This window comes from Drosophila novamexicana, unplaced genomic scaffold, assembly GCF_003285875.2.
Source record: "Drosophila novamexicana strain 15010-1031.04,08,12 unplaced genomic scaffold, DnovRS2.1 tig00001444-arrow-arrow-pilon, whole genome shotgun sequence".
In the NCBI taxonomy this organism is placed as follows: Eukaryota; Metazoa; Arthropoda; class Insecta; order Diptera; family Drosophilidae; genus Drosophila; species Drosophila novamexicana.
The window spans coordinates 411,196-555,374 of NW_020824859.1; the positions used below are offsets into that span (position 1 = coordinate 411,196).

At 38.8% G+C, this 144,179-nt stretch overlaps 1 protein-coding gene across 4 annotated transcripts; it reads right to left on the reverse strand.

Moving 5' to 3' along the window:
- Positions 1–701: 701 nt before the first annotated feature.
- On the reverse strand, positions 702–121,047 carry LOC115767712 (fasciclin-3). Of its 4 annotated transcripts, XM_030712009.1 has the most exons (7): positions 120,020–121,047; positions 22,847–23,164; positions 22,423–22,767; positions 21,338–21,772; positions 7,569–7,599; positions 2,212–2,587; positions 702–998 (listed from the first exon to the last, which is right to left on the reverse strand). In XM_030712009.1, the coding sequence occupies exons 1-7, from the start codon at positions 120,060–120,062 to the stop codon at positions 786–788; spliced, it is 1,761 nt and encodes a 586-aa protein (XP_030567869.1). In that variant the 5' UTR covers positions 120,063–121,047; the 3' UTR covers positions 702–785. The 4 variants fall into 4 exon arrangements, with proteins under 4 accessions (XP_030567869.1, XP_030567871.1, XP_030567868.1 ...); XM_030712011.1 differs by lacking the exon at positions 2,212–2,587 and having other exon boundaries at positions 889–998; XM_030712008.1 differs by lacking the exons at positions 702–998; positions 2,212–2,587 and adding an exon at positions 4,363–5,593.
- Between the last annotated feature and the right edge of the window lie 23,132 nt (positions 121,048–144,179).

Here is a 144,179-nt window from a genome sequence, read left to right on the forward strand (position 1 = left end):
AAAAAAAATAAAATCGTTTGTATACAAAATCGTTTAGTAATAATTTAAGTTTCATTTTAAATAATATTTTTTTTGTGGGATTTTATTTTTTATTTTTGCATATTTTCTTGGCTTAAATTACATTTAGCTTAATTGCGAGACATTTATGTAAATAATTGAGATTTTTCAAATATTTTTTTAGGGTTTTCATTTTGTATTCTTTTTTGTTTTTTTCTTGTTTTTTGCCTATGTAAATTTAATTTATGTTTGCCTGTTAATTATTTATTTGATTTATTTTTGTTGTTGTCGTAAATTTTATTAAGGTGTGTGGGAGTGTGTGTGTGTGTAGATTTAGCTGTGCGTTTTTTGTTTTTTTTTATGAAATACTATATGTAGTTATATGTGGAAAAATGTTTTTTTTTGTTTATTTTTTTATAGATTTTCTTTTCATAACACATTCATTACGTTTTGTTTTTCTTGCTTTAGATTAATTTGCTTTTAGTTTGTTTTTTTCTGCTCTTTTTGTTTTTTGTTTATTTTTTTTAGTACACACATTCAATGGAGTTTTTGAAAAACCACACTTAAGATTTATATTTATATATTTGTTTATTTTTATTTTAATTATTTTTATGTTTTATGTTTATGCATTGGGCTTTTGTTTGTGTTGTTTTTTTTTTTTTGTAGCTCACAATATATTTATTTTGTTTTTTTTTTTTTTTTCTAAATGTTGCTGCTGTTCATCTTCTTCTTCCTCTTCTTCGTCTTGTTGTGTTGCGGCAGCCTCATTGGGCATTTTGTTGAGTATTTTATTTTTTGCCTTCGCCCTTTTGCACATAAACTATTTCGGCATATTCAGTTGCATTTTTGGCAGCTGCATCCACAGGTGTTGCACTTGTTGTTATTGTGTTTGCTGGTGTTGTTGCTGCTGCTGCAGTTGTTGCTGTTGTTGTTGTGGCAGCTGCTGTCTTCTCATGGGCGGGCTTCAGTACAAGTTCAGCATAGACGAGTTGTTTGTCTTGCTGTGGGCAATGTATAAAAGGAATTTTATTAGATTTCCTAATAAAATAAATTCCAAAATATGAAAACTAATATTTTATATGGTATTTTATTGTTATACCCTGAACCCATTGCAAATGCGATAAAGAGGGCATGATGTTTTTGGCCAAATGTGCGTTACACGCAAGAGAAAGCATTTCTGACCTTATATATATACATATTCCCAGCCATGCCCGCTCTCCAACTTAACTGTCTGTCTGAATGAGTAGATCTCGGAAACTACATACTCTAACGTCTTTAAATTTGAAATATATATTCTTCTATATCATACGTAGAAAGAGTTCAATGGTTTTTTTCGATAGCTCTAGGTATTTATGTTATATCGATATATATCGGTGCTAAGACGTGGGTTTTGAACTCAAAGATAATAAGAGATAGGCACGCCAAACTTGATATGTTGACTTTCGTTAAGTTTCATAGAATATTTCACATTCTAAATACCTCTTCCCATATGCCGCAAAAACGGAGATTTTGAAGCTAGAGCCTTGCACTTTGCACACACATTTGCATATACAGAGAGTCTGGCTGGAATAAGATGAAGCAGCAGCTGCGCAGGGTGTGAAGAAAGAAGAAGGAACGAATATTACGACAGTTCGATGCCAGGTTCAGGGTATCTACTAGTCGGTTACTACCGACTAGAGCGCTCTTATTTGTCCATATATATATGACAAATTTGGGGTGTTTATTGGGCAAATTGTGGTACCTTGTTTGTTTGCTTTTTGTTGCTGTATTTTGCTTTAATATATATGCATTTTATTTAAAAGTCCACACGGGTGAGGTGCTCTGCCAAACTATAGCCTTTATATATATATCGATAGATTGATAGATAGTCAAGTATTTACAAGTTACACAAATTTTTGCATGCGTTAAAGACACGACGAAATTACAAAAAAAAAAAACAAAATTTGTTTTAAATAAGCAAAAAGTTGCGAGAGATAAAAGAGAGAGAAAGAGAGAGAGCAGATGGCAAAAAATTTGTGATTATAGAAAAATTATAAATAGCTCGCCTACAAGTATGCTAAGCTAAATGGTGTAGAAAACATTGCGCCCACACACACACGCGCACATACATCCGTTCACACACTCGCACACACATAGGCAGGCACACAACAGGAGCATTAGATAGAGACAGCTAGAGTTTTGTGTGGGAAGGAGTTTGGTTCAGTTTTTGTATACCTTTGGTTCATTGTCATTGCCATCGATTGTTGTTGTTGTTGTTGTTGCCGTTGTTGTATTGTCCTGCGTCTGCTCATTTGCGCCCAGCTCCGCCTCCCCATTGTTGTCCTTCTTTCTGCCATCCTTCTCATTGAAACGCTTTAAAATGGCAACTGCAAAGGCTGGCAAACGCTTGGCCTTCTTGCCAGCCGGTGCTGCCTGCTCGCTGCCAACATCCTCGCCAGCTCCTGAGCCTGCTCCGGCGCCTGTGCCTTGTCCTGCTCCAGCGGCTGCACCAGCTCCTGCTACGTTGCCCGCCAGTGTGGTTGTTGCTGTTGTTGTTGCCGTTGCGGTTGAGGTGGAGGTGGCTTTAATGTCGGCGCTTTCGGTGTCGCTGCTGTTTTTGGTTTCAATTGTGGTTAAGGGCTTGGCGTTTTCTTTTTGTTCTTGTTATTGTTGTTATTCTTGTTGTTGTTGTTGTTGTTGTGTGAGCTTTTGGGGGCTACTTATTAAATGTGTCAAAATAATTGTTTGCCGTGCAGCCGGGACATTAGTTAGAGCAGACAGAGTTTAGTTAGGCCCCATAATAGCCATTAAAGCGGGACAGGGTTAGTCGGTGGTTAGATGAAAGGTGTGTCTCTGTGTCTGTGTGGGTGTCTGTGTGTTTGTATGTGCACGGGGATTAGAGAATGTATCTGGCTTTATCCATGGCATTACGCTCGGATCGTTGGTTGGGTTAGTGGCTTTCAACTTGTGCGGGTAATTGCGTAATTGTTATTTGCACCATAAAACCAAAGCTTCAACTACTCAAAATTGTCAGGTTTTGATTGCAATTGAACGAGGCATTTAGAAAACAAAAGGTTTGCTTTAATTGTATTTCTTTTAAAAGAATGTCCGTTCTCTGAAACAAGCTCTAGTTGGCAGCTGTTTATGCATTTCGTGGGTTAACTGAACTTTTTGGATCGGCGATTGGCGGGGAAAGTGTTTTATACTGCTCTCAAGTGTTTTCTTTCATTCTTAGTTAATGCTTTCAATCATTTGCGCAATGAGAAAGTCTTTGTCTATGAATCGTTTAATCATTAAGTCTCCTAATAGGTGGTACAAAAAGGCATCGAGTATATTAATGCTCTTCGAAAGCTCTTTGATAACTTGCAGGTCAATCAGCAGCATTTAAAAAGCTCTAGTTATGGAAAACACGTATAGTCTTATGCTTGGAGTTCAATGTTTAAGCAGTGTGAATAACTAACAGTTACGTAAAGAAACAAAACTTTGCTTTCTTTATAAAAGAGTTCAATGAAAGTGCATACAAAGTTCATGGCGAAGTCTGCTTAAAAATTGTGTAAGCTTCATAGAGTTTTTCCGCTATGGAACTTGAAAAGCCCAGCAGATTATTAAAGCTCTACAGACAAGCTCTAAAAGCTAAAAGCATGAGACGCTTTTGAGGCCAGGACAACATTTAAATATTAAAGCTTTGAAGAACAGTTTAAAAAGCTCGTATAGATTAAAATTGCATTAATTATTCAGGGTATTTGTGTACTGGAAATCTGAAGATATTCTTCCAAGAACCTCTATTCCTAAAATGTATTGAGAAGCTTCTGAGTTAATCTCAAGCGTGAGCATTGAACTCTGCTCAATTTTGTTGTTCAATTAACCTTCATTGTGAGTCCTGTTCAGATTTCATTTAGCTGATAGACGCTCGCATAATTTGTTTGCCATACAAACTTGCAACAGACGGCTGGCACTCGTATTTGGAGTATCTATATATATTCTATAAATATTTGTTGGCTCATTTAAATGTCTGGCAGCAGTCTGGCTGCGTGTTTGTTAAGTTATCTGCTATAATTTTGGGAGAGTGAACTATTGTTATGAACGTTTAACTCCGGCACGTGGTGTTTATCTGGCTATCAATATCGCAAAAGGCAAAGCACGCAGCTTGAATAAACTCTAATATGGTATAATGTGGGTTATGTGGTTAAATATTTGTTGTTGGGCAATCGGAAAATAATAAAGAACAAAAAGCAAGGAAAATAAATATATGAAAACCCGCAAACCCTTGAACACTCACACACACGCAGGCATTTATTCAGTTTTTAATTGTTGTTAATTTATTAAAAATATAAATATGTAAATATATATATAAAGTATAAAATAAAGAACAACCTTATCAAAATGTCGCACTAACTACAACTTAATGAATAAACGCGCTTCGTCTGCTCGAAATTAAATCCTAAATACTTGTTCAACTTTGCAACTTAAACTAAATTAATACAAACAAACTTGTAATACATTTGCAAGAAAAAAGGAAATTTCTTTGTCGCTTAAGGAAAAGAGAAAAGTACAGTGGGCACAGCGTAAGTTCAACACTCGTTGCGCATCTCTTTGACTTGGCTTCTACTAAAATACTTGAACATTTTCGTTTTGAGTAACATAACAATTAGCTTTCTGGCATGTAGCTCGTTTAGGGTTGCCATGCAAAACTATTAATAAGATATTCGAACAAAATTCTTAATTTCATGCCTAAATTTCATGCTGTTTGCTTTGCAAATTCTCAACTAGGTCAAGATTTTGCATTTCGTTTGGGTTCTGTGTGTGTATGTTTGTGTTTGTGTGTGTGTGTGGATGAAGCTGTCATGAGTTTCGCTTGTCTTTGAGTTACAATTGAGTTGCATAGCTCGCTGCTATGAAATTGCATGTTAAAGTCAATAAATTAGAAATTCTAAACCTCCATTTACAGGCATTTCCTGTACCTATGAAATACACATACACTTATACAAACATATATACACACACACACACACGCACATAGATTTAGATTTCCGTTTCCTGTGGCAGCTTTGGTGTTGTCTGTGTTGTTGTTGTTGTTGTTGCTGTTGTTATTTGTGGTTGATTTTTGTTGGGCTTTGGCGGCGCCGCTGGCGGTGTTGCCTTTGGCACAACTGTCTGATTGCGTCCGGATAGCAAATTGGCCTGTTTCTGGAGCAGCTCACGCTGATCCTTGGGCAGCCAGCGCGAGAAACGTGACTCGGGTATGCCCAGCTGATTGCCGCGCTCCAACAGATCCGTATCCTGCGTCTCTTGCGCCAGCGAGTCCCTCTCCGCCTCGTTGTTGTGCGTTGTCTGCGAATTGCGCCCGCCCGCCTGAGCCATTAGCACATTGCGCAGCGGCTTCGTTGTGGGATTATAGACGCTGCTTTCACGATCCGTGCCATACTCAAATGAATCATCCTCATCCTGGAGACGACGCTCCACCGAGAAGCGTTCGTGATTGTGGCCATGGCCATTGCCATTGGCATTTGCCTCGCGCATTTTGCTGGCGCCCAAAAGCGTGATGCCATTGGGCGTCTCCAGCAGCGCCACATTTTGGCCATGATGCGCTGCCTCCGCGGATTCCAGCTGCTTGTCGCTGCAAAGTGGGCGGCGGCATTGTCAGTGTGGGGTGGGAGGGGCAGAACAACAATTTTTGACAGTTTTGTATTTATTTTGACAGTTTTTTTATTTTGTTTTGTGGATGGTTTGTTGTCCATATGAAAGTACACAAAAGAAGTAGAGTGGAAATTTGTTGTTGGTGGTTTTTTTTTTTTTTTTGAGATGCATTTGCGAAATGGCCAACTTTTTTTGTGTGTGTGTTTTTCTTTTGGATATGGCTTGGACAGCGACTTGACGTTTTAGTAGATGCAGATTAAATTGTTGTTGTTTGCGGTACGGCACAGTGAACAGTGGTAGAAAGAGACAGAGACAGAGAGAGAGATGGAAAGACTGCGAGACAGAGTGGAAGATGGCACGACTGGGTAGTACGAGGTGGGACGAGGCGAGGCGGGCGAGGCGAGCGGACGAGCGAGCAGTGTGTGAGGATGTGTGGCTGTGTGGCTATGTAGGTGTGTGAGTGTGTGTGTGTTTGTGTGAGTGTGTCGCAGCGTGAAATTTGTTTTGCAAAGTGAATTTGATTTGATTTCAATTTTGAACGAGAGACAAGACAGCGAGCACTATACGTAAATGAGACGAGACACAAATTTTTGGCGACAAGTTTTTAGTTTTTGGTATTTTAATAGATTTTTTTCTAGCGTGAATTTCCACTGACAATGAAAATAATTGCATAACTGCACGTTTGGGAAATGAAAAAAGTTGCTCAATTTTTGGGCAACCAAAGCACATAATTGTCAATTGAAAAATGTTTTGGAATGTGCGAAAACTAGTTGCTTTTGGTTGCGAATAAAGTGAGGAGCGGTAAGTGCTAAGTGGAATTTCTGTAATTTCCTGGCTATTCTAAATCCATTTTTGTTGTTATCGGAATATTGTTAGGATATAAATATTTAGGTTGCAAGCTAATTTATATCTGGAAGGAAGGAGTTTCCAGCTTCAAAATTTGCCTAGAGAATCCTTTTCTTTTGATAAAGTCTCCTACTCTTATCACATTTGTCAACTTTGAGCTGAACTGGAAGTGCGATATCTCTTGCGATATTTCTTCTCATTTTCATAATATTAATATATATCGATTCTTAGACCTGATGATCTAAGCATAACCCGACGATTATAAGAGCCAAACACAGAGAACTTTTTTTTTACTGTAGATTAGGAATATTTCACTTTTCAGATACTTCTTCCCATTCCGCCAATTAGAAAAAAAAGAGTTTTCAAAGGCGGAGCTTTGCGCTTGGGAATACATTACAACATTTTCTCACTATTCTAGAATATTACAGCATTTCTTTAATTTACTTAGTATGTACTATAAAAACAAACTCGAATTGCTTAATTTTAAATTTGAAAACCAAACCAAGACCTGTAGAAATATAAGCCTGAAGTTTTTTCAGCTTCTTCTTGGGTCTTCCTTTGTTTTTTCATAAATTGCCAGTGGAAATGATATTTAAATGTGTGTGTGAGTTTTGAGATGTGTATGTGTATGTATGTACGTGCTTAAGTTAAACGCTTACTAAATGTAAATGACTATGACTAGCCTAGCAATGATATTATTTATAGCTAATGATAATGATGATGACTAACAACTATTTAGAGAGCTGCGTTTGATTCGAAACACTTGTTAATGAAAATAATAAATATGGAAAATAAATTAAAGTACAAAAATAAAAACAAAAACTCTTGAAGCATGCAACAAGCAAAACGCAACTACGCAATTTCAGTTTAAACAGAAATTCGGAAGTTTTTATGAACATATCAGTTAATACAACAGGATGCAAAGTACAGTTAGGCAGACAAATACCGTTTTTTATTTTTTATCTGGGGGTTAGTTGTATGGATGGTCCAGTTAAATGGAGATATATATATAGAGAGAGCATGACTTTTATATGGCCTGGCCCCGTTGCACTTTGAACTTATTTTGACATAAACGCGACATTATTTGATGGAACTTTCAAGGTACTTACGTTTCATTTGTGGGCGTCTTGATTGATTTACCTGTGGAAATAAATTACAAAATTATATTACTAGGCAGTTGAGTAGAAGGAAAGTTTATAGAATTATTTAAAAATGGTTTTATGCAGCGTGAAACGTTCGGCAAAACCCTGCGCAGCATCATCATGTGCCATTTAGCTAAACCCCAAGCTCTGAGTTGCATAATTTTCAAGCCAATTTGTTAATTATTTAAATAAAAACACAATTTATTTGTAACTTTAAAATATGTTTCGTTTCGTTTTCATTTGTTGAAACAAATTACTAAAACTTACAAAGAACTGAAAAATTAAGTGTGTGCGTTTTAAATTAATATTTTCTTTTTTAAGCCAATTTGTTTAAGTTTTAAAACTATTTAATTTATATAGATTTATATATATATATATAAATGTGTGTGTGGTATTTAGTTTTCTTATTATTCAAGCCAAGTTTTATTTATAGTATATATAATATATATATGCTTTGATTTATCAACTAATAAGTTGTTGAGCAAGACATAAAAAAAATTATATAAAAAACAATATTCGAAAAAATGCAAAAAACGCTGGCAGGTCGGAGCTTAAAATAAATTAATTGCTGGCATTATTTTAAGAAAATGTGAAAAATTATGTTACAAAATACAATTTGTGATATACAAGATGAAAGTATACAAAATATTCGTTCTGAGCGCGGACGGCGTGTGCTTCAATTGCGAGATTCCAGGAGATTCCGAGTTGTAAACTTTAACTTATGAGAAATAGACAGAGAGCTTATGCAAATACTTGGCCTACGTTAGGTTTTTTTTCTTTTCTCTTAGTTCTTTTTAATTTGTTTTGTTTTTCTTTCGTTTGCTTATATGTTTTGTGCGCCTTTGAGATATCTGAGCGGAATAGAGAGCGTTTATGATTTGCTTTTAAGGTTTAATTTGCTTATAGCAAGGCTTGCGCACAGCTAGCTTTTATAGGGTATTTACTGGGCACCCTCTAGACGGACGTATTTGGGGGCTTGGGTGCGTCGGCGGCGCCACTTTGTTGGCCATTTCCGGCCGCAATTACGGCTGCAGCTGTGGCAGCGGCACTTTTCTTAAGATCTGCCTTCTTTTGCGCCTCCAATTTATCTGTGACCGGGGGCGTGGCCTCTTCAGATTGTTGCGTCGTATCGATATGCTCATCGCCATTGTCTTGGCCATCGAGTTCATCGTCATGCTGATCGGGATGTATCTGTGCCTCGGAATCGGGACCGATGTCTGTATTGAGTGTGGCGCCTGCAAGAACAACAACAACAAGAACTAACATTTAGCGACGAGCGAGTTCTGGCTGAGGAAAACACAACCATTTCTGGGCCAACCATTTGATACCAATTTTTAGTTGGATTCGGTCAAAAGCTTAAAACGTGTGGTTAGTCCTTTTACCAAGTAAAGCAAAGTAAGAGTAGATAAAAATGAAGAAGTTAAAGACAAAAAAAAATAATAATAATTAGAAGATTTTTGCAAAGAAAACTAAATTTAAAGTGAAACATAGAAAAGCAAAAAGAACCCGAAGAATAGTTTTGAATTTTGATTCATACAAAATTTGAAACACATAAAATTTAAAATTAAGTATTGTATTTAACTGTAAAGCGTCTCTCATGTTAGCTCTTCTTGTTGTTGTCATTTGTAGACAGTTTTAAGGCAGAGTATTTGTGTAATTTTTTTTTGCTAAATTATCAATAGAAGTTTTTTACAATGGTTTTTGTGTTTGTTTTTTATATTCTAAATACATTTATTTTATTTGTATCTCTAATATTAAATTGGCAATCAAATTGTGTGCTTGATTTTATATATATGTTATTAACATGCAGTCTTTAAATATGTGTGGATGAAGTTTTATTTTTTTGTTTTCTTTTAAGCTGTGCATGGTTTTGGGGTTTCCAAAAAGGCACTTTGTGTGTCTTTGTGTCTTTTATTTGTAGAAAACAAAGATAAATTTAAGTTTAGTATATGCTGCTTGAAATACAATAGTCCTGTATTTTAATTTCCCACCCACTCAAATATCCTATATAGACATTGGTCAAAATCGGTCAATTCTCATCCGATTTTCGAAAGGTTTGGCTTTTTGTGCATGGTTTGGCCTCATTGTGAATTCTGCATCCAAATCTGGAAACATTATTTTTGGTCAAAATTCATGTCAAAATGGTACCCTCAAATATTCTATATAGACATAGGTCAAAACTTCCCACCCCCATAACTTGGTCAAATCTCATCCGATTTTCATAAGGTTTGACTTTTTGTTCATGGTTTGGCCTCATTATCAATTCTGCATCCAAATCTGGAAACATTATTTTTGGTCAAAATTCATGTCAAAATGGTACCCTCAAATATCTTATATAGACATAGTTCAAAACTTCCCACCCCCATAACTTGGTCAAATCTCATCCGATTTTCATAAGGTTTGGCTTTTTGTGCATGGTTTGGCCTCATTATGCATTCTGCATCCAAATCTGGAAACATTATTTTTGGTCAAAATTCATGTCAAAATGGTACCCTCAAATATCCTATATAGACATAGGTCAAAACTTCCCACCCCCATAACTTGGTCAAATCTCATCCGATTTTCGAAAGGTTTGGCTTTTTGTGCATGGTTTGGCCTCATTATGAATTCTGAATTCAAATCTGGAAACATTATTTTTGGTCAAAATTCATGTCAAAATGGTACTCTCAAATATCCTATACAGACATAGGTCAAAACTTCCCACCCCCATAACTTGGTCAAATCTCATCCGATTTTCATAAGGTTTGGCGTTTTGTGCATGGTTTGGCCTCATTATGCATTCTGCATCCAAATCTGGAAACATTAATTTTGGTCAAAATTCATGTCAAAATGGTACCCTCAAATATCCTATATAGACCTAGGTCAAAACTTCCCACCCCTATAACTTGGTCAAATCGCATCCGATTTTCGAAAGGTTTGGCTTTTTGAGCATGGTTTGGCCTTATTATGAATTCTGCATCCAAATCTGGAAACATTATTTTTGGTCAAAATTCATATCAAAATGGTACTCTCAAATATCCTATATAGACCTAGGTCAAAACTTCCCACCCCCATAACTTGGTCAAATCTCATCCGATTTTTGAAAGGTTTGGCTTTTTGTGCATGGTTTGGCCTCGTTATGAATTCTGCATCCAAATCTGGAAACATTATTTTTGGTCAAAAATCATGTCAAAATGGTACCCTCAAATATCCTATATAGACATAGGCCAAAACTTCCCACCCCCATAACTTGGTCAAATCTCATCCGATTTTCATAAGGTTTGGCTTTTTGTGCATGGTTTGGCCTCATTATGAATTCTGCATCCAAATCTGGAAACATTATTTTTGGTCAAAATTCATGTCAAAATGGTACCCTCAAATATCCCATATAGACATAGGTCAAAACTTCCCACCCCCATAACTTGGTCAAATCTCATCCGATTTTCATAAGGTTTGGCTTTTTGTTCATGGTTTGGCCTCATTATGAATTCTGCATCCAAATCTGGAAACATTATTTTTGGTCAAAATTCATGTCAAAATGGTACCCTCAAATATCCTATATAGACATAGGTCAAAACTTCCCACCCCCATAACTTGGTCAAATCTCATCCGATTTTCGAAAGGTTTGGCTTTTTCTGCATGGTTTGGCCTCATTATGAATTCTGCATCCAAATCTGGAAACATTATTGTTGGTCAAAATTCATGTCAAAATGGTACCCTCAAATATCCTATATAGACATAGGTCAAAACTTCCCACCCCCATAACTTGGTCAAATCTCATCCGATTTTCGAAAGGTTTGGCTTTTTGTGCATGGTTTGGCCTCATTATGAATTCTGCATCCAAATCTGGAAACATTATTTTTGGTCAAAATTCATGTCAAAATGGTACCCTCAAATATCCTATATAGACCTAGGTCAAAACTTCCCACCCCCATAACTTGGTCAAATCTCATCCGATTTTCGAAAGGTTTGGCTTTTTGTGCATGGTTTGGCCTCATTATGAATTCTGCATCCAAATCTGGAAACATTATTTTTGGTCAAAATTCATGTCAAAATGGTACCCTCAAATATCTTATATAGACATAGTTAAAACTTCCCACCCCCATAACTTGGTCAAATCTCATCCGATTTTCGAAAGGTTTGGCTTTTTGTTCATGGTTTGGCCTCATTATGAATTCTGCATCCAAATCTGGAAACATTATTGTTGGTCAAAATTCATGTCAAAATGGTACCCTCAAATATCCTATTTAGACCTAGGTCAAAACTTCCCACCCCCATAACTTGGTCAAATCTCATCCGATTTTCATAAGGCTTGGCTTTTTGTGCATGGTTTGGCCTCATTATGCATTCTGCATCCAAATCTGGAAACATTATTTTTGGTCAAAATTCATGTCAAAATGGTACCCTCAAATATCCTATATAGACATAGTTCAAAACTTCCCACCCCCATAACTTGGTCAAATCTCATCCGATTTTCATAAGGTTTGGCTTTTTGTGCATGGTTTGGCCTCATTATGAATTCTGCATCCAAATCTGGAAGCATTATTTTTGGTCAAAATTCATGTCAAAATGGTACCCTCAAATATCCTATATAGACATAGGTCAAAACTTCCCACCCCCATAACTTGGTCAAATCTCATCCGATTTTCATAAGGTTTGGCTTTTTGTTCATGGTTTGGCCTCATTATGAATTCTGCATCCAAATCTGGAAACATTATTTTTGGTCAAAATTTATGTCAAAATGGTACCCTCAAATATCCTATATAGACATAGGTCAAAACTTCCCACCCCCATAACTTGGTCAAATCTCATCCGATTTTCGAAAGGTTTGGCTTTTTGTGCATGGTTTGGCCTCATTATGAATTCTGCATCCAAATCTGGAAACATTATTTTTGGTCAAAATTCATGTCAAAATGGTACCCTCAAATATCCTATATAGACATACGTCAAAACTTCCCACCCCCATAACTTGGTCAAATCTCATCCGATTTTCGAAAGGTTTGGCTTTTTGTGCATGGTTTGGCCTCATTATGAATTCTGCATCCAAATCTGGAAACATTATTGTTGGTCAAAATTCATGTCAAAATGGTACCCTCAAATATCCTATATAGACATAGGTCAAAACTTCCCACCCCCATAACTTGGTCAAATCTCATCCGATTTTCATAAGGTTTGGCTTTTTGTTCATGGTTTGGCCTCATTATGAATTCTGCATCCAAATCTGGAAACATTATTGTTGGTCAAAATTCATGTCAAAATGGTACCCTCAAATATCCTATATAGACATAGGTCAAAACTTCCCACCCCCATAACTTGGTCAAATCTCATCCGATTTTCGAAAGGTTTGGCTTTTTGTGCATGGTTTGGCCTCATTATGAATTCTGCATCCAAATCTGGAAACATTATTGTTGGTCAAAATTCATGTCAAAATGGTACCCTCAAATATCCTATATAGACATAGGTCAAAACTTCCCACCCCCATAACTTGGTCAAATCTCATCCGATTTTCATAAGGTTTGGCTTTTTGTGCATGGTTTGGCCTCGTTATGAATTCTGCATCCAAATCTGGAAACATTATTGTTGGTCAAAATTCATGTCAAAATGGTACCCTCAAATATCCTATATAGACATAGGTCAGAACTTCCCACCCCCATAACTTGGTCAAATCTCATCCGATTTTCATAAGGTTTGGCTTTTTGTGCATGGTTTGGCCTCGTTATGAATTCTGCATCCAAATCTGGAAACATTATTTTTGGTCAAAATTCATGTCAAAATGGTACCCTCAAATATCCTATATAGACATAGGTCAAAACTTCCCACCCCCATAACTTGGTCAAATCTCATCCGATTTTCGAAAGGTTTGGCTTTTTGTGCATGGTTTGGCCTCATTATGAATTCTGCATCCAAATCTGGAAACATTATTGTTGGTCAAAATTCATGTCAAAATGGTACCCTCAAATATCCTATATAGACCTAGGTCAAAACTTACCACCCCCATAACTTGGTCAAATCTCATCCGATTTTCATAAGGTTTGGCTTTTTGTTCATGGTTTGGCCCCATTATGAATTCTGCATCCAAATCTGGAAACATTATTTTTGGTCAAAATTCATGTCAAAATGGTACCCTCAAATATCCTATATAGACATAGGTCAAAACTTCCCACCCCCATAACTTGGTCAAATCTCATCCGATTTTCGAAAGGTTTGGCTTTTTGTTCATGGTTTGGCCTCATTATGAATTCTGCATCCAAATCTGGAAACATTATTGTTGGTCAAAATTCATGTCAAAATGGTACCCTCAAATATCCTATTTAGACCTAGGTCAAAACTTCCCACCCCAATAACTTGGTCAATTCTCATCCGATTTTCATAAGGTTTGGCTTTTTGTTCATGGTTTGGCCTCATTATGAATTCTGCATCCAAATCTGGAAACATTATTTTTGGTCAAAATTCATGTCAAAATGGTACCCTCAAATATCCTATATAGACATAGGTCAAAACTTCCCACCCCCATAACTTGGTCAAATCTCATCCGATTTTCGAAAGGTTTGGCTTTTTGTGCATGGTTTGGCCTCATTATGAATTCTGCATTCAAATCTGGAAACATTATTTTTGGTCAAAATTCATGTCAAAATGGTACCCTCAAATATCCTATATAGACATAGGTCAAAACTTCCCACCCCCATAACTTGGTCAAATCTCATCCGATTTTCGAAAGGTTTGGCTTTTTGTGCATGGTTTGGCCTCATTATGAATTCTGCATCCAAATCTGGAAACATTATTGTTGGTCAAAATTCATGTCAAAATGGTACCCTCAAATATCCTATATAGACATAGGTCAAAACTTCCCACCCCCTTAACTTGGTCAAATCTCATCCGATTTTCATAAGGTTTGGCTTTTTGTGCATGGTTTGGCCTCATTATGAATTCTGCATCCAAATCTGGAAACATTATTTTTGGTCAAAATTCATGTCAAAATAGTGCCCTCAAATATCCTATATAGACATAGGCCAAAACTTCCCACCCCCATAACTTGGTCAAATCTCATCCGATTTTCGAAAGGTTTGGCTTTTTGTGCATGGTTTGGCCTCGTTATGAATTCTGCATCCAAATCTGGAAACATTATTTTTGGTCAAAATTCATGTCAAAATGGTACCCTCAAATATCCTATACAGACATAGGTCAAAACTTCCCACCCCCATAACTTGGTCAAATCTCATCCGATTTTCATAAGGTTTGGCGTTTTGTTCATGGTTTGGCCTCATTATCAATTCTGCATCCAAATCTGGAAACATTATTTTTGGTCAAAATTCATGTCAAAATGGTACCCTCAAATATCTTATATAGACATAGTTAAAAATTTCCCACCCCCATAACTTGGTCAAATCTTATCCGATTTTCGAAAGGTTTGGCTTTTTGTGCATGGTTTGGCCTCATTATGAATTCTGCATCCAAATCTGGAAACATTATTTTTGGTCAAAATTCATGTCAAAATGGTACCCTCAAATATCCTATATAGACCTAGGTCAAAACTTCCCACCCCCATAACTTGGTCAAATCTCATCCGATTTTCATAAGGTTTGGCTTTTTGTTCATGGTTTGGCCTCATTATGAATTCTGCATCCAAATCTGGAAACATTATTTTTGGTCAAAATTCATGTCAAAATGGTACCCTCAAATATCCTATATAGACATAGGTCAAAACTTCCCACCCCCATAACTTGGTCAAATCTCATCCGATTTTCGAAAGGTTTGGCTTTTTGTTCATGGTTTGGCCTCATTATGAATTCTGCATCCAAATCTGGAAACATTATTGTTGGTCAAAATTCATGTCAAAATGGTACCCTCAAATATCCTATTTAGACCTAGGTCAAAACTTCCCACCCCAATAACTTGGTCAATTCTCATCCGATTTTCATAAGGTTTGGCTTTTTGTTCATGGTTTGGCCTCATTATGAATTCTGCATCCAAATCTGGAAACATTATTTTTGGTCAAAATTCATGTCAAAATGGTACCCTCAAATATCCTATATAGACATAGGTCAAAACTTCCCACCCCCATAACTTGGTCAAATCTCATCCGATTTTCGAAAGGTTTGGCTTTTTGTGCATGGTTTGGCCTCATTATGAATTCTGCATTCAAATCTGGAAACATTATTTTTGGTCAAAATTCATGTCAAAATGGTACCCTCAAATATCCTATATAGACATAGGTCAAAACTTCCCACCCCAATAACTTGGTCAATTCTCATCCGATTTTCATAAGGTTTGGCTTTTTGTTCATGGTTTGGCCTCATTATGAATTCTGCATCCAAATCTGGAAACATTATTTTTGGTCAAAATTCATGTCAAAATGGTACCCTCAAATATCCTATATAGACATAGGTCAAAACTTCCCACCCCCATAACTTGGTCAAATCTCATCCGATTTTCGAAAGGTTTGGCTTTTTGTGCATGGTTTGGCCTCATTATGAATTCTGCATCCAAATCTGGAAACATTATTGTTGGTCAAAATTCATGTCAAAATGGTACCCTCAAATATCCTATATAGACCTAGGTCAAAACTTCCCATCCCCATAACTTGGTCAAATCTCATCCGATTTTCGAAAGGTTTGGCTTTTTGTGCATGGTTTGGCCTCATTATGAATTCTGCATTCAAATCTGGAAACATTATTTTTGGTCAAAATTCATGTCAATATGGTACCCTCAAATATCCTATATAGACATAGGTCAAAACTTCCCACCCCCATAACTTGGTCAAATCTCATCCGATTTTCATAAGGTTTGGCTTTTTGTGCATGGTTTGGCCTCATTATGAATTCTGCATCCAAATCTGGAAACATTATTTTTGGTCAAAATTCATGTCAAAATAGTGCCCTCAAATATCCTATATAGACATAGGCCAAAACTTCCCACCCCCATAACTTGGTCAAATCTCATCCGATTTTCGAAAGGTTTGGCTTTTTGTGCATGGTTTGGCCTCATTATCAATTCTGCATCCAAATCTGGAAACATTATTTTTGGTCAAAATTCATGTCAAAATGGTACCCTCAAATATCCTATATAGACCTAGGTCAAAACTTCCCACCCCCATAACTTGGTCAAATCTTATCCGATTTTCGAAAGGTTTGGCTTTTTGTGCATGGTTTGGCCTCATTATGAATTCTGCATCCAAATCTGGAAACATTATTTTTGGTCAAAATTCATGTCAAAATGGTACCCTCAAATATCCTATATAGACCTAGGTCAAAACTTCCCACCCCCATAACTTGGTCAAATCTCATCCGATTTTCATAAGGTTTGGCTTTTTGTTCATGGTTTGGCCTCATTATGAATTCTGCATCCAAATCTGGAAACATTATTTTTGGTCAAAATTCATGTCAAAATGGTACCCTCAAATATCCTATATAGACATAGGTCAAAACTTCCCACCCCCATAACTTGGTCAAATCTCATCCGATTTTCATAAGGTTTGGCTTTTTGTGCATGGTTTGGCCTCATTATGAATTCTGCATCCAAATCTGGAAACATTATTTTTGGTCAAAATTCATGTCAAAATAGTGCCCTCAAATATCCTATATAGACATAGGCCAAAACTTCCCACCCCCATAACTTGGTCAAATCTCATCCGATTTTCGAAAGGTTTGGCTTTTTGTGCATGGTTTGGCCTCATTATCAATTCTGCATCCAAATCTGGAAACATTATTTTTGGTCAAAATTCATGTCAAAATGGTACCCTCAAATATCCTATATAGACCTAGGTCAAAACTTCCCACCCCCATAACTTGGTCAAATCTTATCCGATTTTCGAAAGGTTTGGCTTTTTGTGCATGGTTTGGCCTCATTATGAATTCTGCATCCAAATCTGGAAACATTATTTTTGGTCAAAATTCATGTCAAAATGGTACCCTCAAATATCCTATATAGACCTAGGTCAAAACTTCCCACCCCCATAACTTGGTCAAATCTCATCCGATTTTCATAAGGTTTGGCTTTTTGTTCATGGTTTGGCCTCATTATGAATTCTGCATCCAAATCTGGAAACATTATTTTTGGTCAAAATTCATGTCAAAATGGTACCCTCAAATATCCTATATAGACATAGGTCAAAACTTCCCACCCCCATAACTTGGTCAAATCTCATCCGATTTTCGAAAGGTTTGGCTTTTTGTTCATGGTTTGGCCTCTTTATGAATTCTGCATCCAAATCTGGAAACATTATTGTTGGTCAAAATTCATGTCAAAATGGTACCCTCAAATATCCTATTTAGACCTAGGTCAAAACTTCCCACCCCAATAACTTGGTCAATTCTCATCCGATTTTCATAAGGTTTGGCTTTTTGTTCATGGTTTGGCCTCATTATGAATTCTGCATCCAAATCTGGAAACATTATTTTTGGTCAAAATTCATGTCAAAATGGTACCCTCAAATATCCTATATAGACATAGGTCAAAACTTCCCACCCCCATAACTTGGTCAAATCTCATCCGATTTTCGAAAGGTTTGGCTTTTTGTGCATGGTTTGGCCTCATTATGAATTCTGCATTCAAATCTGGAAACATTATTTTTGGTCAAAATTCATGTCAAAATGGTACCCTCAAATATCCTATATAGACATAGGTCAAAACTTCCCACCCCCATAACTTGGTCAAATCTCATCCGATTTTCATAAGGTTTGGCTTTTTGTGCATGGTTTGGCCTCATTATGAATTCTGCATCCAAATCTGGAAACATTATTTTTGGTCAAAATTCATGTCAAAATGGTACCCTCAAATATCCTATATAGACATAGGTCAAAACTTCCCACCCCCATAACTTGGTCAAATCTCATCCGATTTTCGAAAGGTTTGGCTTTTTGTGCATGGTTTGGCCTCATTATGAATTCTGCATCCAAATCTGGAAACATTATTGTTGGTCAAAATTCATGTCAAAATGGTACCCTCAAATATCCTATATAGACCTAGGTCAAAACTTCCCATCCCCATAACTTGGTCAAATCTCATCCGATTTTCGAAAGGTTTGGCTTTTTGTGCATGGTTTGGCCTCATTATGAATTCTGCATTCAAATCTGGAAACATTATTTTTGGTCAAAATTCATGTCAATATGGTACCCTCAAATATCCTATATAGACATAGGTCAAAACTTCCCACCCCCATAACTTGGTCAAATCTCATCCGATTTTCATAAGGTTTGGCTTTTTGTGCATGGTTTGGCCTCATTATGAATTCTGCATTCAAATCTGGAAACATTATTTTTGGTCAAAATTCATGTCAAAATGGTACCCTCATAGGTCAAAACTTCCCACCCCCATAACTTGGTCAAATCTCATCCGATTTTCATAAGGTTTGGCTTTTTGTGCATGGTTTGGCCTCATTATGAATTCTGCATCCAAATCTGGAAACATTATTTTTGGTCAAAATTCATGTCAAAATGGTACCCTCAAATATCCTATTTAGACCTAGGTCAAAACTTCCCACCCCCATAACTTGGTCAAATCTCATCCGATTTTCGAAAGGTTTGGCTTTTTGTGCATGGTTTGGCCTCATTATGAATTCTGCATCCAAATCTGGAAACATTATTGTTGGTCAAAATTCATGTCAAAATGGTACCCTCAAATATCCTATATAGACCTAGGTCAAAACTTCCCATCCCCATAACTTGGTCAATTCTCATCCGATTTTCATATGGTTTGGCTTTTTGTTCATGGTTTGGCCTCATTATGAATTCTGCATCCAAATCTGGAAACATTATTTTTTGTCAAAATTCATGTCAAAATGGTACCCCCAAATATCCTATATAGACATAGGTCAAAACTTCCCACCCCCATAACTTGGTCAAATCTCATCCGATTTTCGAAAGGTTTGGCTTTTTGTGCATGGTTTGGCCTCATTATGAATTCTGAATCCAAACCTGGAAACATTATTTTTGGTCAAAATTCATGTCAAAATGGTACCCTCAAATATCCTATATAGACATAGGTCAAAACTTCCCACCCCCATAACTTGGTCAAATCTCATCCGATTTTCATAAGGTTTGGCTTTTTATGCATGGTTTGGCCTCATTATGAATTCTGCATCCAAACCTGGAAACATTATTTTTGGTCAAAATTCATGTCAAAATGGTACCCTCAAATATCCTATATAGACCTAGGTCAAAACTTCCCATCCCCATAACTTGGTCAATTCTCATCCGATTTTCATATGGTTTGGCTTTTTGTTCATGGTTTGGCCTCATTATGAATTCTGCATCCAAATCTGGAAACATTATTTTTTGTCAAAATTCATGTCAAAATGGTACCCCCAAATATCCTATATAGACATAGGTCAAAACTTCCCACCCCCATAACTTGGTCAAATCTCATCCGATTTTCGAAAGGTTTGGCTTTTTGTGCATGGTTTGGCCTCATTATGAATTCTGAATCCAAACCTGGAAACATTATTTTTGGTCAAAATTCATGTCAAAATGGTACCCTCAAATATCCTATATAGACATAGGTCAAAACTTCCCACCCCCATAACTTGGTCAAATCTCATCCGATTTTCATAAGGTTTGGCTTTTTATGCATGGTTTGGCCTCATTATGAATTCTGCATCCAAACCTGGAAACATTATTTTTTGTCAAAATTCATGTCAAAATGGTACCCCCAAATATCCTATATAGACATAGGTCAAAACTTCCCACCCCCATAACTTGGTCAAATCTCATCCGATTTTCGAAAGGTTTGGCTTTTTGTGCATGGTTTGGCCTCATTATGAATTCTGAATCCAAACCTGGAAACATTATTTTTGGTCAAAATTCATGTCAAAATGGTACCCTCAAATATCCTATATAGACATAGGTCAAAACTTCCCACCCCCATAACTTGGTCAAATCTCATCCGATTTTCATAAGGTTTGGCTTTTTATGCATGGTTTGGCCTCATTATGAATTCTGCATCCAAATCTGGAAACATTATTTTTGGTCGAAATTCATGTAAAAATTGCCCTCAAATATCCTATATATAAAAATATATATATATATATATATATATATATATATATATATATAATATCATTAATATTTTAGCCCCAGAATTTATATATTTCGAAACTTTTTTAATAACCTCCCATATCGTCTACAAAATGGTGATCTTGGCATTAATGAAATTTGTAAAAATTATTTTGTGCAAATTGGCGCGACCGCAAGCTGAAAGTCAGCAACATACACATAAAATATCCTCTTGTCCCACCTAGGCTACCCTTGCACCCCGATGCCACACAAGCAGACAAAGAAAAGAGAAAAAGACCCCCAAAAGTCAAGTGAAATAACACCAAAAAAAAAAAAATAAATAAAAGAAAAGAAGTTTAATTAGATGAGTTTTTAAGGCTGCACGAGTTGCTGCCACTGCCAGCTTGCAACTTGGCGCTAATTAAAATTTAAAAGCCGCACAATGAGTTAAAAGTTAGCAACTGGCTGTGGCTATGGCTGCCACGCCCACACACATACATCCATATAGCTAGTGTGGAATGGGCAGCACATGAGATGAGCTCGCTGATGATGGGCGATGGCTAATGGCTGGGGTTTTTTGGGCCAGAAATTATTGTTAGCATAGCTGATGATGATGGCACATGATGACTACAATGATGATGCGAGTACATGATGATGACATTATAATGTGGAGGGGGGCGGGCACCCGAAGCGAACGTAAATAATGTGATGTGAAGCTCCAAGTAAGGAAAAAAAAAACAAAAAAAAATCAACGCTCTGGTTACTTACCGCCAAAGCACCATCTGCCGGTGGCGCGCGCAAACACGAGAAGCAGCACAATCAGCACCAGAACAGCGACAGCCACAACGATGCCCACAATGGCAGCCACATCCAAGCTGGTGCTGGGCGGCTTGCTCGACGAACTGATGCGCACTTGATAGTTGGTGGTGCCCAGCTCGTTGCTGGCGTCCAGATAGTACGTTTTGGTCGTATCCTCCAAAGTGAGGCCCGCAATCGCCAAAGTCACATTGTACTCATCGTTGCCCACATATTGTGGCTCATAGGCCGAATAGCGTCCCTCGCTGCGTCCCTGCGAGACAATGGCGCCATCGATGGTCCATTTAATGGTTGGCGGCGGGCTGGCACGAATCGTAATATTCACAATGGCCGTATGCTCCAAATAGAGACCATAGACAGAAGCCTCCGGCTGGCGGACAGGCGCATCTGGGCGTGGAAAAAACATGCATTTTAATCAATCGATATGGCTAAAAAAATTTATTTTTAAAGTTTGTTTCTTATAACCTTGAAGTGGATATCAGAATTATGGAAATTTGTCTCTTTGTGCTAAGAATACAACGAATGTCTTTTAGGGCTAGTTTTGTTCATCTTTCGACTCGATTTTTTTTTTTGAAAAATGGGTTTAGCTTAAGGAAAGATCGGTTGAAAATTGAGATTTCGCATGAAAATCTTGATTGTTTCTTAAGATTTCCTACCAAGGCAAGGCACATTTTGTGCCTACATAGTATATGCACAAAATCGATAGAGATCTAAGACTTGAAGAAATTCTCCGGCATTGCTCGTGTATAATAGAGCTCTCTTAGAAGAAATCGGTCTCTAATAACATTTTGGAGTAAACTAACTTTTCATTTAAAATATATCTTTAACAAAACTCAGTATGAGCTAGCTTCAAAATAACTCCTTGGCACATGCCCATTAAGAACAGACTAATATATCATATACTTTGTATACTATAGTTAGTTTAGATAAGGACAGGATGGTTTTATGCAAATTTATGTAATCTTTGCATTTCCAAAGCGAAGTGCTTTCTTCTATTGAATTTATCTATGTGATCAAGCTCTATCCTGAATACTCACAGCGCACATTGATGATGTAGGCAGCTTCCTGGGGCGGAACGCTCTCGCGATCGGTTTGATGATGCGAACGGCAGACGAGTTTACGATTGCTGTCCTCTGGTCCCAAATGCCATTGGATCTCCTGCACGGACGTGGACAATTCGACGTTGTCGTTGGTGGGCGTGGCCAGTATCTGTAGTGGATTGGTGCGCTTATTGGCGGGCATGTTGTCAAGGTACCAGGTAATGTTGGCTGGCGGGCGGCCATCGCGCACAATGCAACGGGCATGGAATTCGGTGTCCTCGTTGAAGAAACCATCACGATTGGCCTTCGAGATGAGCTCAATAATGGGCTGCTGCGGGCGCACTAGAATAAAGCAACAAGGCGGTTGTAGAGTTAAATGTTAAGTTGAGGAAAAAGTCTAAAGTGCAGTTTATGTACTTACATGCCACAACCAGATCTATGGTGCCGGAGAGCTCCTCGCCCTCGACGCCCAGACTGCACTTGACCTGGCCATTGTTGCTGGCCTTGACGCGTTCAATGCTGACGCCGCACTGGCCGGCATTTAGGCCGGCGCCATAATAGGTAAATCCAGGCGTCTTGCTCCAGACGGGCGACAGATTGAGCACCTTCTGCTCGCCGGGTATCTCGATGCGGCAATAGTTGATGGCACGTCCATAGCGGCAGAGCAGCTCGGTGCGATCGCCCTCGTTGAGTAGCGCTGTGTTCGGCTCCACATTTACCTGGCCAAAGCTGAGCGCATCTGTAAAAGATAAAACAAGTTAAATTAATGCCCATTGTTTAGCAGTGTAGTTCTTGTGCAATGCACAAAGTATCTTGTATCTGTTTAACTGGCAAAAGAAAAGTATCTTATATCTAGCGCTTACCTAATGCCTTTGGCAAATGACTGTCATATCTTTACGCCAAGACCCTTGCACGTTTGCGCAACTTGCAGATACGCATCTGCCTTTCGAGTTCTTCAGTTACAGTCGCAACGACGACTAACACCCCATAAATTCGCGTGACTTTGCCAGCAACTCGCCTGGCCTCAAATATGCATGTGGCTGCTGTGGTTGCTGTCTTTTCTCATTAAGTTTCAATTACGCCATGTTTTTTTCTTTTTCCTCTTCTTTTTTCCCCATATTTTTCTTAGCAAACAATTTTGAAATTTTTCTCTCTGTTTCTCCCGCTGGAGAACTCAACTGCAGTGGCATTTTGCAAAGTTCTCGTTTTTTACTTCTGCCAATTAAGATGCTCAAGCGATTTGCTAACTCAGAAATTAAATGATTTAGCAACATGGAAAGTTTGCGTTTAGCTGCTCCTGAAACCATTTTCTGCCCAATTACGCTGCTAATAAATTAAGCGTGAGGTAGCTCTGAGTTTAAAGTTTGGTTCCGGATGACTTCAGCTGTGCATTTACACATATTAGGCTTCAACATTAATCACACTTTCTACAGATATAGATTTTAGATAAATATTTGAATTATTATTGAAAATTCATTTAACATATTCGCACATAAATTTATGTATTTGCTTCTCAATTTCTTTTACTCTTTTAGCAGCCTGTCAACATCGTTTAACTTTCTATCAATTTTTTTTCTGGCCTTTCATTCCTATGGAAAACTTTTATACAACTGTTGCCATTAAATTTGGCTGGAGTTTCATTTATTTTTCTGGTTTTAGCCCTCACTTTTAACCACAACAAATTTTGTGTTGATCGATTGATTTGTTGTTGTTTTTTTTTCGCTTTTCCGCATAGGCTTCATTTTTCACAGCCTGCAAAACACTTTGGCAATTGGCTGCTCCCAAATTGTGCACCCGAACCGCGTTCGACACCTCTACCCCCGCGTCCCACTCTCCTCAACGAACCCCCCTGCCCCAGCTGCACAATCGCAATCTAACTAATTTTGTAAATGAAAGCGGCAAAATTGCAAAATGTGCCATAAACATGAGACGGCTGCTGTTGCAGCTGTTTGAGATTGTAAGAGGAGTGTGAAAGGGGCTGTGGTATGGCGAAGGGAGGGGGGGGGGGGGGGATCGGTGCACTTTTCAAAATGTTGGGGTAGGGGTGAAGCAGGCCAGCCAAGTGCAGCTGGGGCCATGCATTGATTTCAATTTCGTTTCGCTTTTTGGCTTTTTGACTGACTCGGACTGGCTGACGTGCAGGCCAGTCAAGACTTTTGTTTGGCCAGCCGCACACACATGCACACACACGCATACACAGGCAGGAAACAGCAACAACAACAACAACAATAGTTGTTTTTCATACCAATTCATTGGCTCGTCTTTGATATTTGCATTTGTTTGGCTTTAAAGCGGGTCAACCAGTTGGCCAGCTGGTCGGCCAGCTCGTCGTGTTGGCAATTTAAAACCCAGTTGCCACCAACCCTCTCCAACCCAACTGCCAGGCAAACTGTTAACAATTGAGTTGTGAGTGATTTTCGTTCATTCTCTCAATAATTCTCTATATATTTTTTATTTCACACTAGAGCTTGTGGCGCAATGAGACCACTTAGAGCTCTGCACATAAACCAAATCGCTGAATTTATATTCTTTTTTAAGCCAGAATTTTAAGCGTCAGCACTTGTCCCAAACACCCACACACACACACACAGAGAGAGAGAGTGCTACACTCTGCTACACAACTGTGGAATGTCACAGTCACAGCTATGAAAACAAAGATGATGACGAGCACAACGACAATCGCAACGAATGCCGAATGGATTGGCTGCGTAGTGGGGGGCGTAAATCCAACGTATGCTTCACACACCCACACACCCGCCTCCCCTTACTCCTATCCTCAACAGACGACTCAGTGAATCGGTTTTTTAAACACCCTTCTAGAGGGTATTAGAACTTTATCTTGCTATGTGTAACGCGAAGAGGAAAACAACTTCAGGCAATATGGAGTGTATGTATTATTGATGATATAGTCGAGTCCTTGAGGCCATGCCCGTCTGTCTAAATAGTCTTTCAGATTATAAGCTATCGTCATCAAGCTATGAAGAATAGATTCACATTTCTGTTACAGGCAGCATATATGTCCGAACTGGCCGGATCAGAGCCTTATATCATAAAGTTATAGAAATGAAAGATCGAAAATACGAATATCTTCTTGATTATTGTCTTATATATGATTATATCATGATATGAGTCTCATATACTTGGCATATACGAGTTCTAGCATGCTGCTGACATATAAGAATAATCTTATCAACATCAAAAAACTATTTCATATTGCTCTATAGGAAGATTTTATAGTAAACAAATTGTTGGCATGGAAAACCTTTCCATATAACTTAGCCAAACTCAGCAATTTGAAGCTACACAATTCTGCTCACTTATCAGAAAACCATCTAGAAGGGTATTTAAGCTTCGGCTTGTCGCGCATAGATGTTCTTCCTTTTCTTTATTTTGTTGCTGTCTGCCCGTACAACCTATATATACCCTGTAACGTATTGCACCGCATCGTGATATTTATTTATTTAGTTTAGTTTTTTTTTTATTTTGTATTTTTTTTTCTTGTTCGCAAGCGGAATTTTCAGTGGAACGTCGTCGCCTGTCGACGCTGGGTTCTGTGTGTGTTTTATTTGATGCCAAGTCTGCAGTTTTCAACCTCAGCTAGATGCCTTGGTGCGGCCAGACCCGGAGGCAGCTGCTGCGGAAGCCGGACGGACATTGTCCAGTTCAGTGGTCGTGCCTCAGTTGCTGCCATGTGCAAAAGTTGCTTTCGGTTACTTTTTGTGTTTGTCTCATACGTGCTCTGTTGTGTGTGTGTCTGTGTGTGTTTGTGTGTGTGTGTCTACAAAATCATTTCACTTCACTTTCCTTCTATATAAATTGTACAATATATTTAATTTAAAGCGCAATAAAATCAACTTGCCGACCATTGCCGGGCAATCGTCGGCCAAGTGGCACGCCTCGCGGCACGCCCCTCACGGCTATTGTTTCCATTTGACTTTGGCCACGTTAGCGTCTTTTATGTGAAACGTGATTTTTCCTTAAATATTACGTTCAAGTATTTGATTTTCCGCCCCGCGGGTAGTCGCATCAACAATTTTTCGGACCGACTTATATTGCACAGTGGCACCATATTGATGGAAATTTTGTGAAAAATAATAAATTCTTAGGCATATGTTTCAGTTCACATGTTGCATTAACAAATGATGTAGATTTGTATTTCTAAGTGGAATTTGACAAGTTCTAAAACATTTCATATTATACAATTTATATGTATATATTTATTTTTTTTTTATCTCTTATGAATGTTTGTTTTTTATGGATTTTATTTATTTTTATATTTTCTTTCAGGTGCAGTGCTTCCTATAATGTACAGAATGAAAACCTAACTGTACATACGTACTTAAGAGTAAAAGGAAAGTTTTTATAAAATATGGTAAGTCGATAATCATATTATATATTGATATATATCTTATCTATGTGTGCTTATATATTTTAACTTGTTTTTTTTTTTATATTTTATTTTAAACAACATTTATAAATCCATAATCAATCCTGGCTCAACTTTTAGCAAATTGGTATTTTTGTGTTATTTTTCTTAATTCCACAAATGGTCACACTTTTTTTTTACTGTTTTTTAGTATTTCAACTAAACTCTAATTCCTTTAAACTGGGCTGTGGTTTCAGGGTGAATATTTTCTTAATATAAACTATAAAAGCCTAAGATTAAGTTTAGTTGATTTTGGGTCTATCTATCTATTTATCAGTCTATCTTGGGAGAGGTTCTTGTGTAGCTGATGCTGAATTAGCTGCAGGATAAAAACAGAAAAAGACTCCTCCGATTCCGTACTGAATAATATGTGTAAAAAAAAAGTAGTGCCATGTACAGAAGCATTATCTATTATCTGCCGCACTCTTTGATTTTCATGCCGTATTCTGCGTGTTTGCTCCACAGTGCACGTATGTCTCTCTCTCAACACAGGTCAAAGGAATAAGCCAAATCGACTGGCGAACTGGATAGCTAGCTGTGCCCTCGCCACAAGTAGTCGGCATGCAATTTGAGCATAAAGAAAGGAATCAGCCACACATTGTGGCGATATGCTCATGTTTATGTCTGTGGCATAGACACACATACTCGACTGTTGCGCCATTGTTGTATTTCTCTAGTAATTTTCAATTTATCAGCGTCGATTTATCAATTTTTGCTGCTTTTTCACCTGCAGCGCCAAACGAAAAAAAGATAATTATTGTTGATTTATAGCGCTTGCTTTAGTCAGAGCGACCCCTGATATCTGATATCTATATGTGCACATCTTGAGCTTGACTACGATTCGCCGCGAATTAAACAATGTACAAAAAAATAAACCCGTTATTATTATGTTGTAGTTTTTTTTTTTCTGCCGGCCAACATGGCGTGTGTGCAATTTCTTGCCTTCAGTTTTTTTTTGGCTATTAATAATGATTGGTTGTTACATCAAATTGCCGGGTCGCGGTCTCTGGCTTTCTTTTTATTTATTATTAGCATTATTTATGGCCCCTTATGAATCACGCTTTATGTACACAAGTGTACAAATTTATTAAATATTATATATGATTTATGCGCCGGATAATGAAAAGTGTTAGGCGACAAATTATCAGAAACCAGCCTCAAGTCTCTCTAAGCGAGGTCAAGACGTGTGGAAAGTGTGCTGCCATTTGCCACACGTGCCACAAGCACACACACGCGCACACACACACACGCTGTGAGAGATATTGGTAAAAGTGAGCCAGGCCCCAGCCTTGGTAGCAGCCTGCCACACCTGGCCTTTAGGTTTGACTGCGCTTTGGGCTTAGATTTTGGGTTTGCTTTCGAAAATCGCTGACTGGCAAGGGCTTTCGTTGCAGCGCATCGCCATCTATGATTGGGCACTTAATTTCACTAATCGTCGGCATAAATCGCCGACCAAGGTGAAAGACTCTGTCGAATTTCCAAATTTCCACTAGGCATTGACTGTAATTTTCATTTGGCCAAAGTGAAAGTTGCCCAGCATTGGGAAAAAGCACAGCGAGTGCAATCAAACTGTGAACTGTTTCCTGTAGAGCAGCAATAGGAGCAAATAACGGGTTGTATTCGAACCAAATGGGCAGCACTTTTATCAGACAAATCATGTCTTGAGTCTAGAACAGCTTAAAGGAAGTTGCTTTTTATGAGATTGAAGTGTTCTTTTTTTTTTAGGAACTCCCAGCTCTGACTGCATTATGAAGACATAAGTTTATTGTTTTACAAACAAAAATTGTTTTTCGTCTCAAAGTATTTCATTCCTTGAAAAATGTTAGGGGGTAGTAGAATAGTTTTGTAGTTAGGGCACACTTTTAGATAGATTTGCGCACTTTGTGCTTATCTGAATAAAAAAACAATTTGCAATTGAAATTACTTAAATAAAAACTTGTTGCCGCAAAGCTATTTTAATTGCTTGTTCGACTTTTGCAACAGTTGCCCAAGTTCTGTGTGTACTCTCTATTCATATACCCTATAATCCTTGGTTACAAAAGGGTATCACGTGTTGCGTAAATGTATTTTACATAAGTAAGAAAGTTGCTACGAATCCATATGCTATAGAGACATATGCTTGATGAGATCGACAAGATGCGTTCATAAGAAAACTTAAATCTCGACAACTACAAAAACTGAAGACTTGATACTTTCAATATTTCGTTAGCTCAACGAGTTAACAACCTTATCCTCATATCACTCTGCATATTTTTTGGCATCGATCTTTGGAATGACAACTCGGCACCTTCCAGTCGCACAGTCCCGATTAAAGCAATTTTACTTATTGTCATTGCAGTTGCAACAGTCTGCCCTCTTTTGCCGCAGGGTCAACTTCACTGGCAGCCACTTGAGCAGCTTACAGTTAATTATTGTAAAATATGCCAAAAACACAATGTGCAGGGGCGTCGAAAGCGAGAGGGTAAAGGGAGGGGGGAGGGGTGAAAGTAATCTCTGTTGGAGAATCAGAGACTTGGTAGTTGCTGCTGCTGTTATTCATTTGGCCTCGAGTCAACTTCTTGCACTTGGCACTTTGGTTTTCGATGAGCTTATAAGCGTCTTATTGTAATTACCTGACAATGCAGTCAAGTGGCTCCACAAGTACAACAAGAACGACAACAACAACAACAACAATAACAACAACGACTAGAGATGACTGCAAGTGCTGAGCTGTTTGCATATTTGAATAGCTCGGCGGGGCAGAAAGGCAAGCAAAGTGCCCACAGAATGCCAAATGCTTATTAAAGCCTCAAGAATTATTATCATAATTAATGCATTGCAACGAGCTAGGTTATGGGCTGCGGGAAGGGGGGCGGGCGGGCAAAGCTAGGCCTCAAAGTTTGCCAGCTTTGTTGAGTTGGGCTATGGACCTCTTGACTTATTGAGCAGTCTATGCAAATACGCTGCACACATACATAAGCATTTGTATTAATATATACATACTAAATAGCATACATGCACATAGATATATAAAACGATTTGCCAGTTCGAGTGAGCGTAACCATTCAAAGCTCCCTTTGCCGGACATGTGATAAATTTTGCGGTGCATTTTCCCCATAAATTTTACAGCACTGCAACTGGAAAAGCGATTTATATATTAATGTGCGAGCTGTCGGTCAAGAGAGGGGGGGAGAGCGAGCATGTTGTACAGGCTGTTGTTGGCGTTGAATGCATTTGAATGAATTTTCCGCAATTACGAATATTCCAAATTAATTGCGCTAGTTTTCTGACCGGGCATTAATATGCGTCAGGTCACAGCCAGTTGACCAGAATTTTCCCTGTTTTTGTTGTTGTTGCGCCTGTCACAGCAGTTGCAGCCGGCCCTAAAACGGGTCCAAATTTAAGCAGCTTCTTCTGCTCTTTACTTTTTTACTCTTGTATTTAAGGGGACCAGGGCTGCCGGCCCCCTAAAGAAAGAAGTTGCTGGCTCGGTTTGCGGCTTGAACCAGCAACCTGTCTTAAGATTTGCTGAGAAAATCACTTTTTACTTGGCTTGGCTTGTCATACAAAATGGCCAGAAAATGAGTATTAATTTTAGCAATTTCTTTTTTCTTAACTGATAATGAGAAAAATTACATTTTAATATAAATTAGTATAAATATATTTTTAAGCATCGGGAAGAGGCATACTCTTTTCTCGAATAAAGGACGGCTTGCTCTGAACGTTTGGTAAATTTTTTTAAATACTTCAGGGCGAATTTACAACTAAATTAAGAAAGTTTACACAGAGAAGCTCCTTCTGAATAATAGAAAAATATTTGCAAAGTAGCAGAAAGTTTGTGCCTGATTTTTCCAAAAATATTTTAATCCCTTTCTGTAGCCAGATTTTGTGTCTTGCAATAATTGATAAGACTTGCGGCTAACTGGCTCAGTATTAGCTTTATATTTAAAGCATATTTCAAGAAGTATTTGAATTGTATATCTCTAAAGAGAAAACTTCTTAATGTATCTGCTTTTCCTGGAAATTTCATTATTTAGGGTATAAGCTATAAATGCGTCGTAAACCCTTTAAGTTGTTTGTACTTAAATGAAATTCGCTTCAGTCTGTTGTGCGACAGGCAGCAGACGTTGCTACCCGGCAAGTTGCCTACAACTCACTTGGTTTCATAATTTAATGCATGAAACTCCCGCAGACGCAAAATATGACAGGGCAGATAGGCAAAAGACGACAGAGTGTAAAGAATATGCAATACCCTGTAAAGGTTTTAGATAAATATATAGACAGATATAAAAGTTCTTGTAAGCTTGTGAAGGTTCATAAGATAAGGAAAGGTCTTCAAAAATTATATTTGAACAATTTTAGAAATTTGTAAACATAAATATAATAATAATATTTTAAATATTTTGCAAATTTATTAATATTAAAACTTTGCCTCTATAGAAAAAATTCCAATTAAAATCAGTCCACGAGCTAAACTAGAAGTTCCCCCACATAAGAACCTTTATGATTTTGTAGAGCATTTAAAATTCGCCATTTTCTGAGACTTTATTCGTTCAAAACAATGTATTCAAAATGCAATGAGCGCCGTATTATGGAAAACCCCAACTAGGCTGCTCTTAAGGTGAATATATAAACATGTATGTGCCACGGGCTGAAGAACAGTGGGGCTCATCGTGGCTTTCATTAACATAATTTTTTACATACACGCACCAGTTGGCCGCACCTTAGACCAGGTGCGGCAGCGGCATGTCCTGTTGCGCCTTTTGCACCTTGTGTTATGCAAAGGAGTGAATTTTTTTATATTTTATGTGATATCTATTTTTCATTTTTTGTCAAACGTAATAAAAAGCAAACATAGCTGAGTATCAAGGAAATCAGCTCGGAATGGTTTTACACAGCCTGACAGTTATTAATGCTATGGCTGGAAAATGAATCGAAATATATATTAAGAGAAAAGAAAGGAAGAAAAAAAAACGCTTGCCTACTTTCAGGTCACTTGGCTGGACGCCAAGTGTCGCCTGCTATTTGCAAAACATTTATCAAACCTGCAGACGGAGAGACAAGCAAAAAGAATTGTTAGCCAAATCAGCGCCAAAGGTAAATAAAGTTAATGGCAGCAGAGCCAGCAGCGGGGCAGGGGCTTGCCCTGCCCAATAAAGGGGCTTGAGCCGGGAGCTCAGCGGAGAAGTATGTACCAGACGTCGTCGCCGCCGACGCTCGTAAAATGTCTGAGCGCTGGGTTTTAATTGTTTTTGCGGCGCAGCGTTGACAGAACAGGATGTCGGGCGTGGTCGGGGGAGTGGGAGAGGGATGAAAGTGTCTAGAAAATTTTTGGCCACAAAATAAATTGATCTGCGGTTTTGTTCTCATAATTTATGTGCCATTTCGCGCGCCGAGACGCTCGGCTTTTTGGGGCAACAACTAGCTAGAGGAGAAATTTTTGACAAATGGCTGCGTATCGTCAAGTCACATTTTCCGAATTGGCATTAATATTATTTTGCTGCAAACAAAACACAGCGTTCAATTAATTATCGCTGCAAGTGCGTCGATATTAAATAAGCCCGAAATAAAAAATATATATATTGCGCAAAAATTTGTATTGCCAGTTGCCATTTGTCGTGTCTGACCGGAGGTTATTGATCCCCATGGGTGTTGACATGCCCTCTAGGGGCTGGCAGATGACGAAGTGCTCGCGGCCCAACCTCAAAGAAGGGAAAGCTACGCGGTCTTTTATGTGTTTGTTGGACTTTAAGGTGTGTGCTACGAATTATGTTGAATTATGTTCATATTCGAAATTACATTTTTGTATATTTTCTTTTGCAAAAGAATTAAAAGGGTTTCTTATAGATATATTGCCAGAGTTACATTCCTTACTTGCCTCTCGTGCTAAGCCGGGTAATTTCTACTACTAAGTGCTGGCATAATTCCACAACATTTCGCTGCATATGGATATTTGTTATTGTTGTTTATATTTCAATTAAAGACTTGCCCTAAAAGTATAAAAAAGCAATGCGAGCTGCATACAAATTAAATTGACAATTTGTGTTGGACATATCTTTTGTATTTAGCACCTGCTTCGGGCATATGACGCATTTTAATTGCCTAATTAATATGCACAACTAATTTATATGCTAAATATGTTATTTTTTATATATGTATGCAGATATCTTTTTATATATTTGCGCAAGCTTTTAATGTGCTACAAAAGAAATTTGTTTGCATGTGTCATCGCAATAAGCAAAAACTATGCGCAATTTTTTTTTTTTTTTTGTGGTATATATTTATGTTGTGTAATATACATTTTCTTTATAACGGTGCTTACTTAAGCATTACTAACGGTTGTCATGCCATAAGTGTCTTTGAACCCAGTTTTATTTGGTTTTTTTTTTAAGTTGAGCTCGTGTGTTTGCAAAAAACTTATGTTTTTTTTTGCGCGCGCTGATCTGTTGAACCGATTAAAGAGCCGCTTAAAGACGTGAGTCTGAGAGCCCCAACTTACCGAGGCCACAAATTTGGATTAGTTGTAAATTTAAGCGACTTATATGTTAGGCAGTTGGGGTTGGTTAAGGGGAGCAAGAAGTATTTAAGTTCGTTAAAATATGTATTCGTGATAGGCAGCCAAAGTTAAGTCATCTGTCTGGTTCTATGCAAAGTCAGTCACACAGTCGTAAAGCTATCCATGTGAAATATGACTATGACTGATCGAATCACTATATCATTTGACTTGTATGGTTATGAACGATCTTCATCTTCATTCATTTTCAAAATACACTTCGAGCTTCACAATACTCTCCACACATCTGCAAGCCTGTAAGCTCTATGTCAGCCAGGGTATTTGCGCTTCGGTTAGCTCTGCATGCTTGTTTCACTTCCTTTTATTTTCTCATATTTTTGTTCTTAATAATTCGCTTGCAAGAAATTCTGTCACAGTGCGAACTGTTTATGAAATTCATGCAAATAAAATACATAAAAATATATTCCCATTCTTTGCCTTTCATGCTGCTCGACAAAGTGCTGAGAAACTTGGCCAAGCTCTTGCTGCTTTCTGTATGTCAGAAGGAAACTTCAGTTGAACTTTGACTTGTTTGGCTGCGGAGACAGACAGCTGCAACTTCAACTTCAACTAAATCTACAACATTTTAATTTATTAAATTTGCGTATGTTTGATTTTTGCCTTTATTTAATGCTGTTTATTTTTATTTTTTGCTTGTTGAGCTTATTGTTTAATTGTCTGGCTGGCTAGCAGCAACATATATGTATGTAAATTGTTTGGCAATTAGCTTTCTAGCAATTTCTTGAGCAAATAGATAGACGCAAGCTTCAATTTAATATACTTAGCCAAATTAACGCATGGCTGTCCATGGCTCAGTTTTTCTTTTGTCTTTTTCCAACCATTTGTTTCTCGCATGCAAATTGCGCAAAGTCAAGTGGAAAACGTGTTTTTGTTTTCTTGTTTGGCTTCATTTCTGTTTTTTTTTTTTTTTTTGTTCCACTAACAAAGCTGCTTTGTGGGAAAAATGAGCTGACGGCTGCTGGCTGCCCCAAGGTTATGCTGCAGTTGCAGTTAGACGGGCATTTGGTTAACAAGTGCCCAAGGTGAGCTGCTTCTGTTTAGCGCTTAGTATACTCACAAGACAAGTTTTTTATTTCTTATTTAAGCAAGAAAACAAAATGATTAGGTATACAATCTTTGTGGCATTATCGTGGGCGTTAGAGTAAGTCACAATTGCCAGCCTTGGACGGAGCTGGACAATTGCGCTTTGGTCTCAGCCAAAAGTAATTTACTTTCCCATCAAATAATTATAGAGTGTATAAATAGTTTTTATTTAACATTTCTGCTGTCAAAGCCCATTTGCATACTATCGCTTTTTTTCTGGTTTAATCAGTTGATAATATAAATCCGTTTTATATGCATTGTAAATGGCATTGAAATTAACTTGGCAATTTTGTGTTATTTTTTGTTTTATTCCCCAAGCTCATTGAAGAAGTGTAAAAAGGGTATATTGCGTTTGTGGAAATTGAAATTTGTTATATTATTGTTCCTCTACATCATAAGCAGAACGAGTGTGCTGTTATTTTATCGATATCTCTTTTCATTATCGATAAATATCGATTATGAGACTTGGTTTGTAAAGCAGAACTTGATGAATTAATACATTAAAATATATTATTATACTTTCATAAAACCTCAAAGAATATCTTGTTATTTCCCATCTCCATATTTTTAAAAGAAGAGCTTTGAGCTTTGGGTTTGAAAGCCCTGAAAACTTCAAAACGATCGGACAATAAGCACCGAGTTCAAAGAGAATACATTTTCCACACAGTATGGGCCTAGCTGTGTGCAGGGTATCCCACAAGTCGGTTACTGCCCACAAGCACACTCCTACCGTTGTTTTTGCTGCTGCTTACATAATTAAAGCTTATAAAAATGTATTTTTATTCAGTCTGTTCAAATGTTGTGCCTATTAAAATATATATTGCAGCTCTATTAAATAATTTGACATTAATGCGCATCGAAAAGGGATTGCAACAACAACAACAACAACAACATATGCAATTCATTATCGTAATTTTTGTGCGAGACGCGGCGTTGACATAATCAAGCCGAATGAGATACTTTTTTTTTACTGAAAATCTGTTGAGAGTTTAAAGTTGATAAAAATAATTACAGTCAGAGCTGTTCCCGAATATGCATTAACCTTAATATTTGATATAATTTTTATTATTAAAAAGACATATATAACAATTCAATTCCTCCGTCAATTATCTTCAATGAGTTGGCGATATTGAGGCGAAAGTTATTTAAGTCTGAAATTGGGCAAATGCTTTAAAATGGAGAAATTGAATTAGAAGTGAATTTTCTTAAGCAAATTTAGTGTGTTCCAGATTTTGATTTCCTTTTGCAAAGTAAAATCGAGTGCAATGTATTTATTATACGTGAATTCTAAACCCGAAAGAGAAACAGAATCGGATACTAAGAGCAAAAATTCATTTCGTTTCCAAAAAGTTCGATCGGTATCGAAGTCTAGAACACAAATTATAAATAATTTAAAAGTAATTTTTTCCTTCAAATGAGTGAAAAAATACCTTACCCTTTAATTCCCCCAAAATTTGGAGTATTTTTGTTTTTATTATTTATATACTTTTCCAGCTTGTTGCAATTGCAGAGCTATTGATTTTCGGAACACATGCGATCATGTGATTAGAAGCACATAGGTTAAGCTCGTTGCCTGCATACACTGTATGTAATTTATCATAAATGTTACGAGTGAGCCAAGTGCAAGTACACCCAAGTGTGGCCTGGCTGTTCTACCTTTTGTCAGAGGGGGGAGCGGGCGCCGTTGTTGTATTCGGACCTTTGTCGGCAAGTCTAATTAAAATCGAAAGGTGACCGCACCTTAGCTACAGTATCTCTAATGCGAGAACTCTACTCCAGCTCTCACTTGCCCCGCACACACACTCTCTCTCTCTCTCCCTCTCTCTGTCTTCCTCGGGCTACTTAAATTGAAGGTGGCGACAAATATGTAGCATGCCACGAGGCGCTTTGAGCCGGCGGCCTCCTGCAGGTTAATTGCGCCTCACTGCGCCCGTTTAACCTGCGCTGTGTGTGCGTTTGCTTGTGTGTGTGTGTGTGTGTGTATGTGTGTGTGTTTGGGTGTTTGTTTGCTTGTGTGTATGTTTGGGTGTTTGTTTGCTTGTGTGTGTACGCTGGCCACGGGCAAACATAATTGAAGTCATAAATAACGAATTATGCTGCGAAAGTTGAGCTCAGAAAGTGTTTGTTTAGTCAACTTTGTGTTTTATTTTTTTTTTCTACTGTGCTTCACACTTTTGCATAATTATGATGTTAGGTGCCGGGGGAAGCGGCAGTCGGGTTGACTTCCCGTTCGCTCCATGGACAGGGCTAATTATGAGCCTGCCCGCACGCCTCGCCGCCTCGTGGCCCCGAAATGGCCCAGTCGCAGCTCGTCTACCTTTGGCCGGCATCAAGATTTATTATGATGGAATAAGTTTTTTGCTAAGCCTGAAAAGGTGTACTAGGGCTACGAGTGGATGGGGGGGGCGGAGTGCCGTTCTGCCGGGCAACTCTAATTAAAAGCTTCAACCCAGGTGGGGTTTAGTTTTCATAAATGTTGTGATTTGTTTGACAGTCGCGAGGCCTTTGGCCGCTTAGTTTTTTCTTTTTCTTTTTGTTGTTGTTGTTGCTGTTGCGAATTGAAAAGCAGCTTTTGCCAAATTGAAAATCCTGTCGGCAATATTTTTGCCATACGAACTGACAGACGAACGGCCAGAGGCAGGCGGGAAAAGTGTTTTTAATTAATGAACGAATCGAATACTTTTTACAGACCGTTGCATGTCGGTAAAACTGCATTAAATTGCAATTATGTTGTGTTGTCTGGTGTCAATGTTGTTGCTCTTGTTGTTGTTGTTGTTGCTGCTGACTACTGAAAACACTTTGTCGGCTGTAAAATACATTCGTCAGTCATTTAATATCGCATCTGTCTGTATAGCTGCCTGTCAGCAGAGCACCTTTTTTTTCACTTTTAAGCACATATTCAATATGCATTTTTAATTAAGGCCAAAAATACTTATGAATATAAAATAATGTTATGCCTTTGAATATAGTTTTATGTACACATATTTTTAAATTCAGGCAGCAGCCAACACAGCTGCATTATAATTAAAAATAATGCCGCGTTGTTGTTGCTGTTGTTGTCGCCGACTTGAGCGACATTTAATGGCACCCAAAAGCTGAAAGTTAAGAGCTAGCAAACAATTATCGGCAGGGGTTCAACAATTGTTTCAAATGACAATGGAAGTGGCTCACAGTACACAAACTACTTAACATTGGAGTGGTTAACAAAATGAAAAGAAACAGAAATTCATTAAAATTTCTGATATCGCCTGTGGCCATATCGAAAAAGACGGTCAAAAGTTGTTCGTTTCAAAGACTTTTAAAGACAAATTTGCAAAGTAGAAAATATATTTGAATTTATATAAATCTAGAAAAGAATAAATTAATGTATAAATAAAGCAAGTAAGAGAGGGAGAAAGCGGGAGTGAGAGGTGTGAAATAGGGTGAGAGAGATTCAATGTTAAACTGCGCGGCATTACACGTTCAATTCTGTTAAGGTTAACATAGTACTTAAATCATTCTAGAGCATCTCAACATTGTGAGACATGGTAATAAAACATTTCAGAAATCTCGCATATATGTTATGTATAGAGAAATTCATTAATATCTAGAGATATGTGAAGAAAGAGCGAGAGAGTGATTAGTTGGGCGACATTACATTTCTGTTAATGCCAACGTAGTACAATAAGCATCGTAGAGCCTCTTAACATTCTCCAAAATGTTAAATAATTATTTAAGAATATCTCATAATATTAAGAGATATGTAGAGAAAGAGAGTGAGAGTGAGATTGAAAGAATAAGAGAGGTTTTAGTTTAAGTTTCATGCTGTTAAGGCTAACATAATCTTAACAGCATTCAAGAGTCTCTCAGCAGAGTTCTCAGTGACAGAATCTGTAAGCCTCTTAACATTCACCGAGACAACTTGACAACTCATTTCAAGAAACTTTCGTAATATTAAATGTATAGAGCATTGCATTCATATTTAGTTGTATTTCTTTCCTATTTGATTTTCATTACGTCCATAAACTGGCAAATGCTAGCAAGTGCCCTTCACTATTATATTAAAAAATGCTCTTGCAACATTTCTTTGCTGTTTTCTTTCGCATTACTTGACGTGCGTTTTTCTATGCCCTGCACTTTTATTTTTCTTCCAGCAAGCATTGCCAATTACGCAGCTTATCTTTTGTACAGCTAGCGTAATGAAATTCCTGGAAAAGCTACATAGCACATCAATAGACTACACATATATCCTGTTTGTGCAGGCTTCAACTGCAAAAAATAACAGACTCAAAACATTTGCCTTAGAATTGCGATAATTAATTGCAGGACATTTGCTAGATTTTTGCAAGACGACATTTGTGCCAAAAGTTGTTGTCATGTTTTCGTTGCTTCCGTTTCCGTTTGTCCGTCCCCTCCCCCACCCTCCCCTTCCCGCCCCAATGGTCAACTGTACCCGCCTGTTTCGGGGGAAGTAAAGTCTAACCAAGCAAGAAAGTTCTGATGCTCAGAATTATTTCCATTTACTAACGAATGCCATTAGCCAGAGTATGCTTGAATGCGGTTAGGGTAGAGTCTCTGGTCTACCTGCCTTGGACCCGCAGACGGGCTGGCATTTCCTTAGCCCCTAGCTGCTCTTCCTGATGATGATGATAATTACGACGGCTGCTCATTTGCGTTGATTTCAAGCGGAAAACGTTTGTCGCAAAATTTCATTTCGATTCGATTGACATTAATTAATGATTGTTTCAATTCACACACACACACACACACACACACAAGCTCTGTTACACCCATTGGCTTTAGTAAATATGTGCATTGCATTGATTTACGTCGTCAATGATTCGCTGGCCACATTATTATGCTGGCACAGCAACAATTTTAACTGAGAACTTTAATAGCAGCCCACATGCCGCACAGTTTCACAGTTTTCCCAATCATCGAATCCCTCCACCGAATCCCAATTCCAGCTCAAGTTGCCAAGCAACAACAATTGTCGTTGGGTGTTAATGATGATGAGCTGTCCATGTCGATATTGTTGTCGCCAGTTGCCTTGTCTTGTTGTTTGGCTCGGTTTAGCCCGAGCATTTGCCAGCATTTCCCAATTTCGCTCGGGTAATGGAAATTCACTAATTGTCGAAGACAGTTTGGCCAGCTGAAATATTTAATTATGGTTACTCGCCTTTGCCTCTGGTCACACTTGAAATGTTCGCAGCACGTTTCAAGCATTTCTTGTTTGACATTTCGACAGTACACTTAGCGAAAATTCGCATGCCAATATCTAGTATAGAATATACACACTATTTATTCTTTAATTAAGTTTGAATATTCTAAAAATAGGTTAAAATCATATTCAATTTTATAGTGAACACAATTCAGAAAAAAGGTTTAATTTTAATTAAAAATTCTAGTTTTGGAAAAGGGTCCACAATTTTCTGACGCCGTTTAGATCTAAGGCTGACACTTAAGAGTTTTACAAGTGGAACATGAAAGAAATGTTTTTTGATTTTTTCTAACTTTAAGAAAATAATCTGGATTTTAAGTACATTTGTACTTGATTTGATTTCTTGTTTCATATTTCTGGGAGTCATGCATTCAGAGAGTTTATAGTAAAAGAAAAATAAAGAACAAATCTTATTTTCAATAAAATCAACCGATTATTCGAGGCTTGTAAGGAGTGTCTGGGGCTAAAAAAAAAGTTCTAAAGATTAAAACTTCAATCTTAGAATTTAATACTGGAGTTTAATAATGTTTTGGCTTAATGCAAGCTTCATGCGAGCTCTTGTAATCTTTTTCTGTGAGTGCATGAAACAAGCATTTAGCTCATTAGCATTCAGTGAATAAAAACAATCATCAAAGAGCTTAGCTACAATATGAAAGCTCTGGACACATTAAAAATTGAATCTTGATTTGTGATTTGTCACTGCATACACACACACACACACACACCCATACAGAACACGTATGTGCAGAGTTTCGATTAGCTAATAAAGTCACAGCAAATACCTTGCATATTTCATGAACTAAGTATCTGTGACTATAGAACATTTCACCCAACTTCGGTTGTGGTGCCGAGTCCTTTGAGTGCCACAAAAAAACAAAGAAAATTCCCGCAATGACAACGACACTAGAGAAATCAACGCAAAAATTTCAGCGTTGCAAAGCTTTTAGCTTAAGCATTGAGAGAATATCGCTGCCAAATCCTTGTGGATTTCTGCAGTTGCTGACTTGCATTTTTTATGGAGCACCAAACGCAGGGCTGAGCTGAGCAGTTGTTCGCCTCAGGGTCCTTGCGACTTGTAATAAATGTTAGGTGCACCCTCTTCAAATACCCTGTAACCACAAGGCGTGTTGTTAAGGTAGTTTCTTCTTTACTATGTTGCCCATTATCTCGGGATTTATTCGGTATATTGACATGAACTTTGGCATGCAGCTGCGAAAAATTGGCAACTTTTTGCTTTATATATGCTTAGTACAAATTACTTTAGGCTAAACGAATATTATTATAAGGTAGAAACATGTTTACAGGGTATTCGCTAGACGCATCTGTCCGCATTCGTCATAAAGGTTTCTGTTCTGTTGTTTCCTTTTTTTTTTTATTTTCATTTCCTTTTTTTGATTCCTGCATTTGTGATTTTCATGAAGTTCGCGCTCATCGCTTAATGCGTGAAAATGCAGCGAGCTCAATGGAAAATTTGCATAATTTTATATTAAAAAGCAAAAGTTTTCATTTAAACAATTGCAATGCTGCTTTACATTTGATTGGGTTCACCTCGGCTGCTGCCCAGCTGTGCACACAAGTGAGGGGTGTGTCTTCTCGCTGAGGGGGGTTGCTTGCAACTCACCCTAATTATGTCATTGTGAGCGTGTAAAAAGTCAGTCAGCGACCCGAGGGCAAGGGGGGAAGGGTGCAGGGGGCGAAATTCGAGCAGGCATTATGTCATAGAAAGTGTACAACAAAAGCGGCAACTGTCAGCCAATGTAATTAGCTTGGCCATTTCGAAATTGAGACGTCAAGAGCGCCCCTCAGGGCGGCTTATAGAGCTACTTTTTGTCTTTTTTTTTTTCTTTGGTCAGATTTGTGCGCCGCAGACTGCGCGCAAAAATTGTACCTAAGGCGCGTTGTACAAACTCTTCAGCTGCCACACGAAAATGCAAACAGGTGTAGCCTGGCTTGCCCCGCTCGCCGCTCTGCTTGGAATGTGAACGCTGCAAAATGCAGTTGATAATCATTTTTGCTAAGCAGCTTCAATTACAATTATCCAACAATGCGAATCATCATGACGCTAGTTAGGATGTTGCCAATGGTAACTGGAAACCAGTTGCTTGGCTCGGTCACCCCCATTCACAATGGCCACAGTTGCTCCAGCCAGCTCACAATTTACATCTATCTGTGCATACATATATGCATATACATATTTATGTATAATTTGTGCTTGTGTGTGGGTCAATTGGCCAAATAAATTGCAAGCCCAAGCGAGTAAGACGACTCGGCGTAGGCAAATTAAATGGAAAATCGAAAATTTAATTAATTAACAACGGCAGCGGATGTGTGGTGTGTGGGAGGGGGGGCGCTTGTGGCGTCTGCTTTGTTTGCCTGGGCGTGTTGGATATCCAGTGTTTAGTTAATTCTGATGACAGACTAAGCCATGTTAAGCTGTGAATTATGTATTATGGTAAATGCACACAAACCTATTGACATATTTTAATCTTTAAATATTTTCATTAAAAAGTGTTTACTAATTATTACAAGTTTTTCCCTTTTGAGAAAATAATATGAATTTATTGCGATTTGGGTAAATTTTTACAACTCTGCTTTCAGAGGCTTTCGAGAAGGTAAAATTGTCTTAAAATTCAATTCTTAAAATGAGACATTTTTTGTAGAAAATATTACAATTTTATTGGAATTTAGGCTACTTTTTTAAAGTCTGGCTTGAATCGTCTTAACAACAGTTTTCAAAATTTAATAAAATCTTTGAATGATGTTCTCAAAACTATAAATTATTAAATGTTAGGCATCGGCTGCTCAGGAAATTGTGTGTATTTCCATATATAAATAAATAAATAAATAACTGAATAACTGACTAGACATCATTGCAGTATTTATATCCTAAAGATATTTCTCCTTTAAAAATATGTAGGCATATTTCTACAACATTTTAATTGTCATAAGCTGAGGCAGCTCCCAATATATCTGAATCTTTCGAAGATCGTAGCATGGTAAATGTGTCATAAAAATGTTGATCATAGAAAAGACGAGGAAAACTGAATCGCTAGCTAAGCCCGCGACGCTGCCTTCGCGAATGCACAATAATTCTCAAAGCGAGTCGCCGTTCACTTCTGTCCAACTGCTTCCAGCTGACCTCATCCGCTGGCTGAGCTGTCAATTAGCTAACCTGGACGTTGGCAGCTGATTGCGATCCATTGAAGCATCCGAGGCGCGGACAACAGTCAAGCAGGCTCTGTTAATCTCTCTCGGTCGATGCACACAATGCAGGAAGTGCTTAGCCGAACGTTTGAGCTGCTGAGTTTGAGGCAGCTTAAGCCGCATTAGGCAATTGAAATGGAAATGGAAATGGTAATGGGTCTTAATCGGACCTCATACAAATTTGCCAGCTACCTGAGTCGGTTCTGACCTGACCTGAGCTGACCTTATTAGCTGATTGGCAAATACTGGTCCTTGCCCAGAGCTTGTGCGTGTGCGTGCGGAGCAGTTTGGGCCATTGTCTCGACGGCTGTCCCACAGTGAAACATATGTAACGGCGACAGGCATTGTGCATCGCGAACATTGCAGTTGAATTTTAACGGCCTTTCTTCTTTTCTTTTTGGGCATAGGAAATGGGTGCTTCCTATTTCAATTCTTTGCATAGTTGATAATTATGTTGTTGTTGTTGTTGTAGCTGCCGTTGCTGTACTTGATTTATTATGAAATCTGTACATGGTTATTAGTTTTTCAAATGCTTTTGGCACACACAGGCAATAATTTTCCAAAAATCAGCCCTGCCAAATAGTGGGAAAGGGCAACCCCTGCAGAGAATTGTGCTCGGTCCACACGCAAACCGTGGGCTAACAAAGGTTCAGCATGCCAGGATACTCGCTTCTTTTCTCGCAATATCTCTCTCTCTCTCTCTCTCTCTCTGTCTCTCAGCTGCTGGTCCCTCCGTGCTTTCGTCCCGCTTTCATTAAAGCCTCGCACTCCTTTTGCCATTTCAGCGCTAAATTTGATTTATATACATTTTATTATATTTGCTTTTGCTACCCCCCGATTAAAACCTCCTCTTCCTCCGCTGGCTGCTGCTGTTCTTGTTGTTGTTGTTTTTGTTATTTCGTGTGGCGCTAATGAATTCAAATGTGTGCGTAATTGAGTTATTAAAATTTCAGTGAACAGCGAGCAGCCGCCGTCTGTTCGAAGAAAATCTCTGCCAGAGACAGAGAGAGAGAGGGGCACAGGAAGATCGAAGAGGGCAGGGCAAAGGGCTGCAGCTGTGCGAGGCATTTGAATTCTTAAAAGGCGTTCAAGCGAATATTACTGTTAGATTCACAACAAAAAGTAAAATAAAAAAAATAATGTATATTGTATATTTAATTTATGGCCAAGTGCAGTGCAATTTATCTTTTCGCTGAGCTTGTTGCAAGTGTAAATGGGGTGAAAAATAAGGGATATACGAGAGCGAATCTGAGTGCCGAGTGGATTCGTGCCGCAATGCAGACGGGATTACAGACGTTACAGTTAAAAGAATAAATTCGATATAAAAAAACAATTAAGGAAGCGTTTTTTTTTTATGTACATGATAATGCCGTGTGCTGTGTGAATTAAACATGCATGTTAAGCCAAAAGTTAACACTGCATTTAGTATTTATATTTTTAAGTTAACATGCATGTTTAATTTTAAAGCACAGTTTTTTATTTGCTTTTACCATGACCTAACTTTTAAACTAATCTTTAATCCTGTTGTTAAGCAGCTAATTATTTGCAGTTTAACATGCATGTTAAAAATCCTTTCTTTTAACCTTGACTTGCACTTTTCGTTTAATTTAGTTTAATTTTATAAAAAAAAAAAGTATTCAAATGTTAAATGCTTAAAAATGAAACATGAATGTTGAACAAATCTTAGGTTTATGTGCTGGAAAATTAAATATTCATTTAAACTAATTCTTAACTTTAAGTTTGGCATGTTAAATATTAAATGTTTCATTTACATTATGCTTATTTTTTTTGTTACACATGCATGTTGAAATTTCAAGCAATGATATTTGTGTATTTGCATTATTTTTTTTTAATATTTCTGTTTAAGCTGGCATTCATATGCTGTGCTTAAATATTTGAATAGCTGCAATATTAGAGAGAATTAATATTTTTGGCTGGCAATGGCTGCGTATAGTATAACATTTCATAGCATTCAATTATGAGCTATCTGAGATTCATTGGTGCAGTCATCATCGCTCATCAATCGGTAAACAGCTAACAAATGGAATTGGCCAAATAGAAAGCACACAGCAAATACTCGATTTACAAAACACACACACACACATAGAGACGCATACACCTGGCCGCAGCGTTTGTGGAAATAACCAGCGCTTCCACCACAGGCATTTTACAGTCAATAATTCCGCTTAAATACATGGGCTTCAATTATGCATCCGTTTGAAAACCCCGAAGACCAGACCCGAATGAACAGCAGCAATAACAATAAAACTAACTAACCAAAAACAAAGATGAAAATTTACGTTGCCCTCAATGTATATGGGAAAATGGCTTTTCATTTTTTTATTTGCCAAAATTTGCAGTTGTTTTTTCGTTTTCTTTCTCCGTTCTGTAGTGCCAACAATTTTTTTTCGTGTATGTCTCTCGAAGGACCAAAAGCCGAAACGTTTAAAGAGCGCCCTGGGAATGCCACTGGACTCTGCGCCAATTGACGGGGGAGGAATGGCAACAAAAAATTGCACACAAACTACCATTTATTTATATATATATATGGGAGCTTATTTGATCTGTTAGTGGGCGGGGTTGGGGGGCGTCGGTCGCAGGTCGAACAAATATTACCCTTGCATTTTTCATATAATTCGAAGCGGCGCCTTTTTTTGTTTCATACGCCAGAGCAAACATTTTGCAATCAAACAAACTGTGTGTGGGTTGGGGAGAGACGGGCGGTTGGCAGGGTTTCAAATCTATATAATAATTTCGCGTGTGCTTGATTTTCACGGCACTTGAAACACTCAAGTGCCGAGCAGGGGGTAGAGAGAGAGAGAGAGAGAGAGGGGTCGCTGGAAGTCAGCGAGCAGCCGGCATTTTATGCGCCTCGTATATTAAAACCCATAATTTGGCTTAATAGTTTTTGCAATTACCCGAAGGGTTGTGCAGCCGCACTCACTGCTCGCAGGCGACAAACCCTTTTTGCCAATGCCGAAGCAGGAAGCGCAGCAATTTGCAAAGCAGCGGCAGCGGCAGCAGCAGCAGCAACAACGGCAGACGTGGCAGGATGTTGGCCAGGAGAAGGCTGAAGGAAGTGGATGTGCGGCCTGTTTATGCGTGAAATGCGCCGCCCCGCAGCATTTGTCATATGTGTACGGTACTTGGAGGGTAGATGAAGGGGCATTGTCAATTATGAATTTATTAGAGACTACAATTGTGCCTGTCAGTGTGTGTGTGTATACTTGACTGGGTAATTATTGCTAGAAAATCGGCAACAGCTGGCGGAAAATATATGTAGATATCAAAATTTCGGATGTGACAGCAGCTGAGGCTAAGCCCAAGCTTAGGAAAGTTAGTTAAATAAAAGATTCGAAAATATGTAATATTAAAGCTCTGCTGTAGAAACTGTAACCAGTTAAGAAAAACGGGATTAGTTTTCAGTATTAAAGCTTATCTACAAAAGTTGCTTATCCAAAAGATCATTCCCAACAATTGTTAAATTTGTAGCCCAGCTGTAAAAGCTAATAATATTAAAACTGATCAGTTGAAGTTTATAATATTAAAGCTCACCTGTAAAAGGTTTTTATATTTAAGCTCGGTTTTAAAAGCTTTTAACAATAAAACTCTACTGTTACGTTTTTGGAATTAAGAGCTTAACTTTTAGAGTTTTTGATCATTAACGCTCAGATGTAAGGTTGAATTATATTAAAGCTCATTTGAAAACGCTTTTAATATCAAAGCACATCTCTAAAAGTAGGCTATCTTGTACGTTATTATTAATTAATATATAAAAATGTAATTTAGCTTTTTAATATTAATGCTCACAAATGCTTTAATCTTTACATTTCAATTAGTATTGTCCTTAACCATAAACATTTTAAGCATCTTAGCTCAACTGTAAAGGTTGTTAATATTAAAGTTTGTCTTAATGAAAAACGTTTAAGACAGTTTCGTAACGGCAGAACCGAGCTGCTTCCCTTGTTTATCTAAACTTCACGAACTACTTAATTTCAAGACTAATCTGCAAATAACTCACAAACTTTTGACAGCCATATGGGCATTCATGCGAGTCTTAACTAAGCTACGTAACTTGGCAACTAATCGGAGCAAGCTTTTATATTTCTATTACTAGCCACGAATGGAATTTAGCAAATAATAGATCCGTTGTCATGGTGAAATTCATCGGCTTGTGTTTTATTGCTTTTACTCTGCATACGCTGTTTGTGGTTAAGGGAGAGTATATTGGGCTTGTGTGGAGCTAGTATAAAAATAGTGTTCAGATTTATATTCAGCTACGTTCAAAACAATATCTTCCATAGTTTTCGGGAGACCGAGATCAACAAATTTGGCAGGTAGCTTTACTTCATGGCATACTCCTATTATTTGATTTCAGAGCATTGCGCAGTCAGTTGTTTTTCACTGCGCACATTTTTCTTGTTCTTTTGAAAACCTTTTGCATAGAATTTTCATTTCCGTAATTTCCCACAACCTCTGCTTTTATTTAGTTTGAGTCTGTTTTATTTTTCTCTTTCTGTTCGTTGAGTTTGATTTTTTATTTTGCCGACTTTTCACTTGTCTCCTGCTGCTTGCCTACGTTTTTGTTGTAAATTGTTTGAAGTGCCTCTCGAATGCGAAACGATTGGACCCTCCGGCCCTCACCTACCCGCCGCACCATGTCTGCCTGCAATTGCCCGTACACTTACCTACCCCTCCCTCACACGAGGCTTGCTTCAATTTATGCTGATTTTAAGTGGCAAATTGTATTTGCATTTTAACTTTTATGAAAGAGCCGACCACAAGTAGCCCTTTGTGCAGGGCTGATGAGCAGCGGGATCGCAGTCAAGGGCTCCTCACGGTAAGGCGGGGCAGGGGCCAAGTGACTCTGCAGCAGCAGCAGTCACGACCAGCACGAGTATAACAGGAGCCGCAACTGCGGTGCAGCCGGCTCCAAAGCAGCCTTTGATGGCCATTTAACTCAATAGGCCCCTTAAGACCCTTCCTTGACTAAGCAATTGCCATCGATAATAATTTTTGTTGCCTGCCCTTCAAGTCTAATGCGTGACTAATTGGGGGCGTGCCAGAGGTTCGGCTCCATGACAAAACACTTATAAATTAGGCTGTCTTGTGGTTTATTGGCCATTATCAATTGGTGGGGTTGTAATTACCTGTAAGTAGAAGAAAGCAATATTTAATTAGTTATGTTGACACCAACTTGACATTAGGTTAATTAAGACTGATAGATCAAAGTTGAAAGCAACTACGTGTGCCTTTAAATAGTTTATTAGCTGCACTAATACAATTTTCTGCTAAAACCAGTTAAGAATTATAAGAGAAGTGTTTTTAAATCAGCTCTTGTGCCAATTTGTTGTTGTTAATGTAATATTTTTGTATTTATTACGATTGATTGTTGAGAATTTTGTGACATTTTGCATATAAAAACTTTACTTGTTGCATTTGCTGCCAAAACCACTTGGGAATTATATAATTAAGTATGTGTAAATGTGCTTAGCATATTTTTGTTTCCAACTTTTGCTTAGAAATCAGCTTTTGGTTGAAATTATTTAGTATTTGTGGCATTTAACTAGGCATTAAGTTCTTTAAACTTGCCCACACCCATTCGACAAACGCCAACTGCACAAAAAGATGATAAATGTTGCTGGGTTTGAAAGTTATAAGCCCAAATCACATATCTACAAATTAAACAAAGAAACAAAAAAATAGAAAAACTTTTGCAAGGTTCAATTCCGTTTGGATTTTGGCTTTTTTGGCTGCCACACAAAATGGCAGCATGGAGACTGATGCAAAGGCTTTAGTTTGCCTAGACACACACACATTGTGTGTTACATACATATATATATATATATGTATGTGTATGTGTATATATAGACAAGCATGTGTGTGCACATTGAGGCTTATTACACTAATTACTGTGGGTCACATTCCAGGCAGCTAGCGAGCCACTGCTCCATACTCTCCCTAGAAGCAGAAACTTTTTGCGGCTGCTCTGCAGGGGCACAGGGCTAGGAAGGGGCCTGGGTTAGGAGCCAGGGGCTGTTTTGCTTTTTTGGCATGGCTTATTATGGCCGCCAACTCATGTCTACATACAAATATGTGCGTTAGTATGCATGGGTATGGTCTATGGGCAATAATGCACTCAGCGAAAAACCAAATCCCAAAACAGCACTGTTTTGCCTTGAATATTCTTAAATTAATCGTGCATCATATGTATGTTAATGTTTAGATAATAATTTAAATTTGTTTGTTATTAAAATACTTTCTTAAAGAACTTGCATACTCAAAAGCTCAATATTTCTGAGGGTGAGTACAGTAAAGAAGCATTATTGAAAAATTTGGGGAAAATGATTGGATTGAGTAGAAACTATTTAATTTATAAACAACATCTCCTAGTTGAAATTCAAGAATATTCAACTTACAAAAATCTGTAAATATTTATTTTGTTCTTGGCTAAGAATTTTTCATTTGTAAGGTAAGTGCTCGAAAATATTTGCCTCACGCTCAGATTAGGAAATTTCAATCTAATTAGATTATAAAAATTACAGTTTTAAGCAAAATTTTACATATTTTTCGTTCTCCGTTTAAGAAATTTTCACTTGACTTTAGTTTATTTTTGAAATATTTATTTTGTTCTCAGTTGAAGATTTTGAGTATAAACCTTGTGGGTTTTTGTCTAAAAACTAACTTTCTAAATTAGTTTTTTGAATATATTTGTATCGTACCTAGCTTAATGTAATAAATATTTTAATTAATTAAATTAAATATGGTATTTTTTAATTTTTTTTTTTGAGTGCAAACTTTGTGATTATTTTCTCTGAGTGAATGAACTATGGTCGATGGGCGTTGGCAAATGGTATATAGTATATTCTGCCCAGTTGAGTTAGTGAGTTACTGTTTGGGTCTCTGTTATAGTTACGCTGGCTGTGGCTGCTGCTGTTGCTGCTGCTGTTACTGTTGTTGCTGTCTCTGTTAATGGCTTTCAGGGGAATCGAGTGCAGTAATACAATTTAGCACCGAGCTGAGAGCACAGCCGACACGCTGAGCTGCAGTTTGGCTTATAAAAATGAATGCGACTTGCGTATGTAAATAATAGCATAAATATAAATAAATATAAGCAAAAACACACACACAAACACACTGGCACACATATGTTTGCATGTGTGTGTGTGTTGGCGCGAAATTCTGTGCATTTAATTTTCTTTTATTGCATTTCACTTTGACCAACTGCGCGTGTGCGACATTGTTTGGACGCAAATACGCGCCGCAAATTCACGCGAGTGTTTGGGTGCCTGTGTGTGTGCCAGTGTGTGTGCCTGTGTGTGTGCCAGTGTGTGTGTATATGTGAGTGTGTGCATGGCTAACGCCATTGCGGAATTTTTATTGCCCTTCGCCGCTGTCAGAGCAGAAACTGTGAATCCACCTTACTATCAAAGCTTTAGAGTGCCAATATGAAATATTTCATAAAAGAGGCACAGGACAAATGTTAAACAATAGCTAAGAAGTCAAAAGGTTAGACTGTGAGATACCCTATGAGCTGGTTGGGCTAATGTTAAAAAATAAACCCCTCTTCAATTTTTGTCTTACTTTCTGTATTTGCAAGCCTGGGTTGCGAGTTGGGCAAAGCTACGGCACACTAAGCTTGAGGGTATAGGTTTTAGCTCTCACTTTCTTTCGTTCTCTTCAAAATTTATGACAATTTCGAACAATTTAGATAACTTGGTCTCACAAACTCATTCAAACATTTTACCTGTAGTACCTGTAGCCATCTTTTTCAGTTTAAGTTTTAAGTTGAAGATTTTCTCAAAGCTTTAAGTAAACTTTAAGCTTTGTTCAAGTAGAGAGCTTACTGTTTAAGCTTTATGCAACCTTATATTAGGTCTTAGAAGAAAAAGTCAGGCTAAAAGCTTTATCTTTTAAAGCCAAGCTTATGCTTAAGCTTTAAGTATAGTTTAAACTTTGTTCAAGTTAAGCTTTGTGCGACTTTTAATAAGTTTCTAGTAGACACTTTCCCATTCAAGCTATAAGTTGTCTGTTTCTAAGAAAAGCTCTTGTTGAGCTTTAAAACATTTATTAAAGCATTATTATAATTTAAAATGTATATTTGTATTTAGAGCACATTTTGTGAATTTTAAGTCTACTTTCTTACACTTTCTCTACAGGGTATTCGCAGCCAAAGGAATTTATACAATTCCGCAAGCATTGCGTAAATCCATTACTGTGTGTGTGTGCGAGGATGTGTATAGCAGCAACTTTTGTCTGGGTGCCAAAGTGTGTGTGTGTGAGAGTGTGTGCGTGTGTGTGTGCATTTTGGAGCCGGCTTTCATTACAAATTACGTTATTTACATTTTAAGCCAAAAGAATTTCAGCAACTAGCCAAATATATGTGCTGAAAATATTTTACATTCGCGCTTCTCGTTTTTTGTATCTTTTATTTGGTTGTTGTAGCTGTCAATAAACTATGAGCGGGTTTTACTTGCTGCGTTTGCGGTTAACAGGTCCTTTATGCACAGCGCCCAGCCACCCACTCAGCCGCCCACTCGCCGCCCATTTGCCGCCAAACGCACAACAACAATCAAACTAATGAAGTCGCCGACGCCTCATGCATTTTTCAGCACTTCGGGCGGGCATGTGGTGTGTTTGTGTGGGCGTGGCATTCAAATATTTAACTGCAATTTCCGATAGCTTTTCTCACCTGTCGCTGACAGCTCGCTGATGATGTCAATTCAAAATATTTTTGGCTAGCTTCTATACGCAGCGTGTGATTTAGTGAGGCCATATGGAATTTTAAATAGCTTCTGAATGTTTGCTGACAGTGCGCGAGGGGCATCAAATGGGGCGAGGGGGGCTGACTATGTGGTGGCATGTGGCATGTAGCATGTGCTGAGCTGTGGCTTCAATTGAGGAAGTGATTTGTGCGGCTGATTGAATTTGGGAAATTTCGTTTTTATGGCATATAACCCCAGCCAGGGCTATACACCAAATAATAGACGAGTTTTAGCTATACACAAGAAACAGCACATTTATGCCACTAATTGCTGTGTTTGTGTGCGAGTGTGTGTGTGTGTGTGTGTGCGTGAACCATTACATAAAAAACTAGTCAGGATGTCCTTAGCACATCGAAGCTTAAATACCCTTGTAGACAATTGCCATTTGTGAAGCTCGTAAATGCTGAGTTTGATGAGAATAACTTGGTTGACAGAATAGTCTGTCATATAAGGAACTTCTTTTCGACCGATGTTTCCTATGGCAGATATATGTTAAGTAGGTCTTCTCATAGTGCAACTTTTAAATGCAGAGTTTGGTCGAGATATCTTTTTAAAAGGTTTTCCACACAAGAACACACTTTTCGTCTGATCGTTCCTGTGGTCCAGTCCGACCATCTCCGATATTCCGAATGATATGCCGATCTAAAATATATATACTTTATGGATTCGGAGATGTCACATATAATGCGTTACACATTTCACGACATGATTATAATACCCTCTACATGGGCATAAAAATCGTAGCTTACATTTTTAATGGCCGCAGCTCACATTGGGCAACGCCATAAATTTTCATTTGCCGTACGGCATAAATCAAAAATGGCGATGCAAATATTATGCAGAAATATTTCAAACATTTAGCCAAAATATGTGCGTTGGGGCTTCTATTTTATTTCATAACCCAATAAAAAACTAAAGCAACCCCTACGTGTTTTTTGGTTTTTTGTTTTTTGAAGAACAAAAATGGCCGTTTCGGCTGTGTGAAATTTTACATTTGTTTTGCGGACAGCACGCAAACACTGCGCCGTGACAACCCTGACAATTGTTCGGGGTTGTTGTTGCTGTTGCTCGTGTTTCATTGCCAGCCGTTTTTCCTTACGCATTTTTCTTGGCCCCCTTTGCCGCTTGTTGGTTTATTAAATTTGCCGGCTGTAATGAAATTTTCGCGTGCCAAATTGGTTTAGGCTTGCCTTGGCCAGGGTTGCGGCTGCAGGGTTGTTACACACAACATCATCAGCATCATACACATCATCAACATCTTTAGCTTCATCATGATGATTGTTATTATTATTGTGAACAGCAGCGGCAGCAGCAATGCCATAAATTTCATTTTTTTTTTTTTTAGATTTTATCTCTAGGCTTTGCGGCCATTGGCTGTTTGCCAGCAGCCGGTTGCAACCCTAACAAAAAGTTTGCCCCTGCCTAAAAATGTTGCACATGTTGCGCTGGCAATCCGGGCACATGTTGCCGCCGCATGTTGATGCAACATTTGCCAACTGCGGCTGTTATTTTGTGGCTTTTTTTATATTTCTGTTTGCTTGGGGAATTTAATTCACTTAAGATGCATCTCAGTGCATAAATTCACACGTCTTTTAACACACGCACACACTACTGTGTGTGTGTTATGCACCTGTGTGTTGCATTTGGTAAGCTGCTAAAAATTGCAGCTCTGGAGACACATAAATCGCCAGCCAGCATAACATGTCTCTCCACCTCTCTCTCTCTCTGCCGCTCTCTCTTCCCTTCTCTCTCTCTCTGACGCTTACAGCAGTCAACTTTAGTAATTATTCAAATGCCTTACCCCCCAGCCTCACCCCCACCCGCAGCTCTTCTGCTCTATCTGTGGCAAGCTGCTGAAAGGCGTTGGGCGTGGCTGTCGCAGCTGGCATGTTAGGTTTTAGTTGGGCTCTCGCAAATTTAATAATAGCCCAAAAGTTTGTTATTGTTGTTATATTTTCTTAACACTAAATTGACTGCACGTGTTGCAGCCCCTCTCCCCTCCACTTACACACACACACACCTTGGCATATTTTAGCCGTTGTCAGCTTTCATTTTTGTTGACATTTTCATGCTCAGGTTTTATATCGCAATTTGTTGCTGCTGCCAGCAGTTTTCTTGGCATTTTCTCTAAATATTTTTAACTTTGACAAGTTTTTAGTTGCTGCTGCTAAGTGAATTAGAGCATCTGGCTTAAAGCACTAAAAAGTTTAGTTAAACTGTTTTTTTTTTATTTTGGATTTTCTTTGCCAAATGCCTCGAAGCAATTGCAATTTAGCACGAGCTGCACACACACACACACACACACACACACGCAGGTAAATGTTCCTTTGATATTTGCTTAAACTTTGTCACATCAATTAGCCAAATGTTCAGCTGCAAGATGCGTGTTTGCCTTAGCCACGCCCCCCACCACCCCCTCCCCTGCTTGACTTCAGCCTCTTGTGGGCCCGCTTTGCAATTGTTGCTGCGCACTTTAATGTAATTAAAATGTTGTTGTTCTTAATGCAAGTTTCGGCTCGCAGAGCTACAGCTTTTGGGCCAGCGTCCTGAATTATGCACATTCTGTTGACACTTTCTTTGGGCTTTTGCATGCATTTTGCCAACAGTTGCCAAATGGAATGTCTCTTACTTAAGCCCAAATATTCCGACAGCTAAGCCCACTTACGAGCCGGCTTCAGTCGAATGGAAAATCCCTGAGTTGTTGTTAATGTGTTTGCTAACTCCAAATACATGAATTATATATCTAACGAAAAACTAATTAAGTGAACAGCAAGGATCTTGTGGTCTTGTTAATGAGCCTACGAGGTATACAAAATGGCTTTGATAATGGATTGAACAATGGCATTGTGTTGAGAGAACTAATCACTTGAAACAATTGTCCTGTCACAGAACTAAGCAGCTTGATTGGGAATAGGAATGGTGATTATTAATGATTTAGTCGGCATTATCCGACTGGTGTATACCCTGGGCTGGAGCCCATGCTATGAGAAATTCATACATTGATTAGAAATAAACCTAACCTTTTCACGCACTTCAAGAAACTGCATTCAAAATTTCAAGTCTTTAGCTGTTATCGTTCCCAAGCCATATAAAATTGTATTTATCTAATTTAGCTTTAATTAAAATGTTCCAAAATTAAATTATCTAAAACCGCAACGAATCTGTTTTGTTACGACATAATTAATGTTAGCTTTTCACAAAAGCCAATCAATGCTCAACTCAATTTCGTAATTCGTTTCCCAAATTTGATTTTCAATAAAATAACTTCATAACGTGCTAATTAGCTGCACAAGATAGTTAATTAAGATGGCAGCAATAAAAGCCATAATAAAGACATTTGCAAGCCAAACTACATTTTTGGGCCCAATCAAAGTTCATTTGTAAGTGAAGCACGTGTCACGCGTCTAGCTGTGCATCAACAGTATCTATTAAATGGAGTATCTGTCAGATACAAATATGATTAAACTTAAAAGTTATGAATAAAAGCTATTTAACGTGCGGCCTTAACCCGCTCCAAGGCACACTCTGTTTAAATTTGACTTTGGGGCATGAGAGTGAACATTTCATGCCTTCATTTAATTTAATTTTACACAGACACATACAGAGAGAGTGTATCGTAATGCTGATTACATGGCTGGATTATATTTAGATAAGTCATATACTCAAGTAAATGATTAGAACTTGTTCATATATGCAAATTGAGTGCTTGTCGTGTGACGAGAGAGTTTAGCACGTATTTGCATTTGAATGGGCCAATAAAACTGTAAGGTAATTCAATTTACAAGACACACACACACACACACGCACACACACACACACACAGACACACCCAAAAACACACTCACAATATGCATTACAATTGTCTAATTGTTCTTTGTATTCCGCACATTTTGCGGCCGAATACGAAATATTCAATTACGGCCAAAAATTTGTGTATTTAATTAAACTGAAATCTGAGCTGGTTTCTGTCTAGCCTCAATGTATATATATTATTTTAATTATTGTTAATTTGCTATTATATGATCATTTTAATTTCTATTCGCACAATAAACAAATGTTTTCCGTTTTAAATCGATTATCGCAACAATTTGTCGCATTTTTGCGGCAATATCAATTTCAAATTATTGCACAAATTCACAAATCATCTCGCATTTAGTTGTTATAAACGCGTTCGGCCGTCAAATAGATTAATCATATTTTTTTAATTCATTTATTTTTATTTGCATCCATTTAAAAATATAAATTTCAGCATTTACTTCGTCAGTTTTTTAACGACATTTTTTTTCCGCCCACACAGTTCACGTTGTGTTTTTTTCTCGTCGTTTAATGAAAATGTAGTTAAAAAGTATTTTACTGCCATGCGTTGTCCTTATTGTCGTGCGGGAGTTTTTCATATTTTTTTCTCTCGCTATTTTTCTCTCGCCCAGTTAAAAGCTATCGACTTTATTGCGTGAAAATTTATATATATATACTTTACATATATATACAATAGTATGTCCGATGTGTAATTCGGTTGCGTAGTTGGCAGTAAATTGTTAAGTGTTCTGAATGCAATTGAAATGAGGAGTCAACAGCGGTGCTGCAAAGCCTTTGATACCCTACACGGCGGAATGGTGGCGTGTGTGTGAAAAATATATGCCTTTTAATAATACCGTAAATTATCAGGCAATTCTCCAGGACTTTACCTACCTATTACTTTAAGCAAACTTTTGACGGTGCAAAAGAAACTTTTAAAATTTAAGCAGGCTTTAAGCAAGCTCTACATCGTTTTGATTTGTGAATACAAGTTCTTTCAGAACGCTTTAAGACAGTTAAACTCTTAAACTTAAAGCTCACCGAAAGAAAAGTTAATTGGAGATTGCTTTTTTAATTTTTTTTAAAGCTAAACTCGTTTAAAGTAGCTTGTAAAGCTCTGGCAAGTTTTTGGATATCTATTAATATTTCTTTGTATTTGTTTGATTTTAATTGAAAGTTGAATATTTCAAGAGCTTTAAAAGCTCTTTCAAGCTTTTAGATTAATATTTGTATTTCTTGTAGATGAAATTTAATGTAAAGTTCAATATTTTAAAAGCTTTAGAAGCTCTAAGAAGTGTTTGGAAATATATCAATATTAATATTAAGCTCAACATCTTGAGAATTATAAAAGCTCGGGCTTCGAGATTTCTGCTAACTTGCTTTAGATGAATGCTGAATATTTTTGCCAGCTACTTTAATTAAAGGGTATTTGGCGAGCATTGCTCAACGACCTTAATTGCTGTTGGATGGCCATTTCATGGATTACGCCGGGCTCTGCATGTGTAAGGCGCAAGTTTACAGAGTTTTCGCGATGTAATTCTTAAAAAACATGTCCGCAAAATTGTATTTAACTTGGCCGAGCGTCTGCCAAGCGCCGCTTAAAGTTGTTTTTTTTTTTTTTAAAGAAGCGCGAATTAAACAAGAAATACAAAATTGTTGCTTTTGTGGTGCGTGCTCAGCAACAACAGCAGCAGCAACAAATGCAAAAGCAAAAGCAATAACAAGCCTCAATTTGCATATTGGAGCATTGAACTCTGTGTGGAACTCGCAGAGAGCTGAGAACTGGGTGGCTCCAGTTGGTAATCGTAATCGCTGCGGTTGTAGTTGAGGTCTCTGTATTGAGCGCGGACTGGGCTAGGGCTCGACAGGGGCTGGGCAGGGGCTGGGCTGGGCTGTGCTGAGGTGGGGTGTTCACGTTTCAAATGACGTTCATTTCAATTGAAATGAGTGGCAGCGCAGGGCCTGATGCCCGGTGCGGGCCAGACTTGGCCAGTTTGTTTGCAGCCAGCTGATGGACAAGTGTCATGGACGAATGGAGTGGGGCCTGGGCTTGGCTCTGACTGCGACTGCTGCTGACTGACGGACTGACTGACTGACAACTGTCGGGCTGCCAACTGCTGCTCATCGTTTGGGCGCGTCGCACTAAATTTGATTAATACTGAAAGTATGCATATAACAAATTTAATAAGCGCCAGACAACTAAAAATGTTGTTGTTGAATGCTATGAAATATGCCACAAGACCGAAAAACCTCGATTGACTTGCGTCCGGCGGCTAATGAAAATCTCAAGCTGCGAACAAACCGACCAAATCAGAAGCTGTGCCGCAACGGGAGATGAATTGATTTTAAATCAATATTGACAGATGACATTGGCAACTGGCGCTGAGAACTGAGCTGAGCGCTGAAGCGGAGCTGGGAACTGGAAAAAAAATGGCGACAAAAATTTGCAACATGTCGCGAATGTGAAGTAAACTCTAAGCGCAACCTAATGAAAATTGTGCGGGCAGCTGTTGCGCGACAAGCCATATTTCTCTATTTCTCTTTCCCTTTCTCTGTCTCTCGTTCTCTCTTATACACTTTATCGCTGCGGCTAAAAACTGTCAAGTGAGAAATTAGAGAAGGCGACAGTCTAAAGCTAAATTGTCAACAGAAGCATTTAAAAGATGGATGTACGAAATGGAAATGGAAATGGAACAGATACACAGACGGAATGCGGCAAACTCGCTTGAAATGATTCGCAGACATTGACAACATATCGAATTATGCTGGGAACTGCTGTTGACCTAAATGTGGAAAAGCGTGGAAAACGCGTAAAATGGTTTGCCTGTTTTATGGAATTTCTCATTTGTTAATGCCTCAGCATTGATTGATTGTGCGCTTTACTTGCACTAAACAAAAGCATTTTTCCATTTGCAAGTATAAAAGACTTAGAAATTAATGTTATCTGATAACTGCGAAAAAATGAATTATATTCTTTAAAACTCAAGCGATGTTTTACAATTTTATTTAGTCTTGAACATTTGTAAAAATATTTTTAAAATTTTCTGGGAGTTTCAAATTTGTTTTCCCTTTTTTTCTCTTTTAAAGAACTTAAGTATAAATACTTTTGCTTGGTTGTAAAATCTCTACATTCCGTCAAAGATGAATCGATTTTCTTGCCTAACAACATTTTGATCTTGTTCTAAGTGGATTTTATGTGCATGTTTGTTAACATGATACAAACTATGACAATCTGAAGCAGAGTTTTTGCCATTTGCCAATTCCCACATCTGAATGTAAAATCTCCGAACTTAGCTATTCAATCCCAAGCACTTGTCTTTTCATTTATCCTGCTCAGTTTTTGTGCACATTCACATGCAGAGCACAGAGCCCGCATAAATTGAACAATTGCCATGGGTAAGAACTTCATTTGGTGGACAGGATGACAAACTGCACGAAATACGAAATACAAACAACAATTGTGAGTTAATAAATGTCAAATGTGACTTTCCAGTGTGCCGAACATTAATTGAAATGACTTGCCCAACCGAGAACCTTATCTCGATGTGACTTATTTTCCCTCAGCTGTATCTGTATCTTCTTTTCGTATATCTTTTGCCTTTTAATGAGCCTTTCAACTGTCAACAGTAGATTAAAAGTAACAATCCCTTCGGGTTTAGGTAACTAAACCAATTGCCAGCCCGAGTGTCTGCCTGCCTGTCCGACCCCTAATCCTGAGCCTGATTCGCATCCTGAGCATCAATTGTGGTGTTCATTTAACCAACATTTAGCTAGCGGGCGGGTTCAGCTGTTAATTGGCCTGAACTATGCCAAGGTTCCTCTTCTTCTCTTCTTCTATTTTTGTTTTGGGTCTAACAATTGCATAAGGCCGAATCTTCACAGCAGCCGAGTGAAATTTCTTGCATAATTTCAATTGCTGGCAGATTTTTCCAGTTTCCCAGCAGCACCTGCAGCGCCAGCTTGATTTCAGTTAACAGTTTTCGTGGCTTTTCGCAGCTCTGCTTTGCAGGTTTTTTTTTTTCACTCAATAATTTGCCGCAAGTTTTCCGTTTTTCAACTTCTTTCCTTTTATTTTTTTTTTGTGTGTGATTTAAGCAAGCGTACAAAATGCCGTGAGAGAGTATCTCAGCAATTTGAAAATTGTATCTGTCAGATACTTCGCAAAGCGCTGCTCAAGCAGACTTTTGCTTTTGTTTGGTTTTTTGGGTTTTTCCTCAAGTTTTCATTTTCACAATGCATTTTCTTGTTGTTGTTGTTGTTGCTGTTGTTGCTGCTGTCTTTTAACGCCTTCTGCCTTGGCTGACTTTTGTTGCCACCGTAATGAACTGTTATTATTGTTGTTGCCTGTTGTCATCGCTTCCGTGTGACCTCTCCGCACCCCGTTCGCCCCCCGGGGCACGTTGTCAGCTGTGGCATTGCACATAATCACAAAAGACAACGCCCGGCAGGCAATCTCTCTCTGAAAATCAGTTGTGGCACAAACACTTGTGCCAACTGATTGCATTGCAGTTGTCCAAAGGCTGAAGCACTCCCTTCTGCACTCCTTGGCACTGACTGCGAGCCTTACAAACGGCCAGCAATCAGGCCAGGCCAAGTCAACCAGTTGCCATTTGCCGCAATCGCTCAGCAATTGCAGCCCAAAATAAATTGCATTAAATTAACAAGACGCATTGCAGCGCATTTTAAAGCGCATTGCACATTTTCCAACTACATGCGATTGCATTTTTCATTCGTTTTCCCCAGCGCAATATTTGTAAGGGCGTTCTATCTTATTTGTCCTCTTTTTGTATGCCCTGTATTTAATAAAGCGTAAAAAATGTGTTGTGCAAGCTATTGATGCTGATCAGCAGCATTTTTTCACCTATTTTCCGCCGTTGGTGATATTGAAATCTATTTTCACTGCGCGGGGTGAATTTTTGGAAGTGTGTATTACACTCTTCTAATGCAATTTTCTATGTCTCGCTGACACTGAATTTGATGTCAATCGAAATAAGATAAATTGCAAGCGAAAGCTTTTTCACTCTTATGAGTGGATTTTGTGGAATCGGTGAAATGGGTCTATACTTTTCCACAGCTGCCTTTGCTTTACAAAACTCGTTGAAGGATGTACTTCATTTTGAAAATTATAGAGCTGAACACATCAAATTAAAATCCTTTGAACTTCTAATTTCAATATGTTGTCAATTTCGATTAGGTATTTATTTTTATTTATTTTCTAAATATTTAGAAATTTTGTTTCAGTCTTAGTTTTAGTTAATGTTGCTATGCTATTTCGTAGCGTCTACAGGGTATTTCTCTTTCAACCAATATTTTTATTACACTCTATTTTGGCAATAACTGTGGATAGTTACATGTCCAGCCGATAGGTATTAAAGCCCGCGGCTAATTGGTGTCATGTACAGCTCGGAGCATTGTTCACATTTAGTACACTGTGTAAAACATTATTCGTGCTAAGTCCATAGCTGCAATTATTTATATGGACATAGTTGTTGTGTACTTTTTTTAAATCAATATAAATAAATTTCGGGCTCGTAATATCTTTTATTGTTGCTGTGGCGACCATTGAATGCTTTCAATTTAATTAACTTTTTTGCTCTGCTGCAAAGTTTCATTTTTGGCTGAATTTTCGTTTTATTTCTGATTTTGTTTTCGGGAAAGTTTGTTGAAGATTTTTTTTTTGTTTTTTTTTTTCGTGCTGGCGTTGCTAAACTTATTAAAGTTTTTAACATGGTCGCATCGTCCATTTTTCAGTGCGGCAATCAATCAAATTTATTTCGATGGGAATTTTGTAAGATTTAAAAGGGGAATTAATTATTTAACATTAACAAAAACATGAAATCTTTTACAGTTTACGCATGTTCCGTAGCTAAAAAAACATCTATCTCATTTCAATTTATGTTAATCTTTAAAAAAAACTTATTTAAAAAAATAGTACAGAAATCTTGCTATAATTATTCCTTTGAAAATTTATTAAATCATTTTTTTTATTAACTCTCCATATTGATAGCTTCAATGTGCCTTAATGCTCTTATTACAGTGTTGAGTAATTGAAGAGGAAAACTATTAGCAGTGTTGGTTGATTAGTCGAAGCTATCGAATATTGAATATTGGCATACTAACAGCCTGCAGTTCTTCTTCTCAGCAAGAATTTTGTAGTGTTGTCTTATTTGACAAAGCTTCCCCAAAGCACATTGTAATTATTTTACTTTATTTTACAGTGTTGAGTAGTGGCAGCTCAATGTTGCCAGGTTCTAAATTTATTGTACACTGCAAGCTTTAAAGCAATTCGAAGTTCTTCTTCGTAGTTTTATAGTGTTGAGTAAAACATTTTGTGCACTTAAAAGAATTACTATTGTCCTCATTAGGCGCTCGTTGAAAATAATGGCTAACAGCTGAAAATCCATTATGCCTATTGCTAAGTCCATTTACTTAGTAAACATTTGGCCCATTACAATTATGGCCTAACTAGAGATGCTTAACTACGTGTCAAGTCAACCCCTTAAACATTATTGCAATGGCTATTAATTTAAAATCCAATTAAATGCCAACAAGTACTGTGTCTAACCCTCGACAAGACAGCTGTCCCAATAGTCGTAAACATCCACATAGCCTATAGTATCCGCAGTTCCAGATGCATATCAAATGTCATTCGTCATTTGCATTCGCTACGGTTTTATCGCTGGAGCGTTGATAATGATGCGACTCGCTCTCTCCCTCTCTCTCTCTCTCGCTCTCTCTCTATTTATATACACAATTAAGGAGCTTCGAATAAAAGATCAACTGAAGCGCAGGGCATTAATCTAGTTAGGGGCTGGCCGGAGCTGGCCAGAAGTACAGCCAAACTCGCATCCTGCTCAGGGGCATTAGCATATGTTCAAATGAGCTGACACGCGAGCGAACTGGTTCCGTTTCAGGTCTCTGTTTCTCTTGTTTGTGCAAAGTATTTAGTGCAACAATTGAGCCGGAAATACAACAACACAGCATAGGAAAAAATGGGCAAAGGCAAAAATGCCTCAAGCCGGACCCCGCCCTTACGCCAGGAGGCATTAATTTTACGGAAGAGCGCACGAAAAAAAGCAGAAGAAACAACAAGAAATGGGAAACCAAATTCGGAATTGCGAAAACAGAAAACCAACTTCAAAAAACGCGCCGATTGCAATAAATTTTCGACGCGTTCAAGTTTTTTGTTGTTTGTTGTCCAGAGTTTGAGGCCAATTAAAATTGGATTCAAATGCGTGTTTGATTCGAAAAATCCCGAGGGGATTGCGAGTCAATTAAAAATGCTTGACAGCTGACCAGCTAGATGTCCTTACAGCGAATAATTGCCGGGACACGAAAGGGTTTCAAATGGGCGACTTACAGTCTTAGTTTTTGGCAAATAAATAAATTGTTGCCGCAAAACTTTGTCTATGCCGCAATTGTTGCTGCTTGGACTCGGGGTTGGGGTCGGACTTGGGGTTATTTTTGGGAGTCCATGGGGTTACGTGCACAGCTGGGCACTGACCCTGCCCAAAGTTTTGCCCGTTAAGCTAGCCATAATTAAAATTTCTTGCCGCATTGTAAGCCTCCGGCAGATTATAGCCCCGACTCGTTTAAAACTCTGCTTTTCTCTGTTCGATTTCAGCTTTGTTTGGCCCTGCGTTGATTGATGGCAAACAAGAGCCCAAAGTTTTTGAGTAATGGTCAATAAGTGTGTCTGTGTGTGTGCGTGTGTGTGTGCTTTTTGGAAATTCAATTGGTGCCGCTTTAAGGCTTACACTCGAAGATATCTGTTCAAAGCTAATCGAATTTATTTGGCACCATTTTTCACTCACGCACATTTTAACGATTTTTGTGTTCCCTTTTATTATTTTTTTTGATCAAGTCAAATTTCGTTTCAATAAAACTCGCATTAATTTCATATAATTGCTTTAGTTGTTTTTTATGTTCCCTCAACTGGTTTTTCCACCTGTCACGCTTTATTCAGTTTGCCAGAGTCTGTATGTTTGCTCGCCTCGTCCATTTCAATTAACGCTTAAGGATTATTTTATTATGTCAATCAATTTCCGTAACTAAAAAGGCAGCAATAAACGCAGCGAAGCGTCGAATTCTTTTTACTTTCTACTTTAATTTACTTTAATTTTCTACTTTTTTTAGTTAGTTTTTCAATTTTCATTTTTTGTGGCATGCATCTCTTCAATATACGCAATCTAGTTGTGCTGCCTGCAGCAAGAAAGGATTTTAATTAAACGTGGAATTTTTGTTGATTTAAAAGGTAAAATGGAAATTCAAATGAATTAGCTGAACATAATTAGTTAAGTGTTTTTTTAAGTGGGAATCTCTCCGGCTGCAGTGTATTTCTTATGAAAAGAACCAAATTGCTTTGCTAAAAGATTTCAATTTCGTGCATAAATATGATGTGCAAAAAAAAAAAAAATAAATAAATAAGGAACTCACAGTAATGCATTTCGACTGTATTCAAGCGTATTAGTGAGTTTTTCAAATATCCAGCCATGTGTGCTATTAAATGCAAGAGTATTAGTGAGCTTTCAAAAGCTTTATATATGCTGCAATGCCTATGCAAGCTGAGCTCAGCGTCTGTGTGTTGTGTGGGTGTGTGTCGGCTGCTCTAAAAAATTATAATATATTTTGTTTTTCGACTTGTCTTTAAAAGAGCAAAGCTCGATTAAGTCTTGCAATTTGCATATTCAATTGAAAACATTTCCAATCGATTGGGCATTCACAGGTACTGCCTGTATTTTCTAGTAATTGCCAGTTTATTGCCTACAAATTTCCAATAGAGCGAGGGAGAGAGAGAGTGTTTTCCTGTAGAAAATACAACATGCAGGCCGGCAATAAAATCAAAACTGCCATGAATCATTGAACACATTGAAAACACTCGAACAATTATAATAGTTGCTTCTATTGGGTGGGACGTGGGCGTAGGCTTCTTGTGTGTGTGTGTTTCTCATGTGATCTATGGCGTGGACATATGTTTTGTGTGCGTGTTTGCAAAAAGAACCAACACACTATTGTAACGACCACAATAAATGAGTGGAGAACCAATTAAAGATAACAAGAGGCCAACAGCAAAAACTTTAAGTCAGAGCAAGAATGAAAAACATTAGCATAAGCAAACAGAGGACGCCCACAGCTCTGGGAAACAAGCAACTGGCGAGGGTATAAGAAATAAAGAAAAAAGCAAGCCTACTATGACTAACCCGCCTAACTGGAAATAAATGTTGTATAAAGAACAAACAATTGTTGACTGCAATCAATCAGCAGAGTTAAACGTTTCCCGAGACTAGAGACTGCAGCTCAACCAGTCCAACAGCCCATCAACCCACCAGCCCTGTCCAGATACGAACCCGCAACCAGTTCAAGGCAGGAAGGAAGTGCTCTGGGCCCCGGGCTTAACTCTGACTGACTGCCAACGCAGGCCATAACTTGAAGACATGAAATGGGCCGAGCGAGGAGCAGAGACTAGAGACGAGCGGGGGCTGCAAAAGAAAGGCATTCGAAATGAAGTGCATGTTGTGTGCGTGTGTGTGTGTGTGTGTGTGTGTATGGGGCCATTGTGTGCAATGGCATAAGGAGCAGCAGCTGGCGGCAGGCAGGCGGAGAAGGTGTGCACACTAAGCCGACAAGTCTGACTGACTGCCAGGCCGGGGCTAGCCGGGGAATACTCGCCTGCAGGAAGCCAGAGCTGTAGCTTGGCATTGAAAAATCATTGCCGGGGCTGTGGCAAGCGGGGGCTAACAAAGCGGCAATAAATGCAAAAATGCCAAGTGCATAAATATGATAGAGGCTTTGTTGAGGGGTTAAGGTGGTAAGTGGCAGGTTGACGGGGAAGGGAGTGGGTTTTGCTTTGGTGACGCAGCAAAAGGCTTTACAGCTTTAATCGAGCGTAACAGAAACGTGGCCCAAAGCGGTGCATTGAGCCTCCAGCAATGCCCCTGATTACACTGTGCTACAGAACAAAGGGGAGCTATACCAGGCATATTTCTTAAGTTGTAAGCGCTGGCTTGAAAAAAGGGCTGCGCATGGCTCTTCAATGCATTCAACTGTGTACGAAATATTAACATTTAAGATTTCAGCAGAAGAGAATCAGTCCAGGAATCAGTCCAGGGGCTATGAATATATTATTATTATTTTTGTTATTATTATTATTAATATCAATATTATTATTACTATAACTATTATTATTATTGCTTTTACTATTATATTATTATTATTTTTATTAGTTTTGTTATTATCACGATTATTGTTATTGGAATTTTAATATTTTTCTGTTTTTCTATCGATAAAAATCAATTTTGAGCAATTACTTTTTAGCCTTACTCAAAGTTTATAGTAATTATATTAATAATATTATTAGTAAAAGGATCTTTATTATATTGTTATTGTTATATTTCCTTTTATTATTTTATTAGTTATTATTAATACTTTAATAATCTTGATTCTTAATATCGATAAAAATCGATTTTGAGATATGTTTTTTTTTTAGCATTATGAAGATTATGAAATATTTTAAGGCCAATATTGATATGTAGGCTATCGTATAGTACACACAGATTAAGATTAATTCAGTTTTTGGATACCCCAACTATTAAATAACTTATTCGTAAAGCAGTGTATATAAGCAGAAGCTTTGTAGCATATTTGGCTCTACAAATTTCATAACGATCGGACTGTAAGCACCGAAGTTATGCAAGAATATATACCGCAATTTTAGATTATAAAATCATCTTCGAATTCCAAAATGTTGTTTCACAGTGCATTCAAAAAGGCCCAAGCAAAAAATCAAAATTTTCTAACTAATTGTGAAGGCGCATAAATACTGAAGAGCTTAGAATAACGCTGCAGGGCGGGGCCTGGGGAGGCGGGCAGTCAGTGGAAATTGTTCTTGGGAACTGAATAAATGGCAGTCATAGTGAGAGATAAAGAGATCAACTGATAACAGATAAGCGCATAATATTTATGCAAGCTACTGTCCCAGCAGCAGCAACAACAACAACAACAACAGCAACAATGCTGCTGGCAGTGACAATGACAGAAGCAAAAGGTATATGGTAGAAGAAAGAAACTAAGCAATGAAAAGCAAAGCAAAGAAAGGCAAATAGAGAAGTAAAATGAACTATTGTAGACGTCTGCCTACGATTTCAGCGTAGCCTTTCGAATTGTGCTTGGTTCGCATTGTTTGGTGATTCTTTTATTTTGTGTTGTCGAGTGCTTCATTTGAATTTATGAATAGTATTTGTAAGTGCGATGAATGTGTTTTTTTTTTTGTTTAGGTTTTATTTCAATGTTATATTCATGCCTCGGCAGCCACTTGAATATGCCAAACAGCGAGTGCGTTGCGTCTCGCAGCTAAAGAGTAGTTGTTTTTCGGTTAGATTTCGAGTAGCTGATTGGCGGCTCAAGTGGGCGGGGCAGGGGGGATGAAAATGCCCTTTGCTTCGGGGGAAACCGGGCAGCAAAGACCCAAGCCACTATTGTGCTTGGGCCCATAAACAGATCGTTAAACGTTCGAGCAAATTGCGGGCACACGCAAACACGCCCAGAACCGGTTCAAAGGCAACTGGTTGCCACAATTTCACAGATACATCAAGATGCAGGCAACAACAACGATGATGATGCTGATGATGATGAAGCTAATGCTGTGGCAGCATGCAATACAAAAGATGCTGCTGCTGGCTGTTGCTGGCTGCTGGCTGCTGCAGCTATTGCGTGCCACGCCCCCTAATGACCCGGCCATAAAAAGCTCATCAGCGTCGTTGCGCAGCTGGCACAACAACAAGCACAACAACAACAACAACAGCAACAGAAATTTGATAAAAATTGCAGCAGTCAAGGTAAGCACTCGCTACCCTCACTTGCACACACACACACACGCAACACACAATTTGAGTCAACGATTATTTAAAGTGCACTCAGGCAACAAATGTTAATGCAACAACAGCAGCAACAACAACAACGATAACAACAACAATGGCCAACAACGAGCCCTAAAGATACACGGCAAATGTCATGAAGCCAAATTTTCTAAGATTGCATAGATATTTTATGCACATAAAAATGACTAAAAAAAAGTTGAAAAAGCGAAAAGAAATGCAAGCAATACACAAGCACACACACACACACACACACACACACACACACGCGCAGCAAACAATGGCTCAAATGTGGTTGTCGTCAGCTTTGTCGTTGTCCTGCAAACGTTTCCGGCAATAGCAGCAACAGTAAAAGCCGCATACCCTGTACTTATTAGGTTGTTGGAGCATATTTGTGCCAAAGCTGACAGATACTTGAAAATGTCTTTTTGAGTTTATATTGCAGGCCGACATAAGCACAAGTGGTCATCAATTAGATAGTCAGTCAATCAGTACAGATAATTTAATATATATACATCCATGGCATATCTAATGATATAAAAGATGTAGATAGCTATGTTTCGTCTATGTCTTATATCAATGAGAATATATTATCATCGATTTACAATTAATATGTTAACTTTTCATTCATTATATAATATATATTAATTAATTATTGCTGATTGACTGACTGATTAACTCACTGTTTGAGGGACTATCTAATTGAGTGATTAATCCATAACTGAAAAGGCTGAAAAACCAAAAAAAACTTCTTTTTATTGCGTGCATTTAGCACGCTAGGACAGCACTTTGGTGAATTTCACGGGCACTAGTGAAAAATGGGCGAAACAAGTTTCATGCAAGCATTTCGATATCATTTCCGGTCGGGTGCCAATTCAATTTCAAAGATCTTATGATTTTTATTGCTACTTAAGAGATTTTTTTTATATAATACAATATTTTCTTTTTAATATTATAATTAAATAAAATTATCAATATGCTTGGACTAGTTTTCTAAGTTAAAAACTTACAGCAATAACTGCCGATAGGGGGCGCCATTTAACTCATGATTTAGAAGACTCTCACAGGGTACTTTATAGCTCATCACAGCACAGCTTTTGTTATTTCACTTCCGCAAATGCTTGTTGTTTTCTTATATATTTTTTTGCAAACGTTTTTGACAATGATTCCAATTATTGTCAACAATTTTGTTTCTTGTGTTGCTTTTCTCAGGTATTATTTTAAGCTGTAATCGCTGGGCTATTTATCTTTTATCGCGGACTGTTTTATTTATGTCTGTGTTTTTTGCGCTCGAATGCCTTTTCAGCAGCTGTCGCATTGGCTGTTGACACAGACGTAAATCAAATGTGCTTGTGGGTCCAAATAAGGTAGCAAGTGGAATGTGGCTTGTGGCATGCGGCATGCGGCAGGTTGCATGTTGAGCAGCCACAAAAATCTTTTCAATCAAAGAGCCAAGTGCATAGCCTAATAACAAAAGGGGGAGGCGTGGCTGTGTTCCTCATACATGAATGGGTCAAAATCAAAGCGCGAAAATTGCACTCGAATCGGAGTCCACACACATAAAAGGCGCGTCCAACGGCCCAGTTGACCCACATATTTGGGGTCGACCGTCAACTGATGAACTGACAGGCGAGAGACTTTTATGACTTTCGGTTGCTTTTGTGGCGGCACTCGGTGGGGTCGGGCTTGGTGCTTGACGCTTGGGTTTGGGGGGCTTATCGTTATGGTTGAGCGACACGACATGACTCCATAACAGAGAGAGAGAGAGAAACATGGAGAGGAGGAGCGGCAGGGGGCGGGCTCAATTGCAGCCTGGTCAACATTTGCATGTTGCATGTTGACTTGCCTGCAACTGCAACGAAAGTCATGGCCCGAGTGCATACGCTTTTTGTTGTATATTTTTATTTATTACTTTTATTTGGCTTGTGTTGCTTTTCTATATAATATTACACACACACACACACACTTACACAGACATGCATCGTGGCCGTTAAATTTGAAAGTCTTTCGAAAGGCCACTTAGCACTCGGTTGCATTGGCAACGGGAAATTGTGAATGCGCTTTGGTCAGTCGGGCCACAATTCGTGCCTTTTTCTTTATTTATGTTCACTCTTTTTTTTTTTATATATTTTTTGTATGTTGAATGTTTATTAATTTATGTGTTCATTGCTAAAGACATCATTAAAGTGAAAGTTAATTTGTTTCAGCTTTTGTATGTTGCTGTCTCTTTCGCTCTCTGTTTTTCCCACAGACTTTGCATTTTTCTTGAACTTCTTGGGGCAGCCACCGCCACAACGCAATTTATAGCTAATCATTTGTCTTCTTGTTTATTATTTTTGTTTTTACATTTTTTTCTTAACCATTTTGAAGTGTTAGCGACTTTTATTAATGACTGTGACGTTACTTGTAATGAGTTTGGGGTTAAATTAATATTTTGATTGTGTAATTTGTCAGCTCGCTGCAGGGTGGTTGAGTCAAGATTTTCTTCATTTATTCCATGTCTAGAATTTGTTGCGAGACTCGCAACTGATATTCTTTATTACAAATGATTAACCCAAACTTAAAGGCTCTAACATGAGCACGCTCTGTTAATTATGCTAACAGCATTAAACACATAGGAGATGTATGTAACATATTCTAGTTATTTTAACTTTAATATTATGCAGCTATATCACACTGTTAACTCTGAGCTCTGTTAGCCTTAACATGTTCATAATCTGTTAAATTATCCTCCCTCCAACATTGTTAATAAATAATAGTTAAATTATGCATACAAAATTAAATGTTAAATCCTTAACATAACCAAGCTATCCGATTCTGTTCGCCTTAACATGTTCGCACTCTGTTGGCTTATTCTGTAGAACAAGCATGTTGTCAGCATTAAATGAAAGCCAAATGTTAGGGCGAGTCAACTCTGTGAAACTCTGGTAAAGGTTTATATCCACAGTTTCAATTGAACGCTTTGTATATTTGGTGCATAAAAACTATATTTGTTGGACTTTTTTTGTGCTACAAATTCGTTTTTTCTTTTGTTGAATACAACTCACTTTACTAAGCTGCGCAACATTAACAACGGCTGCATGCACAAAAATCCAGCTAACAATTTACCAAAAAATCCGTGCCATAAAAATGAAAAAGCTTTTTTATGCCTAGGCCAAAACCAAAGTTTAATTACGCTAAAAGACTATTTGGTGTTTCGGGCCTGTCTGCGCTTCGATGAGGCCACGCGCTAAATACCAAAAAGGATGCAAACAAAGAGTGTCAAAACCCAACAGACCGCGACCACGCCCACTTGACTGGTTCGGGAAAAATAAAAGGGGCAGTCGGTAGCGTTGCCACTAAACTTGGCGAGAACAAAAGCAAGTTGGGTTTTCGAGAGAGTGTTTTTCATTTAACGCGGCAGGAATTGAAGAGCGGCCCGCCGAGATGTTAAAATGTTTAGCAAATACAAAAAGGCAACTGTGCGACAGCATGGAGCAGGGAATGGAATCCAATAAACTGCAGCGTGTGTCTGTGGAGGCGACAGCCATTGGGAAAGTGGCGGCGAGCTGGTTCGCTAAGTGGTCAGCCGGGAATAGAACCAAAGACCGAGACCGAGACCGAACCGAGTCCAAATAGCAGCAGGCGCAGCAGCAGCGGCAACAGCGGCTGGCAGTTAACTTGGTCAAGTGTAGCGAAGGAATGTGAAAGCTATAATACATATATGTAGACATAGGCCATAGCTGTGCACAGTCATGACCAGCTAGAGTGGAGCCGCACCCCGCCCCTGGCCCCACCGCGACCCGAACCACAGATTGTCGAATGGTCGCACGTTTCTGGGCCGCGGCTGAAGCTTTAAGTCGAGTGAGCTCTGTGTGGCTGTGAGTGTGTGTGTGTGTGTGTTTTTTTTCTAATTTCATTTGCAGACACCTGAACTTAGAGCAACGGGCACGTCTACTGCCACTGCCACTGCCAGTGGCAGCATTTACTGGGCTTTGTTCGACTCCATTCTTGGCCCCATTTTAATTGCAAACTGTTTGGACTGCACTTTTGTATGCAGGCCTCGGACCCGGCCATTTGGACTCGATTGCGAGTGCGTTTTCTATTTTTGTTGCCCACTTTGGTTGCGCTTCGTAATTCGTTTAGCGCCGCTAGGTGGCGCTCTTGTACGGCCCTGTTGACCCAATTGCCAACAGACGAACGCCCTTCAGGCGCATAAAGCGAAGTCAGCCTTTTCAGCATCTGCCATAGTTATGCCCTGGCTAAGGGTATTTTTCTTTTGCCATGCGGTTAGAAGGAGACATATTCGACCTTAAAATGTATATATATATTCTTGATCAGTAGCAATAGGAAATTTGTCTCTCATCCTTAAGGCTATACTTCGGCTTCCAATTGCATATACTTTACATAAACATGCACATATTTTCTACCCCTTAAACAAAGAGATATTATTCTCCTTTTCTGCTACGAATAGATCTTATCAATATCAGACTGCTCTACTATATAGCTTGAAGTAAAGTGAAGAACCTACTAATATTCAAGGGTATTTAGTTTTCGGCGTGCTTAAATTCTTGTTTCACAATTATTCTGTTTTCTTTTTGTTTGTTTAATTGCAAGTGTGAACATTTTGTCTAGTGGTTGCCTTGTTGTTGTGCTTCTTCTTGTGCTTTTGCAATTCTTTTCGCATTCATTTTTAGTTTATCCTTTTCTGTTGCCTGCGGCTCGTTTAAGTCTGCACTTTTTATTTCCGCTTCCGCCGTGCATACTGAAACAGCGCAAATGTTTGGCTTGTGCGTGGATTATCAACACAAACTGCGAGATGGCCAAGCTATATATATGTATGTATTTCTATATCTATGTTCAGGGATTGTGTGCTATTTATTTATGACGATTACCTGACCAGAGCTGGGGTTAAAAGCGAGCTGTGTTCGTGTTACATACCTGTAAAGAAAAAAGTAAGGAAAGAGATTTAGTTTATTGTTCCTTATGGGGTAAATGTAATTGTTAGAGAGAGCATAGAGGCGATAACAGCTTCGATAGTAAGGTCTTTTTATCGATAAGATAACAATATCGACAGAAAGTTATTTTTATCAATAAGATTAATAGCCAAATTCTCAATAGCTCCGTCTGCTGAATACTCTGTTTTAACAAAAAATAAAACGAGCCTCTGAGACTGTCTTTCAGTAAGGAAAAACTAAATTGATTCTTCTTCCTTTTCGTTATTTTCAACAACAGATTTTGTTTTCTTTAAATTGGTTTTACAGAGAAGCCTCTGAGTATGTCAAGCGTTTTACATAACATTCATTGAATGTAAATGCTATATAATGTCTTATTAAACAGTTTGTATTTTTCGCACATGCTTTGTTTTTCTGTGCATTTCAAATGGTTTTCTTTTTGTTCAAGTTTTTATTGTCAGTTTAGTTCATTCTGTTTGCATCATTGTGTTTATTATCTATTATTTGTACGCCATACGCAAAGTATTCAACATTTGCTGCTTGCCTCATGTCTTATTCATTTCATTGTTCTATCTATGCAAATGCAAACAACACCCCCTAACTGCACACATAACCTTAAAAAAAAAAACGAAAAAGACTGTCACATTTTTTTTTATGCCAACAACTTCACATGTCAAACCAACTTATTTTTCACTGCAAATTTCACACACTTGCAGGGGCTGGCAAAAAGCTATTGGGGCGCATTTATTTACTTTATATTATGTAGTCTAACGCACATATGCGCCATAAGACAGCTAACAAAGACACACACACACACCCGCACACACACGCACACACACATTGTAGACACATAATAAACACGCTTTGCTGTTTTTTCTGTTATTCGCGCGCGTTTTTCTGCGCGCTTTAGGAAAATGGGAAACGGAAAGCAAGAACGAACAAAAAAAAAATGCCACAGGTGGTTAATATAGTAACTTTTACACTTAACGTCACAGCTGCCCCTCTCGCGCCGTCTGGCTATCTGCTTCTCTGTCCTGTTTTTATGTACATAATATGCCATAATTTACATACATTTTGCATGTTCTACGCGGGAGCTGTGGATAACTCAGGTACATTGAACCTGCAATGATTGCAGTGGAAAGACAAAAAACAAAACAAACAAAAAATAGTCCAAATGCCGCGAGCAAAATATTACGCGCCCCGTTGATAAGGTTGGGCATGCATATATGTATATATATATATATATATATATATCCATATATATCTATAGCTGGGCTGGTAGGGTATTACAAATGAAGTTCTGACAACAGGCGTGACAACAGCAACAACAATAGCAGTAACAACAACTGTTGCTAGTTTCCGGTTTCCTGCAGTGATGACAAATTTTGTGCTAGCCAGTATTTTGCTGAACCTTTTTTTTTTTTTAGATCGTGTTGAAGTTTTGTGCGCTGGAATCTGGCTGTGGTTCGGGCTTTGGTTATGGTTCTGGCCCGTCTGTCGCCATATTTTGTCATGCATTCAATTTACATGCACTTTTTCCCCTTTCGCCCCCCTCCCCCTCCCCCCATCCCTTTCAAATGCAATGTTATGAAGTTTAATAATGCACCGTGACAATTGTTTGCTGTTCGGTTATTGTGCACGTTTATAAGGAAATGCTGATGTGGACTAGTGGAAAATAGCAGAGTTGGACAACAAAAAATTTAATAAAAATGCTGCAGGGCTTAGGTTGTTTGTGTGTCTATGTGTAGATTGATGGATTGGTCTAACTGTAACACATTTTTTTTTTGGAATTTAATTGAAGCTTTGTTTTAAATCTGCACAAAAATTTAAGCTGATTTTTCGATAGCGAAATTGGGCTCATTTGAGATATATCACGCGGTATTGCAGTAGCAGTAGAGCAGGGTGACAGTAACAATTACAGTAACAGTCACATTTACAGTAAAGTAACAGTAACAGTTATAGTTACATGAACTGTACACTTACAGTAAAGAAGCACTGACTATAACATTAAAATTAACAGTAACAGTGACAGTAACTTTAACAATAACATCAGCAGTAACAGTAACAGTAGCAGAAACAGTAACAGTAACAGTTGCAATAATAGTAACAGTAACAGCTACCTAAATCTTAGCTTCTGCACATATTTCTTAGCTGTTGTCTAGATTTTTGAACAACACATTTCGAAGCAATTACTGAAACATAAACAGTAACTGTAGCTGTCTGTAAATAATATATGAACAGCTGTTAAACAATATTTAAACTGTCAAGCATGCCGTCGTTTCAAGTTCAAAAACTTTAATTTCATTTTATTTGTCGCTTTTCACTTAAACAAATCACCCGCTACTCGATGCCGGAAGCGATGTCTCCAGGGCGTACAAATTATTTAGGCAATTTCCATTTCAGCTTTTCACTCTTTCCTCTATTTGGGCCCCGTGCACAGCTCAATTCTGGCTGCACACATCCTGACACAGTCCCGGCACGCCACTCGCCTGGCGGCCCGCTGGCTGCCTGCCTTGCTGCCTGCTTGGCTGGCTTCTAAGTACTTTAAATAATGAAGCTATTTTCGCGCTCAATTCCCATACGCAGCCAATCACTTCAGAGCTTCAGACTTTCGACTTCAGTCCTCAGAGAGTGGAAGTGCTAGTGGGCACAAACAATGGGCCATGCCATTCAGTTGGCTAACAATGCCAAGTTGCGAAAGACTTTACTCGAAATCAATAAGAAAAAAAAAAAGAAAACGGAGTAACTCCGTTTTATCTGCATCTCTGGCATCTGCAGCATCTCGAGTCCCATCTCGCGTTGCTATCTTCATAATCGCCATCATCATCCGTTTGGCATGACCATAACGTGTCCTGAACACGTACCGTGCTTTAAGGAGAACGGCGGCAAAGGGTGGGTATTCGGGTGGAAATTGCAGTCGGCAAACGCGTTATCAACATGCTTGGCATTCATAAGATCTCTAAACCAAATCGTTCCACGGTATCGTCTGTACAGCCCAACGCTGAGCTACTTAAGTCGCGCGGCAGGCATAACGTGTTAGTGGGTTGGTTGGCGGTGGGAAGAGGAGAAAGGGGGGCGAATAGGTGCCGAGAGGGGGGAGAGGGGGCCAGAAGGGCTGCAGACAATAGACAACGCAATCGTGGTCCACGCTGCATTGTGTCAGCATTCAAGCGGCAACAACGGCGAAGCCGACAACCTGCTCAGGCGCGCAACCAAATATGCTCGACGTACATATAATACCTGTCTTTTGTGGACTATGCCTGCCGTTGCCCCCCACTCTCTCGCCCCTCTCTCACACCTCACCACACTCTTCTTCCACCAGATCCCTTCCGCCCTATTACAATGCCAGCCACTTGCTTTTGGCACGACAAAGTTTTCAATAAACTCCCTGAAGCGTGTGCATTAAGTGCAGCGAAGGAAGCCAACTCAATGTGTTGTGTATGTGTTTCTCTCCCTCTGTGTGTGAGTGTGTATGTGTGTGTGTGGTTACAGTGGGGTTGAAGTACTTTTCCCACATACTGTGTGATGAAATGAATGTAAGATGTACATTCTTGAGATAGTTATCGATAATTAATCTATGTACATCGCAAACACATGTAAATATCGATATAATTTTGACAAAATGTGTTTCAGCTGTGGCTTAGGCTTATCGATAACAAATCCAAGTAAAACGATAAAATTTTCTTATCGATGCGCTTATAGAACACACATTGTTGGCGTTTTATTTGCATATTGATTAAGTTTCAATAACAAAATTATTAAGGTAAAATATCGATATTGTCAATGATAAGCCAAGTTTTTATTTTATACACTTTTTCTAAACTTCAATTTGTTCCAGCGACAACTGTATTATACTTTCTTTCCTGAATACCCATTATCGAAGAGAGAGCACATATCGAATATTCATCGCTTTCATACCCATTATTTATCGAATGCATATCGATAATATAATTATTATATAACGATTACATACCGAGTGCTTATCGATATTATTCATCTGTTGCATATCGATTATTAATCGATGTAGTATCGATCGCTTATCGATTACATGCTGATCATTTATCGATTCTTGAGTGATTACTTATCGATAATTAGTCACAAAATTTTCTGATTTGTATCGATTAATTATCGGTGTTTTTAATTATTGAAATTTTTGAAATCTAGCGTCAGTTTCCGACCATTGTATGCGATTGTAGCCCATCATTGGCCTCATTGCGGCCGCCTCAGCGTCGGATTTGTTTCTTTCTTTAGTGTGTGTGTGTGTGTTTTTTTTTTTTTTGTCATCGCTGGCTTTTCATGTATGTTTTCCATTGCCAGGGCTGCCGCTGGCTCCCTGTGCCGCACAGCAATTTGCATGGCTTGAGATTCGAATTTGAAATGGAAAAGTAAATCGTGTAATGTGCCTGCAAGAAATTGCCTAATCCGCTGACGCTCGGTGGCATTCTAGGGATTGAGTTGAGTTTGGAATTGGGCTTGGTTATGGTTGTGCGAAATGGGAAATGCGAAATGCGAAATGGGCAACCGCAAAAGTGCGCCGCGGGATAACCTAACCAAAAGCGATGACTACGAGGCATATGAGACCTGGCCAAGCTACAGCAGCGAGAGCTATAACGAGCTGTACGTGAGCTTGGCCATTATGATGACGGTGCCACCTGTTGTTGTTGTTGTTGTTATCATTGTAGTTGTTGTTGTTATCGTTGCATGTGCATAGCAGCAGGTGGTGTGCCCTGCCTGGCCTGCCCACAGTCGCTGACTTGATTGCATTGAGGGTTCGGGAGTTCGTGCTGCGTGTTGATGCAAAAGTTAGATAAATAAACTTCAAGTGACTCAGGCAAGGGAAGGAACAAAAAAAATATAAAAATTTAAACGCAGCGTGGGAGCTTAAGCTGGCTGTTCAGAGGGAAGAGAGAAAAGGTTTTGCAGCTGTAACGCGTTGTTGTGCAAGTTGTTTTTCTTTTTGTTGCTTGATTAAATGCACATTTTTGTGCACAGTTTTTAACACGTTGCTGTGCACAGGCGGGACGGGCAAGTGCATTGTTGCTTTTTGCCAAACGCACACGAACAAAAGCCAACAACAATGAACAAGCACAGCAACAGCAACAACAACAACAATAAGCCGCACGGCCACGGCCATGGCCATAAAAAGCGAGGCGATCGTCCAGTCTTGTGTGTCCTGCGCCTCCATTGTCCTTACACGAACAGGGCTGCCATTCACCGAGCTGCAAATGAAATGGCGCATTGAGGCGTGTCCTGCTGCTTGTGCTCCCCGCCTCCGCTACAGCACTTGTGACGATTGTCAATGTGTAAGCCATAATTTAAGCTTTAAGCCAAATGTCCAGCAACAGCCAGCCAAATGTAATCAGCAGCAGCCGCACGCCTCCCTCACAGTCCGGCCTCGCAAAAGGCAACAAACAACAACTGAAACAAAAACTCAATCGCATTGCATAAAATTACAACCTGCCCCAAATATCAGCCACACATTTCGGACATTTCAAACTGGGCGCAAAGTCCACTGGCAGTTGTGCCAATTGTTGCTGTTGCTGTTTTCAGTTCTTTTTATTCACATTGCGCATACGTCACGTTGGCCCAACGTTGGCTTTACCTTGCCTTGCTGTTTTTTCGGCTTTCTTTAACCCTCTTTTTTCTTTTTTTTGGCCGTATTGTTTCGTGCTCAGCGACAGCCTCAAGCAAAAATTATACGCATGAGCGCGCCGGAAATGGCAAACTTTACAGCAACAACAACAGCAACAACAACAGCAAAAACAACAGCAACGGCGTTCGCAAAAACGGAAGCAACTGCAAAGGCAGCCAAATTGAAAGCCACACCAAAAAGTGTTGCCAGGCCGTTTCACAGTGGAAAAACAAGAAAGAAAGAACTCTGCAGCAGCATTTGGCTGGCTTGCCAGCAAAAACAAAAACCAAAACAAAAGGCAGCCACTTTCCACCTGTGCCACGCCCAGCTCTATGGCAGCAGCGCCACCTGGCGTGTTGGCTTTGTAATTTGAATGCATTTCGCAGCGGGTTTTATGGGTTTGTCATATCGTTTGCACTAAGCAGGATGTTGAGCTGCAAAAAATTTAACAAAATCTAGACCGATTTTAGAGTATGTAGAGTAAAGCACCAAAGTGGCTTTACAGTTGCTATCGAACTGAGCAAAGTAGCCTAATCTTAGAGAAACGGTGGAATGGAACACCGAAACCTGTCATCTGTTTTGTTGAAAATCATTTGGATTACTGGCTGGTAGATGATTTGAGAAAAGCATTAATAATATTATAGAAATTATGGAATGGAACACGTTTAAAAGACAATCCATGCAAATTGCATAAATAACTGGGAACGACGGAATGGAGTATTGTTTTCTAACCGTTTAATTTTTTTCAATCGAAAATTTGAAATAAAGCACAGTTGTCTGAAATAATTTGACTGGCTACAGCTCTTATATATGCTACGCCCCTTTATTAGATTTGTTAAATATTTCTAAAATATATAAATAAAATTCCTAGAACGGAGATGGAATGGAACACAATTATACGATAGTTAGCAGTGGATCATTAATTATTAATTTTAATAAAGCCACATCTTGTTTGATAATTGTAAGATATGTAGATGTTCTTCACTTCTTTGGCTAAGCAATGTGATGGAATCGAACAAATATTCTATTGGCTGCCTTTGGAAACTATGGAATGGAGCAAAATGTATAAAATATTCTTCCAATGCAACATGGAACACAACCAACTACTTAATTAAATTTTAATTCTTTGACAATGAGAGAATCCAAGCCTAGAGATTGCGGTCTAGTGTATCTGGAATTCGACTTGCATTTTTGGGTTCTGTTGGTGTTTTGGGGCTAGGCAATGGCTTGGTTAGCTGTTTATGTTTTTGCAGCTTGGCCAAAATAGCAGAGGATTAGCCAGCAATGGCAAAACATACCAAAACGCTCCATAGACAGACAGAAAGGTAGACGGGCAGTAGCTGAGAACCGCAGGGGGGAGTGGCAAGGGGCAGGAGGCAGCAGAGAGGTGACAGCAGAGAGGAGGCAGAAGTGAGGCTGTACAACATGTAATAGGTTAACGCAAATAAACAAACAAATGCAAACTGACCCCCACAAAATGTGGCAGCGTGTGTGTGTGTGTGAGTGTGTGTGTGTGTGTGTCCATGTGGTTGTGGCTGTGGCTGTTCATGCTCATATTACTGCTGTTGTACACAGCGGCCAGTGGCCAAAAACCCTTTCACTTTGATATGCCAACTGAGCTGGTCACTGCTGCCAAACTGCTGGATGGGATTAGCATGGCTTACAGCTGCACAAATGCACAGTTGCAGTGGCAGTCGGAGTTGGAGTTGAAGTTGGTTGCGGGCATCATAAAAAGCAAAAACAACTAAAGGCCATAAAAGTGACGCGCCGTAGCTGGAGACTAGATACGACAGCTCGAATGAGCTTAGCAGACTTAGCTCCCAGAATTCAAATCCAAAGCTATGACGACTTATCTACGGACAGATGTGAAAGCTGAGCTGCTGCTGCTGCTGCTGCTGAACTCATAAATTAATTGCAAAGGCAAACGGCAGTCGCGGCCAGTGGCCAATGGCCTGTCTCTAGAGACAGAGAGGAGTCAAGTCGAGTCGAGTCGAGAGCAGGCCAGGCGGATCTCAGGCGGGCTTTTTAAGGCAACTCTTGCAGCTGGCTTAATTGATGTTAGCTTTCCATTTTAGTTGACAGCCGCCAGTTGGATGCACTCGACGACGACCCAATAACATGAGTGCCAACAGAGCCTTCATATCGCGACAGTGGGCGTGGCCAGCCTCTAATTGAAGTGCATGCGCGCGTGCTCGCGCCTCGAGGAACAATTGACAGTAATTAGATTGATTGCAGCAGCGCCATCTAGCGTTAGCTAGCTGCTGTCAACTGGCCAGCATACGCAAATTGCAAGGGGCGCGGCAGCCGCCCATTGCTGCATAATACCTGGCGAAAGTAATTTTCGCTTTTCTGTTGACACTCGCTTTTCATTACAACGCTTCGTCCACTTTTGCAATATGTTAGAAAAACACTCAAGAAAAAAAATACCAAGCGCGTAATAATTTGATAGTTAATTTTAATTATTGGCCTGGCCTCTATATCTACGTCAAGGCGCGTCATGTGAAAGTTTTCGACGCCCCAGCAGCGCCTGACAGCTGACTGGTTTGCGGCGCTGCCTTTTAGAGGCGGCTTTTAATTAGCTTTTAATTATTTTATTTTTATTTTCAATGCGTTTTTTGTTTGTATTTATGGATGCTATCCTGAGGTCATGTGCGTTGCGTATTTGAAGCATGTTTATTTTGATTTCTATAAATGCAATTAATTATCAAACAACTTGAAATGTGTTTGAGAAATTGTCTTGAAGAAAATTCTGGTGAGGCATTGTATAATGTTTATGAAAAATTATAGCAAGAGTTCAACAATAGTTGCTTTAGCAAGAGGCTTTACTCTGTTAATACTCATGTTAGTAGTCATACTGATAGGCATGTTAATGTGCATGTTAATGTTTAGATTATGTTAGGCAACGAGCTCAGTACTGTAAACATTAATGTTAATGTGGAGTATGCTTGGTTATGTTAGATTTAGTTCTGGATATGTTTGGTTAACATTTATGTTAATTTTCAAGCGTAAGAAATGAACAATATAAATAGGTAAACAATTATTTTAAATAATAATGTTATCGTTTCTATCAAACTTGGGAACAAATCTTGAGAACTTGTACATGTTAATGTCCACGATCCTTATGTCAGATTATGTTAAGATAATGTGATATTTGCTTGATGATTGAATTGGATATTCAGTTTGGGTCTGTAGAGAGTTAACATTAATGCATTTAATGCAAGATTCGGCATCATTCAGTTGACATCAATAATAATGCAATGTTATGTTTTCTTGAGAATGTCTTTAATTAACATTAATGTTAAGTTTAATGTTAATGCTGCTTTTCTGTTATATCATGTAGTGTTAATGTGTCTTTTTCTGTTCAAACTCGATTTGGGAACAGATCATAAGCTTGTGCTTAGTTAACATTCATGGAAGTGCGCATGTTATGTTTTTGACTAATGTACATTTTATTAATTAATGTTAATATTAATGTTACTTCAATTGAAGCTCTGAAATGCCTTCGCTAGAGACACAAATCTAAAGCAATTCAAATTTGTGCATGCACAACTCAACAGCTACTTGTGTGTACTATTTCTGAGGTTTTCTGTATTATTTTTTCTGTTCAAATTCCAATCACGCTCAGGAGATCAACAATAATAAACCACAACGTGCATGCCAGATTTGATTTATGGGCTTTAATTTAATATACTGCCCACAGACAAATCTTATGCTTGTTCTACTATAATTTTCAATACTAATCTACAACTTCCTTCAATGTCCGAAATCTCAATTAGAGTTTACACCCAAAATTCAAAACGGAAATTGTACAAAATGCATAAATTGCGCCCACAGGCATACACACACAGAGGAGCTATTGTAGTCTGAGCTTGTGGGCGAAGGCTGAGCGGGGGGTTATTAGCCACAACAATCAACTCAAACACCGCACAAATCAAAAGCCAAATGAGGCAACGGGTTTAGTTATGATTTTGACCAAGCCAATACCAATTGGTAGCACTCTAATTACAGGCCAACAGCAGCTGGTCAGTGGTCGGCCGTTGCATGCAACAAATTGCCAACAAAATCGACAGCACACACATGAATACAAATGCATGCACATGAATATGCATAAGTATGCGTGTGTGTGTGTGTGTGTGTGTGTGTGTGTGTGTGTGTGTGCATTCAACATTGTTGTTTAATGTAAAGCACAGCTCCTAATAAATCGAGCTGGCCGCCAAACGTCAACCCGATGACAACGTCAGCCTGTCAAATCGGTTAGTCAGCGACTGGCTACGGCTACGACTACGGCTCCTAGTCCGGCTGCTCTGCTCCGGCTACAAACTCTGGCAGCTCGACTTGGGCTTTGACTTTGGCCTGGAGGCAGTCGGGCCGCATGCATATGCAAAGATAGCCATCAACGAGACGAACGCTTTAATGACTCACAGAGCAGACAGCGGGGCGAGTTGTCGGTGGGGCTGGGGGAAAGCTCCACAATTGTTGTGGCTATGCATTTGTGGCGCAATTTATATGCAGCGATTGCAATTGCAATGCGTGCTGCACAAAACGCATACAAATGTAATTTGTGCAGTGCGCGCTCCAAATGCAAACAGCGGCAAGTTGTTGTGCGGGTGGCGTCGCGCAGGGGGTGAAAGGGGGGCATTACTGCAGACAAGACGCATATGAAATCAGTTGCAAACACACACACACGCACACACACATACTTACACATGCACATTACATGGCGGCTCATTTTGGTGAATAATTGAGACAATTACGCATACGCCATGTGAAGCTTGAGGTGGAGAAAGGAGAGTGGGGTGCGGAGACTGGGAAGCAGCCAGCAAAGCGTGCCACATAAAAATAAAAGACAGACAGATAAACGATCAGACAACAGGAGCCAAAGAGAGAAGTACAGAGATATATAGAGAGAGGGAAACAAATAGAGAGCTATAAAAGCAATTCGAATTTTCAGTAGCGACTCGCAATAAAGTCACATAATTTATGAGCTAACTGGGGAAATCAACAGAGAAAGAGAAAGAAAGATAGGCAAACGACAAAAGAGTCGAGAGAGTCCCTGAGTAAATTCTAAGAAATTAAAGCAACGAGATCAGCTGCTAGGTAGAAATTGTGGGAAATCGAATCTGAGAAATCAGCTGTGAATTTACCAAGCGGAACTAAGAGCAATGTAGCGTGTTCTGAAAGGTGAGCGTGCGAAACTCTGACTAAAAAATTATATTTGTTCAAGAAGAAGTTCATCAAGTAATCTTAAAACGAGAAATTAAGAATAACTTCGACATGTTGAAGACTTAATACCCTTGAAAATATTTGATTTCCACATAAGAATCAACTCTTATGGCAGCCATATGATATTGTTGTCTGATCCGGCCGGTTCCGACATAAGTATGTACATATGCCTGCAATAGAAAGACAAACCTACAAAAAGTTTCAAGATGCAGGCCTATAACTGAGAGACTAGTTCGCACAGAAACAGACAATAGGACAGATAGACATAGCTCTATCAACTCGGCTGTTGATGCTGAATTAAAATATATCTACTTAATGGTGTCGAGATGTCTTCTTCTAAGCATTACACATTTCTATATCCCTCTACAAGGGTATATATATATTAAGGACAACGGACACTTCACAGTGAAAAACTTCCTTGGAGACTCGCCGCCCTTCTTAAAACGTTTTCTCTGAAACCAATATAAATCAGGCCACAACAATTCTTCCTCTATTAGTCGGACACTTCTCGCAAGAGGACAAAATGCACAGCAAAGACTAAATACCCTTCAGATATGCAGAGATCGCAGTAGTAAATTTTTCTGAAGATCTCTCTACGCTTGCGAGCTCTGCTATTTGCCTGCAAAGAGCATTTAGGCTTCGGTGGATCTTAAAATATAGCAACTATTTCCTGTTATGAGTAGCTTAAGAGCAAGAAGACCTTCTTTAAACCATGAGCTTAATTTACATAAGCACATTTAATTCAGTCTGATCTCTGGCCGATTACTCACATAGTATTTAGCTCGCATGTCTTGACCCTGCCCAAGTAAAGGCACATCGTGTACCAATACATACATATGTATATATATATATATATATAGCCAATTTGGAGCTATATGCAGATTAATTTGTGGCCACTCATTGAGGGGGTTCAAGTGGCGAGTTCCCTTTAAGTAGCTGGGCTTGAACTCTACCAATTGAGCATTGGGAATTGTGTTCATTTTTTATTTGTTTCATTTATGAGTGCGTGTGTTTTTTTCTTCTTTTTGTGTTGAACTCAAGTTGGGGCAAAAAAGTACTTTGCTGAGACCGCTGCTTTGTTTTTTGTTTTTTTTTTTTTTTTGTTAATTATATTAATTTGATGTGCAATCAGAGCTGCCCAGCAACGAGTCCCAGCAGCCCCACGAGTCAGTCCAATTGAGTTTATGTTCTCTTTACTTAAATTTTTGTTGTTTTTTTCTATATATGCAAAAGAGCAGCAACAACTTAATCATTAAAAAAGAACGAGTCTAGAGCGAAAGCATTTTAAGTGAGTTAATTGCTGGCAGCAGCAACAACAACAACAACAACAGCAACTACAACAAAACGAACAATCTACAAACGAGGCCATAAGTTATGCCATTTTGTGTTGGCATGCGCCTAACCCCTCAGCCCCTCACCCTCTTTACCTTTGGCAGCACCTCGCCCACCCTTGTGAGTTGGGCATAAAATAACAAAAGTGCTCTAGTAGGGCATGCTCGACTGAAAGATATCTTAAGCAACTGTTCTAGCTAACTTGTATGTTCGTATTTTACGCTTAGCCCCACACTTTGTATGGGATATGCATTCTTTATTTTTCTTAGTTTAATCTTTAAGAAAGTTTCAGCCAAAGCGAAAGACTCTGCCCTCCTAAATAAGTTTGTTTTCCAACATGGAATAGGAGGAGGCAGCCGTTAAGTAAGATATTCTTAATCTGTGTATACTCTGCGAGATCTGCATCTAGCTTTTAAATTTCTCGAGTAATGCTATTATTATATTATTTTATTATATTATAGAAATGTGTAGAAATATCGTACTAGATCTTTTGTAGTTCAGCAGTACGTATATGTTTTGACAATTTCAAATATTTAGTTCTTGAGGTTTTTGAGATCAATCAAGAGGGACAGACAGACGGACATGGGTAGATCGATTCACCCCAGTCTCGATCTTTTTGATTTATGATTTGACAATTTACAGCGTTTTACATATGAAGAAAAGAGCATACCCTTTTTTAGTTATTTTCAATGGGTTCAGAGTATAAAAATGAAATGAAAAAGCAGCTGGAAAATGTTGTTAATTACGTTTTCATACACCACAACAGGAACAACAACAACAACCATAACTAAAGTTGCTGCTGTAACTGGGCAAACGACAAGAAGAAGAACAACAGTAACAACAACAACAACAACCATTTATAACTTGCTGCAGCCAGCAACAGTCGGTGCAAAAAGTGTGCGCACGCTTGTCGAGTTAAAAATGTAAAAAATGTTGAAAATGCACAAAAATAGCTTAGCAAAAATGTAAAATGTGCGGCACATTTGTTGTATTCGTTATTGTTGTTTCTGCCACAACAACAACAACAACAACAACAACAATAGCAACAACAACAACAACATGTTGCCATTCATTGTGCATACAACGAGCAGCAAACACGAATGGAACACGCATCGCCATTTAACTGGCTGCAATTTTTTTCAGTTGCCTTTTGTCTTCCGTATTTGTATTCACATTTGTATCTGTATACGAATCTGTAAATATATCTGTGTCTGCATCTGTTTGCCGCTGCAGGCAATGGCTACGGTCCAGTCCGTTGCCTGTCCATATGTGAATGCAGCAGCTACAGTTGCAGTTGCACAAAACATGCCCCAGGGACGCCTCAGCTGAGCAGCAGCGGGCCAGGCGTGGGGCATGTCCAATGTGTGCCACAAAATTTGCAACTAATTGCAGCTTATCCTCTTATTTTTTTTTCCAAGTGTAAACGAAACAGATACCAGAAGGCTGCAAGAATACAAATATACCATGCCAAAAATATGTATCCCCTTTGGTACTCTCAGTATCTCTATTTGCTGTAGGGTTCTAGGGTTTGGCAAATGCGAAGCTGGCGCATGCTAGAGAATAAATAGTGTAAGGTCACAGATAATAATGATATCAGTAGAAGAGAAATATCTTTTTATATGACACAGTATCTGGTCAAAATTCTTGGTCAAAATTCATGTGAAAATGGTACCCTCAAATATCCTTTATAGACATAGGTTGAAATTTCCCACCCCCATAACTCGGTCAAATCTCATCCGATTTTCAAATGGTTTGGCTTTTTGTTCATGGTTTGGCCTCATTATGAATTCTGCATCCAAATCTGGAAACATAATTTTTGGTCAAAATTCATGTCAAAATGGTACCCTCAAATATCCTATAAAGACATAGGTCAAAACTTCCCACCCCCATAATTTGGTCAAATCTCATCCGATTTTCGAAATGTTTGGCTTTTTGTTCATGGTTTGACCTCATTATGAATTCTGCATCCAAATCTGGAAACATAATTTTAGGTCAAAATTCATGTCAAAATGGTACCCTCAAATATCCTATATAGACATAGGTCAAAACTTCCCACCCCCATAACTTGGTCAAATCTCATCCGATTTTCGAAAGGTTTGGCTTTTTGTTCATGGTTTGGCCTCATTATGAATTCTGCATCCAAATCTGGAAACATTATTTTTGGTCAAAATTCATGTCAAAATGGTACCCTCAAATATCCTATATAGACATAGGTCAAAACTTCCCACCCCCATAACTTGGTCAAATCTCATCCGATTTTCGAAAGGTTTGGCTTTTTGTTCATGGTTTGGCCTCATTATGAATTCTGCATCCAAATCTGGAAACATAATTTTTGGTCAAAATTCATGTCAAAATGGTACCCTCAAATATCCTATATAGACATAGGTCAAAACTTCCCACCCCCATAACTTGGTCAAATCTCATCCGATTTTCGAAAGGTTTGGCTTTTTGTTCATGGTTTGGCCTCATTATGAATTCTGCATCCAAATCTGGAAACATAATTTTAGGTCAAAATTCATGTCAAAATGGTACCCTCAAATATCCTATATAGACATAGGTCAAAACTTCCCACCCCCATAACTTGGTCAAATCTCATCCGATTTTCGAAAGGTTTGGCTTTTTGTGCATGGTTTGGCCTCATTATGAATTCTGCATCCAAATCTGGAAACATTATTTTTGGTCAAAATTCATGTCAAAATGGTACCCTCAAATATCCTATATAGACATAGGTCAAAACTTCCCACCCCCATAACTTGGTCAAATCTCATCCGATTTTCGAAAGGTTTGGCTTTTTGTTCATGGTTTGGCCTCATTATGAATTCTGCATCCAAATCTGGAAACATAATTTTAGGTCAAAATTCATGTCAAAATGGTACCCTCAAATATCCTATATAGACATAGGTCAAAACTTCCCACCCCCATAACTTGGTCAAATCTCATCCGATTTTCGAAAAGTTTGGCTTTTTGTTCATGGCTTGGCCTCATTATGAATTCTGCATCCAAATCTGGAAACATTATTTTTGGTCAAAATTCATGTCAAAATGGTACCCTCAAATATCCTATATAGACATAGGTCAAAACTTCCCACCCCCATAACTTGGTCAAATCTCATCCGATTTTCGAAAGGTTTGGCTTTTTGTTCATGGTTTGGCCTCATTATGAATTCTGCATCCAAATCTGGAAACATAATTTTAGGTCAAAATTCATGTCAAAATGGTACCCTCAAATATCCTATATAGACATAGGTCAAAACTTCCCACCCCCATAACTTGGTCAAATCTCATCCGATTTTCGAAAGGTTTGGCTTTTTGTTCATGGTTTGGCCTCATTATGAATTCTGCATCCAAATCTGGAAACATAATTTTAGGTCAAAATTCATGTCAAAATGGTACCCTCAAATATCCTATATAGACATAGGTCAAAACTTCCCACCCCCATAACTTGGTCAAATCTCATCCGATTTTCGAAAAGTTTGGCTTTTGGTTCGTGGTTTGGCCTCATTATGAATTCTGCATCCAAATCTGGAAACATTATTTTTGGTCAAAATTCATGTCAAAATGGTACCCTCAAATATCCTATATAGACATAGGTCAAAACTTCCCACCCCCATAACTTGGTCAAATCTCATCCGATTTTCGAAAGGTTTGGCTTTTTGTGCATGGTTTGGCCTCATTATGAATTCTGCATCCAAATCTGGAAACATTATTTTTGGTCAAAATTCATGTCAAAATGGTACCCTCAAATATCCTATATAGACATAGGTCAAAACTTCCCACCCCCATAACTTGGTCAAATCTCATCCGATTTTCGAAAGGTTTGGCTTTTTGTTCATGGTTTGGCCTCATTATGAATTCTGCATCCAAATCTGGAAACATAATTTTAGGTCAAAATTCATGTCAAAATGGTACCCTCAAATATCCTATATAGACATAGGTCAAAACTTCCCACCCCCATAACTTGGTCAAATCTCATCCGATTTTCGAAAAGTTTGGCTTTTTGTTCATGGTTTGGCCTCATTATGAATTCTGCATCCAAATCTGGAAACATTATTTTTGGTCAAAATTCATGTCAAAATGGTACCCTCAAATATCCTATATAGACATAGGTCAAAACTTCCCACCCCCATAACTTGGTCAAATCTCATCCGATTTTCGAAAGGTTTGGCTTTTTGTTCATGGTTTGGCCTCATTATGAATTCTGCATCCAAATCTGGAAACATAATTTTAGGTCAAAATTCATGTCAAAATGGTACCCTCAAATATCCTATATAGACATAGGTCAAAACTTCCCACCCCCATAACTTGGTCAAATCTCATCCGATTTTCGAAAGGTTTGGCTTTTTGTGCATGGTTTGGCCTCATTATGAATTCTGCATCCAAATCTGGAAACATAATTTTTGGTCAAAATTCATGTCAAAATGGTACCCTCAAATATCCTATATAGACATAGGTCAAAACTTCCCACCCCCATAACTTGGTCAAATCTCATCCGATTTTCGAAAGGTTTGGCTTTTTGTTCATGGTTTGGCCTCATTATGAATTCTGCATCCAAATCTGGAAACATAATTTTAGGTCAAAATTCATGTCAAAATGGTACCCTCAAATATCCTATATAGACATAGGTCAAAACTTCCCACCCCCATAACTCGGTCAAATCTCATCCGATTTTCGAAAGGTTTGGCTTTTTGTTCATGGTTTGGCCTCATTATGAATTCTGCATCCAAATCTGGAAACATTATTTTTGGTCAAAATTCATGTCAAAATGGTACCCTCAAATATCCTATATAGACATAGGTCAAAACTTCCCACCCCCATAACTTGGTCAAATCTCATCCGATTTTCGAAAGGTTTGGCTTTTTGTTCATGGTTTGGCCTCATTATGAATTCTGCATCCAAATCTGGAAACATAATTTTAGGTCAAAATTCATGTCAAAATGGTACCCTCAAATATCCTATATAGACATAGGTCAAAACTTCCCACCCCCATAACTTGGTCAAATCTCATCCGATTTTCGAAAAGTTTGGCTTTTTGTTCATGGTTTGGCCTCATTATGAATTCTGCATCCAAATCTGGAAACATTATTTTTGGTCAAAATTCATGTCAAAATGGTACCCTCAAATATCCTATATAGACATAGGTCAAAACTTCCCACCCCCATAACTTGGTCAAATCTCATCCGATTTTCGAAAGGTTTGGCTTTTTGTTCATGGTTTGGCCTCATTATGAATTCTGCATCCAAATCTGGAAACATAATTTTAGGTCAAAATTCATGTCAAAATGGTACCCTCAAATATCCTATATAGACATAGGTCAAAACTTCCCACCCCCATAACTTGGTCAAATCTCATCCGATTTTCGAAAGGTTTGGCTTTTTGTGCATGGTTTGGCCTCATTATGAATTCTGCATCCAAATCTGGAAACATAATTTTTGGTCAAAATTCATGTCAAAATGGTACCCTCAAATATCCTATATAGACATAGGTCAAAACTTCCCACCCCCATAACTTGGTCAAATCTCATCCGATTTTCGAAAGGTTTGGCTTTTTGTTCATGGTTTGGCCTCATTATGAATTCTGCATCCAAATCTGGAAACATAATTTTAGGTCAAAATTCATGTCAAAATGGTACCCTCAAATATCCTATATAGACATAGGTCAAAACTTCCCACCCCCATAACTCGGTCAAATCTCATCCGATTTTCAAAAGGTTTGGCTTTTTGTTCATGGCTTGGCCTCATTATAAATTCTGCATCCAACTCTGGAAACATAATTTTTGGTCAAAATTCATGTCAAAATGGTACCCTCAAATATCCTATATAGACATAGGTCAAAATTTCCCACCCCCATAACTCGGTCAAATCTCATCCGATTTTCGAAAGGTTTGGCTTTTTGTTCATGGTTTGGCCTCATTATGAATTCTGCATCCAAATCTGGAAACAAATTCATGTCAAAATGGTACCCTCAAATATCCTATATAGACATCGGTCAAAACTTCCCACCCCCATAACTTGGTCAAATCTCATCCGATTTTCAAAAGGTTTGGCTTTTTGTTCATAGTTTGGCCTCATTATGAATTCTGCATCCAAATCTGGAAACATAATTTTAGGTCAAAATTCATGTCAAAATGGTACCCTCAAATATCCTATATAGACATAGGTCAAAACTTCCCACCCCCATAACTCGGTCAAATCTCATCCGATTTTCAAAAGGTTTGGCTTTTTGTTCATAGTTTGGCCTCATTATGAATTCTGCATCCAAATCTGGAAACATAATTTTAGGTCAAAATTCATGTCAAAATGGTACCCTCAAATATCCTATATAGACATAGGTCAAAACTTCCCACCCCCATAACTCGGTCAAATCTCATCCGATTTTCAAAAGGTTTGGCTTTTTGTTCATAGTTTGGCCTCATTATGAATTCTGCATCCAAATCTGGAAACATAATTTTAGGTCAAAATTCATGTCAAAATGGTACCCTCAAATATCCTATATAGACATAGGTCAAAACTTCCCACCCCCATAACTTGGTCAAATCTCATCCGATTTTCGAAAGGTTTGGCTTTTTGTTCATGGTTTGGCCTCATTATGAATTCTGCATCCAAATCTGGAAACATAATTTTAGGTCAAAATTCATGTCAAAATGGTACCCTCAAATATCCTATATATACATAGGTCAAAACTTCCCACCCCCATAACTTGGTCAAATCTCATCCGATTTTCGAAAGGTTTGGCTTTTTGTGCATGGTTTGGCCTCATTATGAATTCTGCATCCAAATCTGGAAACATTATTTTTGGTCAAAATTCATGTCAAAATGGTACCCTCAAATATCCTATATAGACATAGGTCAAAACTTCCCACCCCCATAACTTGGTCAAATCTCATCCGATTTTCGAAAGGTTTGGCTTTTTGTTCATGGTTTGGCCTCATTATGAATTCTGCATCCAAATCTGGAAACATAATTTTAGGTCAAAATTCATGTCAAAATGGTACCCTCAAATATCCTATATAGACATAGGTCAAAACTTCCCACCCCCATAACTTGGTCAAATCTCATCCGATTTTCGAAAAGTTTGGCTTTTTGTTCATGGTTTGGCCTCATTATGAATTCTGCATCCAAATCTGGAAACATTATTTTTGGTCAAAATTCATGTCAAAATGGATCCCTCAAATATCCTATATAGACATAGGTCAAAACTTCCCACCCCCATAACTTGGTCAAATCTCATCCGATTTTCGAAAGGTTTGGCTTTTTGTGCATGGTTTGGCCTCATTATGAATTCTGCATCCAAATCTGGAAACATAATTTTTGGTCAAAATTCATGTCAAAATGGTACCCTCAAATATCCTATATAGACATAGGTCAAAACTTCCCACCCCCATAACTTGGTCAAATCTCATCCGATTTTCGAAAGGTTTGGCTTTTTGTTCATGGTTTGGCCTCATTATGAATTCTGCATCCAAATCTGGAAACATAATTTTAGGTCAAAATTCATGTCAAAATGGTACCCTCAAATATCCTATATAGACATAGGCCAAAACTTCCCACCCCCATAACTCGGTCAAATCTCATCCGATTTTCAAAAGGTTTGGCTTTTTGTTCATGGCTTGGCCTCATTATAAATTCTGCATCCAACTCTGGAAACATAATTTTTGGTCAAAATTCATGTCAAAATGGTACCCTCAAATATCCTATATAGACATAGGTCAAAATTTCCCACCCCCATAACTCGGTCAAATCTCATCCGATTTTCGAAAGGTTTGGCTTTTTGTTCATGGTTTGGCCTCATTATGAATTCTGCATCCAAATCTGGAAACAAATTCATGTCAAAATGGTACCCTCAAATATCCTATATAGACATCGGTCAAAACTTCCCACCCCCATAACTTGGTCAAATCTCATCCGATTTTCGAAAGGTTTGGCTTTTTGTTCATAGTTTGGCCTCATTATGAATTCTGCATCCAAATCTGGAAACATAATTTTAGGTCAAAATTCATGTCAAAATGGTACCCTCAAATATCCTATATAGACATAGGTCAAAACTTCCCACCCCCATAACTTGGTCAAATCTCATCCGATTTTCGAAAGGTTTGGCTTTTTGTTCATGGTTTGGCCTCATTATGAATTCTGCATCCAAATCTGGAAACATAATTTTAGGTCAAAATTCATGTCAAAATGGTACCCTCAAATATCCTATATAGACATAGGTCAAAACTTCCCACCCCCATAACTCGGTCAAATCTCATCCGATTTTCAAAAGGTTTGGCTTTTTGTTCATGGCTTGGCCTCATTATAAATTCTGCATCCAACTCTGGAAACATAATTTTTGGTCAAAATTCATGTCAAAATGGTACCCTCAAATATCCTATATAGACATAGGTCAAAATTTCCCACCCCCATAACTCGGTCAAATCTCATCCGATTTTCGAAAGGTTTGGCTTTTTGTTCATGGTTTGGCCTCATTATGAATTCTGCATCCAAATCTGGAAACAAATTCATGTCAAAATGGTACCCTCAAATATCCTATATAGACATAGGTCAAAACTTCCCACCCCCATAACTTGGTCAAATCTCATCCGATTTTCGAAAGGTTTGGCTTTTTGTTCATAGTTTGGCCTCATTATGAATTCTGCATCCAAATCTGGAAACATAATTTTAGGTCAAAATTCATGTCAAAATGGTACCCTCAAATATCCTATATAGACATAGGTCAAAACTTCCCACCCCCATAACTTGGTCAAATCTCATCCGATTTTCGAAAGGTTTGGCTTTTTGTTCATGGTTTGGCCTCATTATGAATTCTGCATCCAAATCTGGAAACATAATTTTAGGTCAAAATTCATGTCAAAATGGTACCCTCAAATATCCTATATAGACATAGGTCAAAACTTCCCACCCCCATAACTCGGTCAAATCTCATCCGATTTTCAAAAGGTTTGGCTTTTTGTGCATGGTTTGGCCTCATTATGAATTCTGCATCCAAATCTGGAAACATTATTTTTGGTCAAAATTCGTGTCAAAATGGTACCCTCAAGTATCTTATATAGGCATAGGTCAAAACTTCCCACCCCCATAACTTGGTCAAATCTCATCCGATTTTCGAAAGGTTTGGCTTTTTGTTCATGGTTTGGCCTCATTATGAATTCTGCATCCAAATCTGGAAACATTATTTTTGGTCAAAATTCATGTCAAAATGGTACCCTCAAATATCCTATATAGACATAGGTCAAAACTTCGCACCCCCATAACTCGGTCAAATCTCATCCGATTTTCAAAAGGTTTGGCTTTTTGTTCATGGTTTGGCCTCATTATGAATTCTGCATCCAACTCTGGAAACATAATTTTTGGTCAAAATTCATGTCAAAATGGTACCCTCAAATATCCTATATAGACATAGGTCAAAACTTCCCACCCCCATAACTCGGTCAAATCTCATCCGATTTTCAAAAGGATTGGCTTTTTGTTCATGGTTTGGCCTCATTATAAATTCTGCATCCAACTCTGGAAACATAATTTTTGGTCAAAATTCGTGTCAAAATGGTACCCTCAAATATCCTATATAGACATAGGTCAAAATTGCCCACCCCCATAACTTGGTCAAATCTCATCCGATTTTCGAAAGGTTTGGCTTTTTGTCCATGGTTTGGCCTCATTATGAATTCTGCATCCAAATCTGGAAACATAATTTTAGGTCAAAATTCATGTCAAAATGGTACCCTCAAATATCCTATATAGACATAGGTCAAAACTTCCCACCCCCATAACTTGGTCAAATCTCATCCGATTTTCGAAAGGTTTGGCTTTTTGTGCATGGTTTGGCCTCATTATGAATTCTGCATCCAAATCTGGAAACATAATTTTAGGTCAAAATTCATGTCAAAATGGTACCCTCAAATATCCTATATAGACATAGGTCAAAACTTCCCATCCCCATAACTTGGTCAAATCTCATCCGATTTTCGAAAGGTTTGGCTTTTTGTGCATGGTTGGGCCTCATTATGAATTCTGCATCCAATCTGGAAACATAATTTTAGGTCAAAATTCATGTCAAAATGGTACCCTCAAATATCCTATATAGACATCGGTCAAAACTTTCCACCCCCATAACTTGGTCAAATCTGGTCAGATTTTCATGGGGTTTGGCTTTTTGTTCATGGATTGGCCTCATTATCAATTCTGCACCCAAATCTAATTCCTGTTATGCTTTATAAAAATCTTTGAAGCAATTAAAGATTTTCTGTTGTGAATAATTTAATTAAAATTTTTTATAAGTTTCAAGCGCTCACAGAACAAATAACAAAAGCGCTTAACAGAGGGATTTCGCTTTAACATAGTTAATTTTCTGTTAATGTTAACATAGTATAAGTTCCTTAACAGCTTATGTCCCGATCTACTGTTATGCATACGTGCAGAGACATTGCTTTGCAAATGTAATTTAATTTTTGTTAGCTGCTCTTTATTACTTTTTCATTTGTTTATTTGTTATTAGCCTTTCACTTTTGTATAGTACTTTCATGTATTTAAAACTCATTCAACTTAGCGAACACCCAATTTATGCGGAACCCTTGACTTTGTCTACACAAAACTTCTCAAAAATAACACCCACTCACGCGCACACACTCGCAAACACACGCACACACTCGCACACTTGTGCAAGTTGAAACTTTAGTTTTGTTTGCATTGTTTCTAAAGTTGCCATTTCCAAGCAATTCATTTCTAATTGCTTGTAATTGTCTTCGTCTGCCTCGGCAACATCGGCCCCCAATGCGCCGCCCCCCATTCGGTCGCCTCTCCTGCTTCCTGACGCAATTCGCAGCAGCTGCGAGACCCAGAGACCTACAAAACTAAGCTCAACAACAACAACAACAACAAGTGCATGCTACAACAGCAACAACAAGAAGTAGCGTGTTATAGCAAATTATGTTGCAATTGCAAAAGCAACACAAAAGCAAATGCGAACAGAAAACAAAAAATGAGAGAAAGAGTGAAAAAAAATCATGAAAGACAACAAATTTTCAGCTGGCACATGAGAATTGCGCCCTCCCCTATCCCCAACAACCACCATTCACACTCCAGTTGAATTCTAATTATTTTGTCGTATTTACAAATTTAGCCAGTCAAATAAACGAGACAAATACAAATACTCGAACAATTTCTTGTAAAATACAAAAATTGTAAAACTAAGAAAAAATTAAGCTGAAAAAAATAGAGCTTCACGCTTCAGCTTGATTTGCCAAGTGCGACGAAAACTGTTGTTTGGGCACAGAGCACGGCAAATTGCAGGAAATTGTTAAAAAGTGTTTCAAAAACAAGTCGCAGACGGTTCCACCTTCAATACGAGTCTAATAGGTGCGAGCTTCGGCAAGCTGCGAGACGCGTGACGCCTACATAACAAAATCAACAATTGACAAACAATTTAATTTGCGCCAATTTAAAGAGCGCACAAGAAATTGTGCCCAAAAGTCGAATTTCGAATACACTAATTAATATACTCTTTTTTTAGCTTTATATTATAGCCGGACATGAAATGACGAAAGGCAAGACTTATATCCTAAAGCTTATAAAAAACTAGCTAAGTTTACGTCCAGTCTAATCTTGTTCTTCTGTTTTAACTTGTTGGTTGAGTAAAAAGATAATTTAATTTTAGCTTACTTAAAAAACTCAAAAAAGATTTGAAAAAAATTCTAGTTGAACAAAATTTAGGGACAAAAAATAACAACATTGGATATAATTATATGTAGATACATGGTATGAAAGTCCCAAATCAGGCAAACATATATTGAATGCTGTATATAAAATTGTTAATCTAGATTTATAGTTATCTATACTCCATACATAATTCTGCTCGTCAGCCTTTGCTATGTTTATCTTCGATCGATTTTTTAATAGGTTTCTTGAAGTCATAAAAAAACTGCCTTAAAGTGTATTTCAGGGCACATGTTGCAAACTGTCTGAAAGTGTCTTAAGGCCTAGTCAAACTGTCAGCTTGTCTTTGCCCGCCAGCGACAGTTTAAGCCAAGGCAGCAAAAACTGAGAGAGAGAGAGAGAGAGAGAGAGAGTGAGAGAGAGAGCGAGGGAAGGAGTGAGAGAACATCTACTTCGTGGTTGTGTCAGTTTTTGTCAGTTGCTAATTGCGGCTTGATTAATGCCAATAACAGCGCTAAACTGGCAGCGGCCACAGTAGACAAACAGCCAAGAGTGTTCTGAGCAAGAGTGAACGACTAGGGGATACCCTGCTACAATTGTACTACCTATCAGCTCAGCTCTAGAGTCTAGAGTCTAGACTATGGGCTATGTATGCTCATTATACTATAGCTTGGCTATTTCTCATCTGATTTCTATACGATTTTTTGGGGCATATTCATATGACATCTGAGCGTGTGGTAATGTTAAAAGTCCCCCCTCATAAATGAGTTTATCACGTAGATGCTACCTTTTGATACTTACACACATTTGCACAAAAGCATAACGTTTCTATAAAAAATGTATTCAGACTTTTGAGCTTCAGTTTTGAAAAGAAAACATCTCAAAGAAGCCCGTAAAAATGTCATCTATTTGTGTGTGTTTTTTTATTTTTTATCTTTGTGCAACACATTTTCCGGGTTTTCAGTGTTTTTCCTTTTGGCTCATAATTAATTCAGCTTTTTAGTTACTTTTATGTTTTCTCATAATTATTATGCAGCGTATTTTACCTTTTTGCTATGCCTTATTGTTGTTTTTACTCGCTATTGCTCAATGTTGTTGTTGTTACTGTTGTTGTTGTTGCCTTCCAAACAATTAACTTTGTTTTCCGCCAAAGTTGTTGTTTTTGCTTGGCCTTTGTTGTTATTGCTTTGTCTAGTTTGAACCTTGGTCGTTTCTTTTTTCTTTGTGTAAACTTGTTTCAAATGTTGAAAAATTATTGAAAGAAAATGTTTTAATTATTAACGCTCGCACATAAAGAAAATGAATACAAATGTTTCCTCTTGTAGTTTTTTTGATTTTTTTTTTTGAGCGCAGCTTGGGAAAGCGTAAATAAAGAACTCGAACTCAATCTGAACGTAGTATGTGGCGTGCTCTAACGGCACATTCTTTTCTTTTGAAGGCCTGACAAGGCATCTTTTTCTTGTGGTCTGCAATCAAGAGTCGCTTGTATCCGCACGGAATACGATAAGTCATCACGTTTATTATTTTTATTTCAGTTTCAAAATATAGGCATTTACGTCTGGAGATCTCTAATTGGAGTTTTTAGCAATGGAATAATTTCGTGAAGTTCCTTTTGAAACGATTCAAATCTTTGAAGCTTAACAAATATCTGACATTGCATTTTTATGCTCCACATAAACACTTTTGGAAGATCTTTAGATATTAAAAACTATTTTTAATATAGGCTTCATCTTAGATCTTTAATATCTAGAATAGTTTTTTAGTTATTTTTTCAATTTTTTAATATTTCTTAACAACTTTAACTGCATTTTATATTCCATTCCTCATTCTACACCTTCATTAGATCAATTCCTAACAATAGCTTTTTAATGGAGACTCTAATTGATTTGCGAGCTCAACATTTATTTTTTCTCATTTTTTTCTCATTTCTATTCATCTCTTAACACTTCCATAAAATCGCTTCCTTTGCTTTCTAGTTTTAAGAATAGTTTTTTAAGAGTTGACTTCAATTCGATTTTCAATATCTGGAATATATTCTTGTAGTTTTATGATTTTGAAAGATTTCCAAGATCTTTCACTGACTCTTCCATTAACATCTAACAAAACCTTTAACTTTATCATTCACAGCTCGCGTTTATGTGTGTGTTTTTTTTCTGGATACACTTCCGCAGAGTGAAAAACTCTTATTGATTGAGCGCATAAAATCAAATAGATTGCTGAATAATGCAAAACGTCTAATGAATGTTTAACCCATTTCAATCAGCGAGTTGTCAAATCAAAACGGAAATATTTTATAAACATATTCACAAAAAAAAGGAAGGGAGTGGAAAAGGGAATAAATATTAAAGCAAATTAAATTGAGCTGGCAACCGAGTTCCCACAACAACAACAACAAGAACGACAAGAACAACTCGTTTGTGGTGGGCGTCGTCGCATGTTTCTTGTCAGCTCTCTCATTGATGGGTAAACAAAGCGAACGCAACTATGCAACGACAGACGACAAAGATGCATAAACAAAATGCAACAAAAAGTACAAATAAAAACAACAACAACAACAACAATAGCTGTGCAACGCTTGAAGCCACTTGTGAAACAAATGAAACATACCAGAGAACCCAGAGCTGAGCAGAGCAAAGCAGAGCAGAGGAGGCCCCGCTGTGTGTGCCTGTCCCTCAGTCCGGGTCCGGAGTGTGTCGAGCGAGCGAATGAGCGAACGAACGACTGATTCCGGCAGCTCCAGAACGGAACTGTTAACTGAGAATGACGTTGAGGCTGACGTTGGCAGTGATAAGAGCCGGGGCGTGTGCAATGCGCATTCACAGATACAGATACAGATACAAATACAGCCACAGATACATTTGCAGTCACTGTTACAGATACAAATATGTGTGTTACACAATTGTCACTCGTAAACGCCCCCCACATGCCACACCCCCATCGAAGCCACAGCACCGTTTGAACTGCTTAGATTTATGCACAATTCCCGCCCTCCCTCAGCCACATGTCTAATTAGTGCATAATAAATAGTTTGGCAATATCTAAGCTGCTTGTCTGGTTACATAGCTCGAGATACAGTATCTGATAGATGCATCCTCTCGACGCTCGACAGCACCAAGTGGCATGCCTCAAAGAATGTGCGTTTACAGCGCTTCTGCCGCCTCCCCCGCGTCATTCAATCAATAAATATTTCGCTTGAAATTAAACAGCCCTTCGCTGGGAGCGGGGTCGAGTCAGAAAGACAAAAATAAAAAAAAAAAAAAAAACGAAATCAAAATACAAATAATGAAGAATAATGAACACAAAGGGCTCGAAACGAAGGCAGCCAAACAAATTGGTTGCAAGCACAGCCAGATGGAGGCTGCCGCCTGTGGCAAGTATCAAGTCTGGGCCAGTGTGTGCCGCGCGTGTGGCATGTTTATACTGGCAAGCTTTACGGCACGCAAATGCTTCAGTTCAAGATATTTTTCGAAGGGCGTGTGTGCAGCGCATCTTCCAAATATATATATATATTTAGAACTGACAGCCTGGCAACATGCCGCGCCAAGCTGAAGGGATTATCAATGGGCAAACTCTTGCGATCAATGAAAATCGAAAAAATGGAAAATAGAAAAAATATCAAATGTATAATTAAGAGTTCTTCGAGGAATATTGGCAGCCATTCGATGCGGTAAGTCGATTTTTATATTGTTTCATTTAATTTAGAATCAAGTTAAGTCGCATTATCAAAAGAAATGATCAACTGTGTGACTGATCACTGATCATTGATCACTGATTCCACACACTTCAAGCGGAAACTACAAAGCAGCTCAAGCACTCGCTCAGCTAGGCTCAAAGGTCTTTCAGATTGAATAGTTTTTTGTTTGGGATCGCAACTAAATTTCACGCTTCAATGAGCCTTAAAAGTGACTGTCAAATAAATACTGTTTGTAGAGCATATGCAGTTTTAAAATCGTTTGTGAAATCGTTTCTAAATCAATTTCAGGCACTCGAAAGCTCTATGCACAAGAGATTTTTTTTCAGTAGAGGGGAAATGGAAAAGGTTGCTAATAGTCCTGTTTATATTAATAAGAGAACTTACACGACAATTTGGGTTAATCTAACTCTTTGAATTTCTTATGCTATGGAATACATATTTATCTATATTATATAAAAAGGAACAATACTTAAAATCGATAAATATCGAGATGGGAAGTGTTATCGATCAACTTTTGACTTCTACAGTGTATGATATATGAGAAACTCACATACTAGATCTCAAGCTAAATGGTCTGAGGTCTAATTTAAATCTTTAACTATTTCCATTGACATACTTCGCCCAAAAATGCATTGAACTCCGTTCATATATATTTTAAAGTGATTTAGTTAGTGTGTATTAAAGTTATCAGAGCATATATACATGTTATATATTTTTTCTCTGGAACATACTTTACACGCCCAACCTAGCCTGAAAGTATCACTGATAACTCAATTCGCATAACAACATTCCGAACTGGGCTTGTTTAACAGTTGTCATAGCTAAACCAACTATCTTGTTGACTATAAAACGACACTTGAACTAAAAACTAAAAAAATAAATATTCTAACACATAGCATCAACTAATCAATTGCGGGCAATATTTACCAGACCCGAGACCACAAATGCAGCCAGCAACAAAAAACACGAACAAGAACATTCGTATTTGCATTTGATATTAATTGGAAATCACAAATACCAATTAAAGCAACAACAGGCCGCAAATCGAATTGAGAGTAGGTGGAGCAGAAGCTGAACCTGGAGCAGGAGCTGGGACTGGATCAGGAGCTGGGCCTGGAGCTGGAGGCTGGGTTTGTGGTTTCAGCTCTGCGGGATTTATCCAAAAATTGCGAATCAAGAATCAATTTCCATGGCTGACATATTTCAGTTTTGTTCGTTGTTGTTGTTGTTTCCTGTTGTTGTAACGAGTATTTGTGTTAGATTTTTATGTGATTTTAATAGGAAATAAAAATGAAATCATGTGTGCAACAGATTGCGGTCAGGTCCGACCGAACCGAGCCAGCTGGACACCAGCAGCAACAACAACAACAACAACAACAACAAAAACAATTCTAAATCCCAATTGTTGTTGTTGCCGTTGATTCTGTCGGTTTCATGTTGTTATTCCTGTGTCACATGTAAAGCTGCCGCATAGAAGAATAAACGAAAAAAACAAAACACATAAAACACATTTTGCGGATTTGATGCTAGCCACAAAACATTTGATTTCATTTAGTTCTCTTTCGCTGCAAGTCAATTGATTTTGCTGCTCGCTTTCACTCAGCCACTCGTCCGCAGTCCACTTTATTTTGGGCACAAATTCAATTAGTTGACTTTTGATAGATTTATTTTGTCGTTGCGCCCAAATCGATTGTTTTTAAAGTGCTTGCTTGCAAATATAATTGAATATCTGGCATTGCCAGAGTTCACTCGGCCAAGTAGGCTGCCAAAAAATAGAAGGGGCCCAAAATGCAGTTGCGCCACGCCCACTGCGCATTGCTATGGCAATTGGGGCTCACAAGCTTAAACCAAAAACGATTTGGCCATATCAAAGCAAAGCTCAAAAACCGCAGACAATAAAAGAAAAAGAAAAAATGAGAAACCGACTTGTGTTGGCACACAGAAACTTAAATACCCTTGTGGAATAGTGAAGCTCGCGAATGCTCAGTTCAAGCTATCAAGATATCTAGAAATAAAACAGAAAACTTTTCATAACAACAACTAGTTTTATGGGAGATTTTCCCAAAAGAGCTTGCGTGATCTACTCGATCGATATTGATAAGTTTCAGCTCACATGACAGGCACACTTTAGGGAACGCAAATGTCGAGTTATTGATTGGGATAGAATTCTGCATGCAATAAAAACTGATAACTATGGCAGCTATATGATATTGTGCTCCGATCTAGCCAAGTCCGATAGAAAGTCGAAAGAATAAAGAAAGAGGGACGTATGCCGAATATAAAGCTTTTCTCATAGCCTTAAGGCAGAGTTATGATTTGGCAGAGAAACAGGCAGACGTATTTGGCTTAATCGACTGACTTGTTAATACTGATCAAGAATATATATATGTACTATATGTGTAACACCTATCATCGCATAATTGTAATACCTTTAACAAGGGTATGCCAAAAAAAAAGTCAAAAACAAAAGGAAAACAAAAGCCGGAAAACAATTTGACGGCTCGACACGGCAGGGCGCATCGAACCGCACGGGAAACGCTCGGCGCACACACAGATAGACACGCACACACACACACACACAGATACACACACTCATGTGCACATCCAAGTTCAAGCGAGGCCAATGACATTTGTGTGTGTGTGTGCTGCACTTGTTTTTGTTGCCATTGATTGCAGCTGATTGTAATCGGATTGCAATTGGGCTCTCGAAAAGAATCCGCGCCGTAAAACTAGCTGAATGGCATTTCGTTTAGTCGGAACTTTAGTTTTCTATTCTTTTCTTTTTTACTAGCAGCTGGGGTGTTAATTGCCCACAGTGTTCCCTGTTAATGAACAACAATTTCAAGGTGTTTACTGTAGCGCTGACTTTGAAGACATTTTTTATGATACCCTTTCTTTGGCACCCCCGCCCGCACTCAATGCAGCAGCCGCTTGGCATTTAACGCATTTGTTTTGCTTTAATTATGGACGTGCAATTGTTTTTGTTTTTCTTAACGCACACACGCACAACCTTGCCCCTGCAACTTGCCCTACGCATTTGTTTACATTGCACGTTGGCTGAGCTGTTGCCAGAGTTGCCTGCGCGCTGCAGCATAAACAAAATGTTCGCCGCTGTTCCAAATGCCAAAACGTTCCGTCGCCCGCGGCAGCTGTCAACAGGCGGAACATTTGAAGCTGTCAACGCCATCAACTTTAACCACAATCAAAATCACGTAGAAAAAATTAAAATGAAAAAGAATCATTATCAAACCCGAAATCATAAAAGCGTAAACTTTTGTTCATCTTTTTTTTTTTGTGGAGTTTTGAGTTTTTCGTTTCTTTTCTTTTTGTTTACAAATTTGCTTCCGTTTTGACGCGCGAGTGTCAACAAAATTTTTGGTTGTTTACATATTTTACAAAAGCCGACGACACATTTTTCCCGCCAACTTTCTTTTCTCTGATTTTTGTTATTGTTGTCGAGTTTCGAGTGCGTGGCATCTCCTAATTGCTGCACATTCGTCGTCAGCATTTCGAGACGTTGGCACACGTCGTCGTCGTCGCCGTCGGCTTTTAAGTCCCCTACCTAAGGTAGCCCCTGGTGATAATTCTTTTTTAATAGTTTTCCGGTAGCGCACCAACAAGTGACATTTATTGGCTGGCCGGGCGGGGCGTGACTCGCATCGAAATTCCACGTAGCCATCACAGAAGATTTGTGGGCTCACGCATCGGACAACTTTCGCTGTGGACTGTGGGGCGCAGGTTCAAATAAATAAATTGTCGTGCGTGTCTCTTAGAATTTAGATTAGTGGGCATGAGTTTGGCGCTGCTTACGTGAGCCCTAAAAGTTCATTTGTGTGTGACATATTTTTGGGTTGTTTACCTGCAAGAAAGAGAAAGAAAGAGTTGGAATTAGCTAAGCAATTAGTAAAGGCTTGTAATGGGAGGAAATGAGTTGAGATAGAGCTAAAAGAGAGCTAAAGAGCTTGCAAATTGAATACTGAAATAGTTTTGGCAAATATTCAATGCATTTAAGATAAATCTGTGATAAGATAGCTGAACTTCAGACAAGGCTTTTATTAGACAAAAATTCTGTAAGTTTGAGCAAAGCCTGTTTGCTCTTTTATTGGAATTAAATTATATAATATTATATTTTGTTAGAGTATTCATTCAAACATGAATGTTGTAGACTTTTTCTTCTGATTAAATGCGCTTAAAGTCTAAGCTAGTTTTGCCGTCTCCCTTTTGCTGTTTCATCCTTAAACGTTTACAAAAAGTAGCACCGCATATTACCACAGTTTTCAAAACTGCCACAAATTGTCTCATATACATACCTTGAGCTAACATTACATGTAATACTCAGCCTACCCTCGCCTATTCAATTCCCATATTCATTAAATTTTTAACACGCATGCAAAGGCCGACACAAAACTCAAAGCCCCGACTCATTTATGGCCTGAAAATAGCCAAAAATAGCCAATGACCCAACCAGCAGGCACACAGAGACAAACTTTTTCACACTCGAAATAAACACACACACACACACAGACAGCATATATGGCAAAATGTGTGCCAAAATATTCGGCTTAAGCGTGCCACAAATTTTATGCAGCACTGTGAAGCCAAAGGCAACGTCATCGGCAGAAACACTTCAAAACCGGCTCATTTGAATATTCGATTTAATTAGAGACATTCGCTAGTGTAGACTAGGGAAGAGTGGAGCGGGGCTTACGCTCAGTGAATCATGTTTCAATTAGTGCAATTGAACCGCAGCCTCGAACCGGGACCGCACGTATTCATGAATAACGTACGAGTACAACAAAATATTCAATACGAACTATGGGTCATAAAGCGATGAGTGTTTGTCTGTGAGTCATGCGAATAAATACGCGCAAATATTCGTTTCATTCATAAAAATTATAACAAAGCACACACACACACAAGCCCATTTCAATGTCAGCGAAATATGAACGCGCCGCTTCAAATGTAAGTTCTTAAGCTCCAATATCAGCTATTTCGTGGTCTGGCGAGGCTTAAACTGTGGATTAACAAGTGCATTGCGCAATTTGCATGCGGTGGCAATTAAAGTGGGAACATAAGCCGAAGGGAAGGGCCCGCCGGCAGGCAGACTGCCTAATACCATAAACGAGAGGGCGTAGCAGGGGTTATATGCCAGACGAACGCCCCACAAAAATGGGCGAACCATCAAAATTTTAATGGCGTTGACCCAAACTAACGACCGCAATATTTATGATTTTTTATGGCGGCCGTGTTGTAACTATGCGAATGAAAACTGCCAGAATGGGCGTGTCACAACGTAGGCAACGGCCATAGAATCAAGTCACGTAAAAGTGCTCCAGTAGCGAATGCACGACTACCTGATGCCCTACACTTCAAATTTTATTCTCCAATAACATCTGGAATTGTTAATCGATTGCTATAGAAGAAGGGCTTCAGGATAGGAATCAAATGTATGCACATACCAAAAATAAAAACAATATCTCTTTAATTTTGTTCAAATTTCGTCGAGGCAGCGGGAAACTGTCTGAAAAGTGTAATTCGCATAATGTATGTCAAGCTTGGAGCCCCTTGCTCCTTAAATCGGCCAGATATGATAAAAAGAACGAGAGTATATATCGATATTTATCGATTTGGCAAAGCATGCGACAACTATCGATAAGATAACTATCGAATCTTTACAACATACAGTAATAATCGATAATTTCACAAAACAAGTCGCTACCTCTTATAGTCTCTGAGTTTGAACCACATTTGTAAGGCGACTCACCTAAAATATCTGATCTGAGAATATATATAATTTGAAGGTTGCCTGATGCAAACACTAGCACAGCTTAAATATGCTCCACCCCTGCTCATTTTCAATGGGTATAAAAACCAGAAATTTGAGGAGAACCAAGAGAACCAAGAAAACCGCCAAAAAGCCACTTGGAGAACTCGTTGCCAGAAGTCGCGTTCGAGTCTCAAGTAAGTCGCTTTATGGGCAATGGCAACCGTTTAATTGGACTTGGTTGCCGTTGTTGCTCTGGCTGGCGCATTTTTATCGCTGACAAAAAGGTTTTACTTGACCCACTCAAGTGGGCCAAAGTGGGTCGCCAGTTGTTGCTGTTGCTGCTTAACTTAAAGCGTCGCACTGCAGCGCGCTTAAGTGCAGCCAAATCGAATTTAGATACTTAGTACCGTTTGCTGAGGGCCCCTTTGCTCAAACACCTCCCACCCGCACCCACTTCTTGGCAAGCCAACTAAACAAGTCACCTCTCACTTTATGCGATTTTAAGTTAGTTAAGCGGCAAAGTTGTAAACCATTTGCTAGTCGCTGTTGAATGTTTGTCTGTGTAAGTTGTTGTTGGCTTCACAGAGTCTCAACTATGTGCATGTGTGTGTGCAACTTGTGGAGTGCATATTTTGCAACACTGCTGTCAAGGGTTGCCACAGAGCGCATTAAGACACTCAACAGAGAAAGGGAGAGTTGTTTTTGCAGAGAGTTGACTACGCAAAATATTTATTCTATAACTTTAAATTAATATACATATATATATTTTTTTTTTTATTAATTTACTTTATTTATTTCATTTATGTTAATATACCCAATATACGCCCGTTTTAAATTAAAAAATTAAAAGGCACAAGTCCATTCTTTATCTTAAAGGCAAATACTTTCTAAAAATATAACAGACGTATTGTGTATAGTATAAATTATCATCGGGAAATGCCAGTTGATGTATTTGCGCGCTCTGCTTTCGGGTGAGAGAGATGGAAATATACGAAACTTTACGCACCCATACCATATCATATCAGAGCTGCGATTATTTATTGTACATACACGTTGCAGGCGCAAAATAAAGCTGAATCATATCAATAGAAGTTTTATTTGTGCCCATGCAGATATTCAATAGTGAGCACCTATGCTCGAGCCCAATTATATTTATTGGCATACTTTACATAACGCATATTTTAGCCATTATTTTCGAGCGTGGCTTTATTTGGACTTTTATTTAGTTGGCCGCATTCCATTTGCATTGTTTTTGCGCTGGGCCAGAATTATTTCGAACTAATTTGCCAGGCAAAATATGTGCACAAATTATCGTAACAATTTGTACATTGAGGTAATGAAAATATATAAATTTTGTCCAGAAATTGCTTTAAATAATTTTCATAATTAGATTATAAAATCATTTTTCAATTATTTGGCACATTTGAAGGGATAATATTTGTTGATTACCATTTTATTGTTATTACAACAACAGCAATAATTAAAAAACTAATAATTAAACAATGAAAACACGATGAGAATCAAATTCTAATCAGATAACATACAATTTTTCGCATATGCCGAGCTGTGTGTGCATCGATTTTAAAGGGCCTCCGGGCAAAGCTGGGTAATAAAGCAAATCAAAAATAAAAATACAAATAAAATCGCTTTAGCTGCACTTAATTTGCATTTAATGTATTTAATTTGTAAACATTTTAATTACTTTTATTTACGCTGACAACACACACACACAGTCACACACACGCACGTGAAATTATTGTAAGTGTTTATTTTGTTTATTTGCTTTGGTGAATGGTCGCTTTTGCAGTTACCAACAGATTGTCGCATTGTTTTGATTGTTGTTATTGTTTCATATTTTTATGTAATATTCACAGCACACAACAAAATTAACACTCGCCCAAAAACTTTTCGCTGTCTCTTTGTAAATGTATCTGCAGCTGTGTCTGCAGTTGTATCTGCATCTGCATCTGCATCTGTATCTGTAGCTGTAGCTGTAGCTGTGACTGTGCCTCTGGCCAAGGTGAAAGTTTTTCTGTGTTTTGTATTTTGATTGTTGTTGGCGCTGTTGTAAGTGCTTTTTATGTTTGTCTAGCTCTTTTTGCGGCGCTTTTATTGTACATGTTAATTTTGTACATTTAATTACTTAATTAAATGCGGAAATTAGATAGACGATAGCCATGGCTGTGAAGTGGAGAGTGGCATATAAAAATATGAGTGCGATTCTATGAAGTGAAAGTGCTTGAAGGGCGTTGCAAATGAAAACGAAAACAAAATGAGTTTTTGATGTCTTTATTCCAGCAATAAAAGCGGCTTAACTGAAACCCAGAAGCAGAGAATGGCGAACAAGGTGAAATCGAGTGCAGAATTGTTGGACAAAAGTAAACGAATTTGAGGTTGAAAAGCAAAGTATTTAGAGTATTTACTATAATTGAGAACGCATTGGAGCAGACAAATTGGATTTAATAGGTGGCAAGTTTTGAAATGAAAGAGCTCGAGGGAAAATTGAATAGTAGGAATTGTTGAAATTCAAATTGAATAAGGGAATATAAATTGGAATCAGAGAAAAAAAGAACAAAACTGGCAGTACACGGAAGATAAATAAGTTTTGCAAGGTGGGAACCCTATAAATAGTAGTTCATGGAACTAATGGAACCAGTGGAATAATTGAAAGCTGAGCCAAGAAATCGATATATTTGGGGAACTAATGGAAAGAGTCTTAACTTAACCAAAAAATCGATAAATTTGGTAAACGGTGAATATTGTTAATAACATGTCGTTAAGTTTCAAAGTATAAAAGATATATCATTTTTGCACCAAGCCAATCTAACAGAGGTCAGGCTTGGTCAGGCCAATAGTTTCACCTGCCACTTGTAGCCTTCAGCTAGTTAGTTAAATAAGTTTTCGCGCTCGAAAATAGTTTGGTTTGCAGTTGGTAACAAGGCTGTTCGGATGGCTGATAAATTCTTTTGTTCGGTCAACACTATCAGCAAAAGCAAATACTTGTCTGGCCTAAAAAAAATATTCATTATGCGATAAGTTAAGAGCCGCGCATTCGGGCCTGGGCTAAGAAAAGTTTCAGCTGTTTGTCGGTTACGCGCTTAAGTTTATAATAATAAAAATAAAATAAATATAAAACCCAACGCCATAAAGCGGAAAACTTTCTTGCCTGACTCACGCACTCGCGGCTCACTTAGAAAGTAATTACATAAAAAATACAACAGCAAGCGGGCTAGAATAAAAAAAAAAATATGTCTATGTCAGGGCAACTCTCGCACACTCACTGTGCGTGCGTCGTGAAATTTATTTAAATTTAATTTTAATTCCATGTACTTTTTTTTACTTTTTTCTTTGAAAGTTCGCCAGTAAAGTTGCCCGTTTAGGCTGTAATGTTGTGCATTTAGCGGGAGGGGAACTCTATACTTTACTTTTTCTTTTGTTGTTTTGTGTTTTATGACGGCGGCTTTTCACTCTTCCTTCATGCAGCTACTCGCTGGGCTTGCAAGTGGCCTGGTCAGTTTTTGCATTTGCATTCGGATTGCGTTGGACTGGTCACGCACAGAAGAATGGCATATTGTTGAAGGCTTTCTGATTGGATAAGGTTTCAGTTTGGTTGACGTAAAAGGTATTGTTTTGGGCTAGATTAGAGCAAAGCGCTGAAAGGGTTTACTAATGCACATAACTTATTTTGATAGGCGTGAAAGGGCTAGCAAAGCCTTGGAAAAAACAACATTATTAATTGCAAATTTTCATTGATCTTACAAATTATGTCACAGCTTTTACTGTTTCAATTCCACTGTTCCACTATTGGTGTTCCATTCCAACTGTTTCAGTGTTAAAATCAAATGAGATGCTGTTTATTCATTAAGTTCACATATTTTATCTGTTCCATTCCACTTGTTTTACTTCAAATATCTAGTTTGTTCCATTTTACTGTTTCTCATCAGTTTCAAATGCCATTATTTCCATTTGCTCACTTTCAGTTATGTTTAAATTCGCACAATTTTCGTTCCAATTGTTCCGTAAACAATAATTCGAACTCTCTGCGTCAGTTTCTCTATCAAATCTTGTTTCTAGCTGTTTGCTATCCTTTCTAATTGACTTCATTAGCATTGTTCCCCTTCTTAGGCGATGCGTTCCATTTGCCAAGGTAGTTTCCACCTCATTTCGATTATTTTGCACAATTTTCGAAAACACTTCAAAATTGCATGCAAAGTGTCAGGCACGTTAATATGCACACATCAATCCTAATCTGAACGAGCAGCACATTGATGAGAAAATTGAGTGGGTCGACAAGCAGAAGGTGAAGTAGGAGAAGGAGGAGACGGAGGAGGCAAAGTCGTTCGCTCATTCAGCCAGACATTTTGCTAATGAACAACTGGGCCCATTGTCTGGCCAATAAATGAGTAAGTGCGACAGCAGTAAAGCAGTAACGACAGCGAGCAGTAGCAGTAGGCAGTGAGCAGTGGCAGTGGCAGTAGGCAGCAGTGGCAGTGGCAGTGGCAACACGCCAGCTGACAACTGTTTTGTCGCACGAACCTGGCACATTTATCAAATTAAACATTGGCCCAGTCTCAGTCTCGACGCTGTCCAGTTGCTGAGATTTGCACTGATTGCAGTGGCCAACACGTCAACCCTTAAACCCCGCGTACCCGGACCAAGGGTCTAGTTGTGGCTGGTGCTAAATTGTCAATTTTTGTATGTGTGAGTGTGTGTGTGTGGCAGGGCTTCAATCGAGGCTTAACGAGCTCCTGTCATGTCATAGAAAATTGTCACATTTTCCCTTTAATTGTGGCACAAACAGCGATCCCAACAATTTAGACATTAGCAGTCGAGTCGAAAGCCGCAGCTCAAGTGCCAGTTACAAAGGTTTTAATTATGTGGATGCGTTAGTTCTTGTCCAACAACTGGGCTAGTGTGTGTGCCAGTGTGTGTGTGTGTGCGAAAAGAGTGTACAAAAACTGGGTAAATAGCCAATGGACAACAAAAATGTGAGGAAATATCATGTGTGTGTCAGACAGAGTCGGGGTCATGCTTGGAAAATGGGTTACAGAAAACTATAGAAAAACATTTGTAAATATAAAAACAATAATAACAAGTAAACATCTTGCAAATGTCTGCAACCGACTGCGCAATACACTGTTTAGAGTCTAATAAAAGGTTAAGTCGAAAAGAAAATGAGTTTATTCATCTATTTCTGACTGGAAGACTCTTAACACAAAAGCTGTCAAAAAAGCTATGAATTAAACTAAAACTTTTTTCAATATATAAAGCAGACATAAATTGTTATAGGTTGAATATTCTATCTGAAGCGGATATACACGAGAATACTTTCTATTTAATGCTGTCATCATGAGTCAACCAGCCAAATTTGGCGAGCTCAGCTCTAGATTTAACAGAGACTCACAGCAAATATGCTCGTTTCAATTGTATGTACAGTGTGTAGAAACAAGTGTGTGCGGCTGTCCAAACTGTCGAAACTTTGAAATTGACTCTCTGACGGTTGGTGTTTCTCTCTTTTGGGATTTTTATTTTGTACCAAAAGTCACACAGTAAACAAAACGTCGAAGCAGAACAGAAACAGCTACAGAAACAGTGAAAAAGTTGTACAAATACAACGTGCGAGCAATACAAATAGAAATAATTAACTTTTAACAATTTCAAGCCCGCTCTCTCACGCTCACGCACACCTGCAGACGCACTCTCTCCCCCTCGCTCTCTCACTCTCTCTGTCTCTCTCTCTCTCGGCAACACCCATTGAACAAACAGTGCACAAAAATAAAGTGAGTAACATGTCTAGAAAAGTAGCATACAAAATGAACGGCAATAATTGGAAAAACAACAATAAAGAGAGCCATAGCAATAACAGTTAAAACTATTAACACTTACACACACACACAGCTGGTCACACTTAGTGTGGCAATCATTGCGCATGTGTGCGTGCCTTGCTTTTCACGCCTGACACACACAAAGTGCGGTAGCCGGAGCAGGAAACTTAAGATGAAATATAGGTCTAATAGCATTTTGTGGCAAATTACAAAAATTAGAAGAAACCAACAACAAAAAAAAAGCCACAACTGAAAATAGCTTTAGAAATGTTAAGAAATAACTGAAGCAGCCGCAACGACTAGCAGTAGCAGCAGCAGAAGAACAAGCAGGAGAACCAGCGCCAAGTTTTAATGAACAAAAATGGAAACTAGTCGAGCAGAATTGAGGAACCGGTTCGTGAGCAACAACTTGGCAACTGTTTGACTCTCTGTCTGTTTGTGTGTGTGTGTGCATGTGTGTGCGTGTGTGTGTGTGTATCTATAAGCTACACAAAAGTTTAACATTTAGATATGAAAGATAGCAGCTGCGTTTTGTGGGGGGGACTTTGTTCGTGTACAAGTTGTAAACATGCGCTTGGGTGAGGCCAACCAAAAAAAATTAAAAGAAAATAACTAAAGAACTATACTAAAGTAAAACGAAGAAGAACATGCTCGGTAAATGCCATAACTCTACATGGGAGCGAGAGAGTCTTTGAACTTTGAGCTGGGCGATCCAAGCTGCGGTTGCGGCTACCTAGCAACAGCAGCCAACCACAAGAGAAGAGTTGGAAAAAAAAAATAATAAAGGTGTGATATGTGATATACGCGCATAAATATTGTGTGCGGCAAAGTGTTGCGAAACTTGGGGAACACGTTAAGTCGGGCAGGTAGCGGCAAGGGCTTCTATTCTACGGAACATACGTCTAAGGCAACAGCAATTTGTTAATGTCATCGTTAGTTTAATTACTAGGAATTGAAATCTTATTAGTTTGTATTTATATTCAGTTTGTTAACATTTTTAATGCAATTACTATCACAAGTGACTATTATTCTATTATTATTTTGCTTAAATAATAATTATTATTATTATTTTATTATTTATTTTTACATTATTATATTAATCAATTGATGATTATTATTGTTTTATTTTATTTTAAATTTTTAATATATTTATTTATAAATATTTATAATTTTCATTATAATTATTTTTTCATTATTATTATTATTATTATTATTATTATTATTATTATTATTATTATTATTATTATTATTATTATTATTATTATTATTATTATTATTATTATTATTATTATTATTATTATTATTATTATTATTATTATTATTATTATTATTACGATATTAATTATTAAACTGAACAATTTTTAATATTAAATTTGTAACATAATAATTTTTATTGTTTTTATGATGACTATTTTTATTTTTTTTTTATATCATAATTATTTATTTAATAATTGATTATTTTTATTATTATTAGTAGTATTTATATATGCACTTTATTAATTATAATTAACATTGATTTATTTATTTTTATCATTTATAGCATAATTGTATTTAATATAATTTATAAATAATATTTTCATTATTATTAATTTTAGCTGGATATTTGAGCTTCTTCTTTTGCTTATAACATTTATTGTTATGAATTTATTCTTTGCAATTTCAACTTAATGCCAAATAGCAAATGCCGCGGCTTAAATCGTCTCGTTAAGTAATTTCCACTCTTGCAATAATATAATTATTATTTTTTCGAATTTGTTCATTACTTAATTTTTATTTGTATGCTTTTTTTTTGCATAATAATATTAATATTTATTTTGAGTTATGCTCGGCTATTTGCACAGTTGTATATTCATTATTTGTGCCATTCATTGTTTGCACAAATGCATTATGATTTGAAATAATTATCAATTATAATGCCCAGTGTCGAACGTGCATTATTTTCAATTATTTCGCATTTTGGCAGGCGGACAGGTGGGCAGAGGAAGTATAATGGAGAAGGGAAGGTACGGCGGAGTTGGGCTCTCTAATGCCGCTCATTTGGGCATGTAAATTTAATTAAAAGTGCACATTTAATTATGTTATTATATGCCAAAAATGCATTACACATGCCACATGCCACGCCCATTGCGAAATAATAATTTTATAGTGCGCTCTCTTCCAACTCAGAGAGCTGCCCATCAATGCATTGTACGAATAAATGATTCATTTGGCTAGTCATATCATAGAATGATGGAAAAATAATACAATTTTGTATATTGATTAAAATTTTATCAACTTGATATTTGCACAATAGAATCAAGTGGCAAGTGGCAAGCGGCAAGCGGCTTGTGGCTGTTGCATGAGCTAATTTTGTGGGCATTTATTAAAATTTAATTACATTTTTAAGCAGCGGCAAATCGAATGTGGCACAACTCTGGCCAGCTGCGAGATTTTGCCAAATTATTTATTTTAGTAATTAACTTAGATTCGGACAGCAAGAGAATTTCTTGTTTGTGCAGCATGAGCTCGGCTGTCGCATGCCACAAACAGTTGCAGCACAAAAACAATTCGATTCGATGTCGACAAGCCAAAGTTGTTGCCCCCAAGCAAATTGCATGGGCCACATGTGAATAATGTCACATATATGTGGAGCACTATATATATATGGCACAATAAAGTAATCTTATCGTGCAACCTGCCAGCATACAATGTGGCTGTGTGTGTGTGTGTGTGTGTTACACACATTGTTGATATTGATAAGAGCTTCACTAGCAGAATGCTTATCTAATCTCATTTACCCAATGCGACCACAACAAAATCAATGTACACAAATATGTTAAATGCGCGTGTGTGTGTGTGTACCTTGTGTGTGTGCGTGTGTTTGTTGTGTGTGTGCCCCACAAACGAGAAGCGTCCAACAATAATGGAAATTACAAATTGTTGATGCACAGGTGCATAGTGTTATCAGGTAAACGTGGCCTAAATCAAAGCTAACACAAAATAGCACAAACAAATAAACAGGCACGAATCAATTGTGAATGCAAATGGCATTTGTGAATGCATTCACTGACTCATGACCAACTCGATTCAACGTGGAAAGAGACTTTTTTAATATTCCATTGCCAGTCCGAAACTTCTAACTAATTTCTTTCAACTGGCGAAAAACTGTTTTCTCTGCGTGACTAATTACGAGCTACGACTCGAGTACGCAATGAATCGAATATGAGCTGATGAATCATGTATTGATATACTCACGCTGTGCATGATAGATATTTATATATATAAATACAAAATATGTGGACTGGCAATAATAGCACGAAGGAAAATAACTGATTTTTCGCGGAAAATACAAATAAAAATGAGATGCGAATTTGTAAATGAGGTCAACTGGGAACTAGTCAGTGTTGGTATACGCCATGAGCGAGATGAATCAGTTGCTCAAAACTAAATGTGAATACTCTGTGGCTTAGCCAACTGCGCGATTGAGATAAAACTTTGTAAATCAGGACAACATTTGCTTTATAGATAAGTGAGTTGTTTGAATATGAGTACACTATGAGTACTATGAATTGTAGAGTGTAAGAGTATAAGAGTCGAGTGCGAGACTTAGATTAGATTATCCGGTCAAACTATCCGCATATCGCTTAGATTAGTGAGTATGCTGAGTATGAGTACTTTGTGAGTACTTTGAATACTGCATGGATACAAGCAGGGGTTCAAGTGCAAGTTACTCAGTAGTATGTTAAGTGAAATTTTGTGCAATAATAGAAATGTGTATCCATTAATTACGACTCATATATACACTGCTCCTATAAAATAGATTCAAGTATATTCTGAGTATGAGTACGTAGTGAGTACTATGCACCAATTATTTGTATTGAACGTTATGAGTTGTATAGAAATATCTAGTATGAGAAGTGAGTACCACTGACTCGTATTTTATTTTTACTTTGCATTTGACACACAAAAAGATAAATGAGTAAAATAAGTGTGAGTACATAGTCAGCATACGACAATAATGAAAATGACAGTCAAATGAAGTGAAAGATAATAAGAGTTAATTAAAATATATTCAGAATTATGAATAGTTTGAGTATTGCAAACATGAACTTCGAGTAGCTATGAGTAGTGTGAGCAAAATAAGTGTGAACTTCGAGTATTGATAAGTTGTAGAAGTTTCAGCTGCGCGTATTTATGACTCATGCTACGCATACTACTCTTAATTGGCAGCCATCGTAATGCTGTGACTACAGTTTCGAACTGTATCTCAGGTTTACATCTACACTTCTCTGTGCCAATCATTCGATATACTTAAAAGTAACTTTTCTCCCAGGCAGCTCGTATTCAAACTACTCGTGTACGTGCCCCTAAAGACAATGCGTACAAATCGATCAAAAGTTTCGCCTACGTAAATTGTAAACTTTGCTCTACTTAAGGAACTACACACACACCCTAGAAAACCTCTATATAAGCTGGCAACTTTTCTTTATTGTCTCGCAACTGTTTCGTTGTTTGTTATATGCATATATATTTTGCGAGGGAGCAGTGTCTGCTATTATATTTAATTTGCCTGGCATACGCTTTTGTCAATGTCGCAGCATATTGTCTTAATGCTTATACTATGTGTTGTTGTCCCTCTCGCTCGCACATGCACAGGCTACTCGTCGATCTGTGTGTGCCGTTTGCTCGAATTTCCAACATGGCCCAAAGCATTGCCAACTTCACGTGCCCCTCACACACACACACACACACACACACACACACATGCACAGACGGCACAGTGACATATAAACTGTTACAAAAAGTTGCATTTTATGCATGCAAAAAACTTGTTGTGTCTCGTTGCTGTTGCTGTCATTGTTCCGTCATTTTTAGGCAAATTAGTCGCGAATTTGTTTATTTTATTTGCCGCCAACTGAAACATTTCAGCCATCATTAAGGGCTACGCCAAAGCTTCCGTTAATGCGCTGAAAATGACAGGAAAATGTCCAAAAAAGGAAACACAACTACATTTCGCCCAAATAAATGGAGAATTCAACAGAAAATCAATAAAGCTGCCAATCTGACCGAAACCCATCCAAAACAGACCCAAAGCAACGGACAAAATGAACTGCAAATTTGAAGGCGTCAGAAAAAAAAGGAGGCGGCAAGCAATTAAAAAGCGGAAATTGAATAAAGCAGCAGCAGCAGCTGCGAAAAAAAAGTGAAGACGAGCCGACTGGACACACTCTGCATATAAGAAGAGTAGCCGAAGGCGCGTTTAAACCTTTGTCTTAAGCCCATTCACCTGTGAATTGCTCGGGGGTGTGGGGTGTGGGGGGCAACAGCGACTGCTGTGCGTCCAGTTTCAGTTTCAGTTACACAAAGTTGTGAGGCCCCTAAAGGTCCCAGCCGTAACCCAAACCCTAATCCAAGTCCAGGCTGGGGCACAAACCAGTGCAAAAACTCTAACGAAACGACGTTGTTATGAATATGAATGAGAATGTTGTCTCTCAGTTCTCTGCTGCTGCTGTTGCTTCTGCTTCTTCTTATACGCAGCACATGCAATTACCATACGAAGTAACACTGAAAGAATATGGCACAAGCTATATCAACTATTTAAATACACTTCCAAATGCATAGCCAACATCAAATACACTTTTTATATGTGAAATGTTGACCCAGACTTTGCTGTAGATTTATTTTTTATTTTATTTTTTTAATTAATCTGAAATATTTCAAAAATTTTAAGAATTATTTAAATATCAGGCAGATGCAAGGGCGACTTTTGTAATATTTATAAATATTTTTATGTGATTAATTAATTATTTTTTAAATACATTTTCTTTTCAATTGAAAATATATTTTTAAATATCGAACATTTTTTATATTTTTAAATAATTAAGTAAATAATCTCTTTTTTTTATTGATATGCATATATATTTTATCATTATTTTTATAAATATTTTTTTGTTTTTGTTGAAGAATTCAGAAAAAATTTTAAGTATTTTTTATATTTATGCATTAATTATTTAAAGTTTATTTAAAAATTTGCAAGAGTCTAAAAGCACGTGGAATCAGTAAATGATGCATTTGCCTATAACATAAGAGTCTTTATATGCAGTATCGATAACAATTGCCACACACACACACACACACACATGCCCAAGCAGCTTCATATATCACTTACCAAGTAATGCATTAAGAAGTCATATCTGCTGTTGCTGCCAAAATCAGTTGCTGTGCAAATGCAGCCGAAGGCATTTGCCAAGGCAAACATCAAATATTTATTTCTATGCATGCTTTTTGTTTGGCATTTTATTTATTATAGACAGAGACAGACTGCGAGAGAGCATGGGGCATGCCACAATTTGCGGTCATTAAAATGCATAAGCTGTAAGCAATTTTTGCATTTGACATTTGGTTATTTTGTGGCATTACTAATACGCCGCGTGTGTGGCAAGCTAAAATAGAGAAGAAGGGCGATAAAACTACAGCCTGGACACACAAGCACGACCTACCTCCGTCCCTTGCCACTCCCACTCCCTTCTGCTTTGTCTCTATGAATGCAGGGGGCTGCCAGCAGCCCATTAAACATTTATAATTACAGCACTGATGTGTGTTTGGACCATAAAAAAAGAGCTATATAAAAAAAAAAAACAAGTAAACAAAACGCAAAAACTTTAACGTATTCAGCGTAAAGTGGCAGCGGGTGCATTGAGCCTGATCTGCATCAAGTTGCAACTGCAACTGCAGCAGAAACTGCAGCTGCAACTGAATCCGCATTCGAATCAGAATGTGAATCAGAAGCTGTAGCTGTAGCTGTAGCTGGATATGCTGTTGCATTTTTCGGCTTGTTTTGCAGAGGATTTTTTGCTTTGCATACAATTTGCGAGGCTTTTCATGTGGTGGGAGAAAGGCGCAACGCTGTCATGGGAGAGAGGAAGGGAGAGGGCAGAGGTTGGTTTTCGACACACGTTGGGCGCCATTTGAAAGGTTTTGCCTCCGGCAGAGGCTTAGCACAACGTGAACAAAAACTGTCTGTCTTAAAGTCACGTCATGTTCGTGTTTCGTCGGGGTTGCTTTGGCTAAGTGGGCGGGTGGGTGTGTGTGTGTTTGTATGTGTGTGGAGCTGCCTGTAATGAGACAGCTGCTGCTGCTGCTTCATATGCCGCTCGACGCTGTTAATGTTGTTAGGCAGCAACAGCATAAATAGCATCAGCATCAGCATCAACAGCAGCATCAGCAGCAGCTTCTTTTCAGCTAATGAGAATGGGAGCCGCCATGTGCGGCCCTCACTGCAGGGGCCCGCAAAATTTTGTGTGGCATAATAAGAGACGAGGCTCCGAACCGAAAACGCAAAAAAAAAAACTGAAAAACATTGAAGGATTTTAATTAAATAGGCTGCTAGGCGCTGGCAAGTTGTAAATTTAAACCAGACGGGGCTAAGGGGCGGCACTTTAAGGCACATACAACAGAGAACTGAAAGTAATACTTGAGAAGGATTTCGTCTTTTAATTGCTGGCATGTATCATGAGCACCTTTATTGTACGCATAACTCTTTGAGCTATTCATTTAGCAAAGCATATTGAAGATTGCGAAACGTGGAATGTCTAGCGCTAAGTACGAAAGCTACTCAGAAACGCTTTGGCCCAAGCAAAATTAACTGGGAAATACATGAAATACGCAATATGCTTAGCATTAAAGTCTTTCGTTTAAAAATAAACGAAAAGAATTTAAGAGTGCGACTTAAAACTTTTGGAAAAGGCATAAAAAAAACACCACATGAGCTTAAAAGCATGATATTGAGGAGGTTCCGTAAAGGGCACTAACATTTAAAAACTGAGAAAATGTTTCTAAAGAAGCTTCAGATTTATTTTAAAAACTCTTTTTTATCTATATAAAAGCTTATAATTATACGGAAATGGCCTGTAAAGTGGGATTCAGTTATACGATATACAATATATACACAATATACGATCAGGTATTCATTAAAAATATGCATATTTTAATTTAAAATTAAATTTTAATGGCAAACATTTAAACAGTCGCATGCATCACATTGTTTTCATCAAATGTTGCTCTAGAGCTGAACAGGCAAACAACTTGCAATACAATCGCTTCATTAAGAGCCGAGTTAACAAACCATATTTGAACTTTCCGGCTTAAAACGAAGCATTCGACAAGCTCAAGCTGTTGCCCACCAAAGGTCACAGGGCAACGCTTCGCCAGCTTCGGCTTCGGCTCACAGGTAACCGAAGCCTTTCGGCCGTGGAGCCTACGAGCATGCGCAGTTGCGCAAGTGTCCAAAAAAATCAAATTTGTATAAGCTGGGAAAATAAAACCCGCCAAAAAAGCGAACCAAACTCACGCGTGACACGCGACATTCACTAAACAGCTTTTTCTAATATATTTCTTATTTTTAGCTTGAAATTCATCAATCAAATTCTAATATGGCTCATAAAGAGCTATAGAAAAATTTCAATACTCTAGCGCGAACAAGTTTTCTATAAAAAATGCACACACACACACACCAATACACACACAAATACCTGCATAGATATTAACAGAAAAAGTTGTGTGTATCAATCAGCGCTTAAAAATAAACTCGCGCCTCGTGATATCATCTCGAGTCTGGGCCTGGGCCTGGGTCTGGGTCTCTCTCGCTCTTAGCTTGAGTTCTTACCTGCTAAAATGGCTGCCAGAAATACAAAAACGATCCGTGACATTTTGTTATAGTTCTTCTTCTGCTGCTTCTGGCTGCTGCTCCTGTAATCCTTATATGTGCACTTTTATAAGTATTTTATGTGACTTTAGCCCGGGGCAAAAGGCGCTTTTTTATTATTATTATTTGAGGTTTTTTGTTGTTGCTTTTTTTCACTCTCGCGTATTTGGCAAAGAGCTTAGTGATTTTTGTCGTAGTTGCTGTTGTTGTTGTTGTTGTTGTGCTTTGGCTTTCCAAGCATAAAATGTGTCGCTTTAGTTGAGTTGCACGGCGCGAGCGCGGGGCGGGGCGGGCTGGCGGGTTCTGAGCACTTTACGGCCGTTGCAGCCTTTGTGTGTGCGAGTGTGTAAGTGTGTGTGTATATGGTGTATATATATTATTATTTTGGATGTGTGTGTGTGTGTGTTATGTTATATGTGTTTACTTTTAGCGCGCACTGTGAACACACATTTGATGACGAAAAATTTGAGCGGGTTTCTTGAACTCGTTGCCGAAATAAACGTAACTTTATAAATCTGGCACAAAGGACTGTAATAATTCTTTTGCTTCTTCGTTATTTTGGCCAATTGGCGCAGAAGAAACGCGTGAGACGCAAGTCCGGCTGACTAGGCTGCGGCCCAAGACGCAGTTACGTTAAGCGATGCGGGCACAGATACAGCGACAGCCACGGCTACAGCTACAGATACACACGCACAGCGCACGCTACCAAAACGAAATGACGTTATGAATTTGATGACGTTGAGCGTGGAACGTTAAGCATTCGGCTTTGCCGGCAATACAAGCGCACACAAACAAACGCGCCTCGCTGTGTGTGTGGGTGAAACACACAACGAAATCGAACGAAGCGACGAACCGAATCGTTCCAAACAAAATAAACGCACGAGCGAAATGCACGAGTCGCAGCGCAGCGCAGACGAACGAACGAACGAAACGAACGGGAAATGTCGATACGAGAAATGGAAATCGGTTGGCGGAGCGAACGAAGCGTTGAATGCAACAGTTACCAACAGACTGAGTGTATTCTGTATCTATGAAGTTGCCAAACGGCCCAACGGCCACGCAGCGGCAGCAGCAGCAGCAGCAGCAGCGACGACGGCAGCAGCAGCAGCACTCACATACACACACACACACGCACGCACACAGCGCTAACTGCACACATATGCAGCGCGCACACACATATGCAGGCAGCGACGCTCAGCAACATTTCGTGTGCGCTTAGCAACATGCGCACCCAGCTAGCAACATATGCTGATGTTGAGTAGCAGCAAGCGTCATGTTGCGCGCAACTTGTTGCTGCGTGTCGTGTGATACTTTAGCTGGCATCTTTTGTCAGTTCGATTTGAATTTGTTTGCATTTGTTTTTGTTGTTGTTGTTTGTTTGCTGCATGCCACTTAATAATCTCTGCCTTTTGTTTGCTGCCACCCGCTGTGTGCCTTGCTGCACAGGCAAAACAAATCGCGAACTGACCTACATGATTAGTCGCAGCACAAATCGAGCACAAGCACACACATACACACACACGCATACAGAAGCACCCACTTTAAAACACACACGTACCTAAATCAATTATGAACTGCAATCGAAATATGCATATTGTATGACAAGTGTTCTTCGGGCATCTGTGGCGCCAGCCAGTTTATTTATTGTGGCACATAACATATTCATTTTTCTAGCTGCACAGCACTCCACTGACCTTCCCTTTGCCGTGCTTCGCTCACGTGGCCAATAACATTAGCAACCTTTTAAATTTAATCAAAGCTTCTATTTTTTCAACAAACGCACGCTTTGAATGCCCTTTGGCCGTATTTTGCATACGCTGAGGCAAACCAAAGCATTGGCAAAAATATATATACCCTGCACACTGCTGAGAAATGGGGTATATTGCGATTGCCATCGAGCCAACCAGATTTTGATCACACCCTAACTGTCCACACAAATTGTCCACGGCTGGCGTTTCCCAAAAACACTTTCTATCATTTCACCAAAATCACATGAGAATAGTAAGTCAATCAGTCAGTTAGTTAGTTATTCAGTCAGTCAGTCAGTCAGACAATCATTTAATCAATCAGTCAGTTTATTAGTCAGTCAGTCGGTCCGTAGTCAGTCAGTTAGTGGCCAGTCAATCAATCAAATAGACATTCAATCAGTTACTCTACTCACTCATGAAATCAGTCAGTTAGTCATTTAATTAATCAATCAATCAGCCAATCTTATATTTAATCAAGCACTCAATCATTCAATCAGTCAGTTGGTCATTTATTCAATCAGTAAGTCAACCAGACAGTCAATCAATCAGTTAATCAGTCAGTCAGGTAATTAGCCAATAAGTCAGTTAATCAGATTTAAAATGCTGCATTGATAAATTCAAACAGTCAATCAGATAGTCTACCAGTCAATCAAGCAGTCAGTCCATCAATCATTCAGTCAGACAGGCAAGTCGTAGTTTTTTGGACAGCTAAAGCACCTATTTCCATCTCTCTTTTTTTGATATAGGGCATCTGTCAGCCGTTCAGTTGTGGCCTTTTATTACAGCTCCTTTTTTTTGTTGTCGATGGTTGTGCATTTTGCATGCAATAAAAATATCGCATGCTGTAAAGAATGTGAGCAGTGTGCACTGCACTGGAAATTGTAAATTCATGTTATGGCCAGGCGCCGGCACTATGGAAATGTGCGAGCGGTTGCTGCAAGACAGAGCGTGGGCCGGGGGAGGGTACAGCGAAAGGGGGCTGCGTGTTGCTGCCTGTTGGTTTTTGAGGGTGGTTTGGGGCAGTTTACAACGCGCCACTCGCTCTCGTCACTTGGGCAAAGGCGTCGCTGCAAAATGTAGTCCAGTTACTTGGGGCAGTTGTAAATGGGTTGGGGTTGGGATTGGGGTTGGGGCCCTGGGGCGAGAGTGGGACTGTTGAGGGGCTAGTTGCAAACAGGCAGGCAGCATGTGTTTATTGCCAGCCAGAAAATGATGATTACACGTAATGTGCAAATGGACGTCTGGTAGGGGCAGGCGGATTGTCAGTAAAGCCCCGGAAAAGCAGCCGGAAAAGCGGCAAGCAGCCGGCAAAACTAACAAGCGTCGGCTTCCAATGAACAACTGCTGCCAGTGGCATCCACGTTGCTCTTGCAACTCAATTTTTGCGTGTGTGGCTGCAGCAGCCACAAGGCAGGCCGCCTGGCGACAGCAGCAGCAGCAGCAACTGCCTGGGTCTATGTTGAGGCATGCTGCAAAGCAAATATATAGAAAGAAAAGAAACAACAATGTCTGTTGCACGAGCAAACAGTCCTGGCCAGGCGAAAGCCAAAGAAAAAGTACGAAAAGCAGTCACTGCTGCTGCCATTGTAATTGAAAGTGTTGCCCGCCTGCCAAAGGAATGTTTAGGATTCTGCTAAAATCTGTAAAAACAAAGCCCAAATAAGCCATGGAATTCCTTGAGCTTAGCCAAAAGAGTTTCCACCTTCATGTTTGCATGCAAAGGCATTCTACTTAATTACAAGCACTTACTAGACTAGGCTATTTAGAGCAGCTGCTTCCACATGTTTCAAAGTAGTTTCAGGTGAAGAAAAACAAAACCAAAAATATTTATCAAAAAATTTAATCCTTTCAAAAAAATATATTGTATTTTATTGCTCCGTATTTATGAATTTCCTTTAACATTTTTTAATCTGCATTTAAAATGTATTTTTAAGCTTTACTTTACAAAATTTCACACATCTACAATTTGTTTCTCAACAATAACAAAATGCTAGCATCGTTTTTTTACTTTTAAATCTTTTGGTTATTTTTTTTAATTTATTCAGCTCCATATAAAAAACTGTCCGTCCTGATGACTGACTGACTGACTGATTGATAATAAGCTCAAGGAAGCTAAAAGCCCGGGGTCTACCCTCTACTATCCTATATAGAAATAGGCCGGAATTTCACACGAGGTTTGAATCTTTGTTCATGTTTTGGCTCTGGATCGACTTGGCATCGAAACCCGCCAAAATTATTCTTGATCAAGCTTTAAAGAAATAAATATCTGTCTTCTCACAGACTTGGCTGCCAGTTGACGCCCAGAGATTTACTTAGACATTCGGAAGTTATTCGTCCCATTCTTAGTTTCAGTTTTAGGTTCTGGATCTGTTTCTGTTACTGCCAACTGCCAACTGCAACTGCCAAGCGTAGTCTGTATGAAAACTGTTCTGTCATATGCATTTTATGCTAAACCAAATATGGCATCCAATCATGTCACGCCCCCGGCAATGTCAACGCCCACCCGAAAGAGCCCCAGTCAAACTGATTATAATTTCATTGCAAGTCATTTCCACAGCGTTTTTCGATAACACACACACATGAGAGAGGGGTAGAGTGGGAGAGTGAGAGAGAGAGAGAGGGGTGAGGGGAAGCATAAAAACAATAATCTGCAATATAATGAAATGAAAATCGCCTAGAAGTCTGGCAAGCTAGCAGCTAGAAGCGACTGCTACAACTATATAAAGTTACCAAAACATGCAAATTTTGTAGGGCGTGTAGAGGGGGAAGAGAAGAGTGGCAGAGGGGAGGGATCGGAGCGGTCGGAGCGGCATGTGGATGTGCGAGTAAAGACCTTGCATTACAATTGAGTTACAGTTGAGTTCAGTTTCAGTTTTGTGTTGCCATTATGCGGATGTGGGCGAGGGGGCGCGGCAGTGGGAGGAACGGAGCTAGATGAAGAAGGCTGTGCGGGGTGGCGAGGTGAAAGCTGTGCGGGGGGACTAGGTGGAAGCTGTGCGGAGGCTAGGGTATTCGCGCATATTGTGCAAAACAATGAATTTACATGAGTATTTTTTTTTCTTTATATGTATACGCTTGCAGAGGGTATTATTATTTTGTCATGAAATGTGTAACGCATAAAAGAAGACCTTATAAAATCTATAAATATTCCCGATTCCCGATCTGTCTCGTCTATCTCTTTATATTTTTTTTCCCTTCAATACGGTATTATTAATATGGCATGAAATGTGTAATGCATAGAAGAAGAACTTATAGAAGAGTTGATAACATATTCGAGTCATTCTCGTCTCTCTCTCTCGGATTGGATCACTATAAGATGTGTATAGATACCACAGGCACATTCTCTCTAGACTTCCCAAAAATAACTCTTTTTCCCAAATATCTACGAGCTCTAACATGTTTCTTACATATAAGCAACATCATATCTATATCGGACTACTATATCACATGGTTCTATAAGAAGAATCAGTCGAAAATTAATTTTTTAATAGACAATTTTTTTTTTAACTGAACAAATACGAACCGCGAATCGCCAATCGCCTCACACATACCTGAACTTTCTTAAAAATATCTCTCTTACATGTCTGTAAGGGTTATTAAACTTCGGCCTGCCGCAGCGAGTCATTCCTTGCAGTTTTTTGTACTTCTTTTACATAAACACCATTAAGAACAACAACAGCGAGGCGCTTGGTAATGTGTTGCAGCGGAAAACGGGGCGTGGCTGGCAGGGTATGCGGAGCAAGTGGTGCAGCTTTACACATATTTGACTGCATTGGACGCCCCTCCGCTGCGCTTCTCAACTTCGGCCCGTGGGCGCTGCGTTGGCTGCAGATTAAACTTCGCTTGTAATGAGAATTTTCTCCAGTTGTAGTTGTTGTTGTTGCTGTTGTGGGTGTTGTTGTTGTGGGTGTTTAACTGCCGCTGGCAGTTTGCATTTAAAGCATTTTTTAACATTGTTTTTGTTGTCGCAGTTGTTAGAAATGTAACCCGCAAACGTCAGCACGTGCAGCTTTTTGACTTAAGCTCCGCATTCGAATAAGTTATATTTTTCTACTCTCTTTCATTTTTTCTTGTTTGACTGCCAGCCCAAGGGCGGCATATGGGCGTGGCATACGTTTATCACGGCCAAAACGTCATTAGTAAGCGGCATAGAAAACATAAAAAATATGATATGTGAGCAGATATTTGGCAGTCAACTGACAGAGGACTGTCCAGACCACGAAAATACCCTCGAAAAGACATTCGTATCAGAAGTAGATGTTGCATAGAATGCGCTTGAAACTAAAGAAATAATACAGGAGAATGGTGTATGTTACAAATTTTATATATTATAAAAGGACTCCCAGCGGACACTCCTATAAGGCGGACACCTTTTTTGGGCATACATATTCTCCTTAACCAACATGAATCATTCCCCTCTATTAGCCGGTCATCTCGGGCGAACATATTCTCGTAAACTATTATGAATCATTGCCCTCTATTAGGCGGACACTTTCGTAAGAGCTTTTACATTATTATTAAACCCAACTGATTGATTGCTTGATTAACGCACAGCCCCAGCTGCAAGCGCTTTAAAAAAGTCCTTGTGAATTCCACATGTTACTGTGGAAAATTGGTGGAAATCAGTTGCTTGCTATCACTTGCTTGTATGCCATTCGATCGGTTTCCAAGGCATTTGTATGAAGAACTTTGTGGAAATGTATTCGAAGGGTATTTCACACTTTCCGCAAAAGTCAGCACTTCTGGTTGGATTTTGGGGGTTAAGGCTTATGTGAGCAAGAATTTAGTGCTCTGCTTCAAGTTCATTTATGAGAAATGGGTGAAATGTGAAATGGGTGTAAGAGTGAAAATAATGAGGAAAAACTTGACATGGGCAAAGCTGTGTATTATAAGGAATCCATGTAGAATTCATTATCATATATACCCCATGACATATGCCCAGACAGGGTATAATAGCTGCAAAAGCTGGCATTGGGCGTTTCGACTTTTGGGCATTGTTAACGCTGATGACGCTGACGCAGCAGCGTGCAGCGTGCAACGTGCAACATGTTGCGGTTGGGTGGCTCCAATTGGGACTCGAGCGAGCATAAATTCAAATGCGCTGCACGCCAAGCGGAGGGTCTCATTCTTACGAGTGTGCGAGCGTGTGTGTGTGTGTCGCTGTGACTCATACGGGTATATGGAGCGAGTATTCGCCAAACTATTCGCACTCGGAGCGTGGCAACAAATTGAGATTTATGTGCGAAAGGTTTGTGTAAAAAGTTGCGCAACCTCAGCCAATTGTGTGCGTGTGAGTGTGTGTTGGTGTGTGTGTGGCCTGGTGACCGTTGTGGTATGGGGAATATGGCAAATGGCAAAAATGGCTTTCACTGCGGCAAAGGACTAAAACAACAGCAACTGGCAAAAGTTAGCAAAAGTTGTCGCCGCTGCAACATTAGCTTTGGTCCTGCAGGGCGCAACAGAATCTCAGCTCTGCTGACATATGTTGGCAAAAAGTTGTTGCTGCTGTTGCCAAAGGTTAAGGGCGCTGGGGATTTAGTTGCGACTTTGCTTATTTACTTCATGGCACTTGCATAGTTTTTGGCAGTTAACAAGCAACTAAAATGCGTTAAGTAATGCAAATGTTCTACTCAACAAGATGCTACTTAAAAACTTGCTCAAATAAATTCCATCTTGCGAAAGCAACAAGTTCCGGTAGCTTCTTGTCGAAGCTGTGCGCAGAACAACATGTTGCTGAAGACAAAATGTAGATCAATTGCAGTATGGGTAGAGCTTATAACATGTTGTTGGTAAATACTGAAGAACGCTGCGGTCGAAATGTTAACAGTTAGTTAACCTGTTGCTGCTGCCAAAAGGTAGATAATTTCTTGGAGCTACTTAACATGTTGCTTGTAAATAATAACAGTTGCTCAACATGTTGCTGTCACCACAATGTGTAGATCAATACGTTGAGCTTACCAACATGCAGCTGGTAAATTTTGTTGCTACAGCCGAAATGTTAACAGTGGCCCAGATCAACATTCTAACAGCTGCGGAGCATGTTGCTGTATGTAAAATGAGAATCAACGCTTAAACATGTTCTAGCTGCTTAACATGTTGCTGCTAGAAAGTGTAGATTTAGGGTTAGCTTTATGTGCTGCTGTAAATAAAGTGTATAATTTATGTAGACAACATTTTCGAGAATCAATCATAAACAACTAATAGTTGCTGGATATATTGCTATAAACATATGTATAAGATTGTAACAAGCAACATGTAATCATTTAATGTACATATTGCTAAGAACAAATGTTGATTAAAGCTGCACGTATGCCTAAAAAAATTTCATATTGCTGCTGTAGTCACATGTAGATCTGAACAGTAGCCTGCAACATTTTAATATTTGCTCAGCATGTTGCTCTTCTCAAATATGTAGATCATTGCTGTGGCAAGCATGTTAACAAGCGAGAGCGCATAAGAGTAACGCTCTCACGCGCTGCCTCACTCTCTCACTCGCTCACCCATACACAAGCCAAGCCCAGCGCTGCACGTTTCATTTCCCAGTCATTTCGCGCGCTCTCGCACTGTTAATTGACAGTTGCCAATTGGTAGCATTTAACATGCCGCTGTTAAGGCACTGTATGTGCTGCTGTTAATGTTGCGCCTTTTGTGGACTGTACCTTTTGTACCTGTTGTGTGTCTTGTTGGCTTTTTGAATGCTCTTTGCGCGCGCTTTTCACGAACACACACACACACCCATACACACACAGAGAAATATCTGTGTGCTCGTGCAGAACTGTATTCATTTGTATCTTTTGCATCTGTAGCTGTTGCTGTAGCTTTTGTTGTTGTTTTGTTTTTATTTGCCTGTTTGCTGGCTGCGCCTCACGTTTTTCTTTCAGCTTCTTCTTTTGAAAAACGGTCAATGCTTTAACCAAAAAAAAAAAAAAAGCCACACAAAAAAAATAAAATAGAAAACAGAAAAAAGCAAACTGAAACGAATTTCCACTGCGCATCCGTCTTTTATTTTTATTTATTTACTGTGCTTACTGCGTTTACTCTCCTTTTCTGGCTGCTACGTGCATCTTTCAGCTGCCCCCCTACACCTCACCCCCCCTCTGTCCCCCTTGGCAAGTGCTACTGTCGAGTGGCTGCCACAGAGAACGCGACGTTTGTTGGCCGTTTGTTGGCTGGCTCCACGCTAGATTAGATACAGATACACAAATTCGAATTCAATTGCTTTGCTTTGCTCTGCTTGGCTTGGTTTGAATTCAGCTTTGGCTTTGCCTGCTTTTTCTTAATATACACTGACAGCGGGTATTTTAATCTTGTCATGAAATGTGTTACGCTTAGAAGGTGTTTTTTTTTTTTGACCCCATAAAATATGTGTGCATATATTCTTGATCTGTACCAAGTGAAAAGTCGATAGCTGTCATGGAAAAGCTTGTTTGGAAATTAGGTTAAATAAACTTTGCTGTACTTATTAGCATTCACTTATGAACACAATAAATTTAAGAAAGTATTATCACACATGTTTTCAATGGAAATTGAGCTTAAGTTAAACGTAAATTGTGCTAGTATACCTAATATTTTGACCATAAGTGTAGTTTCTATGGGAAGGAAGAGATGCCTTCCGAAAGAAAGATTCATTCTAAATACGAGAACCTACACAAAAAGTTTGGCATACTCAGCTCTTAAAGTCTAAAAGGCATGCTTAAAAAAATATTCTCTTGAAATCGATATTTATCGATGCTTTGAAAACGCAGAACTCGACAAAAAATATTAATAAATTTATTCAGCATAAAACACAGGGAAACAAAATTGTAATGTTCCAGCTCTTTAAGTTCTCGATATCTTGACTAGATTGCCAGAGCTTGTCCTGATCAACACCTTGTTTATTTACCTTATTGACAGCACACACTTTTTACGCCTTTTCAACAGGTTCAAGAATTTGTAAGGGAATCAAATGTCGGCCTGCCGAGCTCAGCTCTTTTGTCTTATTTATTTCGTTTTATGTGCCGGCACGACAACATTTCTGGCCAAATGTGTGTTACAATTTCGGTTTGTTTTGGTTTTACTTTTGGCCGCCTCAGTTGGAGCGCAAAAAAAAAGGTCAAATCATTTTTATGGCCAAAAAGGCGAGGGACTGCTGCTGCTATCATTGTTTCTAGCATTGTTTGATGCGCTGCGTGACCTGACCCGGGCAGGCTATGCCAATCAGAATGTGTATGTGTGTGTGTGTGCCCGCCAGCCAGCCGGCTAGATTGAATGCATTATAATTAAGCTAAATAAAAGTGACTCCAACTGGCAACTAACAAGCGTCCAGCCTGCGGCTAAAGTGCCAGCCAGCCATGTTGTTGTTTCAAGGCTAAGAGCAGAGTCAGAGGACGCAGGCCAAAGTCTGGCGCAACTACTTAACCTTTTTAGACGGCTTTAGCCTGGCTGCTTGCTTAGAGCCAGCTAGTTGCACACTAGACACTGACATTAAACCAACTCCGACGCCAACGCCAACGTTAACGCCAAGAGCTCTGCCCCGCCCCCCCTACCTGTCAACGCCCACACGTTGAAGTCGCTGAGGCGAATGCCTCTCGCAAGCACATGTAAAATGCTGAAATTTAAAATGTATCATATTGCTGAGCCGCACCCACCCACACACTTACACACACACACTCACACCACCCACAAAAGCCCAAATCCACACACACACACACACATGCTGCATGCGCCATGCTGCATGCCACATGCCAACCAGTTGCAACAATTTGCGCCTCAAGGCGAACTCATCCTGGGCTGCGTTTTTATCATCATGCATTTTAATGCGCCTTTGAAATGTGAAGTGCAACTGGAGAAGAAGTGGAAAATAACTAAAGTGTCGCTTCGGCTACAGTTCGTGTGTCCCTGTGTGTGTGTGTGTGTGTGTGTGTATCTGTATCTTTTGTCTCTAAAATATTATAAAACATAACAATAAGTAGACGGCAAATGTGAAGTTTACTTTGCAGTCATCGTCGCAGTCGCAGTCGCAGTCTCCCTCTAGACATGTACAGACACCGTCACGGCCCCCTCCTCAGCGCCCAACTTAAAGGCGCCCATCAACGCCAGTTGGCAAGCTGTAAAGCCGGTTTGTGTCGTCACTAAAAAAAAGCCAGGCTAAGACTTAAGACTTCTTGTTGCTGTTGTTGCTTTGAGCCATGGTCAACATCACGCATTCGGGCAAAACTGGTTTGCTACATGCCCAAAGACATCGTCGTCGTCGTCGTCTACTGTTGCAAGACGCACCCAGTTTGGCTGCAGCAGCTCCTCCCCTCTACACAAACACGCCCCTTTCCTCCTTAGCACCCGCATCTCTGTTGTATTCAAGTCTTCGCTTTCAATGCTTTTGGCCTGCTTCGTTTTCTCAGTCTGCTTCACTTTTGCTCTTGGCCACATATTGTGCGCTTTGGCTTAGCACTCCATTCTATCTATTTGAGTCCACATACTGCCCCTCTTCCTACTCACCCTTTCCCCTATGCCCTTTTGCGCTCTTCTATAATTGCTTTTGCTTTGCTTAGGCGTCTTATTTAGTTGTCTTCTTTTTGTTGCCGCGTCTCTGGCAACATGTGCCGCAACATGTTGCTGCAGCTTGAATGCTGCTCTGCCGCCTGCCTGCTGTTAACTGTAATTGTATTGACTTGAAACAATATTCCAGCCAAGAAAACAGTTAAGCATACGTGTAGCCTATTTGCAGTAGCTGTTGCTGCAGTTGCCGCTGCCGCTGCTGCTGCTGCTGCAGTACGTGACTCAGCTCTGTTGCTGCTGCTGCTTCTGCTTCAGCTTCTGCTGCTGCTTCTGCTTCAGCTTCTGCTGCTGCTTCTTGGCATCGCTGTCAGTTGACATTACGTTTCCGTTGACAACGTCATTACTGTTCTCAATTTCACATATCGCATGCCCAACTATCACACACACACGCCACACCACACATGAGACTGAGCTGTGCTTACAGCTCTTTGCTTTTGCTTAACTGCATGCAAGAATATACAAGACAGAACAGTTAGCTTTAACTTGCCGCAGCTTTAATACTCTGCCAGACTTTAAGCAGCTCCACAACTGCAGATTAATACTTACCTTTCGGTTAGAACAATATATATAATGATATAGAGATGGACTGGCTGAACGGGCAAATCAAACACCTCTATCATGTCGGTGCTGCTATTAGAAAATTGTGTATTCTAATTAGGCTTAAAGCCTAATTTATTTTCATAATTTCATATATTAAATAGTTAGGAAGACACTCGTTTTTTAATAAATAATTAAATAAATAAATAGAGTTTATTCAAAGATTGTAAAAATTTCTTGGAAGTTTCTTTCTATGTGCCACTTATGATCCCATGAATTCGATTCTAAAGACAAGTATATAGAAATAGTTCTAAGACTGAGAGTACAGTTTGCATAGAAACATACATAAATACATTATTATATTTTAACAAGTCATATGTTCATTTTTATCAGAAATTTATATATATACTCTATAAGTTCAGATAACTCTCTCTCTCTCTCTCTCTGTTTTGTAACAAAATTCGAATACTCTACGCAAGTGTATCTCTAGTCGAAACGTGTTTCGAGTGGTTGCCACTCTGCTACCTGAAACGTAACCCCACCTTCCCCCACACCCCTTGCCATACAATACCCTGCACTGCACTGCACTGCTACCTACCCATCTGTTAATGTGTCGAAAATGTTACAAGCAGAAACTTGCGGCTTGTAAGCTGGCTGCGAAAGAAAAGCAAGCGAAGGCAAACCAAAACCAAGCTGAACCCAGCAGCAACAACGGCAACTGCAACATGGGGCAGCTGGCAACTGGCAACCGCATAGTCGGGAGTCGTGCAGAGTTGGGGAAAAGCATTGCTGGGCAACTTTTGATGTTCTCAAGACATAATTCTAAGAAATTTTGACACTTTTGACATTTAGTAGTTTTGTCTATGCGACGTACGAAGCGTTGCAGCTGCAGCTGCCGCAACACGCTTGCCGCTGCCTCTGTTCAATGTTTGCCCATTGTATTGGCCATGGCTAACAGTGCAGAAGAAGGATGCCACTTTGCCCCCTAGTCACCCTCCTGCTGCTGCTGCTGCTGCAAATCCGTGGCAGCAATTAAAAGTTGCTGCCCTGCACGGGTCCATGTCATGTGCAGCAATATTGAAAATCCAATGGCCACTGGCTGTGGTCGATGCGTCAGTCCAGATCCCATCGACCATCCGCAGACCCAACTCTGCAGCTGTCGGGTTTTAGCTTAAAGCAAACATAGCCCAACACACAGTGAAATCTACTTAGAAGCAGCAAGTGGAAAATGCCTGCAGCTATTTTTCGTGCTGGAAAAGTTGCAATAGGTTTTCAAGGAAAATGTGCATATAATTAGGGCTCGAGTGAATGTTAAAAGTTGCCAACTTCAACTTCAAAATGGAAAAATAGAAAACACTACAAATTCGAATATTTTAAAAGTTTCGATTTTGTGTAATATAATTATATTATAATTCAGATATTGGGCGGGGGATTATTCCAGTTTTAATGAGATTTAGGGGAAAAAATTCATATTTAACTAAGAAATATAACTTTTATCAGATGCATAATCATATGTTGGATACGGCTCTAAGGGTATTAAATTGTTTATAAAACAAATTAAAAAATTAATAAAATGATTTATAACATTTATGTGGAATATCACAATCATAGAAAAAAGATGGAAGATGAAGACTTTTGCAAATATTTTAAAATAATATTGTTAAAACTTATCAAAAATGTTCTTGTATGTACTCAATTTTCCATTACCTTCTGATTTAAATTTTAACTTTGAGTATTCCAAAAAAAAAAAACAGAAAAAACCAAATATCGGAATATGACTTTTTTAAGGGCAGCAAAGTTCGATTCTTACGAAGAATTAATTTTTAAACTATAAATTTAATAATTTGAAGGTCTTCAAATTCCATTCAAGTATTTGAAACTGGTCTGCTTAAAATCGAAATTGGAGAGCGCATGTGAAAATGTGAAAAGCTTATGATCTAATCAGAAAGTGTATTATTTTCATTTCCATTTCGCCGCAACGTGCCAATTATATGAAGAAAGAACAAATACAGAGAGAATTGATTTTCTTCGTTTATTAGTTGTCGAACACTTATCGCATGGCATTCAATTAACTGAACTTTGTGGGTTTTCCCCAACGGCAATTAACCCGCCGGAAAAGCCATAGAAACCACATCGAATTGTGGCTCGCCGGCTGCTCGACCACCGATAGCCCAAGCAGCGGGAAGCGCTCCATTAGAGGGCCACATTTGGCTATGTTTACACGCGATTTAACCGAATTGTGACGATTTACATCTGCTTGGATCTCGAGCATTCGAGTGCGCGCACTGCAGCTTACAGATTACAGTTATGTGCGCCAGGATAATAATAATAATAATAATCAGGATAATAACAAATGCGAGGGTCGCTCCCCGCTGACACATTGAAAGCTGCTGACAATAATCTATTGCAATTTATTAGACGAGCAAAAACCCTGCAAATGTCTCGATATGCCACAAACCGAAAAACCGATTTACAGCGAGTGCTTACACAGCCACGCCCACTACCCAACGCCTCCTTGTGGGTGTGTGAAAATGTGTTGATCTATTTGGCAACTGTTGCTGATTATTTATTTGCGCTTTTAGCAGAACCTTTCTTCAGATAAAATACTTAAATGTTGGCAATTTCGAGTTGCCAAAAAAAAAAAGGAACAAGCAAAAAAGCTGCAGTTGAGGTTGTTCGACGAGGCGATACTCTGTACTTGGCAAACATTCGTGCACAAAAAACACACTCGCCGCAAAACCAGCTTCTTCTTGTCATAAATTTTAAAGATGATATTTAATTTAATACCAAAAATTCGAATAATATATTTCTTAGAATTATTATTTACAAATATATATTAATCATAATAGATGGTAATATTAAAGACTTTGTAGGATCTGAATAGCTCAATTAATATTTGAGTAAATAATAAATATAATAATATAATAAAATAAATTGAATAAATAATAATAAATTAATGAATAATTAAATATTTATAATCTGATTGATTTTCCATTCTAGCTTCTATTCTATCTATTCTAGTCTAGCTTTTAAAACATGTGAGTTATGTTTTCAACAGTCGCTCTCAAATTTTGAATACAAAACTTGGGACGTAGGGTCAGAGTTGTCGATAATTTAAAATAAACTGAGCTGCTCGTGCTTTGTGCTTTATGCCAGATGTTAGCTTTAAGGGGCTACAGAGTCTTTAGAAGCCTCTAAGAAAAGTTCGAAAATGGCTAGATCAAGTCGATTACTGCTGTTGATCAGCTATACATATTTACTTTATAGGCTTGCTAATGCAGTTTGCCGCCTGTTACATAAATTTGTAAATTTGCAATATACCCCTTCTTACATATTTTTTTGTGAGCAGGGCATGAGTCCAAGTCAGAGACCAAGTCCAGTTGCTAGTCCGACTTTGACAAGGGTGGACAATGGCGATTAGCGCACGGCACTAATGGGACACCCAACCAGCCACACACATCTTACGCACACACACATGCACACCCCTTCTGACTGGACTGGCAGCCATGTGTTTGCTGAAAGGCTTTGGCTGGCAGGACAAGTGCAGCAGCAGCAGCAGGAGCAGCATCAGCAGCAAAGTGAAAGATGTGGCAGAGATTGGACTAAAGCTGGAAATGGAACTTGGAACTGTGCTAGGGGCACGCAGACTGAGCTGGGAGAGGAGCTGGGGCAGGAGCTGGGTCTAGAGCTGGGGCGGGAACACGGTTGTGGAGCTGGGGCAATTGCTTCTGACTTGCCACTTGTCTTTATTAGTTTTCGCACTCGCTCTATCTCTCAAGCCGCTGTCACAGCCACTGCTTAGTGGGCGCGGGTGGGTTTCGCTGTGCGGGGTGCGGGGGTGGTTGGGCGGTTGAAGTAGTAGTTTTGGCCTGTTTGTTTGCTTGCCCGCTTATGTTATTAGCCAATGCGATGTTTGTTTTGCGCGCAGAGTGTGAAAATTGTGTGTGTGTGTGTGTGTATGCTGGCGTATTTGTTTCTTATTTTTATTTAGCTGGTCGTTTTTGTGTGCCGCTGATGATGAGGCAAAAGCAAAGTCAACGCCGTGGCCACAACTTGTTGATGCATGCAACGCGCCAACTGCCAACACTTGTGGATTATCAGCTCAGCGAGCTGTTTGTCATAGTTAGTGAGAACTGCTTTCGGGTTCAGTGAACCGAGCCCGATATTGGCTTATCCCATATGGCAAATCGTCCGGCGAGATTTACATAAGTCCATACAAATTAAAAGACATCATGTTTGAATGGGACTGCCTGCAGCTCACACTAAGGTGGCGCATTTAAGTAGCCATAAATTTGGGTATCATATCTAAAAATCTCTAGCTGCATTTATACGCATGTGTGTAGAAAGGGACCTCGCCCAGCACGCGGCCAGTCAATGAACCCAGATCTTGACCAAGAGCGGATCTACAAAAAGAATATGAGAAGGGAACGACGTGGCATAAGTAGAATGCCGAATGTGTAATACCCTTGCGGAGACTTAGCAGATGCAGTGCATATTTATTTACCTAGCGCATTTTAAGATATGTTCATGAGAGCTCTCAAATTTTTAAGTATTGGAGGTTGATCACGAACTCTGGGAAAACAGAATCGAGTTTTATAAAAGCGCATTATTTTTAACCAATATGGGTGCCCGCTGTTGCTAGGATTCTACTTAACTGTTCAATGTAAGTAAAGCTCACGGGATATCTTTAAAAACAGAAGAAGAACTTATGTGCTGACTGAAGAATCCTTTAGCTGTAAGGCTCATATATTTATTTAGGTATATCGCTTCTCTTTGTTGCTGCTCAAGTACATGCACATACAGCTCATGCAATCGACAACAGCCGCTTTTAATGTGTACCTCATTTCATCTCAGTATTAGAATACCCTTTTGTCAAGGGTATAGCAACGGGCGACAGCCTCTCGCTCAGGTAATCAAAACAAGGTGAGCTCTCGGTCCAGTGGACCCGAGACATTGGTCCCAGGTTGGAAAATGTCGTTTGTTGTCACGCTTCAAAAACTAAAATTGGTTTTTGTTGTGTTGTTGCTGTTTATTTATTTTTGTTTTCTGTGTTTCAGTTTTTCAAAGTTGAACCCGGCTGCAACAAGAACTGCAGCACAAACAGCAGCATCAGCCGCCTCTTGGCCAGGTTATTGACTTTGATTTTGGTTTTGATTTGAGAAAACCCTTGAGATGCCCCTCGATGCAGCTCCGCCTGTGTGCGTGTGTTTGTGTGTGCCGCATAGAACTCTGCTAAAAGGCATAAATTAAAATTCAATAAAAATGTCACAGCAGCACACAAACACACATCTTGTTGGCCGTGGCAATTGCAGCATTTTGATTTAAGGTGCGGTCAGGGGGGCATGCAACACACAACAAACAATTTAATATGTAGACAGACAAGGGGCGTAGTCTAGAAGGCTTCATACAATTTATTGATATCAAATTCAAAGCAAAACAATAAGGAAATTATTTTTGAGAATTGTCTGCAGTTGAACTAAAATGCGACTGCTTTAAACTAAACAAAGTTTGGGCTGATAAAATTCTGTATTGAATCCCATTTTACATACACTTGCAGAGGGTATCACAATTATGTCATGAAGTTTGTAACGAATGGAAGCACATTCTTCTTTGGTACACATTATTTTCACAATTATCCTCAGATAATTGCCAGACTGTAAACCTAGAAGTGTCTTACATTTTCGGGGCTACATTCTTTCTTTTTCATTAAGAGATTATTTATACCCTTTATTTAGATATGCACTCCTTTAGATTACTTATCTTCCTTACAAACACTTCTGAGCTTCAACACCCAAAGTTAGTTTTAAAACCAATTTCCTAATACAAAAAACTTGTTTGAGTACATTTACGATTTGCAACATTGGCACTTCGTCTTTAAGCTAAATGTAACTTAAGCTCGTTTCTATTCATTTTGAATTGTACAATATGCTAATAGGGTAGATTAGCATTCAGTTAAGCCTACCTTTTGTTTCTAATTAGGGTACATTTCAATTACAAAACTTTTTGTTTCCGGCTAAATGTGAGCCCGAAAGATTTCGTTCGATTGGTCAAACTGCGGGGGTCGTGCGTATTTCTTCTTCTGCCAAAAAAAAAAAAACGTGCTGACTCAACGCTGGCCATTACCCAGGCCAGGACATGTACACTTTGACACCCTCCCCCCCAATTGAGTTGTTGGGCCGGGTTGCTCGATGCTGATGCTGCTGCTGGACGAACACACTAGACAATTAGCCAACTTTTGCAGCCATGCATTAACTCGACAACATCAACAACAATAACAACAACATGTGAAATGAAAATGAAAAGTGTCCCAGCAAAACACAACAATTTAAATGAGCAGCCAACTGGTTTTGGGGCGGGACGAGGAGCTGCCAGCTGAAGTAACAATAAATTAATTAAAACTTTTTAGCCAATTCAATTTGTGTCCGTTGTCTGCGACGTTTGTTTTCTGCTGCTGCTGCTGCTGCTGCTTTTGCTTTGGTTTTTTGCCTTTTTTTCTGTGTGTTTTTGTCCCTTTCAATTATAAATGCACATAAATTGTTGCGCGCACTAGCCACAGTTGCCCATATGACCACGCCCACCCATAACGCCACAGCCAAAGCCAAAGCCCAGCCCAGGCCAGCGCCCGAACGCTCGACTTAATGACACTTGAATTTCAAATAATCTGCAGCGGTTAACGTCGGCCAAGGGGCAACAGAGAACAGCCAGCAAATAATTAGCCAAGTTACCGAATATTGAATACCCTTGCAGAACAATAGAAAATAGATTAACTAACTGAACACTCATAATACAAAATATTATATGCATATCTTTTTATACCCTGAACCCATTAAAATTGAGTATAAGGGAATATTTTTTTTTTTTTTTTTTTTTTTTTTTTTTTTTATGGTTTAAGTTACTTTTATTTTTGCTAATTTTCTGTTACTTTTCACTTTTAGCAACTTTTATCAGCGTGAGTATAAGGGAATATTGTATTTGTGCAAAATCCAAATGTATGTAACAGGCAGAAGGAAGCATCTCCGACCCCATAAAGTATATATATTCTTGATCAGCATCAATAGCCGAGTCGATCTAGCCATGTCCGTCTGTCTGTCCGTCCGTCTGTCCGTCCGTCCGAGCCCATAAGAGCTAGAGACTTGAAATTTTAGATGTAGATGCTCCTAGCTCCCGCGCAGATCGAGTTTGTTTCCGATAATCGATAACCAACTCCGTTTCCAAGCAATCGATAAAAATCGATATCGATATCCTGTTTTTTGGGCAATTTTGGTAAATAATAAGAGCTAGACTCACCAAACTTGACATATAGCTTCTAAAATAGAATATATATATGCATTTGATGTTGGAAGAAGAGGGTTCAGGGTATCCCCTAGTCGGGAGCTCCCGACTAGAACCTCTTACTTGTTTAGAACTAATTAATATACGTTTTGATTATTTAAGGCAATTGAATAATCCTTTGTTTTTTTATTATTCTCCCAAAAATATAATAGAATTCAGTTCTTTAATATTAGAGTATGGAATATACATTTAATTAAAAAGGTTTTATTCTTGTTTTAAATTACAAATGTTTTAAGTATCATATCATATCATGTTTTAAGTATCATATCATGTTTCTCAAAAAAATTGTTTATTAATTAATACATTTACTTATCTTTTTTAGGTCCGAATCTTTTCACTTGCGAAGGCGGACATCTTCTCGATAACCTACTCTTGCTCCCAGTAATAAAATGTGAGCTAAAAGTTAGAGAAAACGGAGAGACTGTAAGAGCATTTAAATTGAGAAAGAGAGCGAGAGAGAGAGAGAGAGAGAGAGAGAGAAACGGAGGAATGGGCGTTAAAATCGTGAGTAATTTGATTTTAAATCTATTTTTTGGTTAAGACTTTATTTAACATAAATGAAAAAATACTTAATATACGAAATACAAAGTAAGCAAACAAGAAGGGAATAAACGGAATGTGAAAGGGGAAACAAAGAGATAGATATATAGAGATATAGACATAGAGCAAGAGAGCAAGAGAGTGAGAAAGAGACCAACTTAGAGGGAGAGAGAGTGACTAACTAAAAGTGTAAGTTAAGCTGTTTTTAAGCTTAGTTCCTTTTTGTTTTAAATAATTTAATTTTTAAAAACTTCCAAGCACAAGTTTAACCAAGCTTAATTAGCTTCATCTTTCGAGAGTTGCCTCCTTCTATGCGGTGCATAGCTCAACGCAAAGTTATAATACCCTTGTGCCAGGGCACAGCAGGGCGAACAACAGCAGCTTGGGGAAACCACACGAAATGCCAATGCAATAAAAGTTTGTCTATCTGAATTATATCTTCTTTTCTGCATCACTTTGATTTTGTGTAAAGCGAATTGTCGCAGTCTGGTTAAAGCCAGGATTGCGAAAGTATTTCGCATAAATTTGGCATACTCCTTTCTACTATTTTTCCATTTATCAGAACTCGGCTGTTACATTTAGTTTCCATTTTTAAGGCTAACACCATTTGATTCCCAGTCAAATTTTAATTATGTTTCAAAAAAAAAAAAAAACTGCCGCATCAGCAAAGAAAATGTAAAATCTTTCCACGACCCCAAAGAAGGAAAAATAATAATCAATTATGAAGCTTCAATTGTTGGAACCCAAATAAATATCAAAGTTCACACCTGAGCCCAAGAAACTAAAAAAGCACATCTCATCAAATTTAATGAAATTAAGCATTTCCCAAACTGCAGACAGTCCAAGTTTTCGTAGCTTGGACAAAAAAAAAAACATAACTGAAACTGAATGACTATTTCACCTTTTTTGGCTGTGCATTCAATTAGAAATATTTCTGGACTCTTTGCGCTGGCAAAATGATGTGGGAAAATACACTCGCAGTTGCTGCTCGTACAAACAAATCAAAGAAAACTCGGGCACAGAATACCTTATCCACTTGCCTCGAACTATTTTAATATGGAAATTGATATGGAATATATGTGGACTGCCTTGACGGTCAGCAGTAGAGGGTTTTCTCTGTGTGTGTGCGTGTGTGTGGCGGGGAAAAGGGGCATGCACACGCTTATTTATGCATGAAGATGACTTTACATTCCATTGCAAAGGCAACACTTTTACGGTTGTCAGTCCAACTGGCCGTCCCGTCGTCTCTCTATTTGGTTACGGGCTGCTGGGCCAGACCCCAAGAGCGACGTATGTCTGGGAAAAGGGCAATATTAGAAAGCGGAGAGTACTCGAAGGTATAGAAGTTGAAATACCCTAGCTGAGAGGTCTATTACAAAAATGATATATACTTCATTTGGATCAAAATGCAGAGAATGAACTTTAGATTTGAGATTAAAAGAGCTTGTTCAATGAGGATTTGATACTTAGAATGTTGAGATTTTAGATTAATGATATACATTTAAAGTAGATTTTAATCTAGAGCACGAAAGACTAAAAGAAGTTTGCATTGGGACACTCAGCCTGACAAGAGCCTGATCGATGAGGATTTGAATCTCAGAATGTTGAGATTTAATAGGCAAAAGCCATATTACCAGAGATAGTTAAAAGTTAGACCGAAATCTTGGCACATGAACCTATAAGAAGAAGCAGCTATACTATATTTCCTCAATCTGGCAACGCTGCGAGCTTAGTTCACATAAACAGCTCGAGCAGATTGTTTGACTAACTGTGACTAGCCTTTGCGCACACATTTACGGGGTATACATATGTTTGATTGCCCTGTGTGTCTTTCAGTCACACTCATCCTCTCTCTCTCTCTCTCTCTCTCTCGCTCTACTTCTCCGTCTCTTTCTGTATACGTTAGTCTGTTTGTATCTTTGGGAGCGTCTTGACCTTTTTGTGGTCAAAGTGCATACAAGCATGAATCCAACTATAGCTCTGCCTTTGCCTTTGCCATTGCCTTTACCTTCAGAGTTGGCTCTGTCTCTGCCTCTGCCCCTGTACCTGTACCCCTGCCTCAGGCCGGCTATGTTTGCCCTGCACTTGGCTCACATAACAGGTTCCTCTCGATTCGGGTCTGCTCAATTTGTGCTCGTTCTGTGCCTGCCTCTTGATAGATGGCCTCGGTTTTTGTTATTATGCCCGTAGCTGCCATAAATATTGATTAATATATAGTTTTACATTCAACAGACTGCGGAGGAGGGCAGCACGCTGGCAGGCAGGCAGGCAGGCAGTCAGGAGGGAACTGTCAGTGGCTGGCAGCTGTCGCTGGCAGCATCAAAACAACTTCATTGTGCAATTGGCTTCAAACTGAATGTAAAATATCCTTTACCCAGACTTAGTCAAGTGGCATTAGATGTGCCTCCTTGGGGGTTGTTGTTCCAGTATTTACAGGTGTTGTCCGGTTCACACGCTGATGGTTCTATGCAATTGAGGGTCTTCGTTTTGGGCTATTTATTACTGGCTTCCTCTTGAGCAGCGATCTCTGAATTCGTTGACCTTTGCATTGTGATCATTGGGACGAGCTCTTTATTAGGCCACTTTCTAGTTGCATTTTTGAGGTTTTCATTTGTTATTTTCTCGTTTTTTTTAGGGTTTCCTAATCCTCAAGCATTTTTTGGGGTTATTTGAAGCCGTCCGTGGTGGTCTTAAGTTTCCTAAAAGTAGTTCGGTTAATGTTCGTTTCACTTATTGTAAGCTAGAAGTTCAGCGGCGCTGCTTGAGGCGAATTAATATTGTTATTTATGCTTGAATATTTTATGCATGAGAAGAGAAAGAAAAGAAGAAGAAAACAAAATCGTACAGAATATAAATATTATTGATGAAATTTGTGTTAGAACCTCTTGCGAATTACAAGCTTAGCATAAAAATGTTTAAATATAGTTAAGCTTGACAACTCTAACTTAATTATGGCATAAATTAAAGCCATTTTCCTTGCCAAATGCCTGGCGTTTGGCTTTAGTTTCCGCTTGCCCTGCATTTGGCTATGGATCACTGTCACATATCCTCCCGTGCTCCTTGGTCCTTGACATTACAAGCTTGAAGGCATACGCAGCTAACCATTATTTGAATTTCAACTGCTATTTGAACTGTTAATTTCCAAATAGCTAACATATAATTAGCCTACAGCTACAGGAACATTATGCCGACCCCGCCCACTCGCCTGATAAATGGGAGTGCGGCCTGCGTCGTGTTGGCAGCTGCAATCCGCCAAATTCCACAGCGGCCACCGCAATGCAACTCAATTAAATTCGACGTCATTGGCAGCGGTGTCATATAAGTGTGTGTGCGTGTATTTCTATATATGCTGTTGCATAATTTCACAGGCCCTCACGCACACACACACACACACACGCAGGCAGCGCAGAAGTCAGCGTTTTATAAAATATATTACGCCTGGCATAATAATTCACAACGGACTCTGGCAACTGGCAACTGGCGCCAGGGGCTCTTGAACCGTTGCGAAAACTAATTAAAATGGAATGGCCACTGCCAATTAATGCGACTATATGGGGGAGGGAATGGGCTGCGTAGGGGGTGGGGGCTGGGTGGAATCCTGGCATGGGCCACACCCACACACACGCGACGCCTCATAATAAATAGTGTGCGGCAGCTTGGCATGTGCGTTACACCTGAGCCTGAGCCTGAGCCATTGCCTATCGGGCTAGCCTGGCCTGGCCTGGTTGTCCTGCTTCTGGCTAATTTACATGGCTGCCTAATTAAAGCGGCCAAAGAAGCTTTATGACTTTTGTGGCGCTGGCCCCCAAAAACCGTTTTGTATTTCAATAGGCCGCACATTTGACCAGATCCACTGGGCCTCTCTCTGTTGTTGCCCCACACTAATTAATTGTCAGCTCGCACAGCAGAGCGAGAGGGATAGGGAGAGAGGAGAGGATATGCCCTGATATCTAACTAGAGATAGACATACCCGCATGGAGTTACACACACTTACACACACAAACACACGCAGGCACGTACAGACTGACCCTAATTACGTGTAACTAGTTCATAAATGCGAGCCGCACGCACCTGTAGCCCATCGCACCCACCCGGCTCTGTGTTCCATTCCATTGTGTTTCCCGTTTGCGTTGCGATGCGTCAATGTGACACAAATTATATTTTTGGCGCCCCTGTCGGTTGCGTTTTTCTCTGTTTGCGGTTCATTAAAATTAGAAAAGCCAAAGGCTAATTGCAAAACAACTGAGTCGCAGCAGAGAACGACTCGTAAATACCCTGTGAAATAAACGAGGGTGCAGTCGATTGATTTTAGGCGCCAGCTGCGACGGTAGCTGAGCTAACCATGAGTGCACGACTAGCAGGTACCCTGTAGAATGCAATTCGATGTAATGAGATTAGTTTTTGAGCTTAGCTGTAAGCTGCCTTTGGAG

Excerpts from the sequence above, each read along its gene's own strand:
- LOC115767712 (XM_030712008.1), bottom strand. The coding sequence starts at position 120,062 with ATGTCACGGATCGTTTTTGTATTTCTGGCAGCCATTTTAGCAG. Across the intron at positions 22,768-22,846 it reads CATAGATCTGGTTGTGGCAT|TGCGCCCGCAGCAGCCCATT; the intron begins GTAAGTACATAA and ends GCTTTATTCTAG. Across the intron at positions 5,594-7,568 it reads AAGACGCCCACAAATGAAAC|CGACAAGCAGCTGGAATCCG; the intron begins GTAAGTACCTTG and ends CCCACTTTGCAG.